The sequence below is a fragment of the Bombina bombina genome, chromosome 5, assembly GCF_027579735.1.
Source record: "Bombina bombina isolate aBomBom1 chromosome 5, aBomBom1.pri, whole genome shotgun sequence".
In the NCBI taxonomy this organism is placed as follows: Eukaryota; Metazoa; Chordata; class Amphibia; order Anura; family Bombinatoridae; genus Bombina; species Bombina bombina.
The window spans coordinates 193159693-193303871 of NC_069503.1; the positions used below are offsets into that span (position 1 = coordinate 193159693).

Consider the following 144179-nt stretch of genomic DNA (forward strand, 5'->3'; position numbering starts at 1 on the left):
AATAACACACCCATTTTAGGTGTTCTTAATCAGAGACATACATACGCTCCACTATAATTCCCCCATCTCCACTATCAGTTCAAAGAGATTAGGTTGCTTATTGTGACTTGAACTCAAAATCTTGTTAACTCAATGTGAGTTTATGTCTGAGCCCATACATAGGGCTCGATTTATCAAGCCCCTACGGCTGCAAGTTCTCACAAGAACTTGCTCGCCGTTATTTATCTAGCAGCGGTCACAAGACCGCTGATCCCTAAGCTCTTCGCCACCTCTAAGGTGGCGAAATTTAATCTCCGCGGTCGAGTCCGACCGAGGAGATTGACAGCTCCTGCCCGCGTGTGATTGGCTGTGCGTGGGCAGGGGGCGAGATTGCACCTGCGGGTAATTTCGCTCCGCCACAGACGAGCTGAGACGTATAGGGGCGCACGTGCCCCTGTACGCCTCAGCTTTAATAAATCTAGCCCTAACCTCAGTAAAATATGTTAAGAAATTACATGTAATAAACAAATAAAGTTATTTCAAGCCTGTTTACCTCTCATAATTGCCAATTTTTTCCTCAATGCAAAATGATATATAGATGTCTCTCACAACATATTTTTTGGTTGCTTTTTCAATTTTCCTGTTAATAAGTCCCCTCAACAAAATAATGTTTCAAATGGAATAGTAGTTAATTTATCAGGACTTAAATCAGACCACTAACTCTATTAGCAGCTTCCCGTGCTTTCTGCATAGCCTCAGGAAAAAAGTTGCATATAATTTCTTCCTCAAATAACATTTTTATTATGCAACAAAAGTGCTGTGTTAATAGTTAAAGGGATAGTAAAACCCAACATTTTCTTTTATGATTCAGATAGAACATACAATTTTAAACAACTTTCCAATTTATTTCTATTATCAAATGTGCTTCATTCTCTTGTTATCTTTTGCTGAAGGGACAGCATTGCACTACTGGCAGCTACCTAAACACATCTATTTAGCCAATCACAAGAGACAAATGTGTGCAGGCACCAATTAGCTGCAGCTCCCACTGGTGTATGATATGTGTGTATTCATTTTTTAACAAGGGATACTAAAAGAACGAAGCACATTTGAAAATAGAAGTGAATTTAAGTGTCTTAGAATGCTCCATCTGAATCATGCAAGTTTAATTTTGACTGTCCTATCCCTTTAATGCATCACTCCCAGTCCCATGTCCATGATATGGAATGATAAATAGAATACTTTTTTTTGGTTTGGACAGAGGAAGTTGCAGCACACTCAATACAAAATGCATTTTTTTTTAAATATATAAGGCTTCCTTTCCTAAATACATACATTTCATTTTCTTTTAAATCTGTGTACCTCTCCAGTAATTTAAATGGATTTTAAGAGACTTTTTGTATTGCATTTGTATGCTGTGTGTATAATGAACCTTTAAATGTCCACGAGTTCTGAAGATTTTACTGGATACAGAAACCCAACTGTACGTGTTGGGCACCTGATAACACCGAAAAAAAGTGTCGCCTCCAAAAAATATAATACATTAATTCTACAGAGACTCGTCAGAGTTATTGCTAATCCGCAACTGCCAGTAAAAAGTAAAGTCCTTATTTAGTTTATCTGCAGTGCAGGTAACACACTAGCGGGCAGTGCCAGCCTTTCGGCCACCACACACACAGCAGTCTGCACTCCTGACCAGCTGGTGACGCCTCTTCCGGTGTCGCGTTGTGTTTAGGTTGCCAAGCGACTCCCAGTCCCACAGCCTTGTTTTCTGCAGACACCAGGTTTGTATGTGACACATGTGAGACCCCCATCAGCAGGAAGTCCCCTGTGAGTTTATAAAGAATTCATCTTGCTGAGTATGGAGATCTTACAGCGACTGAGCGGCACTGCTGCAAATATGTTAAAATAGTATTTACTTTATTTTTTATATTATTTGTATCACCAATAAATAAATTATGAGTAACGACTACGTCTTTATATAATAGCCCTTGCCCTGTCTATAGGGTACACATTGCACCTGCTTCATGCTACCTTCTGGCAGGCAAATAGATGTTTTTGCTGGGTAGAGTTAAAGGGATATGAAGCCCAAATTCTTTTTTTCCCCATGATTCAGATAGAGCATGCAACTTTCTAATTTACTCCTATTATCAAATTTTCTTTGTTCTCTTTATTTGAAAAAGCAGGAATGTAAGCTTAGGAGCTGGCCCATTTTTGGTTCAGAACCTGCATAGCACTTGCAGATGGGTAAATGTAGTAAGTGCTACACAGGTGCTGAACAAAAAAAATAAAAATGGGCCGGCTCCTAAGCTTACTACATTCCTGCTTTTTTTTTTTAAATAAAGGGAACAAGAGAACAAAATATTTGATAATAGGAGTAAATAAGAAAGTTTCCTAAAATTGCAGGCTCTTTCTGAATCATGAAAATAAGTTTGGGTTTAATTTCTCTTTAAGGTAAAGTGTGAAAATTACATTTAGGGTAAAGTCATGTGACTTTATTAACTCCTGCATGGCAGAGACAAGCTTATTTTCAGCATATGCTCATCTGTAGCGGGCAGATAGGAATCATGTTTTTTGGGTGAAAGTGAGCATTGAGCTATGTGTTAGGATACTAGAGGAAATCTTGTGGAACACTAGGGATTATCTGAGACTATACTTGTAGAGAGGGTAATTTTGTGAATTTATTTTATAATCAGACCTCATTGTGGGTGGGTGTAATGTATGTGTTTGTTTATTTTTTTAGGAGGTTGGACAAGGAATGGCTCATCATTTGAGTTCAAAGTCTACCAGAACATCTGTGTCAGTTAAAACCTCAAAGGTAATATCTATCACTAATTCTTTCCAAACATAATTCATTTTCTTACATTCATGTTGTATTACTATTAAATTGCTTTGATGATTATTATAGACCTGCAGTGTCTAACCATGTCAGATAAGGTATTGTAGTCAGATAAGGTATTGTAATGTTTGTTTTCACTTGCAGGGCCAGCAAACACATTTTATAAATTCTATTCATTCTATTCAATTAAAAAAAAAATATATATATTCTATATATCAAACAACATATGTATTCATTTTTAGTATTGTAAATGCTGCAAACGTACAAATACTCACAACTCCAGAAACATTTACATTAGATTTATTCTGGGGACAGGTATGAGCCAGTTACAGATAAGTACTCTCTGTGTTAAGACAAACTAATTTCACTATTAAAGGGACAGTTTAGTCCAAAAAAAACTTTCATGATTCAGATAGGGCATGTCATTTTAAACAATTTTCCAATTTACTTTTATCACCAATTTTTCTTTGTTCTCTTGGTATTCTTAGTTGAAAGCTTAACCTAGGAGGTTCATATGCTAATTTCTTAGACCTTGAAGGCCGCCTCTTAAGAATGTATTTTAACAGGTTTTTCACCACTAGAGGGTGTTAGTTCATGTTTTTCATATAGATAACACTGTGCTCGTGCACGTGAAGTTACCTGGGAGCCATCACTGATTGGCTAATCTGCAAGTCTGTCAAAAGAACTGAAATAAAGGGGCAGTCTGCAGAGGCTTAGATACAAGATAATCACAGAGGTAAAAAATATATAAATATAACTGTGTTGGTTATGCAAAACTAGGGAATGGGTAAACAAGGGATTATCTATCTTTTAAAACAATAACAATTCTGGTCTAGACTGTCCCTTTAAATGCACAGTCTACTCCCAAATTTGTATTGTTTTAAAAGATAGATAATCCCTTTATTACCCATTCCCCAGTTTTGCATAACCAACACAGTTATATTAATGTACTTTTTACCTCTCTGATTACCTGGTTTCTAAGCCTCTGCAGACTGCCCCCTTATTTCAGTTCTTTTGACAGATATGCATTTTAGCCAATCAGTATTGACTCTTAAATAACTCAATGGGAGTGAGCACAATGTTATCTATATGACACACATGAACTAGCAGTGTCTAACTGTCAAAAACTGTCAAAATGCACCAAGATAATCGTCAGTTCAACGACTTAGAAATTAGCATATAATCCTACCTAGGTTTAGCTTTCCACAAAGAATACCAAGAGAGCAAAGAAAATTTGATGATAAAAGTAAATTGGAAAGTTGTTTAAAATTACATGCCCTATTGGAGTTATGAAAGTTGAATTTTTACTAGACTGTCCCTTTAATTCGAAATGTAATGTAAAACAAATCTCCATCGTCAGCTCTGTAAAAATACAAGCTGCTTTATTATATTAAAATATATATTACTTATATATATTATTTATTTTGTTTTAAAACTTTTAATAAATATATTTTGAACATAATATAGCTCTCGCATATTTTATTGCACAGTTGGAATAATTTTCTCTTTTCTTTTTGCCTGTTTTTGTTTTGTTTTGTTTTTGCGTCTCAGTTGGTCTTTGAAAAATGTACACATTATTTAGTGCTTGACTAAGCCTTCAGATCAGCACATATCATTAACACAAGGTTCTATTCTTGGAGTTAAAAAAAAAAAAGCTAAAGGAGGTTTTTGACACTGTACATTTTAAAGTAAAGTGCTATAGTGCACCAGGCACGTGTATGCTCCAATACCTACCAGTAGCAGGTTCTCACCAGTTCTTAAAGGGATGTGAAACCCAAAAATTTTCTTTCATGATTTTGGTAGAACATACAATCTTAAACAACTTTCCAATTTATTTTTATTATTTAATTTGCTTCCTCCTCTTGTTATCTTTTGCAGAAAGGCTTATCTAGGAAACCTCAGGAGCAGCAAAGTACCTAGGTTCTAGCTGCTGATTGGTGGCTGTATATATATATATATATATATATATATATATACCGATAGTCATTGGCTCACCCATGTGTTCATTTAGAAACCAGTTATGCATTGCTGCTCCTTAAACAAAGCATAACAAGAAAATGACGCAAATTTGATAATAGAAGTAAACTGGAAAGTTGTCTTAAATTGTACGTTTTACCTAAATCATGAAAGAAAAAATTTGGGTTTCATGTCCCTTTAAGAACCTGTTCCTAAAATTTAGAAAGTGTAAATGTTTTGTATTATGGAGAATTTAGAAAAGCTGTTGGTAAAATTTTGGAATCCCGCAAGAACCTGTTGCTAAAATTTCAGACTCTCACCACTGCTGCCAAGATATGTTCTTCTACAAAAGATACCAATAGAACAAAGTAAATTTAACAAGAGAAGTGAATTATATGTGTGTGTGTGTGTGTATATATATATATATATCATATATATATATATATATATATATATATATATATATATATATATATATATATATATATATATATATATATATCATTTTTTATTTTGTTTTTAAATTGTGACCTCTGAATCATGAAAGAAATAGTTTGATTTTTATGTTTCTTTACCAAAATGTTTTTTCAGTTTCAGAGGTAGATGATCTGATTTAATTAAAGGGATATAAAACCATATTTTTTTCTTTCATGATTCAAACAGAGCATGCAATTTTAACCCCTTAATGACCAAGGACGTGCAGGGTACGTCCTCAAAAGAAAGTCAGTTAACGACCAAGGACGTACCCTGCACGTCCTCGGTCTGGAAAGCAGCTGGATGCGATCCTGATCACTTCCAGCTGCTTTCCGGTTATTGCAGGATGCCTCGATATCGAGGCATCCTGCAATAACATTTTTTAGCCATCCGGTGCAGAGAGAGCCACTCTGTGGCCCTCTCTGCACTGGAGATCAGTGGCTATTTTCGTTGGTGGGTGGGAGCCGGTATGGGAGGCGGGTGGCGGCCATCGATGGCCCTGCTGATCCGGAGGGGGGGCGGGATCGTGGGCGGGGATGGCAAGGGGGCGCGCACAAGCACGTGCACGGGGGGCGGGTGGGAACCGCTACACTGCAGAAAAAAGTGTATAAAAATAAAGAAAAAATGGGGGGAAAATATATATTAAAAAAACCCATCAGTTAGGTGGTGGGGGTTAGTCTGTGGGGGGGGGGGGGAGCTACACTACAGAAAAAAACGGCAAAAAAACAATTTTTTTTGCAAACTGGGTAGATGGCCCCCAATAAGGCAGAGCGGGAGGGTTAGAGAGCTGTTTTTGGGGGCATCAGGGAGGTTGGGGGCTAAGGGGGGATCCTACACCGTAGCATATGTAAATATGCTAAAAAAAAAAAAAAACCTTTTATTTTAGTACTGGCAGACTTTCTGCCAGTACTTAAGATGGCGGGGACAATTGTGGGGTGGGGAAGGGAGCTGTTTGGGAGGGATCAGGGAGTGGGATGTGTCAGGTGGGAGGCAGATCTCTACACTAAAGCTAAAATTAACCCTGCAAGCTCCCTACAAACTACTTAATTAACCCCTTCACTGCTAGCCATAATACACGTGTGATGCGCAGCAGTATTTAGCGGCCTTCTAATTACCAAAAAGCAACGCCAAAGTCATATATGTCTGCTATTTCTGAACAAAGGGGATCCCCGAAAAGCATTTGCAACCATTTGTGCCATAATTGCACAAGCTGTTTGTAAATAATTTCAGTGAGAAACCTTAAATTGTGAAAAAGTTTGCGTTTTTTTTTTATTTGATCGCATTTGGCGGTGAAATGGTGGCATGAAATATACCAAAATGGGCCTAGATCAATACTTGGGGTTGTCTACTACACTACACTAAATCTAAAATTAACCCTAGAAGCTCCCTAATTAACCCCTTCACTGCTGGGCATAATACACGTGTGGTGCGCAGTGGCATTTAGCAACCTTCTAATTACCAAAAAGCAACGCCAAAGCCATATATGTCTGCTATTTCTGAACAAAGGGCATCCCAGAGAAGCATTTACAACCATTTATGCCATAATTGCATAAGTTGTTTGTAAATAATTTTTGTGAGAAAGTGAACAATTTTTTTTTATTTGATCGCATTTGGCGGTGAAATGGTGGCATGAAATATACCAAAATGGGCCTAGATCAATACTTTGGGATGTCTTCTAAAAAAAATATATACATGTCAAGGGATATTCAGGTATTCCTGAAAGATATCAGTGTTCCAATGTAACTAGTGCTCATTTTGAAAAAAAGTGGTTTTGAAATAGCAAAGTGCTTCTTATATTTATTTCCCTATAACTTGCAAAAAAAGCAAAGCAAAAAAAAAAAGCCAAAGCCATATATGTCTGCTATTTCTGAACAAAGGGGATCCCAGAGAAGCATTTACAACCATTTATGCTATAATTGCATAAGTTGTTTGCAAATAATTTCATTGAGAAACCTAAAGTTTGTGAAAAAGTGAACAATTTTTTTATTTGATCGCATTTGGCGGTGAAATGGTGGCATGAAATATACCAAAATGGGCCTAGATCAATACTTTGGGATGTCTACTAAAAAAAAATATATACATGTCAATGGATATTCAGGGATTCCTGAAAGATATCAGTGTTCTAATGTAACTAGCGCTAATTTTGAAAAAAAGTGGTCTAGAAATAGCAAAGTGCTACTTGTATTTATGGCCCTATAACTTGCAAAAAAAGCAAAGAACATGTAAACATTGGGTATTTCTAAACTCAGGACAAAATTTAGAAACTATTTAGCATGTTTTTTTTGGTGGTTGTAGATGTGTAACAGATTCTGGGGGTCAAAGTTATAAAAAGTGTGTTTTTTTTCCATTTTTTCCTCATATTTTATAAAAAAATTTATAGTAAATTATAAGATATGATGAAAATAATGGTATCTTTTGAAAGTCCATTTAATGGCGAGAAAAACGGTATATAATATGTGTGGGTACAGTAAATGAGTAAGAGGAAAATTACAGCTAAACACAAACACCGCAAAAATGTAAAAATAGCCTTGGTCCCAAACGGACAGAAAATTGAAAAGTGCTGTGGTCATTAAGGGGTTAAGCAACTTTCTAATTTACTCCTATTATCATTTTTTTTCTATGTTCTCTTGGGGTCTTTATTTGAAAAGCAGGAATGTAAGCTTAGGAGCCGATCCATTTTTGTTTCAGCACCTGGGTAGCGTTAGCTAATTGGTGGGTAAATTTAGTCACAAATAAGCAAGCGCTACCCAGGGTGCTGCACAAAAAATGGGCCGTCTCCTAAGCTTACATTCCTGCTTTTTCAAATAAAGATACCTAGAGAACGAAGATAAATTGATAATAGGAGTAAATTAGAAAGTTGCTTACAATTACACGCTCTATCTGAATCAAATCTGTTCAACAGAAGCATCATTTTTAAATGCCCATGAGGAAGCCACGGCCCTAGTAGAATGAGCCGTAATTCTTTCAGGAGGCTGCTGTCCAGCAGTCTCATATGCAAAACGGATGATACTCTTCATCCAAAAAGAAAGGGAGGTAGCCGTAGCTTTCTGTCCCCTACGTTTTCCGGAAAAAACAACAAATAATGAAGATGATTGACGAAATTCTTTAGTCGCCTGCAAGTAAAGCTTCAGGGTGCGGACCACGTCCAAGTTATGTAACAGACGCTCCTTCTTAGAAGAAGGATTGGGACACAATGAAGGAACAATAATTTCCTGATTAATATTTTTGTTGGAAACAACCTTAGGAAGAAAACCAGGTTTACGTAACACTACCTTATCAGAATGAAAAATAAGGTAAGGAGAAACACATTGTAGAGCCGAAAGCTCAGAAACTCTGCGAGCAGAAGAAATAGCAACCAAAAATAAAACTTTCCAAGATAACAACTTAATATCTATGAAATGCATAGGTTCAAACGGAACCCCTTGAAGAACCTTAAGAGCTAAATTCAAACTCCAAGGAGGAGCAATAGGTCTAAACACAGGCCTGATCCTAGTCAGAGCCTGACAAAAAGATTGAACATCCGGAACATCTGCCAGACGTTTGTGTAGCAAAATAGATGAAGCAGAAATCTGTCCCTTTAAGGAACTTGCTGATAACCCTTTTCCAATCCTTTTTGAAGAAAGGACAATATCCTAGGAATCCTAATGTTACTCCATGAGTAACCCTTGGATTCGCACCAATAAAGATATTTACGCCATATCTTATGGTAAATCTTTCTAGTAACAGGCTTACGTGCCTGAATCAAGGTATCAATGACTGAGTCAGAGAACCCTCGCTTAGATAAAATCAAGCGTTCAATCTCCAAGCAGTCAGCTGCAGAGAAATTAGATTCGGATGATGGAAGGGTCCCTGAATGAGAAGGTCCTGCCTCAATGGAAGCTTCCACGGTAGCAGAGAGGACATGTCCACCAGATTGGCATACCAAGTCCTGCGAGACCACGCAGGAGCGATGAGGATCACTGAGGCCCTCTCCTGTTTGATCCGAGCAATCACCCGGGGAAGGAGAGCAAACGGTGGAAACACATAAACTAGGTTGAACAACCAAGGTACTGCCAAGGCATCTATCAGTTCTGCCTGAGTATCCCTGGATCTGGATCCGTATCTCGGGAGCTTGGAATTCTGACGAGATGCCATAAGATCCAGCTCCGGTCTGCCCCATCTGAGAATCAGGTTGGCAAAGACCTCCGGATGGAGTTTCCATTCCCCCGGATGAAACGTCTGTCTGCTCAAAAAATCCGCCTCCCAGTTGTTCACTCCTGGGATGTAGATTGCTGACAGATAACAAGAGTGAGCCTCCGCCCTCCGAATTATCTTGGATACTTCTGTCATCGCTAAGGAACTCCTTGTTCCTCCCTGATGATTGATGTAAGCCACAGTCGTGATGTTGTCCGACTGAAATCGGATGAATTTGGCCGAAGCCAACTGAGGCCAAGCCTGAAGAGCATTGAATATTGCTCTCAACTCCAGAATATTGATTTGAAGTAGGGACTCCGACCAAGTCCACACACCCCGAGCCTTCAGGGAATTCCCAACCTAGAAGACTGGCGTCCGTTGTCACTATCACCCATGAGGGTCTGCGGAAGCACGTCCCTTGGGACAGATGATCCGGCGACAACCACCAAAGAAGAAAGTCTCTTGTCTCCTGATCCAGATCTATCTGAGGAGACAAATTTGCATAATCTCCATTCCACTGCCTGAGCATGCTCAACTGTAGAGGTCTGAGATGAAAACGAGCAAACGGAATGATGTCTATTGCCGCCACCATCAATCCAATTGCCTCCATGCACTGAGCCACTGATGGCCGAGGATTGGACTGAAGGGATCAGCATGTATTCAGAATTTTTGACTTTCTGACTTCCGTCAAAAAGATTTTCATGGATATAGAATCTATTAGAGTTCCCAGGAAAGGAACCCTTGTCTGTGGAATTGGTGAACTCTTTTCTAGATTCACCTTCCACCCGTGAGTCCTTAGAAAGTATAGAACAATGTCGGTATGAGTTTTTGTCAGCTAATAAAACGACGCCTGGATTAGAATATCGTCCAGATAAGGCTCCTCTGCAATGCCCCGTGGCCTGAGAACCGCCAGCAGAGACCCTAGAACCTTTGTGAAGATCCTGGGTGCCGTGGCCAACCCGAAAGGAAGGGCCACGAACTGAAAACGTTTGTCCAGGAAGGCAAACCTCAGAAACTGGTGATGATCTCTGTGGATAGGAATATGAAGATATGCATCCTTTAAGTCCACGGTAGTCATATATTGACCCTCCTGGATCAATGGAAGAATTGTCCGAATAGTCTCCATCTTGAAGGATGGAACTCTGAGAAACTTGTTTAGACTCTTGAGATCTAAAATGGGTCAGAACGTTCCCTCTTTTTTGGGAACCACAAAAAGATTTAAGTAAAACCCCTGCCCCTGTTCTTGTATTGGAACGGGACAAATTACTCCCATAGTGGAGAGGTCTTTTACACAACGTAAGAACGCCTCTCTTTCTATCTGGTCTACAGATAATCGTGAAAGCAGGAACCTTCCCCTTGGGAAGGAATTTTTTAACTCTAACTGATACCCTTGAGACACGATTTCTAGTGTCCAGGGATCCTGAACGTCTCTTATCCAAGCCTGGACAAAGAGAGAAAGTCTGCCCCCTACTAGATCCGGTCCCGGATCGGGGGCCGCCCCTTCATGCTGTCTTGGGAGCAGCAACTGGCTTTTTGGGTTGTTTACCCTTGTTCCAAGCCTGGTTGGGTCTCCAGGTAGCTTTGGCTTGAGAATAGTTCCCTTCCTGTTTAGTGGCAGAGGAAGTGGGGACTCCTTTAAAATTACGAAAGGAACGAAAATTACTCTGTCGTCCCCTTTGCTTGGATGTTTTGTCTTGAGGAAGGAGATGACCCTAACCTCCCGTGATATCAGAAATGATTTCTTTCAAATCAGGCCCGAATAGGGTCTTTCCTTTGAAAGGGATAGCCAAAAGCTTTGATTTAGAAGACACATCCACAGACCAAGATTTTAACCATAAGGCTCTGCACCCTAAAATGGAAAAACCTGAATTCTTAGCCGCCAATTTGGCGATCTGAAATGTGGCATCCGTAATAAAAGAATTAGCCAGCTTAAGTGCCTTAATTCTATCCATTATTTCCTCTAAAGAAGTCTCAGTCTTCAGAGACTCTTCTAGGGCGTCAAACCAGAAGACAGCCGTAGTTGTGACTGTTACAATGCAGGCCGTCGGTTGTAATAGAAAACCTTGATGAATATATAGCTTTTTTAGAAGACCCTCCAACTTTTTATCCATAGGGTCTTTGAAAGCACAACTGTCCTCAATAGGGATAGTCGTACGCTTAGCCAAGGTAGAGATAGCTCCCTCCACCTTAGGTATCGTTTGCCAAGAGTCCCGAACGGTGTCAGCTATAGGGTACATCTTCCTAAAAATAGGGGAAGGAGAGAACGGGATACCAGGTCTTTCCCATTCCCGAGTAACAATTTCCAAAATTCTCTTAGGAACCGGAAAAACATCAGAATAAGAAGGGACCTCTAAGTATCTGTCCATCTTACTTAATTTCTCTGATGGGACCACAATAGAGTCACAGTCGTCCAGAGTCATCAAACCTCTCGCAGCAAAAAGCGTAGGTGGTCGAGCTTAAATCTGAAGGACATGACGTCCGAATCTGTCGGGAGTAAAGCACTTCCTGAGTCAGACAGTTCCCCCTCAGACAGGGCCTCCCTACCCCCCAATTCAGAGCCCTGGGAAGGTATATCGGAGATAAATTAAAGCATTGGAAGTCTCAGGGACCACATGGGCCTCTGTCCTACTGCATTTGCCTTGTAAAACTGGTAATTTAGATACAACTTCTGTAAGAGTGGATGACATAACTGCAGCCATATCCTGCAGAGTGAATGAGGTGGACGCAGTTGAAGAACATGGTGTCGCTTGAGTGGGCGTTAAGGGCTGTGACACTTGGGGAGAAAGTAGCGGCATACCCTGAGTCTCATCAGTCTGAGAAACCTCCTTAGATATATCCTTGTTAAAGAAAATCTGCTTTCTACATTGCAATACCCTCTCAGTGCATGAGGGGCAAAAAGTAGCCGGGGGTTCCACATTGGCATTTAAAACATATGTACTGGCATTAAGATCATCCATAGTACACTTTTTACATACAAAACCATTGCAAAATAAAAAAAAAACTGTGCCTTTAAAAAATAAAAATCTTTTGCTCAGCACACTGTACAGAAAACTCTTTATAACTGTGGCTTTGGAGAAAAAAAAAGGAGTGTTTATACGTATCCCAGCAAGTTAACTAATTTGGAATATTAACTGCACACTTTAAAATCAATCCCCTCGCCACAGCTCTGCTGCTTCACCTACCAGCTTACAGAGGGAAACGACAGTCCTTTCTGAGGTACTAGGTGTCACAGAAAGAAATAGACTGTACATACCTCAATGCTGAGAAACAGCATGACTTGTCCCACACTGCGAGAGATCCTTCTTCTTCTCCAGGAATCTGTGGGAGCAAACTGGGTCTTAGATAAAATCTCCTAAGACCATATTCAGCAGGGCAGCACACAGTCTGGGAGTCACAGAAAAAAACTTGATTTGAATCTGTAGAGAGCCCATAGCTTTACCCTAAGTAAAATAGTACACACTGGCACCATTTAAAAATAATAAACTCTTGATTGAAGAATCTAAACTAACACCTCACTTTACCTCTTCCTATCACTAACACAGGCAAAGAGAATGACTGGAGTGGGAGGGAAGGGAGGAGCTATATATACAGCTCTGCTGTGGTGCTCTTTGCCTCCTCCTGCTGACCAGGAGGCGATATCCCTAAAGTAAGGATGAAATCCGTGGACTCGTCATATCTTGTAAAAGAAATTGGGTTTCCTATCCCTTTAACTTACCTAGTTAATCATGTGTCTCTGTGTGGTGTAAATATTTGATTATTCTCTTTTCTTCTTTAGGGCCGAACTGGCAAAGAAGGGCCCCTAATATTAACTGCAGTGGCTTTGCAAGATCATATTTTGCATAAGCTTCAGCTTCAGCATCTGTCTTTAGCTGATCCTTATAAAGGAATACAAATCAGACAAGATGTTGTTTCCCAACCAGTGAGCAGAAAAACAGTAAAACCTGTTGTTGATACAGGAATAAGAAGGAGCAAAGCACGTAAAACAAAAGTGTCTATAACAGACGAAGAATATGTTCTTGATCCTAATCCTCATCCATTAACATTAGGTAAGTAGCAACATTTTATAATTTAATTTTTTATTAAAAGGACATGGAACCCCAATTTTCTTTTTCATGAATTAAATAGAGGATACAATGTTAAACAACTTTCAAATTTACTTATTTTATATAATTTGCTTCATTCTCTTGGTATTCTTTGTTGAAGAAGCAGCAATGCACTACTGGGAACTATCTGAACACATTGGTCAGCCAATTACAAGAGGCATAGATGTGCAGCAACCAATCAGCAGCTCCGGGGTTTACATAGGAATCCTTTTCAACAAGGAATATAAAGGGAACAAAACCAATTAGATAATAGAAGTCACTTGAAAAATTGTTTAAAATCACTTGCTCTATCTGAATCATGAAATAAAAATCGGGTTTCATGCCCCTTCAAGTGTATTTATTTCCTGCCCTTGGTGATAAAGAGGTTACATTGAAAGTGTCAAAATGCCTCTAGGTAAATAACAATAATTTAATCCTTGTAGTATTTGACCTATATTTGCTATAAATTACTTGGAAACCTAAACATTTGAGGTATTGTTAAACTCAGAACAACATTATGAACCTATTTTAAGGTATTTTTCTTTAGGTACAATAGTTCTGTACAAATGGTTATAAAGAAAACTGCAAACTATATGCTTTTTATCATTCCCCTACAACACTAGTTATGGTACTCCCTGCATACTCCTGTAGCATGTGTAACTCCTCACTGTCTAGGTCTGTGGTCATCAATTGTGGCCCTACAGAGGTTTGGGAAATACATTCCCCATGATGTTCAGCCAGAATATTGTACCTAAAGAAAAATACCTCAAAATAGATTCATAATGTTGTTCTGATTTTAGGGTCTAATGTATTTCCAAAACCTCTGGATTTTTAGATCAGTATCTGGGCCTATTCTTCTTTATAGTAGTGTTTATTACGTGCCGTTATATGAAAATTAGTGTATAATGTCTCTTTAATATCTGTCTATACTACCTGACCTAAAATTTATATCCATATTGACATTATACAACAGTAAAATGTAGGACTATGCACCTATGTTATGCCCATGGGTGTGCAAATGGGGGCGAGAGTGCACAGAGGCCACCATTTTCAAATATATATATCCAAGCATAAACACTTACTTCAGTTCCTTCAGCTCATCTGTACATTAGGCAGTTTTCTCTTGCTGCCGTTGCCAACGACATTATCTTGTTCTCCCCTGGAATATTTTTGCCAGCATCCAACCATGGTTTTACACCCTCCGTATCAGCATTGATTATTCTTCTTTGTCCTCTCAGACTGTGTTTTTTGTTGTTTGTATGAGTATGGAAAATAAGACATGTTTGTCTCCTGTTATTTTCACGATGGGTAATTATGCTGCTAATTTACTGTCTCTTGACATTTGCTACTTTTTTACAGCCCAAAAACTGGGCATTGTTGAAGCGCCTCCTATGCCACTAACAAGTGAGGAGTGGAACAAAGTAAAACAAAGATCTGTTGTCCAAGGAGACTCCTCCCAACCATGCGCCATATGCAGAGAAGAGTTTGCACTGCACCCACAGGTACGTTTACTTATTATCAACACATGGGGTATAATATGCACCCTTTATGGTCAAATGGGCAATTAAATCTTTATACCTGAAGGAGCATAAACCCAAAATTCGTCTTTCATGACTCGGATAGATAATATAATTTTAAACAATTTTCCAATTTACTTCTCTTATTTGATTTGCTTCATTCTCTTGGTATGCTTTGTTAATGAAGCAGCAATGCACTACTGGGAGCTATCTGAACACATCTGCTGAGGCAATGACAAGAGGCATATATGTGCAGCCACTAATCAGCAGCTATCTCCCACTAGTGCATTGCTGCAACTGAGCCCGCCTATGTTTGATTTTCAACAAAAGACACAAACAAGCAAATGAGATAACAGAGGAAAATGGGAAAGTTGTTAAAAATTACCTGCTCCATCTGAATCATGAAAATTGCCTTATTATTTTGCCTATTTTCCCTCTAATTTACAGTTTCAAATTGTTCTTTTTTTTTCCACCCTCAGAAATACATATTGTGCATTTAGAGATGATGTATGTTCCTTGTCCCTGCACCATACTGCACAGTGGTTGCTTTGTTTAGTGCAGGAGCTCATTTACATATTGCCCTAATTGGCTACATGAGCTGAATACCCAAGGCTTTTCAAGTGGTGTATCCCTGGACTGCTAAAAAAATAAGAGCTTGGAAACATTAGCAAATTGATCTTATCCTGCATACAGTTAGCCACTGTGTTTTTCTGTCACTTATCCAATATATCATTATTTGCTTCATAAATTTTATATATATATGAATTAAATATTCTAATGAAATACTTTGTTCTTTACATAGTTGAATATGCTGACAACAAAATCACAGAAAAATTAAAAAATGGAAATCAAATGTTTCAACCCATGGAGTTCTGGATTTGGAGTCACACTCAAATTTAAAGTGGAAAAACACACTGCAGGCTGATCCAACTTTGATGTAATGTCCTTGAAACAAGTCAAAATGAGGCTCAGTAGTGTGTGTGGCCTCCACGTGCCTGTATGACCTCCCTACAACGCATGCTCCTGATGTGGCGGATGGTCTCCTGAGGGATCTCCTCCCAGATCTGGACTAAAGCATCTGCCAACTCCTGGACAGTCTGTGGTGCAACGTGACGTTGGTGGATGGAGCGAGACATGATGTCCCATATATTGTCTTGCATTAGGAGAACCCAGGGCCAACCGCACCAGCATATGGTCTCAGAAGGGGTCTGAGAATCTCATCTCGGTACCTAATGGCAGTCAGGCTACCTCTGGCGAGCACATGGAGGGCTGCGCGGCCCCCCAAAGAAATGCCGCCCCACACCATTACTGACCCACTGCCAAACCAGTCATGCTGGAGGATGTTGCAGGCAGCAGAACGTTCTCCACGGCATCTCCAGACTCTGTCACGTCTGTCACATGTGCTCAGTGTGAACCTGCTTTCATCTGTGAAGAGCACAGGGCGAATTTGCCAATCTTGGTGTTCTTTGGCAAATGCCAAACGTCCTGCACGATGTTGGGCTGTAAGCACAACCCCCACCTGTGGACGTTGGCCCTCATACCACCCTCATGGAGTCTGTTTCTGACCGTTTGAGCAGACACATGCACATTTGTGGCCTGCTGGAGGTCATTTTGCAGGGCTCTGGCAGTGCTCCTCCTGTTCCTCCTTGCACAAAGGCAGAGGTAGCGGTCCTGCTGCTGGGTTGTTGCCCTCCTACGGCCTCCTCCACGTCTCCTGATGTACTGGCCTGTCTCCTGGTAGCGCCCCCATGCTCTGGACACTACGCTGACAGACACAGCAATCCTTCTTGCCACAACTCGCATTGATGTGCCATCCTGGATGAGCTGCACTACCTGAGCCACTTGTGTGGGTTGTAGACTCCGTCTCATGCTACCACTAGAGTGAAAGCACCGCCTTCATTCAAAAGTGACCAAAACATCAGCCAGAAAGCATAGGAACTGAGAAGTGGTCTGTGGTCACCACCTGCAGAACCACTCCTTTATTGGGGGTGTCTTGCGAATTGCCTATAATTTCCACCTGCTGTCTATCCCATTTGCATAACAGCATGTGAAATTGATTGTCACTCAGTGTTGCTTCCTAAGTGGACAGTTTGATTTCACAGAAGTGGGGTTGACTTAGAGTTACATTGTGTTGTTTAAGTGTTCCCTTTATATTTATGAGCAGAGTGAGTATATATATATGTATATATATATATATATATATATATATATATATGTATATATATATATACACATATATATATATATATATATATATATATATATATATATACACACACACACACACAAAAGGAAAGTGGAGTCCGTACCAATGGCTCAAAACGATAATGTCCACTTTATTCAGGATCCAGGTAAAAACATAATAACAGCTATAGTTTAAAGGGTAGATATGGCTATGATGGTGGGGCTGATAGGAGCGACTGTATTGGGCTCGGTCTGACGCTTTTCAGCTCCTATGGAGCCTTACTCATAGACAGTGGTATATACAGGGAGTGCAGAATTATTAGGCAAATGAGTATTTTGACCACATCATCCTCTTTATGCATGTTGTCTTACTCCAAGCTGTATAGGCTCGAAAGCCTACTACCAATTAAGCATATTAGGTGATGTGCATCTCTGTAATGAGAAGGGGTGTGGTCTAATGACATCAACACCCTATATCAGGTGTGCATAATTATTAGGCAACTTCCTTTCCTTTGGCAAAATGGGTCAAAATAAGGACTTGACAGGCTCAGAAAAGTCAAAAATAGTGAGATATCTTGCAGAGGGATGCAGCACTCTTAAAATTGCAAAGCTTCTGAAGCGTGATCATCGAACAATCAAGCGTTTCATTAAAAATAGTCAACAGGGTCGCAAGAAGCGTGTGGAAAAACCAAGGCGCAAAATAACTGCCCATGAACTGAGAAAAGTCAAGCGTGCAGCTGCCAAGATGCCACTTGCCACCAGTTTGGCCATATTTCAGAGCTGCAACATCACTGGAGTGCCCAAAAGCACAAGGTGTGCAATACTCAGAGACATGGCCAAGGTAAGAAAGGCTGAAAGACGACCACCACTGAACAAGACACACAAGCTGAAACGTCAAGACTGGGCCAAGAAATATCTCAAGACTGATTTTTCTAAGGTTTTATGGACTGATGAAATGAGAGTGAGTCTTGATGGGCCAGATGGATAGGCCCGTGGCTGGATTGGTAAAGGGCAGAGAGCTCCAGTCCGACTCAGACGCCAGCAAGGTGGAGGTGGAGCACTGGTTTGGGCTGGTATCATCAAAGATGAGCTTGTGGGGCCTTTTCGGGTTGAGGATGGAGTCAAGCTCAACTCCCAGTCCTACTGCCAGTTTCTGGAAGACATCTTCTTCAAGCAGTGGTACGGGAAGAAGTCTGCATCCTTCAAGAAAACATGATTTTCATGCAGGACAATGCTCCATCACACGCGTCCAAGTACTCCATAGCGTGGCTGGCAAGAAATGGTATAAAAGAAGAAAATCTAATGACATGGCCTCCTTGTTCACCTGATCTGAACCCCATTGAGAACCTGTGGTCCATCATCAAATTTGAGATTTACAAGGAGGGAAAACAGTACACCTCTCTGAACAGTGTATGGGAGGCTGTGGTTGCTGCTGCACGCAATGTTGATGGTGAACAGATCAAAACACTGACAGAATCCATGGATGGCAGGCTTTTGAGTGTCCTTGCAGAGAAAGGTGGCTATATTGGTCACTTATTTGTTTTTGTTTTGTTTTTGAATGTCAGAAATGTATATTTGTGAATGTTGAGATGTTATATTGGTTTCACTGGTAAAAATAAATAATTGAAATGGGTATATATTTGTTTTTTTGTTAAGTTGCCTAATAATTATGCACAGTAATAGTCACCTGCACACACAGATATCCCCCTAAAATAGCTATAAATAAAAACAAACTAAAAACTACTTCCAAAACTATTCAGCTTTGATATTAATGAGTTTTTTGGGTTCATTGAGAACATGGTTGTTGTTCAATAATAAAATTAATCCTCAAAAATACAACTTGCCTAATAATTCTGCACTCCCTGTATATATATATATATATATATATATATATATATATATATATATATATATATATATATATATATATATATATATATATATATATAATATAGAAATCTTCAAGTCAAAAAGCACCCTTACCAAACTGGTCAGGAAGGCACCAAGGCAAATAATGATAATAAACTGTCAAGAAAAAAGCACTCTCTGGTTTTGAAAAAAATAGTATATTTACTAGCGTGACGCTTCAAAGTACTCACCCCTTCCTCGGTCTGAGGAATGGGTGAGTACCTCGAAACGTCACGCTAATAAATATACTATTTGTTTTCAAAACCAGAGAGTGCTTTTTTCTTGACAGTTTATCTCCGAATCTGCTATTGGGAGCCCGCGGCAACGCGAGGTGCAGCTTGCACTTGTAATGATTATGATTTGTCTTGGAGAAGGCCTTTGAAAGGGTCAAAACGTCGACATACTCTGATGTAAAGCTGATGTTATAAATAAAGATTGAACTTTTTACCTTTCCTATAAAGTCCTGTGAGTGCCCTCCACCATACCAAGCTACCCTATATATATATATATATATATATATATATATATATATATATATATATATATATATACAGTATACATACTTTTTTTTTAGTTAACTTGGCTGCTAGTTAAATTGTTTGTATTTATGTAGTTTGATTTCTTTCTATATAAGATATCCTAACCTTAACATAGATGTTTTCTATTGTGATATACACGTTTGATCCTAATTTCATTTAACTAAATATGGATATTAATTTAATATCCATTGTTTCCCACAGATTTTATTTTCCATCTTGCTTTACTATAGACTGGAATAGTATATAGAGTAGTGCAGTGTTCATCATTCTGTTCTGTTATAATGTTTTAAGATTTACAAGAGGAACATGAAACCTAATAATAAAAATAATAATATGTACAGGGAGTGCAGAATTATTAGGCAATTTGTATTTTTGAGGATTAATTTTATTATTGAACAACAACCATGTTCTCAATGAACCCAAAAAACTCATTAATATCAAAGCTGAATATTTTTGGAAGTAGTTTTTAGTTTGTTTTTAGTTTTAGCTATTTTAGGGGGATATCTGTGTGTGCAGGTGACTATTACTGTGCATAATTATTAGGCAACTTAACAAAAAACAAATATATACCCATTTCAATTATTTATTTTTACCAGTGAAACCAATATAACATCTCAACATTCACAAATATACATTTCTGACATTCAAAAACAAAAACAAATCAGTGACCAATATAGCCACCTTTCTTTGCAAGGACACTCAAAAGCCTGCCATCCATGGATTCTGTCAGTGTTTTGATCTGTTCACCATCAACATTGCGTGCAGCAGCAACCACAGCCTCCCAGACACTGTTCAGAGAGGTGTACTGTTTTCCCTCCTTGTAAATCTCATTTGATGATGGACCACAGGTTCTCAATGGGGTTCAGATCAGGTGAACAAGGAGGCCATGTCATTAGATTTTCTTCTTTTATACCCTTTCTTGCCAGCCACGCTGTGGAGTACTTGGACGCGTGTGATGGAGCATTGTCTTGCATGAAAATCATGTTTTTCTTGAAGGATGCAGACTTCTTCCTGTACCACTGCTTGAAGAAGGTGTCTTCCAGAAACTGGCAGTAGGACTGGGAGTTGAGCTTGACTCCATCCTCAACCCGAAAAGGCCCCACAAGCTCATCTTTGATGATACCAGCCCAAACCAGTACTCCATCTCCACCTTGCTGGCGTCTGAGTAGGACTGGAGCTCTCTGCCCTTTACCAATCCAGCCACGGGCGCATCCATCTGGCCCATCAAGACTCACTCTCATTTCATCAGTCCATAAAACCTTAGAAAAATCAGTCTTGAGATATTTCTTGGCCCAGTCTTGACGTTTCAGCTTGTGTTTCTTGTTCAGTGGTGGTCGTCTTTCAGCCTTTCTTACCTTGGCCATGTCTCTGAGTATTGCACACCTTGTGCTTTTGGGCACTCCAGTGATGTTGCAGCTCTGAAATATGGCCAAACTGGTGGCATCTTGGCAGCTGCACGCTTGACTTTTCTCAGTTCATGGGCAGTTATTTTGCGCCTTGGTTTTTCCACACGCTTCTTGCGACCCTGTTGACTATTTTGAATGAAACGCTTGATTGTTCGATGATCACGCTTCAGAAGCTTTGCAATTTTAAGAGTGCTGCATCCCTCTGCAAGATATCTCACTATTTTTGACTTTTCTGAGCCTGTCAAGTCCTTCTTTTGACCCATTTTGCCAAAGGAAAGGAAGTTGCCTAATAATTATGCACACCTGATATAGGGTGTTGATGTCATTAGACCACACCCCTTCTCATTACAGAGATGCACATCACCTAATATGCTTAATTGGTAGTAGGCTTTCGAGCCTATACAGCTTGGAGTAAGACAACATGCATAAAGAGGATGATGTGGTCAAAAAACTCATTTGCCTAATAATTCTGCACTCCCTGTATATAGTAATAATAAAAATATAAATTATTACAGAATTTAAAGGAGTACATTTAGGTTAACTGTTATAGCTGATTTTTTTTCTATTCCAACAAAAGTTCAGTTTTTATTGTGTAAAAAAAAAAGTACAGTTAAAGGGACATTGCGCTAAAAAATATTGAAATCAGGCAAATAAAATAGGAGCATTTAGATGTTGAATGACCTAAAGAATGTTAAGTACAAGCGGTCTACATTTAGATTGAAACTAATACAGCATAAATACATATGCAAGACAAATGTGACAGTGACTTCCTCAGTGTCCGGAAAGATTGCAGTTATATTCACTGTTATTAAACCATTCTAGTTTTTTGGGTTTTCTTTGCAAAAACATTTATATATTTTTTCAATACACTGACTAACATTGTACTACCATTTGTTGTTCTTCTGACTAATGGTCATTGGATGATAAGGAAAACTCCTGCAGCTCTGATGGTAGAGAGGGACACACCTGGATTGGTTATTCAGGTCAGGTTTACAGAAGGAAAAGAGCTCAACCAAGAACTAGGAACATCTTGTTTCCCCCATCGCCTGTAGGGAGACATGAGCTAGATCTTCGCCTTCTGTAAATATGTATATTACCTCTCTAGTAAAAGTGCTTGACAAATATGCTAAAAATCTAGGAGCCAGCCCAAAAATCTAGGAGCCAGATACTTTGGGTGCAGATAGTACTGTGCAAACATTTTAGGCAGGTGCGAAAAAAATGTTCTAAAGCAAGAATGCTTTCAAAAATAGTAATGCTAACACTTTATTTTTATCAGTTAACTAATGCCAAAGTGAGTAAACGGAAGAAAAATATTTGGTGTGACTACCCTTACTTTGCCTTGAAAACAACATGAATTCCTAGGTACACCTACACACAGTTTTTTAAGGAACTCAACAGGTAGGTTGTTCCAAACATCTAACCACAGTTGATCTGTGGATTTAGGCAGCCTCGGTTGCTTCTGTCTCTTCATGTAATCCCATACAAGCTCATTGATGTTGAGATCAGGGCTTTATGGCGGCCATAACATCACTTCTATGAATTCTTGTTCTTCTTTACACTGATGATAATTCTTAATGACTTTGGCTGTATTTTTGTGGTCCTTAGCATGCTGCAGAATAAATCTGGAGCCAATCCGATGCCTCCCCGATGGTATTGTATGATGGATAAGTATATGCCTGTACTTCACAGCATTAAAGAGACCATTCTGACCAAATCCCCAACTCCATTTGCAGAAATGCAGCCCTGAACTTGCAAGAAACCTCCACCATGCTTCACTGTTGCCTGCAGACACTTATTCTTGTACCACTCTCCAGCCCTTTGACGAACTAACTACCTTTTGCTACAGCCAAATATTTTAAATTTTGACTCCTCACTCCAGAGTTTCTGCTGCCATTTTCTGCACCCCAGTTCTTGTGTTTTCATGCATAGTTGAGTTGATTGGCCTTTTTTCCACGTTGGAGGTATGGCTTTGTTACCGCAAGTCTTCCATGAAGACCACTTCTGACCAGACTTCTCGGGACAGAAGATGGATGTACTAGGGTACCACTGGGTTCTGATGATTCTGAGCTGATCAATAGTACCTGTTTGGTATAATTGTTTAATCCTGCACCTGACTATATGCCTACAAAATCCCGGAGCTTGTGCAGGTTTACATAGAAGAATTAATGCTGTTTTAAAAGGAAAGGATGGTCATACCAGGGGCCCGATCTGATATGCAGCGTCGCCTGCAAAAGCCGGCGATGCCAAATATTGTGCTGGTTTGGTATTCTATATATGGCGTAACATAGAAGTTACGCTCGTATATTTCTGCCTTCGGCCGTAGTTTTTTGGCCCATAGACAGGTATACCAAACCCGCGCAGTTTGGTATCCAATATACAGCGTAAGGACTTACGTGGCGAAAATGGAGAAATCTTACTCCATTTTCACCTCGCCACAAATTGCAGGCGTAGTAAGCCTTACGCTGAGTATTGGAGCCCCGTAACTCCCTAAACTGCCTGCAAAATAAAACCTAACACCTAACGCATGCGCAATGTCTATCTACCTGTCAACCGCAATCCCTAATAAAGTGTTTAACCCCGCCACCTACATTAAATGTCTAACCCCCTAATGGGATCCCCCTACACTGCCGCCACCTACATTAAAATTATTACCCCCTAATGTAATCCCCCTACACCGCCGCAATCTATATTAAAATTATTACCCCCTAATGTGAGCCCCCTACCCTGCCGCCACCTATATTAAAACATTTACCCCCTAATCTAATCCCCCTACCCCGCCGCCACCTATTTTAAAATGATTAACCCCTAATCTAATCCCCATACACCGCCGCCACCTATAATTAATGTATTACCCCCTAAAATACTAAAATGTCCCTACCCTAAACTAAATTACAAATAGCCCTGAAAAGGGCCTTTTGCGTGGCATTGCCCCAAAGTAACCAGCTCTATTACCAGCCCTTAAAAGGGCCTTTTGCGGGGCATTGCCCCAAAGTAACCAGCTCTATTACCTGTAATATGACCCCCCTACACCGCCGCCACCTATATTAAATATATTAACCCCTAATCTTGTAATCTGACCCCCCTACACCGCCGCCATCTTTATTAACTATATTAACCCTAATTATATTAGGGTTTATATAGTTAATATAGTTATTATATTATATATATATATTAACTATATTAACCCTATCTAACCCTAACACCCCTAACTTAATTATTGTTGCAATAAATCTAAATAATATTAATCTTATTAACTAAAATATTCCTATTTAAAACTAAATACTTACCTATAAAATAAACCTTAAGATAGCTACAATATAATTAATAATTACATTGTAGCTATTTTAGGGTTTATATTTATTTTACAGGTAACTTGGTATTTATTTTAACTACGTACAATAGCTATTAAATAGTTAATAACTATTTAATAGCTACCTAGTTAAAATAATGACCAATTTACCTGTAAAATAAATCCTAACCTAAGTTACAAATACACCTACACTATCAATAAATAAATTAAATAAACTACAATTATCTAAACTAAGATATAATTAAATACACTAAACTAAATTACAAAAAATAAAAAAGATTACAAGAATTTTAAGCTAATTACACCTAATCTAAGCCCCCTAATAAAATAACAAAGCCCCCCAAAATAAAAAAATGTCCCTACCCTAAACTAAATTACAAAAAGTAATTAGCTCTATTACCAGCCCTTAAAATGGCCTTTTGTGGGGTATTGCCCCAAAGTAATCAGCTCTTTTACATGTGAAAAAAAGAACAACCCCCCATTACAACCCACCACCCACACACCCCTACTCTAAAATCCACCCTATCCCCCCTTAAAAAAAAACTAAGTCTAACCCCCAAGTGCTCCTTACCTGTCCTGAAGACCAGCGGAGAAGGTCCTGTTCCAGGCGGAGAAGTCTTCTTCCAGGCGGCGACCTCTTCTTCTTCCAGGAACCAGCCGGCGCGGAGCGGAGGAGTTGAAGACCGATGACCGCGGAGCTGAAGACCGTCCTCCCTGGAACTGAAGACCGGCGATGCAGGAACTGAAGACCGGAGCCATGGAGCATGGAGGATCCTCTTCATACGATCGCTGCCGTACACTGAATCAGAATTCAAGGTACGCAATTAAAAATGGCGTCCCTTGAATTCCTATTGGCTGATTTGAGCCTTCAAATTCAAATCAGCCAATCGGATGAAAGCTACTTTAATTCTATTGGCTGATTTGAATAGCCAATAGAATAAGAACTCCTGTAATTCCATTGGCTGATTCGAATAGCCAATAGAATTACAGTAGCTCTTATTCTATTGGCTAATAGGAATTCAAGGGACGCTATTTTTAATCTCGTACCTTGAATTCCGATTCAGTGTACGGCGGTGATCGTAGGAAGAGGATCCTCCACGCTCCATGGCTCCGGTCTTCAGTTCCAGCGTCACCGATCTTCAGTTCCTGCATCGCCGGTCTTCAGTTCCAGGGAGGACGGTCTTCTGCTCCGCGGTCATCGGTCTTCAACTCCTCCGCTCCGCGCCGGCTGGTTCCAGGAAAAGGAGAGGTCGCCGCCTGGAAGAAGACTTCTCTGCCTGGAACAGGACCTTCTCTGCCGGTCTTCAGGACAGGTAAGGAGCACTTGGGGGTTAGACTTAGGTTTTTTTAAGGGGGGATAGGGGGGGTTTTAATGGTAGGTTGTAGTGGGTTGAGTAGTGGTGGGTTGTAATGGGGGGGGGTCTTTTTTTCACAGGTAAAAGAGCTGATTACTTTGGGGCAATGCCCCACAAAAGGCCCTTTTAAGGGCTGGTAATAGAGCTGATTACTTTTTGTAATTTAGTTTAGGGTAGGGACATTTTTTTATTTTGGGGGGCTTTGTTATTTTATTAGGGGGCTTAGATTAGGTGTAATTAGCTTAAAATTCTTGTAATTTGTTTTATTTTTTGTAATTTAGTGGGGGTTTTTTGTAATTTAGTTTAGTGTATTTAATTATATTTTAGTTTAGATAATTGTAGTTTATTTACTTAATTTATTGATAGTGTAGGTGTATTTGTAACTTTACAAGGTAAATTGGTAATTATTTTAACTAGACAGCTATTAAATAGTTATTAACTATTTAATAGCTATTGTACCTAGTTAAAATAAATACCAAGTTACCTGTAAAATAAATATAAACCCTAAAATAGATACAATGTAATTATTAATTATATTGTAGCTATCTTAAGGTTTATTTTATAGGTAAGTATTTAGTTTTAAATAGGAATATTTTAGTTAATAAGATTAATATTATTTAGATTTATTGCAATAATAATTAAGTTGGGGTGTTAGGGTTAGATAGGGTTAATATAGTTAATATATATAATATAATAACTATATTAACTATATTAACCCTAATATAATTAGGGTTAATATAGGTGTAGGGGGGTCAGATTACAAGATTAGGGGTTAATATATTTAATATAGGTGGCGGCGGTGTAGGGGGATTAGATTAGGGGTTAATATATTTAATATAGGTGGCGGCGGTGTAGGGGGGGTCAGATTACAGGTTAAAGAGCTGATTACTTTGTGATAATGCCCCGCAAAAGGCCCTTTTAAGGGCTGGTAATAGAGCTGGTTACTTTGGGGCAATGCCCCACAAAAGGCCCTTTTAAGGGCTGGTAATAGAGCTGGTTACTTTGGGGCAATGCCACGCAAAAGGCCCTTTTCAGGGCAATTTGTAATTTAGTTTAGGGTAGGGACATTTTAGTATTTTAGGGGGTAATACATTTATTATAGGTGGCGGCGGTGTAGGGGGATTAGATTAGGGGTTAATCATTTTAAAATAGGTGGCGGTGGGGTAGGGGGATTAGATTAGGGGGTAATCATTTTAAAATAGGTGGCGGCAGGGTAGGGGGATTAGATTAGGGGTTAATATATTTAATATAGGCAACGGCGGTGTAGGGGGGGGGGTCAGATTACAGGTAAAAGAGCTGATAACTTTGTGACAATGCCCCGCAAAAGGCCCTTTTAAGGTCTGGTAATAGAGCTGGTTACTTTGGGGCAATGCCTCGCAAAAGGCCCTTTTAAGGGCTGGTAATAGAGCTGGTTACTTTGGGGCAATGCCACGCAAAAGGCCCTTTTCAGGGCTATTTGTAATTTAGTTTAGGGTAGGGACATTTTAGTATTTTAGGGGGTAATACATTTATTATAAGTGGCGGCGGTGTAAGGGGATTAGATTAGGGGTTAATCATTTTAAAATAGGTGGCGGCGGGGTAGGGGGATTAGATTAGGGGGTAATCATTTTAATATAGGTGGCGGCAGGGTAGGGGGATTAGATTAGGGGGTAATGTAGTTAAAATAGGTGGCGGCGGGGTAGGGGGCTCACATTAGGGGGTAATAATTTTAATATAGATGGCGGCGGTGTAGGGGGATTACATTAGGGGTTAATTTTAATGTAGGTGGCGGCGGTGTAGGGGGCTCACATTAGGGGGTTAGACATTTCATATAGGTTGCGGCGGTGTAGGGGGATTAGATTAGGGGTAGTACATATAATGTAGGTGGCGGCGGGGTAGGGGGCTCACATTAGGGGTAATATAGTTAAAATAGGTGGTGGCGGTGTAGGGGGATCATATTAGGGGGTAATATAGTTAATGTAGCTGGCGGCGGGTTCCGGGAGCGGCGGTTTAGGGGTTAATACATTTATTGTTAGGAATGAGAGGGGGGATTGCGGATAGAGGAGTATACGTGTCTGGCTAGGTTTGGGAGGCGTGTTAGACAGTTACGGGTGATTTTATAATTTAGTCAGTTTTTGCAGGGGGCGGCAGTTTCTAAAGTGCCGTAAGTCACTGGCGACTCCAGAAATGTGTACTTATGCAGATTTCTGGACATCGCTAGTTTGTCAGACTTATGGCACTTTAGCATCTGACGGCGCCGTATATGTGATAGCTCGAGTTGCGAGCTGAAACTATGGGCGGCGCAGGTTTCCATGCTTGCGCCGAAACCTGCGCCGTATATTGGATCGCGCCCCAGATATTTGATTTAGATTTTTCTTCTGATCACTCACTTTTAATTTTGTTAATTGATAAAAAAAATAAACTATTAATATTTCTATTTTTGAAAGCATTTATTCACACCTACCTAAAACGTTTGCACAGTAGATTGCATTTTGTACTTTACACACATTTTTATTTATTTAAAACAATTATGAATGTGATTAAACTTATACAAAGCATTGCAGCCATTTCCATGGTGTTCCAAATACTACGGGCTGCTTTTATAAGGCTGCAATGGCAGCTTTTGAACATCTTCAACTGCAGACTCTCATGAGCGAGCTTGCAGCTGAATGTTAAGAAGCTGCGTTCATCCCACTTTTCCACCTATTATGTGTCATGTCTCACACCCCCTCGACTTTTCCAACTGGGGAGCAGTTGCAGCTGTAGTGTGGAATGAGGAATGTGGCAGGGTATTTCTGCTGCTAGATGCAATGCCGGGCTGAAAGGGGCGAAGGTGTACGCCCTTGTCAGTCAGGACTTTGTTAAAGATAGATAATCCCTTAATTACCTATTCCCCAATTTTGCAGAACCAACACTGTTATATTAATGTAATTTTTACCTCTGTGATTACCTTGTATCTAAGCCTCTGCAGACTGCCCCCTTATTACAGCTCTTTTGACAGACTTGCAATTTAGTTAATCAGTGCTGACTCCTAGGTAACTTCACGAGTGTGAGCTCAATGTTATCTATGGGACACACATGAACTAATGCCCTTTAGTGGTGAAAAACTGTTAATGCATTCACATAAGAGGCGGCCTTCAAGTTCTAAGAAATTAGCATATGAACCTACCTAGGTTTAGCTTTTAACTAAGAATACCATGAGAACAAAGCAAAATTGGTGATAAAAGCTTATGGGAAAGTTGTTTAAAATTACACGCTCTATCTGAATCATGAAAGTTTATTTTGGACTTGACTGTCCCTTTAAATCTGGCCCTATGTCTGAGCCTGCCACTGAGCATGGTGACTGTAATATACCATTCAATTTATCATAGGAGGATTTAAGTTTTGGTGAATCATGTCTTACAAAGGTTTTAAGAACCTCTCGCCATTTTGCCTTGTACAAAGTAGAGGGGCATGAAACCCAAAATTCTTCTTTCATGATCCAGACAGATTGTTATTTTTAAACAACTTTCTAATTTACTTCTATTATCTAATTTGCTTTGTTTTCTTGGTATCCTTTGTTGAGAAGAATACCTAGGTAGGCTCAGGATTAGCAATGCATTACTGGGTGCTAGTTGCTGATTGGTGGCTGAACATATATGCCTCTTTTCATTGGCTCACTTTATGTGCTCAGCTAGCTCCCAGTAGTGCATTGCAACTCCTTCAACAAATAAGACCAAGATAATTAAGCAAATTTGATAATAGAAGTAAAATGGAAACGTTATTTAAAAACTGAATTATAAAAAAAAAATGGGTTTTCTGTCCCTTTAACCCCTTAAGGACACAGCTTCAGTTTGCTCAATGTTTCCATGAAGGAATAATTCCATTATTGGTCATTAAGGGGTTAATTATCAAAACCTTTTACAAAAAATTGGAACAATATTTACCATGTTCATCACGAAAGACTGGAAGTAAACCTATGAACCTGACCGGAACAGAGAGTCAGGCTTTACCCATTCTTACTAAGAACAAGCACAATGAGTTTATAAGAATCGATCAGAAATAGATTTTATTATTCAAAAGAAGCATTGAGACACCTAAACGATCCTATGATTACAATAATTACTGTTTTTTGTTTTCTTTCTATGTCACCCTATTCATATAAATGATAATTCTGACTGTTAAATGGAAACTGTTTTTTTTTATAATGTGCATCTTTCCATTTACTTCAAATGGACTGAGCCTGCAGGGAGAGTATACCGGCTTATCTAATTTCTCTATAGACAAAGGCAAGTATTTTAATACAGGTATTGATGTTTTCATTATTGCTGGTGCTTTTCATGAGCAAAACCAGCTTATTCAATTGCAAGAATAAACCTAAATGCGCAATTCCAGAAAATAACACTGTTCATTTGGTCAAATAAGTCATGGTGAACAAAACAGATTACAGTGCAGTGTCCCTTTAAATGTAAAACTGTACAGATATATTAGAGTACACTGACTTGCTGTCTCAAGAACAGGGACTCAATGATGTCATAGAATATTACTTCAAATATCCCCTCACGTAGCACATTTATTTTATATATACACTAGAGATGCTAAATATTAACACTTTTTTGTTGACTTTCAGGTGCTTCTTTCATGCTCTCATGTATTCCACAGGGTAAGTTAAAGGGGTGTCTGGCTTTATTTCTTTCACGATTCAGATAGAAGTAAATTGGAAAGTTGTTTAAAATGTTTATGCTCTATTATCAAATTTGCTTCATTCTCTTGGTACCTTTTGTTAAAGGAGCAGCACTGGGAACTAGATGAACTGGCTGAGCCAATGATAAGAGGCATATATGTGCAACCACCAATCAGCAGGTAGCTTCCAGTAGTGTGTTGCTGCTCCTGAGCATACATAGGTATGCTTTTCAACAAAAGATACCAAGAGACCAAAGCAAATTAGAAGTACATTGGAAAGATGTTTAAAATTCTGTGATTTAAGTGAAATATGAAAGTTTAATTTTAACATTACTGTCCCTTTAAGTTAACGCTGTGTATTTTAATTTTGAAACTAACATAAAAACACCGCACAGCTGTATTGGTGCATAATGAAACTCCCCACAATTATAAAGTAAAAATTGTATTTTATTTCACAACATAAGCATTCTTTTTTTTTCTAATAATGCAATATATTTTTTATAATTTACTTCTATTATCAGATTTTGATCATTCTCTTGCTATCCTTTATTTAAAAGCAGAGCTGTAAGCTCAGGAGCGTGTACATGTTTGGAGCACTATATGACAGCAGTTTTGCAAGAATGTTATCCATTTGCAAGAGCACTAAATGGCAGCTTTTCCTAGGTATCTCTTCAACAGAGAATACCATGAGAACAAAGCAAATTTGAATGCTTCTAGTGGAAATTAGTACTGTAATGTATTTCAGCGGCATACGCACATATGCTGTGAGGGCCATGCACCAGCATTCATGTCATGCCTGCTCAGAGAGACAGCAGTGGGTTGTATGACACCAATTGTCTTCACAGACGCAATATGCAGCACCACCAGCATCATGAGCAGGCATGATGTTTTAATACTTGTGCACGGGCCCTATCGGCATATGCCAGCGCACGTGTAAGGTCCCCAGGAGCTGAGGGTCCCTTTGAATAAGAAAAGTCACATTTTTGTGTATATTGCAGCGCACCCTATAGGTACCTGTGTCATAGCACTTAAATCTAAACTTGACTTCTATGATCACAATTTAACCAAAACCACCACAGCAACTGACCCAACTCTTCCCAAAATGTAAACCCAGCTGCAATTAACCCTAAACTCAACCCTGTAGCATTGCACCAGGCACCCAACAGCCTCATAATAATTACACAAAACTATACAATAATATAATATAATGAATTTTATACCTAGTTGTATCACAATGCCACTTAAGTTATGTTATGTAGTAGAAGTTACCCTGTGCCAATAGTTTAGCCTTTGAAATGAAATAGAACAGATACAGGGACTTCAGGTTACCAGTGACACAGAAGTCTGATCTATCCCTGCAGATTCATTTTACAAGGTACCTAACAACTGTATACTTTGCACTTTTAATGCAGTTATCTATCAACATTGTTAATAGTGTTATAAAATCCAAATGCACATTCCTTAAAAATGCAATGGGGCCTAGTTATCAAGCCGTCAACCTCAAATACGCTGGAATTCCGCAGCGTATTTGTGGCGAGGCTGATTCGCCTTAGTTATCAAAGGCTCGAGACCGGCAAAAGTAGAATTTTGTGACGTAAGCATCGATCCGCCGGACTCAGTCCGACACAGATCAATTCTTACGTCACTCCAGATGTTCCGCACACAAGTGCGGCACATTCTCACTACTTTTGCTAGCTATCAAAAAACTAGCAGGTACGCTCGGCACTTTTACGGCCCAGCGTACCTGGTTTTCAATCCGCCACCCCTGGAGGCGGCGGATCCCATAGGAATCAATGGGAGTCTGACCATAGCGAAAGTACAAGTTCGCTGCTGACAGACATCCCATTGATTCCTATGGGAGCTGTCTACACCTAACATGTACCCCGAGTCTAAACACCGCTAATCTGACCCCCCCTACACCGCCGCAACTAAATAAAGTTATTACCCCCTAAACCGCCGCTCCCGGAGCCCACCGCAAGCTACTCTATACATATTAACTCCTAAACCGCCGCTCCCGGAGCCCACCGCAAGCTACTCTATACATATTAACCCCTAAACCGCCGCTCCCGGAGCCCACCGCAACTATAATAAATGTATTAACCCCTAAACCGCCGCTCCCTGAACCCGCCGCAACCTATATTAAATGTATTAACCCCTATCCTGCCCCCCCCTACACCGTCGCCACCTATAATATATTTATTAACCCCTAATCTGCCCCCCCTACACCGTCGCCACCTATAATAAATTTATTAACCCCTATCCTGCCCCCCACTACGCCGCCGCCACCACTGTCATAAAATTATTAACCCCTAAACCTAAGTCTAACCCTAACCCTAACGCCCCCCTAACTTAAATATTAATTAAATAAATCTAAATAAATTAACTCTTATTAAGTAAATGAATCCTATTTAAAACTAAATACTTACCTTTAAAATAAACCCTAATATAGCTACAATATAAATAATAATTATATTCTAGCTATCTTAGGATTTATTTTTATTTTACAGGTACCTTTCAATTTATTTTAACCATGTACAATAACTATTAAATAGTTATTAACTATTTAATAGCTTACCTAGCTAAAATAAAGAGAAATGTACCTGTGAAATAAATCCTAACCTAAGTTACAATTACACCTAACACTACACTATACTTTAATAAATTATTCCTATTTAAAAATAAATACTTACCTGTAAAATAAACCCTAAGATAGCTACAATATAATTAATAATTATATTATAGCTATCTTAGGATTTATATTTATTTTACAGGTAACTTTGTATTTATTTTAGCTAGTTAGAATAGTTATTAAATAGTTATTAACTATTTAATAACTACATAGCTAAAAGAAATACAAAATTACCTGTAAAATAAATTCTAACTTAAGTTACAATTAAACCTAATACTACACTATCATTAAATTAATTAAATAAATTAACTACAAATAACTACAATTAAATACAATTACATAAACTAACTAAAGTACAAAAAATAAAAAAAGCTAAGTTACAAAAAATAAAAAAATAAGTTACAAACGTTACAAATATTACAACAATTTTAAGCTACTTACACCTAATCTAAGCCCCCTAATAAAATAACAAACCCCCCCAAAATAAAAAAATGCCCTACCCTATTCTAAATTAAATACATTTCAAAGCTCTTTTACCTTACCAGCCCTTAAAAGGGCCATTTGTGGGGGCATGCCCCAAAGAAAACAGCTCTTTTGCCTGTAAAAGAAAAATACAACCCCCCCCAACATTAAAACCCACCACCCACATACCCCTAATCTAACCCAAACCCCCCTTACAAAAACCTAACACTAATCCCCTGAAGATCATCCTACCTTGAGTCGTCTTCACTCAGCCGAGCCACTGATGGAACTGAAGAGGACATCCGGAGCGGAAGAAGTTAATCCTCCAAGCGGCGCTGAAGAAATCTTCCATCCGATGAAGTCATCATCCAGGCGGCGCTGAAGAAAAGTCTTCGATCCGGCCGATGTCATCTTCAAAGAGGCGCTGAAGAGGTCTTCTATCCGGGCGAAGTCATCTTCCAAGCCGGGTCTTCAATCTTCCTTCCGCCGACGCGGAACCACCTTCTTCACCGATGGACTACGACGAATGACGGCTCCTTTAAGGGACGTCATCCAAGATGGCGTCCCCTCAATTCCGATTGGCTGATAGGATTCTATCAGCCAATCGGAATTAAGGTAGGAAAAATCTGATTGGCTGATGGAATCAGCCAATCAGATTGAGTTCGCATTCAATTGGCTGTTCCGATCAGCCAATAGAATGCGAGATCAATCTGATTGGCTGATTGGATCAGCCAATCGGATTGAACTTGAATCTGATTGGCTGATTCCATCAGCCAATCAGATTTTCCTACCTTAATTCCGTTTGGCTGATAGAATCCTATCAGCCAATCGGAATTGAGGGGACGCCATCTTGGATGACGTCCCTTAAAGGAGCCGTCATTCGCCGTAGTCCGTCGGTGAAGAAGGTGGTTCCGCGTCGGCGGAAGGAAGATTGAAGACCCGGCTTGGAAGATGACTTCGCCCGGATAGAAGACCTCTTCAGCGCCTCTTTGAAGATGACATCGGCCGGATCGAAGACTTTTCTTCAGCGCCGCCTGGATGATGACTTCATCGGATGGAAGATTTCTTCAGCGCCGCTTGGAGGATTAACTTCTTCCGCTCCGGATGTCCTCTTCAGTTCCATCGGTGGCTCGGCTGAGTGAAGACGACTCAAGGTAGGATGATCTTCAGGGGATTAGTGTTAGGTTTTTGTAAGAGGGGTTTGGGTTAGATTAGGGGTATGTGGGTGGTGGGTTTTAATGTTGGGGGGGGTTGTATTTTTCTTTTACAGGCAAAAGAGCTGTTTTCTTTGGGGCATGCCCCCACAAATGGCCCTTTTAAGGGCTGGTAAGGTAAAAGAGCTTTGAAATTTATTTAATTTAGAATAGGGTAGGGCATTTTTTTATTTTGGGGGGGTTTGTTATTTTATTAGGGGGCTTAGATTAGGTGTAAGTAGCTTAAAATTGTTGTAATATTTGTAACATGTTTGTAACTTATTTTTTTATTTTTTGTAACTTAGCTTTTTTTATTTTTTGTACTTTAGTTAGTTTATGTAATTGTATTTAATTGTAGTTATTTGTAATTAATTTATTTAATTAATTTAATTATAGTGTAGTATTAGGTTTAATTGTAACTTAAGTTAGGATTTATTTTACAGGTAATTTTGTATTTCTTTTAGCTAGGTAGTTATTAAATAGTTAATAACTATTTAATAACTATTCTAACTAGCTAAAAGAAATACAAAGTTACCTGTAAAATAAATATAAATCCTAAGATAGCTACAATGTAATTAATAATTATATTGTAGCTATATTAGGGTTTATTTTACAGGTAAGTATTTATTTTTAAATAGGAATAATTTATTAAAGTATAGTGTAGTGTTAGGTGTAATTGTAACTTAGGTTAGGATTTATTTCACAGGTACATTTCTCTTTATTTTAGCTAGGTAAGCTATTAAATAGTTAATAACTATTTAATAGTTATTGTACATGGTTAAAATAAATTGAAAGGTACCTGTAAAATAAAAATAAATCCTAAGATAGCTAGAATATAATTATTATTTATATTGTAGCTATATTAGGGTTTATTTTAAAGGTAAGTATTTAGTTTTAAATAGGATTCATTTAGTTAATAAGGGTTAATTTATTTAGATTTATTTAATTAATATTTAAGTTAGGGGGGCGTTAGGGTTAGACTTAGGTTTAGGGGTTAATAATTTTATGACAGTGGCGGCGGCGTAGTGGGGGGCAGGATAGGGGTTAATAAATTTATTATAGGTGGCGACGGTGTATGGGGGGCAGGATAGGGGTTAATAGGTTTAATATAGGTTGCGGCGGGTTCGTGGAGCGGCAGTTTAGGGGTTAAACTATTTATTTAGTTGCGGCGAGGTGCGGGATCAGCAGGATAGGGGTTAATAATTTTATTATAGAGGGCGACGGTATAGGGGGGGCAGGATAGGGGTTACTAGGTATACTGTAGGTGGCAGCGGTGTCCGGGAGCGGCGGTTTAGGGGTTAATACATTTATAAGAGTTGCGGCAGGGTCTAGGAGCGGCGGTTTAGGGGTTAATACATTTATAAGAGTTACGGCAGGGTCTAGGAGCGGCGGTTTAGGGGTTAGTAACTTTATTGAGTTGCGGGAGGCTCCGGGGGCGCCGGTATAGGGATAGAACAGTGTAGTTTAGTGTGAGTGCTTAGTGACAGGCTAGCAATAAAGCTGGGAAAAAGCCGAAGGGCAGCGAGATCGGATGAGTGATAACTGTCACAGTCCGCTGCTCATCGCCCCGCGGCTTTTTGACAGCTTTATTTGATAACTTAGGCATATTTTTTCAGGTCCGCGGCGGCGAAGGTAGGCGAGCTTAGGCGGGCGTATTGGGCCGGCGAAGCCAGAAAAGTAGACGGCTTGATAACTACCCCCCAATGTGTTAAGACTACATACGTTATCATTTGTAAGAGTAATTCATCTGTTGCCTCTAAGCTCTTGTATTCACAAATCACATGGAACATTCAGGACTTTCATAAACAATTTAATTATTTTCTCAATGTAAAATTGTTAACCCTTAATGTGGCGCTTTACAAACAACCATGATAACTTGCAAAATGGGGTAATGCATCCATCTTTAAGTTACCTGTGCAGAAGCTGATCGTGCTTGGGCTAACTCTATCTGCAGCTTAGCCCTGTCATGAGCTATGTCTTCCAGCATCCTGCGGGCAGAGGCCGGCTCAGTTTCATAAAGCTCTTTAAGCCCTGAGACCTCCCGACTTCGCACCTCCTCCCAGTCGGTGACCTGCAGCTGGCTGTTGTCACTTTTAAAGGGATGAAGGTGAAGGAATAGCACTATAATGCAGCTATGAAAAAGATAGTGTGGCTCACACTAAAGAATATTGAGGTTTAGTGTGGCTATGCAATGCTTTATATAGCTGCATTATGCTTTAGCGCAGCGGCACTATCCTTTTCATAGCAGTATTATAGTGCGGCAGCACTATTCATCCGAGGTCTACCTTAAAGCACAAGGCAGTCGGATGTATTGGGCAACCCTGTGTTAGAGAATATTGTTGCATGGTTGCTTGCATATTACAGCTACAAGGCCCCTCAGGTATTGTTTTAAAGGTAATTTTACCTTTAGAACTTTATATCTCATTAAGTGGAAATTCACTAATATTGTTTATGTGAAGGAGAGGCACTTGCTTTGTAATATAATGCATTGTAAAATAAGCTGTTCACTTCCCTCCATCCCGGTGAGCTTTTGAGAATTGGGCCCCTGGTGAGCCAATGACAAGAGGCATATGTGTGTAGCAACCAATCACCAGCTAGCTCCCAGTATTCCATTACTACTCCTAAGCTTACCCAATGTTTTTTTCAACAAAGTATACCAAGAGAACAAAGTAAATTTGATAACAGAAGTAAAGTTAAAGTAAAATGTTGTGCTCGGTCTGATTAATGAAAGATTAATTTTGTCTTTCTTGTCCTTTAAAGAGGGGAACATGTATTGTCTAATACATGATGTCAGAAAGAAGAGGCAATGGGGATTTTACCCAGAGAGATTACAAGACAACCAGTATGTTATCATTGTCACATTCCTTCTTTAGGTTTGTCTAGAAGCATATGAAAGGTTTACGGGAAAAAAGACCTGCCCAATGTGCAGAAAGAACCAGTATCACACTAGAGTGATTTATGACGGAGCCCGTCTCTTCAGGGAAAAATGTGCCACAAGGTATGAAACAGTTTGCATAAAAAAATGCTCCTAACTGTCTTTACAATACTGATGTTTTATGTAATGAATGTTGCATGGTCTGCTTTCTTTTGACCAGTAATGGCCAACTTGTGGCCCCTGGGCCAAACGTGGCACTATACACTAGTTTTTGTGGGGCCTGAGAAAAAAGCAGAACTAGCAGTGTGTGCCATAAATTTTGTGGACCCCCCCAAAAAAAACAAAAAACACAGCAGACATTGGGTACCATCTAACCTTACCTAAATGGGAGCAAAGAAATTACCACAAAACTAAATATCAGTGGTGAAGGGGGTACATATTGGGGCATTATCTTCTACTACTAACACCTAATATTTCTTTCTTTCTTAAGACACAGTGAGTCCACAGAATCAGCAATTACTGTTGGGAATATCACTCCTGGCCAGCAGTAGGAGGCAAAGAGCACCACAGCTAGCAGTTAAGTATCACTTCCCTTCCCACAACCCCCAGTCATTCTCTTTGCCTTCAGTGCAAGGAGGAGGTGAAGTTTAGGTGTCTGTTTAAGATTTCTTCTATCAAGATTTTTTTATTTTGGAAGCCTGAGCAGGCTTGCTCTGATCTTCCCTGACAATCTGGGTTTAGCTGTATTCCACGTTCGTCTCTTCAGTAGGGCTGTGGTAGCTTTTAAGCAGTTAGGAACTTGTGGGGTGGGCCTCACTGCGTTTTCCTGACAAGATTGCTGCCCTGCAACAGAATGCCAGAGTAGGCTTACTCTGTTCCTTCTTTTAACTACAGGTCACTGTGAGGAGTGACTTCCTCTCATGTCAGGTGAGCTGTCTCCCTGTCGGACAGGCAAGGGTGCAGGTAAGTGCCATTTTTTTTCTTAAGGTTGAGAAAGAAACCTGGCACTTCAGCAGTTCATAGACTGCACCTTATTTGGGACTATTATTCCTGAGAGTCAGGATGCCATAGATAGGATAGCAGGGCACTGTGTGGACGGCTACAGGACGTCAGAGTCCTAGAGAGACAGTGTTTTGCTTATGACAGATGCATTATAAAAGCAGTATACAGTCGTTAAGTTTTAAACTTTATTGGTGGCTCAGTCGGTTAGACTGCTTATATTGCAGTCATTAAATTTGGATAATTGTGCCGTTTTTTGATGGTTCAGGATGCAAGATGGACTTAGAGCCTATGCCTGTTATAGAGTGCAAACTTTGCTTGAATGCCCAAGTTGAACCCCTTTTGCCTTTTTGTAGTTCTTGTATTGAAAGAACTTTAATGTACAAAGACAGACTGTTTGATTCTGAGCCACCATTCTCGTAAGTGGATGCTGTCCAGGCAATGCTACAGCCTCTTCCACAAGTGTCCCAAACTGTATTATCGTCACATGCAGATCGGATCAAGTGGGAGGCAGACTCTCTCTGTTCTCGCAAGCTTGGGAACTAGATGTCCCAGAACCGTGGGCAGTGGATATAGTTTCCCAGGGTTACAAGTTAGAGTTCAAGACTTTTCCTCCCAGGGGCAGGTTCCACCTCTCAAGATTATCTGTAGACCAGATAAAAAGAGGGGCGTTCTTGAAATGTGTACAGGATCTTTCCCTCTTGGGAGTGATAGTTCCAGTCCCAATACAGGAACAGGGTCTCAGGTTCTACTCCAACCTGTTTGTGGTTCCCAAAAAAAGAGGGAACTTTTAGGCCCATTCTAGATCTAAAGTTACTCAACAAATTAGAGTACCATCCTTCAAGATGGAGACTATCCGTTCCATTCTTCCTCTGGTTAAGGAGGGTCAATTCATGACGACCATAGACCTGAAGGATGCCTACCTGCACGTTCACACTCAAAGGGATCATCACAAATTTCTGAGATTTGCCTATCTGGACAAACACTTTCAATTTGTAGCGTTTCCATTTGGCCTCGCCACAGCTCCCAGAATTTTCTCAAAGTTCCTGGGAGCTCTATTGGCAGTAATTCGGTCCCGGGGAATTGCAGTGGCACCCTATCTTGGACGACATTCTGGTTCAGGTGCCATCTTTACAACTAGCAGGCTTCCATGGACATAGTTCCCTTTGCTCGGTTCCATTTGAGACCTCTACAGCTATGCATGCTCACTCAATGGAAAGGGGGTTATGCAGACCTATCTCAAAAGATAGTTCTGGATCAATCAACAAGAGACTCCCTACCGTGGTGGCTGTCTCAAGAACATCTGTCCCAGGGGACATGCTTTCAGAGACCCTCTTGGGTAATTGTTACCACGGACGCCAGCCTGATGGGTTGGGGAGCAGTCTGGGACTCGCTGAAGGCGCAGGGACTTTTGTCTCAGGAGGAAACTGCTCTCCCCATAAACATATTGGAGTTGAGAGCAATCTTTAGTGCCTTAATGGTTTGGCCACAACTGGCTCTAGCCCGGTTTATCAGGTTCCAGTCAGACAACATAACCTCAGTGGCTTACATTAACCACCAGGGGGGAACTCGGAGTTCCTTAGCCATGAAGGAGGTGTCGAGAATCATTCAGTGGGTGGAGTCTCACAATTGCTATCTATCTGCCATCCACATCCCAGGAGTGGACAATTGGGAAGCGGATTTCCTGAGCAGACAGACTTTCCATCCCGGGGAGTAGGAACTCCATCCGGAAGTGTTCTCCAGGTTAACAATCAAATGGGGTTTTTCTGTAATTGGATCTGATGGCGTCTCATCAGAACACCAAGCTCCCAAAGTATGGTTCGAGGTCGAGAGATTCTCAGGCCTTTCTGATAGATGCTCTGGCAGTTCCTTGGAAATTCAGGTTGGCATATCTCTTTCCTCCGTTTGCTCTCCTTCCACAAGTCATCGCTCGGATCAAGCAGGAGAGAGTGTTGGTGATTCTAATAGCTCCTACGTGGCCACGCAGGATCTGGTATGCAGATCTAGTAGAAATGTCGTCTCTACCTCCGTGGAGACTCCCTCCTGAGGAAGGACCTTCTACTTCAGGGGCCTGCTTGGAAATTGAACGCTTGATTTTAGCTAAGCATGATTTTCCAAATCGGTCAGTGAGACCATGATTCAGGCTCGTAAGCCTGTCACTAGAAAGATTTACCACAAGATATGGTGTAAATATCTTTATTGGTGTGAGTCTAAAGGATATTCTTGGAGTAGAGTCAGGATCCCAAGAATCTTATCTTTTCTCCAGGAAGGCCTGGAGAAGGGGTTGTCTGTCAGTATCCTCAAGAGTCAGATTCCTGCTCTATCTATTTTGTTGCATAAGCGTCTGGTGGATGTGCCGGATGTACAATCCTTTTATTAGGCCTGTGTTTAAATCTATTGCTCCACCTTGGAGTCTTAACCTTGTTCTTAAAGTTTTGCAACAGGCTCTGTTTGAGCCTATGCAGTCCATAGATGTTAAGTTATTATCTTAGAACGTTTTGTTTCTTACTGCTATTTCTTCTGCTCGGAGGGTTTCTGAACTCTCAGCTTTGCAGTGTGACTCTCCTTATCTCATATTTCATGCAGATAAGGCAGTTCTTCGTACCAAGTTTGGTTTTCTTCCTAAGGTTATTTCGGACAGAAATATTAATCAGGAAATTGTTGTTACTTCTCTCTGTCCTAATCCTTCTTCTCATAAAGAAAGTTTGTTGCACAACTTAGATGTTGTGCGGGCTCTAAAATTTTATTTGGAGCCTACTAAGGATTTTCGTCAGTCTTCTGCATTGTTTGTTTGCTTTTCTGGAAAACGTAAAGGTCAGAAAGCTACTGCCACTTCTCTTTCTCTCTGGTTGAGAAGTATTATTTATTTGGCATATGAGACTGCTGGACAGCAGCCTCGTAAGAGAATTACAGCTCATTCCACTAGGGCTGTTTCTTTTTCTTGGGCTTTCAAGAATGAGGCTTCTATAGAACAGATTTGTAAGGCTGTGACTTTGTCTTCTTTGCACACTTTTTCTAAATTCTTTAAATTTGAAACTTTTGCCTTGGCTGAGGCTTCTTTTCGGAGAAAGGTTCTTCAAGCGGTGGTGCCTTCTGTTTAGGTTACCTGTCTTGTCTCTCCCTTATCATCTGTGTCCTCTAGCTTTGGTATTGATTCCCAACAGTAATTGCTGATTCCATGGACTCACCATATCTTAAGAAAGAAAACAAAATTTATGCTTACCTGATAAATGTATTTCTTTTTTGACACAGTGAGTCCACGGCCCTCCCTTGTTTTCAGACAGTTTTTTATATAAACCTCAGGCACCTCTACACCTTGAGGGATATTTATCAAGCCATCAACCGCAAATACACTGGAATTCCGCAGCGTAATTGTGGCGAGCCTGATTCGACCTAGTTATCAAAGCCTGCAGTCCAGCAAAAGTTGAAATCTGTGACGTAACATACAATCCGCCGGTCTCAATCCGAAACATATCGATGCTTACGTCGTTACAGATGTTCCGAATACAAATTCGGCACTATCTGACAACTTTTGCAAATTATCAAATTTCTAACAGGTACGCTCGCCACTATTCCGGCCCAGCGTACCTGGTTTTCAATCCGCCACCCTGGAGGCTGCGGATTCCATAGGAATCAATGGGAGTCTGAAAGCAGCGAAAGCTTTTATTCGATGCTGCCAGATATTCCATTGATTTCTATGGTAGAAAACCAGTAAAGTTTGCACCTAACACCCTAACATAACCCCTGAGTCTAAACACCCCTAATCTGCCGCCCCAACATCGCTAATGTTATTAACCCCTTTTCCGCTGCTCCCGGACACCGCCGCAACGAAATAAAAGTATTAACCCCTATTCCGCCGCTCCTGGAGCACACTGCAACTAAATAAATGTATTAACCCCTATCCCGCCGCTCCCGGACCCCATCGCAACTGTAATAAAATGATTAACCCCTGGCCTCTCACATCACTACCACTAACTAAACCTATTAACCCCTAAACCACCAGTCGCCCACATTGCCATAAACTAAATTAAGCTATTAACCCCTAAACCTAACAACCCGCTAACTTTACATTAAATATTAGCTCATCCCTATCTTATAATAAATTAAAACTTACCTTTAGAATTAAAATAAACTATATTAAACTATTAATTAACCTACCCTAACTATTATACTAAAATTACATTAAACTATAATAAACTATTAATTAACCTACCCTAACTATTATACTAAAATTACATTAAACTAACAATTAAATTAACTATATTACATATTTAAAAACCTAACCCTACTCAAGTTATTGAAATCTACTATTAAAAATTACTAAGTTACAAAAAATAAAAAACCACAGTATCAAAAATAAAAAAGAATTACACCTAATCTAAGAGCCCTATCAAAATATAAAAGACCCCCCAAAATAAAAAAAAACCCTAGCCTACACTAAACTACCAATGGCCCTTAAAAGGGCCTTTTTGCAGGGCATTGCCCCAAAGAAATCCGCTCTTTTACCTGTAAAAAAAAAAATACAAACACCCCCCCAACAGTAAAACCCACCATAAACACAACCAAACCCCCCAAATGCCCATACAAATGCCCTGAAAAGGGCATTTGTATGGGCATTGCCCTTAAAAGGGCATTTAGCTCTTTTACTGCCCAAAGTCAACAAAATAGTTGCCCACAGCACTATTTTCCATGTCTGTACTATTACAATAAAGCCTAATTAAGAATAAATAGTGCTGTGGACAACTATTTTGTTTATGTGATTGGGGGATCTGGCAGAGTCCCTGTCTTCACATGCACTGGTTGCTGTTTTATATGTGAGCATATGATAGTTACTGCCCAAAGTCCCTAACCTAAAATTAAAAACCACCCAATGAACCCTTAAAAAAACCTAACACTAACCACCGACGATCCACTTACAGTTTTTGAAGACTGGACATCCATCCTCATCCAAGCGGCAGAAGTCCTCAGCGAAGCTGGCAGAAGTCTTCATCCAAGCAGGCCGAAGTCTTAATCCAAGCGGGCAGAAGTCTTCATCCAGACGGCATCTTCTATCTTCATCCACCCGGCGCGGAGCGGCTCATCTTCAAGACATCCGGCATGGAGCGTCCTCTTCTTCCGATGGTCAACGACGAATGAAGTTTGCCTTTAAGGTACGTCATCCAAGATGGCTGATTGGATCAGCCAATAAGATGAAAGCTCAATCCTATTGGCTGATTGCAACAACCATCCGGATGGATGAAGATAGAAGATGCCGTCTGGATGAAGACTTCTGCCTGCTTGGATGAAGACTTCGGCCCGCTTGGATGAAGACTTCTGCCGGCTTCGCTGAGGACTTCTGCCGCTTGAATGAGAATGAATGTCCGGTCTTCGAAAACTATAAGTGGATCGTTGGTGGTTAGTGTTAGTTTTTTTAAGGGTTTATTGTATGGGTTTTAATTTTAGGTTAGGGACTTTGGGCAGTAAAAGAGCTAAATGCCCTTTTAAGGGCAATGCCCATACAAATGCCCTTTTCAGGGCAATGGGGAGCTTAGGTTTTTTAGATAGGGTTTTATTTGAGGGGGTTGGTTGTGTGGGTGGTGGGTTTTACTGTTAGGGGGGTGTTTGTATTTTATTTTTACAGGTAAAATAGCGGATTTCTTTGGGGCAATGTCCCGCAAAAGGCCCTTTTAAGGGCCATTGGTAGTTTAGTGTAGGCTAGGGTTTTTTTTATTTTAGATTAGGTGTAATTCTTTTTTATTTTTGATACTGTGGTTTTTTATTTTTTGTAACTTAGTGTTTTTTATATTTTGTAACTTAGTGTTTTTTATTTTTTGTAACTTAGTGTTTTTTTATTTTTTGTAACTTAGTTATTTTTTGTAATTTAGTAATTTTTAATAGTTAATTTAAATAATTTGAGTAGGGTTAAGTTTTTAAATATGTAATATAGTTAATTTAATTTTTAGTTTAATGTAATTTTAGTATAATAGGGTAGGTTAATTAATAGTTTAATATAGTTTAATCTAATTATAGTATAATAGTTAGGGTAATTTAATTAATAGTGTAATATAGTTTATTTTAATTCTAAAGGTAAGTTTACATTTATTATACGATAGGGATGAGGTAATTATAATGTAAAGTTAGCGGCTTGTTAGGTTTAGGGGTTAATAGCTTAATTTAGTTTATGGCGATGTGGAGGGCTGACGGTTTAGGGGTTAATAGGTTTAGTAAGCGGTAGTGATGTAGGAGGCCAGGGGTTTAGGGGTTAATACATTTATTTAGTGTCGTGGGGTCCGGGAGCGGCGAGATAGGGGTTAATACATTTCTTTTGGTGGCGGCGGGATAGGGGTTAATACATTTATTTAGGTGGTGGCAGGGTCCGGGAGCGACGGGATAGGGGTTAATAACTTTATTAAAGTTGCGGCGGGGTCCGGGAGAGGCGGGATAGGGGTTAAACATTTTAGTATAGTGGCAGTGTTTAGTGACGGTATAAATAAAGTTGTGAAAAAGCCAAATAGCATTGATCAATGACTGTTTGTTAAAGGGACAGTCTAGTATAAATTAAACTTTCATTATTCAGATAGGACTTTTAATTTTAATCAACTTTTTAATTTACTTTTACCATTAAATTTGCTTTTTTCGCTTGGTATTCTTAGTTTAAACTAAACATAGGTAGGCTCATATGCTAATTTCTAAGCCCTTGACTGCTGCCTCTTATCACATGCTTTTTAAATCTCTTTTCAACACAAAGAGACAGAAAGTACACGTGGGCCATATAGATAACACTGTGTTCAGGCACAGGGGGTTATTTAAGATTTATCACAAAACAATGCTAAATTTAAGACAATAGATAATAAACAGTCACAGTCATGTGATCAGGGGGCTGGAAGAAGGTTCCTAGATACAAGGTAACACAGAGGTAAAAAGTACAGTATATTAATATAACTGTGTTGGTTATGCAAAACTGGGGAATGGGTAATAAAGGGATTATCTATCTTTTAAAACAATAACAATTCTATGGTAGACTGTCCCTTTAACAACAGCCCGCTGCTCATCGCCTCGTACTTGCTGCGCGGCTTTTTGCAGGCTTTTTTGATAAATATGGCGATCGTATTCAGGTTCGCGGCCGCGATGTTAGGCAAGTGTATTGGTGCCGGCGAATGCAGCACAGTTGATGGCTTGATAATTCGGCCTCCTTGTGTTATTTGCTTTCTCTCCTTTTCCTTCGGTCGAATGACTGGGGGTTGTGGGAAGGGAAGTGATACTTAACAGCTTTGCTGTGGTGCTCTTTGCCTCCTCCTGTTGGCCAGGAGTGATATTCCCAACAGTAATTGCTGATTCCGTGGACTCACCATGTCAATAAATAAATAAATTTATCAGGTAAGCATAAATTTTGTTTTATGATTTCCCTCTTCTCTCTCCTATACCTCTTTCCTTGCTTTGAATAGAGCCGTGAACATGTAAAAAAGAGCTACCTTGCACATTTATGGCAGCTGGCACCTTTGAGGATTTGGAATGCTACTGTAATAAATTGGGGGACCCCCTCCGACCTGCCCTTGAGAACATTATGTGCTGTGTTCTCCACAGAAAATTTTGCCAGCCGGGTGGCATTATAAAGTAGCTGAAAGGGAGTAGTGTGATACTTTGTAATATTGTAACATTTACTGAGTGATGCGCCCATTACAAAAGGTCATGGGGAGAACATTGATATGTTGTTGTACCCTGAGCAATAGAGGGATGAACAGAGAGTAATTGTTTTCTTCTCTTAGGGGAGTTAAAGATTGTGGGTCCTGCACTGTGGGTATACAAAGTGTGTGAGGTGTGAGTATGTGATTGTAGTGTGTGTGTGTGTGTGTAGTATCTGTGTTAGTGAAGCATGTTTGTGAGTGAGGTGTGTGTGTATGTGATTGTAGTGTGTGTGCATGTGAGGTATGTAGTGTTTGTGTGTGAATACAGTGTTTGTGATTGTAGTGTGTGAGTGTAGAGTGTGTTTGTGCCGTGTATTTTTGACTCAAAAGCACATAAGCTACATAGGCTTGTTGGCTGACTTCAACTACTATCACAACTCTATTGATAGGCTGGAACAAGCCTCCACAAACATTACAGTACATATATTTCTTTCCTAAGATATGTAGAGTCCACAACGTCATTTCAATTACTAGTGGGAATATCACTCCTGGCCAGCAGGAGGAGGCAAAAAGCAAAAGTGTCACTCCCCTACCCATAATCCCCAGTCATTCTCTTTGCCTCTGTCAATGGAGGAGGTGAAGTTTGGTGCCTGAAGACAAATTTGAACTACAAGCAAGTTTTTGGGTTTAGCTGTGTCATGTCAATCTCTTCAGTAGAGTAGTGGTGGCTTTTAAGCAGTTAGAAAGTTGTGAGGTAGTCCTTGCTTGGTTTTCTAACATGTTTGTTGCCCATGGTATAGAAAGCCAGAGTTGGTTACTCTGTTCTTTCTTTTTTATCAGGTCTCTGTAAGGATTATGTGTCCTTTCACGCGTTGTGAGCTGTCTACCTGACAGCTGGATTTGCAGGTAAGTGCTTTTGTCTTTTAGGTATTGGAGACTTGCACTTAAAAGATTTTCTCTGCATTATTTTCATGGGACATGCAAAACCGTAGTACAGGATTTTATTAGGCAGTATGCAGGCACAGGAAATGTATGTGAGAGACTTTGGGGTTAACTTCCTTTATAGGTATGAAGGGGTTAACTTTTTAATTGTGGCTCATTTATTTATTACAAAAGTTAATCAACTCTGTTTGAAATGTGACATAGATTTAATCGGCTAAGAATCTTTATTTTCCTTGTCAATTCTGTGGGAATACCTTAAGCTTTGAACATGGAGCAGGGATCTGTTCCTATGGACAAATGTTTATTGTGTCTTGACGCCCAAATTGTTCTACCAATGCAATTTTGTTTCTCATGTTTAGAAAAAACTTTGAAAAGTAAAGATAAACTTTCTGTTTCTGAGACTAATGTCTCTCAGGATGTTGCTGTTCTGGCAATGCCAAAGCTTTCTCCTCTCACGTCCAAGCCTCCATGGCGTCACATACAGTGCCCTGCAGTTCCTCTCAGCCTCCTGGAGGAGTTTATTTGCCTGCAGATTTTGCTGCACAGGTATCTTCTGCGGTATCTGCATCAAAGGTCAAAAGTCTTCCTCTCCCTCTTCCAAGCAGGAACAGTCCAAGTCTTCTTGGAATCCCAATAAGTCTTGGAACAAGGGGAAGCAATCAAAGAAACCGTCGGCTGAGTCTAAGTCAGCATGAAGGGTCTGCCCCGGTCCGGGATCGGGTGGGGGACAAACTTTCCCTTTTTTGTCAAGCGTGGATACGAGATGATACGAGATGTCCCAGATCCTTGGGCTGTGGACATAGTATCTCAGGGCTACAAAATAGAATTCAAATCTTACCCTCCCAGGGGCAGATTCCACCTCTCAAGATTATCTGCAAACCAGGTAAAAAGAGAGGCATTCTTGAACTGCGTTCAGGACCTTTTCTCCCTGGGAATGATTGTTCCATCCTTCAAAATGGAAACCATTCGTTCCATTCTGCCTTTGGTCCAAGAGGGTCAGTTCATGACGACCATAAACCTGAAGGACGCGTATCTTCATGTTCCCATCCACAGGGATCATCACAAATTCCTGAGATTCGCTTTTCTAGACAAGCACTTTTAGTTTGTGGCTCTTCCATTTGGCCTTGCCACAGCTCCCAGAATTTTCTCAAAGGTTCTGGGGGCTCTCTTGGCAGCAGTCAGGTCTTGGGGAATTGCAGTGGCGCCCTACCTGGACGACATATTGGTTCAGGCGCCATCTTTTCAACAAGCAGACTCTCATACAGAGATCTTGTTGTCTTTTCTACACACAGATGGAAAGTGAATCTGGAAAAGAGTTCCCTTGTTCCAGCTACAAGGGTGGTTCTCTTAGGAACCATAATAGATTCCCTATCTATGAAAAATTTTCTGACAAGAGGTCAGAAAATCAAAAAATTTCTCCTCTTGCCTCGGCCATCAATGGCTCAATGTATGCAGGTAATTGGTCTGATGGTCGCTTCCATGGACATTATTCGCTTTGCTCAATTCCATCTGAGAGCTCTGCAATTATGCATGCTCAGACAGTGGAACGGAGACCATTCGGATCTATCTCAGGTGATAGATCTAGACCAGTCGACAAGAGACTCTCTCCCGTGGTGGCTTTCTCAGGAGCATCTGTCTCAGGGCACATGCTACAGGAGACCTTCCTGGGTGATCGTGACCACAGATGCCAGCCTGCTAGGCTGGGGAACAGTCTGGGACTCATTAAAGGTGCAGGGACTATGGACTCGGGAGGAGTCTGCTCTCCCTATAAACATCTTGGAGTTCTACCAGGGAGGAACTCAGAGTTCCTTAGCCATGAAGGAGGTGTTTCACGGATTATTCAGTGGGCAGAAGCTCACAATTGTTGTCTATCTTCCATCCACATTCCAGGAGTGGACAACTGGGAGGCGGATTTCCTGAGCAGACAGACATTTCATCCTGGGAAGTGGGCTCTCCATCCGGAGGTGTTCTCCAGGTTAACCCTCAAATGTGGGGTGTCGGAGTTGGATCTGATGGCGTCTCGGCAGAATGCCAAGCTTCCAAAGTACTTGTTAAGGTCAAGAGATCCGCAGGCAGCTCTGATAGAGGCTCTGGCGGTTCCTTGGAATTTTTATCTAGCATACCTGTTTCCTCCGTTTGCGCTCCTTCTACAAGTCATTGCTCGTATTAAACAAGAGATAGCTCCTGCATAGCCTCACAGAATCTGGTATGCAGACCTGGTGAAGATGTCATCTTTTCCAACTTGGAGGTTACCTCTAAGAAAGGACCTTCTAACTCAGGGTCCATTCCTCCATCCAAATCTCGTTTCTCTGAAGCTGACTGCTTGGAGATTGAACGCTTAGTTCTGACTAAGTGTGGGTTTTCTAAGTCGGTCATTAAGACCATGATCCAGGCTCGCAAGCCTGTTACTCGTAAAATTTACCATAAGGTATGGCGTAAATACCTTTATTGGTGTGAATCAAAGGGCTACTCTTGGAGTAGGGTTCAGGATTCCTAGAATTTTGTCTTTTCTCCAGGAAGGCCTGGAGAAAGGGTTGTCAGTCAGTTCTCTGAAAGGTCAGATTTCTGCATTCTATTCTTTTACATAAGCGTCTGGCAGATGTGCCAGATGTTCAATCTTTTTGTCAGGCCCTGGTCGGAATCAGGCCTGTGTTTAAACCGGCTGCTCCTCCTTGGAGCCTTAACAAAGTTCTTAGAGTTTTGCAACAGGCTCCGTTTGAGCCAATGCATTCCATAGATATTAAGCTGGTATCTTGGAAGGTTTTGTTTCTTGTTGCTATTTCTTCTGCTTGGAGAGTTTCTCAACTCTCGGCTTTGCAGTGCGATTCGCCTTACCTTATTTTTCATGCGGATAAGGCGGTTCTTCGTACTAAGTTGGGGTTTCTCCCTAAGGTGGTTTCGGATAGAAATATTAATCAGGAAATTGTTGTTCCTTCTCTCTGTCCTAATCCTTCTTCTCATAAGGAACGTCTGTTGCACAACTTGGATGTTGTGCGTGCTCTAAAAGTCTACCTACAGGCTACTAAGGATTTTCGCCAGTCTTCTGCCCTGTTTATTTGTTTCTCAGGAAAGTGTAAGGGTCAGAAGACTACTTCTACTTCTCTTTCCCTCTGGTTGAGAAGTATGATTCTTTTTGCATATGAGTCTGCTGGACAGCAGCCTCCTGAGAGAATTACTGCTCATTCCACTAGGGCTGTCTCCTCTTCTTAGACTTTCAAAAATTAAACTTCTGTGAAACAGATTTGCAAGGCTGCAACTTGGTCCTCTCTGCATACTTTTTCCAAATTCTACAAATGTTATACTTTTGCCTCGGCTCAGGCATCTTTTGGGAGAAAGGTTCTCCAAGAGGTGAAGCCTTCTGTTTAGGTGTGCCTGTCTTGTTCTCCCTCCCTATTCATTCCGTGTCCTCTAGCTTGGGTATTGGTTCCCACTAGTAATTGAAATGACGTTGTGGACTCTCCATATCTTAGGAAAGAAAACAAAATTTATGCTTACCTGATAAATTTCTTTCTTTCCGGATATGGAGAGTCCACGACCCCATCCTTGATTAAGACAGTTTTTTTGTCTAACCCTCAGGCACCTCTACACCTTTGTGTTATTCCTTTTTCCATTTCCCTTTGGTCGAATGACTGGGAATTATGGGTAGGGTAAGGAAACTTAACAACTTTGCTGCAGTGCTCTTTCTGTGCCTCCTTCTGCTGGCCAGGAGTGATATTCCCACTAGTAATTGGAATAATGTTGTGGACTCTCCATATCCAGAAAGAAAGAAAGAAATTTATCAGGTAAGCATACGTTTTGTTTTTAGCTTAGGCAGGTCTGTTTTTTTGTAACACAAACATTGTATTACATTTTAAAATGTCATCTTTTTCATGCAACAAGAAGATGTTTGCCTTTCCTGTGCTTGTAACCTTTACTGGTATATTTAGAATAAAAAGAGAAAGAAAATTTGGTATTATTCTTCCAAAATTTAAGAACAGGTAGAAAACCCTTTATCCAAACTTCTTGGGACCAGAAAAGGTTTTTATTTCGTAATAGTTTGGATTGTGGGATATTTACATCTGTAAAATGGTCAGCTTGGAGAGTGTAAAGTGTAAAAAAAAATATCTTATCTTATACATGTAACCTAAAGGTAGTTTTATATCACGTTTAATACTTTTGTCTACATAGTACCATCAGAAAGATAGTACAGTATTGTAATCAAAAAGTAGTAGTTGTTGGTTTAAATAAATATGGGGCCAGATTACAAGTGGAACGCTATTGTTTGTGCGCAAGTGATATCGGGTTTTCTCGTTCATTTGCGTGCAAGTTAAAATGTGCTCGTATTACAAGTTTAAATGCGAACACGTGAGACTATTTATGCTAGAATGATTACCGCGACCTCAGAGCTCTGCTTAACTGTTTCGCAAAACAAAAAACTGTCACAAAACACATCAAAAATACATTACAAAGTAAAGTAACACTCATAATAACATTATCGAAGACAAATTATTCAAAAAAATATTGCACAAAACAGTTATAATGGCTCAAATATATGAGGTCTCAGGTGTTAGAGAAAAAGGGCTGCAAAGGGCTTTAATATAGAGAATGTCTAAAGATATACATGTGTGTGTATATATATATATATATATATATATATCAGAGACGTGCGGTGACGTCAGAGCAGGGACGTGCAGTCACTAGAGGCAGGTGAGTCAGGGCTTCACCTCTCATATGGGCAAAAATATATATATTTTTTGGCTTTAAAAAAAATAAAAAAATTGCAATTTGTTTTTTCCACAGCTACATGTTGTGCAATGGAGAGGCACAAGCAGGTCTGCTGCCCTCCATTACACAACATGCTGCGCCACCTACTGGATGAAAGTGGTTAAGATCATTGCATGGCCCATAAGTGCTTATTTGAGGCAGGCCTCTTTGGGGCTGACCCAATCTAGTGAGAGGCATAACTCAGGGTTGGGGCTGGATGTTAAATCATATGAAACAAAACAAAAACGATAAAAAAAAACAACTTTCATTTATTTTGTTGCTGCCGTGTTCAGCTGCCAGCTTTGCTTCAGTGATAAAGAGAGTTCTGTACTTCCCCTCCAAGTGCAGTGGAGTGTGCCGCTGTCACTTCCTTACAGAGCAGGAAGAGATGCAGTGAGCAGTGTTTTAGACACATTTTATTGAAGTAAGTGCTGCAACCTTAGATTTTACTGAAAAGGATTCTGTTAGTGAAAATTATAATTTTATGAATGTGGTTTAGTGTTTTTTGTTTTTTTACTCTTTTACATCAGTTTAAGGATCGTTTTTGTATTTAGTTTACTCAAACTTTACACCCACTACCTAAGCAGCTTGCCTCTGTACTCCACACTAGTTTATAGTCTCACTCTCTTTCTGAACTTATGAACTCTCTGTAGCTCTGCAACAGTGTTTTCTCAAAACATTATCTTACTATTATGCTGTTTGTATGGATGAGTTGTTATTTGACCAGAGGAAGCGAACCAAAAGCATGGTAATGTAAAATGAAACCAAGCAGTTTAGAATGAGTTATAGAAAATATTCTCCATGGCTCCTGTAGCTATAGTATTACATTTAAACCAGTGATTCCTTAGGTGTATGTTGGACAACCATGATGTAGACAACAAATAATAATTTATTAATGCTCCCATTCATATGTGCTGTTCTGTTTCAGATATTTAAAATAGATTGTAGACTATTAGCATTTGATAGTCACTTAAAATATTATTTAAACATTCAGTGGTGCCTCCCCCCTTTCAGTGTTCCCTCTCTCCCCACTTATGTGTCTCTCTCCTCCCTCTGTCTCCCTCTCTCCCCCTTCTGTCTCTCTCCCCTCTGTCTCCCCTCTTTCTCCCCTCTGTCTTTCTCCCCTCTGTCTCTCTCCCCTCTGTCTCTCTCCCCTCTGTCTCTCTCTCTCTCTCTCTCCCTTCTGTTGCTCTCTCTCCCTTCTCTTGCTCTCTCTCCCCTCTGTCTCTCTCTCTCCCCTCTGTCTCTCTCTCTCCCCTCTGTCTCTCTCTCTCCCCTCTGTCTCTCTCTTCCCTTTGTCTCTCTCTTCCCTTTGTCTCTCTCTTCCCTCTGTCTCTCTCTTCCCTCTGTCTCTCCCATCTGTCTCTCTCTCCCCTCTGTCTCTCTCTCCCCTCTGCATCTCTCACCTCTGGGTCTCTCTCTGTCTCTCTCTCCCCTCTGTCTCTCTCTCCCCTCTGTCTCTTTCTCTCCCCTCTGTCTCTCTCTCCCCTCGGTGTGTCTCTCTCTCCCCCCCCTCTCTCTCTCCACTGTGTGTGTGTCTCTCTCTCTCCCCTCTGTCTCTCTCTCTCCCCTCTGTCTCTCTCTCTCTTCTCTCTCCCCTCTGTGTGTCTCTCTCCCCTCTGTTTTTCTCTCCCCTCAGCCTCTCACTCCTCTCTGGGTCTCTCTCTCTCTCTCTCTCTCTCTCTCTCTGTCTCTCTCTTCCCTCTGTCTCTCTCTCTCTTCTCTCTCTCCCCTCTCTCTCTCTCTCCCCTCTCTCTCTCTCCCCCCCCCCCCCTCTTTCTCTCTCTCCTCTGTCTCTCTCCCCTATGTCTCTCTCTCTCTCCCCTCTGTTTTTCTCTCCCCTCAGCCTCTCACTCCCCTCTGGGTCTCTCTCTGTCTCTCTCTCCCCTCTGTCTCTCTCTCTCTTCTCTCTCTCCCTCCCTCCCTCTCTATCTCTCTCCCATCTGTGTCTCTCTCTCCCCTGTCTCTCTCTCTCTCGGTCTCTCTCTCTCTCTCGGTCTCTCTCTCTCTCCCCCCCTCTGTCTCATGTAGCTATAGTATTTAATTTAAACCAGTGATTCCTTAGGTTTATGTTGGACAACAAATAATAATATATTTATGCTCCCATTCATATGTGCTGTTCTGTTTCAGATATTTAAAATAGATTGTAGACTATTAGCATTTGATAGTCACTTAAAATATTACTTAAAAATTCAGTGGTCCCTCTTACCCCCTCCCCCCTTGTGTGTGTCTCTCTCTCTCTATCCATCTCTCTCTCCGTCTCTTTCTCTATCCATCTCTCTCTCTCCCTGTCTCTGCCACTCCCTCTGTCTCTCTCCTTATGTGTCGTTCTCCCCCATGGTCTCTTTCTCTCTCTGTCTCTCTTCCTCCCCCTCTGACTCTCTCATCCCTTATGTGTCTCTCTAACCCTCTGTGTGTGATTGTGTCTCTCTCCCTCTCCCCCCGAGTGCTTTTCTGTGTTTCTGTCTACCTTTTATTTATTTAATTTATGAATTGGTGGTGCCATCTGAGGGTGTGGCTTTATTTAAAGGGATGGGGTCAAGCATTTTTATATTTACTGAATAATGAAGGAATCTATAAGCATAATTTGCAGCATTAAAGTAAAAAGTATGTTTTAATGGGCCTGGATTTCTAGATCTCATAATCAGAGCAAACATTTTGTTATCTGGCAAGAGTTTCTGTTACAATCCTTTAGACTAAAAGCAGATGTTTACTAAGTTGACCCGTTTTCCAAGACACCATTTAAAGGGACATGAAACCCATATTTTCTTTCATGATTTAGAAAGAGCATGCAATTTTAAATAACTTTCCAATTTCCATCTAATATCTAATTTTCTTAATTCTTTTGATATTCTTTTAATATCCTTTGTTGAAAATCATATCTAAATATGCTCAGTTGCTGCTGATTGGTGGCTGCACATAGATACCTCATGTGATTGGCTCACCCATGTGCATTGCTATTTCTTCAACAAAGGATATCTAAAGAATGACGGCGTATCCTAGCCAGTGCCTCACCAGCCTCTGACTTATAAATACATATGTATACATATATATAAGTGCATTGGAGCCCTTTGCAGTGAACTACATAAAAACATGTAAAAGTATATATATGCAATATTCATTTTTAATAAATGTTTTAACTATGTATTTACTGTAAATATTTCACATTCCAATGTTCTGCACGTGTTCTAATTGTTTATAAATGGACATTCCTATATATATCTGTATATATCTATACTTATATATAATTTTTATTTTTATATATATATATATATATATATATATATATATATATATATATATATATATATATATATATACTGTGTGTGTGTATATGTATATATATATATATATATATATATATATATATATAGTACCAAAATACAATTTTTATATATATATATATTTATGAATAAATAGAACACTCTTCTATGTGAAGAACATTGAAATGTGAAATATTCATATTTTCATGTCTGGGTAGCGCACTTGAGAATATGCATTCGGGTTAGCGCAAGAGTGGGGTGTTAGTTTGTTTCTTTCCTATGACATGGAGAGTTCACAACGTCATTTCAATTACTAGTGGGATATTTAACTCCTGGCCAGCAGGAGGAGGCAAAGAGCACCCCAGCAAAGCTGTTAAGTGTAAATACCTTACCCATAACCCCCAGTCATTCTCTTTGCCTCTGTCAATGTAGGTTGTGCGTAGTTGGTGTCTGAAGAATTGAATCCTTTTATGAGTACTTTTCAATGCAAGCAAGGATTGGGGTCTAGCCGTGTCCATGTCAATCTCTTGAGTAAGAGTAGTGGTGGCTTTTAGCAGTTAAAAGGCAGCAAGCAAGTCATTGCTTTACTTTTAACACTTTGCTACCCCTTTGTAGAAAGCGAGAGTTGGTTACTCTGTTCTTTCTTTTCCTACATGTCCATGACAGGGAGCGATGTACCTGCCGCACCTAAGGATCAGCATCTATCATGCAATTGGATCTAAGGTAAGTGCCTTTGCCTTCTAGGTACAGAAGGGCAGCAGCACTTAAGAGGTTAACCCTCATTTTCAGATCCTTTCTGGGACATAATAATCCCTATAACTTAAGGATTCACATTAGGGACAAAATATTTGACTTAGATACAGTATGGCACTTATTTACAGTATGAGCAGGCATCTTGGCTAAGGGATATAAGGGGTTAATAGTAAAGGATATCCTTTATTTCATAACCTATCTCTCCTTTATACTTCTATGTTGGGAGGTTTATTTTATTATTGCTCTTGAGGGCTTATTTACTTGGTCCTTAAAACGGGAAAGCCGTTTTTTAACTTAGTCACTTTTGCACATTTTTTTCACTGAAGAAAAATATTGCGCAGCTGGAAGTTTCTTGTGCCTGATTAGAGTTTATCTTCTACCCGGATCGTCTAAGAGGAGAGGAAATCTCTATAAGGAGTTTCGTTTTTCCTCTTACTAGTGGGGTTTCTCTTTTGGTTGGTAGGAGCCTCAGGCAATCTGAGTTTTTTTTTCAATACCGACTTTGATGTTTATTTTTCATTTTCTACACCCTGAATAATTAATTTGATAATTACATTTTTCTTAACATAATATTTTTGTCTTTACTAGTGGGACATATTATACTATAGCATGGACTCAGTCCTTCTCTATGGATAAATGTTTATTATGTTTAGAGGCCCAAATTGTTCTTCCTATGCAATTTTGTTCCTCTTGTTTAGCTAAAGCTTTAAAATTTAAGGATAAATTATTCCCTTCTGAGCCAACTGTCTCTCAGGATAATGCTGTATGTGATATGCTTCAGCTTTCTCCTCAAACGTCCCAAGCCTTAATTGTTTCTCATACTGTGCCTTCTGTGTCCTCTCATCCTCCTGGGGTGTTTTTTTTACATGGGGATTTTGCCGCTCAGATTACTTCTGCAGTATCGGCAGCTTTGTCAGCCATCTCTTCTGCGGGTAAGCGTAAAAGGAAATCTAATCATTTGCCTGCTAGTAAGGTTTCTGACCCCTCTAAGTCTGCATTAGTCAATCTTTCTCATTTGTCTGATGAGGAAAATACTTCAGTAGCTTCTGAAGGTTAAATCTCAGACTTTGACACTTTAGCAGAAAAATCTTTAAAATCTGAAGAAGTAAATTTTAGTTTTAAGCTTGAGCACCTACGGTTATTACTGAAGGAGGTTCTAGCTACTTTGGATGACTCTGAACCTTCAGTTGCTGTCAACCCCTTGAAGTCTTCTAAACTGGATAGAGTTTATGATTCTCCATCTTCTGAGAAAGTTTTTCCTGTTCCAAGAAAGATGTCTGAAATTATAGCTCAGGAATGGGCTAAGCCAGGGGTTCCTTTTTCCCCTTCCCCTGTTTTTAAAAAAATGTTTCCTGTTGCTGACTCTATTCACGATTCTTGGCGCACTGTGCCTAAAGTAGAAGGAGCTATTTCTACTCTTGCTATGAGAACTACCATTCCTATAGAGGATAGTTGTTCTTTTAAGGATCCCATGGACAAAAAGATAGAGGCTTACTTAAAAAAGATGTATATCAATCAGGGATTACAGTGGCAACCTGCAGCGAGTACTTTTAATTTAGGGTCCTTTCCTCAATCCAAACCTAGATTCTCTGAAGCTGACTGCTTGGAGATTGAACGCCTAGTTCTGTCTAGACGTCTTTTTTCTAAAGCGGTCATTGAAACTATGCTACAGGCTCGCAAACTGGTTACTCCCAAGATTTACCATAAGATATGGAGTAAATATCTTTATTGATGTGAATCTAAAGGGTTCTGGAGCCGGGTGAGGATTCCCCCAGATTTTGTCTTTTCTTCAGGTGGGCCTGGAGAAGGGTTTGTCGGTCAGTACTCTAAAGGGTCATATTTCTGCGTTATCTATCCTTTTGCACAAACGTCTGGCAGACTTGCCAGATGTTCAAGCTTTTGTCCAGGCTCTGGTTAGAATCATGCCTGTGTTGATACCTGTTGCTCCCTCGTGGGGCCTTAACCTAGTTCTAAGCGTTTTGCAGCAGGCTCCGTTTGAGGCGATGCATGCTGTTGATATAAAGTTGATATCTTGGAAGGTTTTGTTTCTCCTTGCTATTTCTTCCGCTCGTAGAGTTTCTGAACTTTCAGCTCTGCAGTGTGATTCCCCGTATCTTATTTTTCATGGAAATAAGGCGGTCCTTCGTACTAAATTCGGGTTTCTCCCTAAGGTGGTGTTGGATCAAAACATTAATCAGGAAATTGTTGTTCCTTCTTTCTTTTCCATTTCCTACGACTGAATGACTGGGGGTTATGGGTAAGGTAGTTATACTTAACAGCTTTGCTGGGGTGCTCTTTGCCTCCTCCTGCTGGCCAGGAGTTGAATATTCCACTAGTAATTGGAATGACGTTGTGGACTCTCCATGTCCGGAAATAAATAAATTTATCAGGTAAGCATATTTTTTTTTCCATTGACTTCTATGAGTGAATAGCGCATACACAATTCAAAGCACAGTTTAATAAAACATACACACGTCTACTAAAAATACACATACAAGATTAAAGTGTAAAAACAGCTTATTTGGTCATATCACCACATGAGGGTAGCTTCCACTGGACTCCGCAAAATCCAAAGGTCACAGCTCCTTATACTAAAACTGCCCGCAGCTAGAAAGGCAGGTTTCTGGATCAGATGTTATTTGTCGGTCACAGAAGGTGTGCCTGAACATGGGCTTTGGTTGTTAGTATTCAAATGGCAATGTGCAGGACCAAACGCTACACAGCAAATTTACCCCTACGCGTTTCGTCTGCCGACATGCAGACTTTCTCAAAGGGTCAAATCAAACAACTGTGACCGACAAATAACATCTGATCCAGACAGCTGCCTTTCTAGCTGCGGGCAGCTTTAGTATAAGGAGCTGTGACTTTTGGATGTTGCAGAGTCCAGTGGAAGTTACCCTTGTGTGGTGATATGACCAGATAAGCTGTTTTTACACTTTAATCTCGTATGTGAATTTGTTAATAGACGTGTGTATGTTTCATTAAACTGTGCTTTGAATCGTGTATGTGCTGTTGTCTTCTTCTATTCTCATATGTCCTTCAAGCGGATTCCACACTGTGTAGGTCCGGGCTACATAGGCAGCTTCATGAGGAAAAGAAAACACAGCGAAGCCTTCGACGCCAAGACCTCGGGATTTTGATTGGATAGGACTTGTGTATTAACAATCAACCTATACAAGTAGTTTCTTTCATGTAATTAGCAAGAGTCCATGAGCTAGTGACGTATGGGATATACATTCCTACCAGGAGGGGCAAAGTTTCCCAAACCTCAAAATGCCTATAAATACACCCCTCACCACACCCACAATTCAGTTTTACAAACTTTGCCTCCTATGGAGGTGGTGAAGTAAGTTTGTGCTAGATTCTACGTTGATATGCGCTCCGCAGCAAGTTGGAGCCCGGTTTTCCTCTCAGCGTGCAGTGAATGTCAGAGGGATGTGAGGAGAGTATTGCCTATTTGAATGCAGTGATCTCCTTCTACGGGGTCTATTTCATAGGTTCTCTGTTATCGGTCGTAGAGATTCATCTCTTACCTCCCTTTTCAGATCGACGATATACTCTTATTTATATACCATTACCTCTGCTGATTCTCGTTTCAGTACTGGTTTGGCTTTCTACAAACATGTAGATGAGTGTCCTGGGGTAAGTAAATCTTATTTTCTGTGACACTCTAAGCTATGGTTGGGCACTTTGTTTATAAAGTTCTAAATATATGTATTCAAACATTTATTTGCCTTGACTCAGAATGTTCAACATTCCTTATTTTCAGACAGTCAGTTTCATATTTGGGATAATGCATTTGAATCAAACATTTTTTCTTACCTTAAAAATTTGACTCTTTTTTCCCTGTGGGCTGTTAGGCTCGCGGGGGCTGAAAATGCTTCATTTTATTGCGTCATTCTTGGCGCAGACTTTTTTGGCGCAAAAAATCTTTTCCGTTTCCGGCGTCATACGTGTCGCCGGAAGTTGCGTCATTTTTTGACGTTCTTTTGCGCCAAAAATGTTGGCGTTCCGGATGTGGCGTCATTTTTGGCGCCAAAAGCATTTAGGCGCCAAATAATGTGGGTGTCTTATTTGGCGCTAAAAAATATGGGCGTCGCTTTTGTCTCCACATTATTTAAGTCTCATTTTTCATTGCTTCTGGTTGCTAGAAGCTTGTTCTTTGGCATTTTTTCCCATTCCTGAAACTGTCATTAAGGAATTTGATCAATTTTGCTTTATATGTTGTTTTTTCTCTTACATATTGCAAGATGTCTCACGTTGCATCTGAGTCAGAAGATACTTCAGGAAAATCGCTGTCTAGTGCTGGAACTACCAAAGCTAAGTGTATCTGCTGTAAACTTTTGGTAGCTATTCCTCCGGCTGTTGTTTGTATTAATTGTCATGACAAACTTGTTAATGCAGATAATATTTCCTTTAGTAATGTACCATTGCCTGTTGCAGTTCCTTCAACATCTAAGGTGCAGAATGTTCCTGATAACATAAGAGATTTTGTTTCTGAATCCATCAAGAAGGCTATGTCTGTTATTTCTCCTTCTAGAAAACATAAAAAATCTTTTAAAACTTCTCTCCCTACAGATGAATTTTTAAATGAACATCATCATTCTGATTCTGATGACTCTTCTGGTTCAGAGGATTCTGTCTCAGAGATTGATGCTGATAAATCTTCATATTTATTTAAAATGGAATTTATTCGTTCTTTACTTAAAGAAGTACTAATTGCTTTAGAAATAGAGGATTCTGGTCCTCTTGATACTAATTCTAAACGTTTAGATAAGGTATTTAAATCTCCTGTGGTTATTCCAGAAGTTTTTCCTGTTCCTAATGCTATTTCTGAAGTAATTTCTAAAGAATGGGATAAATTGGGTAATTCATTTACTCCTTCTAAACGTTTTAAGCAATTATATCCTGTGCCGTCTGACAGATTAGAATTTTGGGACAAAATCCCTAGAGTTGATGAGGCTATTTCTACCCTTGCTAAACGTACTACTATTCCTACGTCAGATGGTACTTCGTTTAAGGATCCTTTAGATAGGAAAATTGAATCCTTTCTAAGAAAAGCTTATCTGTGTTCAGGTAATCTTCTTAGACCTGCTATATCATTGGCTGATGTTGCTGCAGCTTCAACTTTTTGGTTGGAAACTTTAGCGCAACAAGTAACGGATCATGATTCTCATAATATTATTATTCTTCTTCAGCATGCTAATAATTTTATCTGTGATGCCATTTTTGATATTATCAGAGTTGATGTCAGGTTTATGTCTCTAGCTATTTTAGCTAGAAGAGCTTTATGGCTTAAGACTTGGAATGCTGATATGGCTTCTAAATCAACTCTACTTTCCATTTCTTTCCAGGGTAACAAATTATTTGGTTCTCAGTTGGATTCTATTATCTCAACTGTTACTGGTGGGAAAGGAACTTTTTTACCACAGGATAAAAAATCTAAGGGTAAAAACAGGGCTAATAATCGTTTTCGTTCCTTTCGTTTCAACAAAGAACAAAAGCCTGGAGCAGTTTCAGTTTGGAAACCATCTCCAGTCTGGAATAAATCCAAGCCTTCTAGAAAGGCAAAGCCTGCTTCTAAGTCCACATGAAGGTGCGGCCCTCATTCCAGCTCAGCTGGTAGGGGGCAGGTTACGTTTTTTCAAAGAAATTTGGATCAATTCTGTTCACAATCTTTGGATTCAGAACATTGTTTCAGAAGGGTACAGAATTGGTTTCAAGATGAGACCTCCTGCAAAGAGATTTTTTCTTTCCCGTGTCCCAGTAAATCCAGTGAAAGCTCAAGCATTTCTGAATTGTGTTTCAGATCTAGAGTTGGCTGGAGTAATTATGCCAGTTCCATTTTCGGAACAGGGGATGGGGTTTTATTCAAATCTCTTCATTGTACCAAAGAAGGAGAATTCCTTCAGACCAGTTCTGGATCTAAAAATATTGAATCGTTATGTAAGGATACCAACGTTCAAAATGGTAACTGTAAGGACTATCTTGCCTTTTGTTCAGCAAGGGCATTATATGTCCACAATAGATTTACAGGATGCATATCTGCATATTCCGATTCATCCAGATCATTATCAGTTCCTGAGATTCTCTTTTCTGGACAAGCATTACCAGTTTGTGGCTCTGCCGTTTGGCCTAGCTACAGCTCCAAGAATTTTTACAAAGGTTCTCGGTGCCCTTCTGTCTGTAATCAGAGAACAGGGTATTGTGGTATTTCCTTATTTGGACGATATCTTGGTACTTGCTCAGTCTTTACATTTAGCAGAATCTCATACGAATCGACTTGTGTTGTTTCTTCAAGATCATGGTTGGAGGATCAATTTACCAAAAAGTTCATTGATTCCTCAAACAAGGGTAACCTTTCTGGGTTTCCAGATAGATTCAGTGTCCATGACTCTGTCTTTAACAGACAAGAGACGTCTAAAATTGATTTCAGCTTGTCGAAATCTTCAGTCACAATCATTCCCTTCGGTAGCCTTATGCATGGAAATTCTAGGTCTTATGACTGCTGCATCGGACGCGATCCCCTTTGCTCGTTTTCACATGCGACCTCTTCAGCTCTGTATGCTGAATCAATGGTGCAAGGATTACACAAAGATATCTCAATTAATATCTTTAAAACCGATTGTACGACACTCTCTAACGTGGTGGACAGATCACCATCGTTTAATTCAGGGGGCTTCTTTTGTGCTTCCGACCTGGACTGTAATTTCAACAGATGCAAGTCTCACAGGTTGGGGAGCAGTGTGGGGATCTCTGATAGCACAAGGAGTTTGGGAATCTCAGGAGGTGAGATTACCGATCAATATTTTGGAACTCCGTGCAATTTTCAGAGCTCTTCAGTTTTGGCCTCTTCTGAAGAGAGAATCGTTCATTTGTTTTCAGACAGACAATGTCACAACTGTGGCATACATCAATCATCAAGGAGGGACTCACAGTCCTCTGGCTATGAAAGAAGTATCTCGAATTCTGGTTTGGGCGGAATCCAGCTCCTGTCTAATCTCTGCGGTTCATATCCCAGGTATAGACAATTGGGAAGCGGATTATCTCAGTCGCCAAACGTTGCATCCGGGCGAATGGTCTCTTCACCCAGAGGTATTTCTTCAGATTGTTCAAATGTGGGAACTTCCAGAAATAGATCTGATGGCGTCTCATCTAAACAAGAAACTTCCCAGGTATCTATCCAGATCCCGGGATCCTCAGGCGGAGGCAGTGGATGCATTATCACTTCCTTGGAAGTATCATCCTGCCTATATCTTTACGCCTCTAGTTCTTCTTCCAAGAGTAATCTCCAAGATTCTGAAGGAATGCTCGTTTGTTCAGCTGGTAGCTCCGGCATGGCCTCACAGGTTTTGGTATGCGGATCTTGTCCGGATGGCTTCTTGCCAACCGTGGACTCTTCCGTTAAGACCAGACCTTCTGTCGCAAGGTCCTTTTTTCCATCAGGATCTGAAATCCTTAAATTTAAAGGTATGGAGATTGAACGCTTGATTCTTGGTCAAAGAGGTTTCTCTGACTCTGTGATTAATACTATGTTACAGGCGCGTAAATCTGTATCTAGAGAGATATATTATAGAGTCTGGAAGACCTATATTTCTTGGTGTCTTTCTCATCATTTTTCTTGGCATTCTTTTAGAATACCGAGAATTTTACAGTTTCTTCAGGATGGTCTAGATAAGGGTTTTTCCGCAAGTTCCTTGAAAGGTCAAATCTCTGCTTTTTCTGTTCTTTTTCACAGAAAGATTGCTATTCTTCCTGATATTCATTGTTTTGTACAAGCTTTGGTTCGTATAAAACCTGTCATTAAGTCAATTTCTCCTCCTTGGAGTTTGAATTTGGTTCTGGGGGCTCTTCAAGCTCCTCCGTTTGAACCTATGCATTCATTGGACATTAAATTACTTTCTTGGAAAGTTTTGTTCCTTTTGGCAATCTCTTCTGCCAGAAGAGTTTCTGAATTATCTGCTCTTTCTTGTGAGTCTCCTTTTCTGATTTTTCATCAGGATAAGGCGGTGTTGCGAACTTCTTTTGAATTTTTACCTAAAGTTGTGAATTCCAACAACATTAGTAGAGAAATTATTATGTCCTAATCCTAAGAATTCTAAGGAGAAATCGTTGCATTCTTTGGATGTTGTTAGAGCTTTGAAATATTATGTTGAAGCTACTAAGTCTTTCCGAAAGACTTCTAGTTTATTTGTTATCTTTTCCGGTTCTAGAAAAGGCCAGAAAGCTTCTGCCATTTCTTTGGCATCTTGGTTGAAATCTTTAATTCATCTTGCCTATGTTGAGTCGGGTAAAACTCCGCCTCAGAGGATCACAGCTCATTCTACTAGGTCAGTTTCTACTTCCTGGGCGTTTAGGAATGAAGCTTCAATTGATCAGATTTGCAAAGCAGCAACTTGGTCCTCTTTGCATACTTTTACTAAATTCTACCATTTTGATGTATTTTCTTCTTCTGAAGCAGTTTTTGGTAGAAAAGTACTTCAGGCAGCGGTTTCAGTTTGAATCTTCTGCTTATGTTTTTCATTAAACTTTATTTTGGGTGTGGATTATTTTCAACAGGAATTGGCTGTCTTTATTTTATCCCTCCCTCTCTAGTGACTCTTGTGTGGAAAGATCCACATCTTGGGTAGTCATTATCCCATACGTCACTAGCTCATGGACTCTTGCTAATTACATGAAAGAAAACATAATTTATGTAAGAACTTACCTGATAAATTCATTTCTTTCATATTAGCAAGAGTCCATGAGGCCCGCCCTTTTTTTGTGGTGGTTATGATTTTTGTATAAAGCACAATTATTCCAATTCCTTATTTTATATGCTTTCGCACTTTTTTATCACCCCACTTCTTGGCTATTCGTTAAACTGAATTGTGGGTGTGGTGAGGGGTGTATTTATAGGCATTTTGAGGTTTGGGAAACTTTGCCCCTCCTGGTAGGAATGTATATCCCATACGTCACTAGCTCATGGACTCTTGCTAATATGAAAGAAATGAATTTATCAGGTAAGTTCTTACATAAATTATGTTTTTTACATTTTGGTCTATTGGGACTGAAGCAGTCACTTGTATCATTTGAATTTATTTTAACTGTTATATTCATATTCCCCTGATTCGGGAATCATTTTAATATCCATACTCTGTTTATACATTTTTTCCCTTTGGTTTTTAGCGCTCTGTTGTCCTCCCTTTTCTATGGGTGAATAGGTTTTACTTTCAACTTGTAATACGAGCACAAAAAGTTTACTTCTAGCGCAGTTAGCGTGTGAGCGAAAGCGATAAATAGTGGTCCACTCGTAACCTGGCCCATAGACTTTTATTTGCATTTAGAACTCAAAAATCAAACAAAAGACACAGGCGGAAAAGCTTGTGACAGATGGGGGAAAAAAGTATTTTTTATTTTTTTTTAAATATTAATTAAAAAGTTTGGATTTCAGAATAAGTTTGGATTTTGTAACTGGATTTGGGGTTTGTACTTGTATGAGAAAAAGTCAGTATATAAAAGAGTCTCAGAACACTAACCAACTTTAGGCAGAAGAAATAGTTTCCCAGATCCATGGAATATTTTTCAAATCCCACTTAAAGGAACTGTACAGGCATATATAAATGAAGGCAAATGGTGATCTATATTTTTAACTTGTAGGATACAAGCATATTGGCGAGGATACATTGTAAGAAAATGGTACAAAAAACTACGACAAACAATACCTCCAAAGAACCCCAAATTAAGAAAAAAATTCTTTGAAGATAAGGTAATTATCCACTTTATTTCACAAACCTTTTAAAACGGCATTGTAATGTTTGTTGTATAGCATTCTTTAGACAACGATTTATGGCACATTTTGTAAAATGTATTTTATTAATGTTAAACAAATACAACCAGTAGTTATACAGTACACATATAAAGCAAGAAATGCATTCTTGAAGGGACATTTAAAGGGACATGAAACCTAGCTTTTTTCTTTCATGATTTAGAAAGAACATGTGATTTTAAACAATTTTCCAATTTACTTCTATTAGCTAATTTGCTTCATTCTCTTGATATCCTTTGTTAAAAAACATATCTAAAAAGGCTCAGTAGCTGCTGATTGGTGGTTACACATAGATGCCTTGTGTGATTGCTCACTCATGTGCATTGCTATTTCTTCAACAAAGGATATCTAAAGAATGAAGCAAATTAGATAATAGAAGTAAATTGAAATGTTGTTAAAAATTGTATTCTCTATCTGAATTATGAAAAAACTATTTGGGTTTCATATCCCTTTAATTACCTTATGCTTTTGTGTAAAAATAGTGTATTACCACTCGCTCCCTAAAGAGGCCAGAAAGCAAATTCTGTACCTTGGATTTCAAAGTTCTGTAATTTGCAGTAAACCAGCTGTATGATTTGCACTGCAGCCAACAGAGCTTGCAACCTTTTACGGTGTTAAGTCTGGAGTCTGTACTTCCACCGCAATTTGACAGTCCCCAATGTTTACAATTATATTATAAAAAAGGGTACTAAATAAATATTACAGTATATTGCAAAGTTGTGTTACTAAATATAATTACATTTATATTACAATCTCAAAGTGTTTAATGCCCCTTTAAGTAAAATGTTTTTGTACTTTTGTTTAGCTTTTACATTGTAGACAAAAGCCAAAATGAAACCGTGAAAGTAATAGAGGCAGAGCGTTAATGTTTGTATATAGTTTGATAAACAAGTTCCACATTAACAGTGGATCAATTAACTATACTTATAAATGTATGAAATACACTATATGACCTATTAATTAATGAGTTCAGATGTCATTGCTAGCAGGAGCATAAAATCAGCACTTAGTCCTAAAATCTCCATAGACAAACAGAAGCAGTATAATTGGTTGTACTGAAGAGCTCAGTGGCACTGTTATATGATGCCACCTTTGCCACAAGTCAGTTTGCGAAATTTCTGCCTTACTAGATCTCCCCACTCCCCATAAGTGCTTTTATTATGAATGAAAGGGCCTACGAGAAACAACGGCCCATACAGCACAAACTCAAGCGCATATAATCTAAAAATCTCCTATCATCTGCTTCATCACTCACTGCAGATTTACAAACTGCCTCTGGAAGCAACAAGAACTGTGTGTCAGGAGCTTCTTGAAAGGGGTCTCCATGGCTGAGCAGCTGTACACAAGCCTCACACCAACATGTGCAATGCCAACTGTCAGCTGGAGTGGTATAAAGCACCACTGGATTCTTAAGCACGTGAAAATGTTCACTGGAGTTATAAATCACACTTCACTATCTGGCAGTCTAATAGAAGTCTTTGGGTGTGATGGATACAAATAGAATTCTACCTTCTGGAATGCATAGTGCCTACTGTAAAATAAGGATAATAGTCTGGGGCTGTTTTTCAAGGTTTGTCCAGGCCCCTTAGTTCCAGTGATGGGTCATCTTCATTGCTAGAGGTTACAAAAACATTTTAGATAATTGGGTGCTTCCAATTTTGTGGCAACAATTTGGGGAAGGCCCTTTCCTATTCCAGCTTGACTGTGCCCCTGTGCACAAAGCAAAGTCCATGAAGAGTTGACAAATGGTGTGGAGGAACTCGAGTGGCCTGCACAGAGCCCTTATCTCAACCCCATTGAACACCTTTGCGATCAATTGGAACGCTGATTGTGAACCAGATCTTCTCATCCCACATCAGAGCCTGACCTCACAAATGCTCTTTTGGCTGAAAGGGCAAATTCCCACAGACACACTTCAAACTCTTGTAAAAACCCTTCCCAGAAGAAGTACGGCTGTTGTAGCCACAAAGGGAGGGGTGCCCATCTCCATATTAATGCCCATGTCCAAAAAATTCATATAGGTGTGATGGTCAGGTGTCCACATACTCTTGGCCATATTGTGTATTTGTATGTTCCTTTGTATCAAAAGTCTATGAGCTAGATTACAAGTGGCTCTATTTAGCGCTTTTGCTCGAGTAGTTATACCGCCAGAAGTAAAGATTTTGCGTGTGCGGGTTATCAATTGTCTTACAAATTGAAAGTAAAACTTTTGTGTGCGAATGAAACCTAATGCACACTAACTTCAGGACTTCTGACATCACGACAGATCTAACTTATTCTCCCCATAGACTTTATTGTAGAGCTCAGAAGAAAAACCTAACACTTACCGCGCGCGTGCTTACCCGAAAGAAGTTATTAATATACAATATATATATATTTATATTACTATATATATATATATATATATATATATATATATATATATATATATATATATCACGTTAACGTTTTCAGATCTATATAGAAATATATATTTAAAAATAAAAATATTTTTTCTTTCTATGTGAAGAACATTGGAATGTAAAATATGTGTAGCATGCTTCGTGTTGCACGCTGTAGGTCTAACTTTGTGTCAGGTAAGCGCACATGAAGAATTAGTTATCTTAAGGCACGTTATTGAAATAATAAATATAAAATATTGAAAAAATATTAATTATAATAATTTATAATATATTTACTGTAAAATATACATAAATATTCTATGGAGTTTTTAGAATATTTTAGTACATCTATAATAATTATTTACATTAATTATTAATATTTATTTTATATTTAATAAATAAAATAACGCACTTTAATATAACTCATGTCGGGTTAGCGCACATAAGTCCAACAGAAGCACACTAATTCTTCATGTGCGGTAACCTGACATGAGTTAAATTAAGGTAAAAAGCGTTTTAGTTATTTTTTGTTTGATACACATAGACCTATATTACAAGAGGAACATAAACATGCAAGCCTTTTCATGGAATTTATAGGACATATTATAGGGATATGAATCCTATTTTTTTTTCTTTTATGATTCAGATAGAGGATGCAATTTTAAACAACTTTCTAATTAGGAGCTGTCCCATTTTTGGTTCAGAACCTGGGTAGCGCTTGCTGATTGGCGACTAAATGTAGCCACCAATTAGCAAGTGCTACCTAGGGTGCTGAAAAACATAAGGGCAATAAGTCCAATAATAGTTCACTTGGAGGACCCACATATGGTATTTTATTTATATGATTGGCAACCGTCTCTATACACAATTTCTGTGGAATCATGGTATAAAGACTTGAAACATCTAATGTAAGCAATAGTTCTGATCCATTGATCCATGTGCAATTCAATGTCTCCAATGAACACTGTAGAATCCCGAATATAGGATCACTTTTGTTTGACCCATGGCTGAAGATAATAGTCTACATATTGAACCAATAGCTGCAACAACAAACCTTTCACAGACACTATAGGCATTTTTATGTATTTTTGGAATGGTATATATGTAATAAGACATATCGGAAATTCACGTATCATAAATCCCATTTCATCTGTAGTAAGGTAGATACTGGCTTTTCATCGTTCAAGGTAAGCATCAATCTCACGCTTAAATGTTAACGTGGGATCTCCACTCAAGATTCAATATGTATTGTCATCCACCAATTGGTTCAGTTCAGTTCTATAGTACTATTGCTCCCCCTTTGTCAGCCGGGCGGATCACAATGGAGTTAGCATCCCTTAACGAATTCAAGACCTTCCTCTAATCTTTAGACATATTGTCATGATAGTATGCCTTGGACTTTTCATGCATCCGCTGAACAACAATTTTTATGTATGTTGATATAGATGCATTGTTAGAGTTTGGATTAAACTAACTTTTTTTCTTAAATGGACTCTGATCCATAGAATTACTTCTGTACAATTGCTTAAAACGTAGGTTCCTTCCGAACTTTTGTACAAATGTTCCAAATTCATCCATCTTGTTGGTGGGTACAAAAGATAGACCAATATTAAGTAACCTAACTTCAGCTTTGTTCAGTGGTCTAGAGCTGATGTTGAAAACATTGGAGAGTATAATTGTGGATGGGGGTGGTGGGCAATGACCTCCCTCCACGTATGCTGCCTCGGCTTCCGCCTAAAAAGATGAAGAGGAGGGGTTAGGTCCCCTAGGTGGTAATGTTTAGGGGTGACTGGACCCTCTATTCCTGTGCCACTCACCTCTGTGAACTTTAGAAAGTGTAGTAACCCCTATGAATTAGAACTGAAAAATACAAAAACACACAGCGCCAACCGATTCAAAGTAGCTTTATGAACAATTTATTCGATCACCTAAAATAAAAATTTCACACTTACAAGATAGCAGTGTAAAACAATCCCTTCATATATATGACAGCCGTAGTCCTTTTAGTGTGTCTTAGCCTGCACGTCTTGGATCCTTCACTGTATGTTTTACCGCTGTAGCTGTTTGCTTTCTTTCAGCAGCACTTTCTGTTGTTTAACACTGGCGGTTTTGTAAACCCGGATCCCGACTTCAGCTGACTTAGGTCACTTCGGCAGATTCACCGGCTGTCCCTTATTAGTTACCCAACGCGTTTCCTTTGCAATCGTGCAAACTTCTTCAGGGGTATTAAATTGCTGATACTCCTTTCCATTAAACCTGATCTTAAAAGTCCTCTTGACCGGATATGATCACCGGCACCTGCACAGGTGTATACTCCTGCTGGGTCCTAATGCCCTATCTTAAACATTTAATACCTTGTATATTACCAGAATATATACACACAATTGTTTAACCCAATATGTTTCAACAAAAGAATTTTTAACATAAATATACTGTACACATATTAAAAAACTATTAAAAGGTTTAGAATATTTAGAGTGCTAAGCAACTTAATATTTTCCTTAATAAATTAAAAAAGATTCTATAAAATCCTAATAACTGAATTATTTCTTGCTAAATGTTCTTAAGCCCCTTTGGTCTCTATTTTTAACACATTCCTCACCAGATTTAATTAATTAAATATTTTATATAGCAACCTTTCTTATGTGAAAGCTGCCAAATCTAAGTCAATATTTAGTCCAATTGGATAGAGACTCTTTAGCTCTGTGATCCAAAAAGTCTCACGCCTCCTTAGTTGCATGAGACGATTTGTGCCCCCTAATTTTTGTGGGATCCAATCTATTACCTTTATTTTTAGATCATCTGGGTTACTCAAATGGAATTCTTTAAAATGATCTACAACACTATGCTTCACAATTTCCTTTATGATATTGTTTGTATGTTCCAAAAATCTTTCTTTTTGTTGTCCCCAAATAAATTTTATTGCATGAACAGATCAATTAATAAACTACATGGGTTGATTCGCAAGTGCATCTATATTTCATATTATAACTTGCATCACCCATTGCAACTTGAAATGTATCTGATTGCAATACATGCGGGCACATATTGCAATCATCCTTTTTACATCTATACATGCCCTGTTTTTGTGATAGCCAGTTAGTTTTGAGGGTGCCAAGAATTGTTTCAGATCTTTATTTTTTCTGAATACAACCCTTGGCTTCTCTCCTAACAATGGACCCAAATTTGAATCTTGCTTTAGGATATTCCAATTTTTATTCAAATTTTTATAGATCTGATTTGATCCTTCAGAATAGGTTGTAATAAACAGGGGCTCATCATTAAATTTAGTCTTCTTTGTTGGTGACTTGTTTCTTTTATGTTTGGGGATCAGAAGTTCTTCCCGAGCTATTTGGTCAGTTCTATTTTTTGCTCTAATAAGCCAATCCTCCTTATATCCCTTCTCTCTAAATTTGTTGGTTAAAATGTCTGCCTCCTTCTCATAATCTATTCCTTCAGTACAATTTCTTTTCAGACGTTGGTATTGTCCCAGTGGAACATTTTGTATCCACCTCATTAAATGGCCACTGTTAGCACTTAAAAAGTTATTTCTGTCCATTTCCTTTCTGTAAATTTTCACACTGATTTTATTATCCTTATTAATATATAATGTTAAATCTAAAAAATTGATACTATCCTGGGAGATTACTTTGGTAAATTTCAAATTGAATGCATTAACATTTAGATGTTCCACAAATTTTAGGGCTTCCTCCATGTCCCCTTCCCAAATAAATAACAGATCATCTATGAATCTGTAGTACTTTTTTATATGACCCAAATAAGGATTATTTGACCATATATGTTGCTCCTCAAATTCCCCCATATAAATATTCGCATATGAGGGGGCCATGGTAGTACCCATGGCCGTCCCCTCTATTTGTCTGTAAAATTGTTTTTCAAATAGAAAACAGTTGTGTTCTAAAATAAATTGAATTCCTTTTATAATAAATGCAATATGGTTCTCTAACATATTGCCTTTAGCACACTGTGAAGCTACTGCTTTCACTCCTTTTATATGGGGGATTGAGGTATACAATGCTGATACATCACAGGAAATCCACAAGGACCCAGGACTCCACGGGGAACCCTCAAACAAAATACATTGATGGTTATTTACAACCCATTGTGAAAATATTAAAACTTATGTTAGGGACACAATGGATGTTATAACTAAGTTTGAGGGTTCCCCGTGGAGTCCTGGGTCCTTGTGGATTTATTTGGGGAGATCAAAAAGAAAGATAAAAAGGAGATTTTGGGAACATAAAAACAATATCATAAAGGGAATTGTGAAGCATAGTGTTGTAGATCATTTTAAAGAATTCCATTCGAGTAACCCAGATGATCTAAAAATAAAGGTAATAGATTGGATCCCACAAAAATTAGGGGGCACAAATCGTCTCATGCAACTAAGGAGGCGTGAGACTTTTTGGATCACAGAGCTAAAGAGTCTCTATCCAATAGGACTAAATATTGACTTAGATTTGGCAGCTTTCACATAAGAAAGGTTGCTATATAAAATATTTAATTAATTAAATCTGGGGAGGAATGTGTTAAAAATAGAGACCAAAGGGGCTTAAGAACATTTAGCAAGAAATAATTCAGTTATTAGGATTTTATAGAATCTTTTTTAATTTATTAAGGAAAATATTAAGTTGCTTAGCACTTGTGTCCGCTATGAAGTTCGTATTTAAAATCTAAATATTCTAAACCTTTTAATAGTTTTTTAATATGTGTACAGTATATTTATGTTAAAAATTCTTTTGTTGAAACATATTGGGTTAAGCAATTGTGTGTATATATTCTGGTAATATACAAGGTATTAAATGTTTAAGATAGGGCATAACTCTTCTCTATATTGTTTAACTTGAGTGGTGATCTTTTCAATCCATTTATCTGAATTGCTAGATGTGAGTGTGGCCAAATGTTTCCCCTCAAATTTCTGGATCTCCAATTTAACCCCATTTAATAGTCTATCAACTTCTCTAATGACCAAAAGCATAAGGTTTAAAAGAGCATTTGTTCAAAATCTTGCACCAATTTATGCAAAACTCAGGATTGGATTGTCTGATAATCAGTACATTCTAAATTCTGAAACCTCTCTGGATCATGCTCTTCTTATGATAATCTGACAAGTAGGAGCCATGTAGATTTAAATCTATCTCACATTTTTTTCAATTTCAATAAGGTGTTATACAGAGAGTGAATGTTTTCACCAACCTGTTGTTCTTCCACTGAACCAAATCTGATGTTTTCAGCATCCTCTTCAGTAAACGTAAATATGTCATCCTCCTTATCCTCAATGGTATTCATACCCTTATTAGTAGATGTTTCAGGCAGTGTTTCCTGGGAAGATGTCATCTTTAAAGCTGAGAGCTTATACTTTGTTCCAGTAAAATAGTGCCAAATGAGTATATAGAAGGGAAATAATAAAATGTCTTTAAATCTTGGTTGTGGGTGCACTCCATAAACATCAAAACAAGATCCTCAACATGCATGCCCTCTCACTTATAAACAAACAGGGTGCTATACAAGATTTAATCAGTCTTTCTAAATTTAAGCACTCACTGGACATGGGTTAACCGGTGTAAAATAATCTTTATTCCATGACATTTCGGGACCACTAGTGCCTCAGACAATAAAACAAATACATATATATATATATATATATATATATATATATATATATATATATATATACCAATCAGCCAATCGAATTGAACTTGAATCTGATTGGCTGATTCAATCAGCCAATCAGATTTTTCCTACCTTAATTCCGATTGGCTGATAGAATCCTATCAGCCAATCGGAATTCGACGGACGCCATCTTGGATGATGTCATTTAAAGGTACCTCATTCCTCGTTCAGTCGTCGGCCGGGATGGATGCTCCGCATCGGAGGAGCGAAGAAAGAAGATGCCGCTTGATGGAAGATGCTGCCGGATGGAAGAAGACTTTGCTGCTGCTTGGATAAAGACATCGCGGGGATGAAGACTTCATGTTTGCCGCTTGGATAAAGACATCGCCTGGATCGGATGAGGAGTTCGGCCCCGTTGGGTGAAGACAAGGTAGGGAAATCTTCAGTGGGGTAGTGTTAGTTTTATTTAAGGGGGGTTTGGGTTAGATTAGGGGTATGTGGGTGGTGGGTTGTAATGTTGGGGGGTGGTATTGTGTTTTTTTTTCAGGCAAAAGAGCAGTTTTCTTTGGGGCATGCCCCGCAAAAGGCCCTTTTAAGGGCTGGTAAGGTAAAAGAGCTTTGAACTTTTTTTTAATTTAGAATAGAGTAGGGAATATTTTTTATTTTGGGGGGCTTTATTATTTTATTAAGGGGCTTAGAATAGGTGTAATTAGCTTAAAAATCTTGTAATCTTTTTTTTATTTTTTGTAATTTAGTGTTTGTTTTTTTTGTAATTTAGTTTAGTTTATTTAATTGTATTTTAGTTTAGATATTTGTAGTTTATTTAATTTATTGATAGTGTAGGTGTATTTGTAACTTAGGTTAGGATTTATTTTACAGGTAATTGGGTAATTATTTTAACTAGGTAGCTATTAAATAGTTATTAACTATTTAATAGCTATTGTACCTAGTTAAAATAAATACCAAGTTACCTGTAAAATAAATATAAACCCTAAAATAGCTACAATGTAATTATTAATTACATTGTAGCTATCTTAGGGTTTATTTTATAGGTAAGTATTTAGATTTAAATAGGAATATTTTAATTAATAATATTAATATTAGATTTATCTTAATAAGAGTTTAGTTAGGGATGTTAGAGTTAGATAGGGTTATTATACTTAATATATAAATAATATAATAACGATATTAACTATATTAACCCTAATATAATTAGGGTTAATATAGTTAATATATATAATATATTAACTATATTAACCCTAATATAATTCGGGTCAATATAGTTAATATAGCTGGCGGCGGTGTAGGGGGATTAGATTAGGGGTTAATACATTTATTATAGGTGGCCGCGGTGTAGGGGGATGTAGATTAGATGCAAAAGAGCTGTTTACTTTGTGACCAAGCCCCGCCAAAAGCCCTTTTAAGGGCTGGTAAAAGAGCTGAATTCTTTGGGGCATGCCCTGCAAAAAGCCCTTTTAAGGGCTGGCAAAAGAGCAGTTTACTTTGGGGTAATGCCACGCAAAAAGCCCTTTTCAGGGCTATTTGTAGGGTTAGACTTAGGTTTAGTGGTAGGGATAGTTTAGTATTTTAGGGGTTAAATAATTTAATATAGATGGCGGCGGGGTAGGGGGATTAAATTAGGGGTTAATTTTAAAATAGATGGCGGCGGGGTAGGGGCTCACTTTAGGGGGTAGGTAAGGTAGATGGCGGCGGGGTAGGGGCTCACTTTAGGGGTTATAGATTTAATATAGCTGACGGTGCGGTCCGGGAGCGGCGGTTTAGGGGTTAATAACTTTATTAGGTAGCGGCGGGGTCCGGGAGCGGCGGTTTAGGGGTTAATAACTTTTTTTATTGTTAGGATAGTGAGGGGGGATAGCGGATAGAGGGTTAGACGTATCGGGCTATGTTTAGGAGGCGTGTTAGACAGTGCAGGGGATTTCATACTTTAGTCAGGTTTTGTAGGCGCCGGCAGTTTCTAACGTGGTGTAAGTCACTGGCGATGCCAGAAATTTGTACTTGCGCAGATTTCTGGACATCGCTGGTTTGTCAGACTTACGGCACGTTAGTAACTGACGGCGCCGTATATTGGATAGCTCGAGATGCGATCTGAAACTGCGGGCGACGTGGGTTCCCTTGCTTGCGCCGCAAACTACGCCGTATATCGGATCGCGCCCCAGGAGTCTTTTGTATTTTAGGGTTAGAATTTTGAATTTGATCCTGGTGCATAGAAGAGGCCAGTGTAGAGGCTGGCATAGAGGAGGAACCGGGGGCGAGGTGGATAAGCCTGGCAGAAGTGTGTAGGACTGAAGTGGAGACAGTCTGTTAACCCCTTAATGACCACAGCACTTTTCCATTTTTTGTCCGTTTGGGACCAAGGCTATTTTTACATTTCTGCGGTGTTTGTGTTTAGCTGTAATTTTCCTCTTACTCATTTACTGTACCCACACATATTATATACCGTTTTTCTCGCCATTAAATGGACTTTCTAAAAATACCATTATTTTCATCATATATTATAATTTACTATAAATTTTTTTTATAAAATATGAGGAAAAAATGGAAAAAAACACACTTTTTCTAACTTTGACCCCCAAAATCTGTTACACATCTACAACCACCAAAAACACCCATGCTAAATAGTTTCTAAATTTTGTCCTGAGTTTAGAAATACCCAATGTTTACATCTTCATTGCTTTTTTTGTAAGTTATAGGGCCATAAATACAAATAGCACTTTGCTATTTCCAAACCATTATTTTTCAAAATTAGCGCTAGTAACATTAGAACACTAATATCTTTCAGGAATCTCTGAATATCCATTGACATGTATATATTTTTTTTAGTAGACATCCCAAAGTATTGATCTAGGCCCATTTTGGTATATTTCATGCCACTATTTCACCGCTAAATGCGATTAAATACAAAAAATTGTTCACTTTTTCACTAATTTTTTCACAATCTTTTGGTTTCTCACTGAAATTATTTACAAACAGCTTGTGCAATTATGGCTTAAATTATTGTAAATTATTCTCTGGGATCCCCTTTGTTCAGAAATAGCAGACATATATGGCTTTGGCGTTGCTTTTTGGTAATTAGAAGGCTGCTAAATGCCACTGCGCACTACACGTGTATTATGCCCAGCAGTGAAGGGGTTAATTAGGGAGCATGTAGGGAGCTTTTAGGGGTAATTTTAGCTTTAGTGTAGTGTAGTAGACAACCTAAAGTATTGATCTTGGCCAATTTTGGTATATTTCATGCCACCATTTCACCGCCAAATGCGATCAAATTAAAAAAAACGTTAAATTTTTCACAATTTTAGGTTTCTCACTGAAATCATTTACAAACAGCTTGTGCAATTATGGCACAAATGGTTGTAAATGCTTCTCTGGGATCCCCTTTATTCAGAAATAGCAGACATATATGGCTTTGGCGTTGCTTTATGGTAATAAGAAGGCCGCCAAATGCCGCTGCGCATCACACGTGTATTATGGCTAGCAGTGATGGGGTTAATTATGTAGCTTGTAGGGAGCTTGCAGGGTTAATTTTAGCTTTAGTGTAGAGCTCAGCCTCCCACCTAAAACATCAGACCCCCTGATCCCTCCCAAACAGCTCTCTTCCCTCCCCCACCCCACAATTATCCCCGCCATCTTAAGTACTGGCAGAAACTCTGCCAGTACTAAAATAAAAGCTATATTTGGGGGGGGGGGGGGTTTGGAATATTTACATATGCTGCTGTGTAGGATCCCCCCTTAGCCCCCAACCTCACTGATCCCCCACCAAACAGCTTTCTAACCCTGCCCCTCTGCCTTAATGGGCGCCATCTTGGGTACTGGCAGCTGTACCCAGTTTAGTAACAAAAAGTATGTTTTTGGGGTGTTTTTTGTCCTTTTCTGTAGTGTAGCTTCCCCCCAAGACCAACCCCCCACCCCTTCAGGAACCCTTAGATGAGCATTATTATTTTTTTATATTTGTTTTTTTTTAAAACTTTTCTTAACTTTTTTTTCTGCAGTGTAGCGGTTCCCTCCCGCTCCCACCCCGTGCACGCGCCCGCCCGCCGCTCCCCGTGCACGCGCGCGCTCCCGTTCGCGCCCCCGTCTGTCCCGCCCCCCTCCACTCGGCACATCGATGGCCGCCCACCCGCCTCCCAGACTTGCTCCCACCCACCAACGATACCGCCCACCTATGTCCGGTGCAGAGAGGGCCACAGAGTGGCTCTCTCTGCATCGGATGGCCAAGGGGGGTTATTGCAGGATGCCTCGATATCGAGGCATCACTGCAATAACCGGAAAGCAGCTGGAAGCGAGCAGGATCACTTCCAGCTGCTTTCCAGACCAAGGATGTACGCCACACGTCCTCGGTCATTAACTGTATTTTTTTTGAGGACGTGTGGCGTACGTCCTTGGTCGTTAAGGGGTTAAAAAGTAAACCAGTTAGTAGGGTGTCAAGCTGTGCTATGAATACTGAGTGCACCAGAAACAAAGGAAACACATTTTTGCTATGTTGTGCAGATAAAAGCAACAGGATTTAGGGCTCGATGATCTAAACGTTACCAGACCAGACGTGTTTTTTTCTCGCCAACTTTCGCAGGGGATGCCCTGGTGGAATTATTAAAAAAAAAGGCCAGTCCCTGCGAGTGGCGCAATCTCTCTTCTGTCACTCTTTCTCTGTCTCTTTTTCTCTTTCTTTTTTTCCTCTTTCTCTTTTTTTCTCTTTCTCTTTTTCTCTTCTCTCTTTTTCTGTATTAAAAGTAGTAATGTTGCTATTATATAAATATATTGATAATATTGTTTTTATGTAGTTCTAAAAAAGTTCTCATCAGTCCTATGAATGGAAAAAAATAGAAAACTAGAGGAAATACATTTAAAACATTACTTAGTGAATGCAGATTTTTTTTTTTTATGGTGACCCAAATATATTTCCTCCTCTTGAAAATTCCTATTAGATTAGAGAGTGAATAGCCAAATCAATATGTAATCTTCAACTGGCGTACTTATAATTTATGGCTGGTAATAGTCTTAATGAATCATAAGTTCCTACTTGCTTCTAGCTATTGTAGCAAAGATGTGAACTGAGACTGATAGTTTTATTATAAGCTTGACAGAGCCACAGTAGTTTTACTGAGATCTGAGAGGTCACAGAAACCATCTCATTTATGTCAATATCCACAATCAGTGTGTACAGAAAGCAAATTCTTACCTAGAATGCAGGCAATATATGTACTTGTGAGCTGCTTTGATCCTTACCTATAAACCGTGCTTGCATAAGTCATTTAATTGAAGCAGGATCTTTTATTGCTGCAATTAAATCTTTTTCATATGTATTACATTATCTGCAGCAGACTTTATTGTCAATGCTGGATTTTAAGATATAGTATGGCTCTGTCCGTGAGACCGTGTAGAACGCTTTAGTATTTTTCTCTCCTACCATGTGATTTCTCCAAGATTTTAATTTAAATCTCGCCAAGCATCATAATGGCCCTTAGCTTTATTTAGTGGTTCGACTTCCTTTATCACATGTGGATGGTAAACATTCTGTTTCTGGTAGGAAGTGGCTTCAGACAGCAGAACTAGAAGGATATTAAACCAGTAAAAGCTTATCACTGATTCACTGACATGCTGTAAATTCCAGGCTTTTCATTTTACTTTTGAGGATTGCCATAAGTCAACACATTAGTAAGCAATTTGCTGACATTAAGATGGATTACTTGAAGAAAAAGAAAAAAAAAAAGTTACTCCCCAAAGTGCACAAAGTTCACCCGGTTGCCTTTGTGGCATCTCTTTATACATTTTAAGGTCTTTATTCTGACCTACTGCTTGCTATTTTGCTTGTGCTATTTAGACTAATTTGGGTATTATGGATCTGTTAACACATCTTTGTTTTGTTCGTCTTAAAAAAATGTTGGTTGTACGGAGAATAATAAAAAAACTAGTTACAGACAAGTAGCTTTTTTTGTTGAATTCACTGAATGCGTCTTCTTAATGGCAGCAGATTTAAAACATTGACTCTGAAACATTTAACCTTTCACCTGTAGCTCTCTGCTGCGTTCTGGGATAGAGGTAAACATAAGTAGCTCGGCTAAAGGTATTAGTATAAAAGCTATTATTCATGTTGTAACAGGAGGAGGTGCTACTGATGAGATGTGTTTATAGACTAGATGAGCTAACTTGAGGTTCTTACTCACTTCAGTTTGGCTGTTCGTGTTTAAAGGGATAGTAAACACTAAAAATGTTAATGTTTAAAAATATATTTTATCCCTTTATTTATTATTCCCCAGATTTGCATAACCAACACCAGGGCCGTCTTTAATACTGACTGGACCCTGGGCAAACATTTTCTTGCCCCCCCCCCCCCATGCAATTTCAATTTCGCTCTCCACCCCAACATCCCAAAAAACAACTAAATCAATTTATTTTATATATTTTTTTAAATTATTAGCCCAGCAGTGGATCATCCACTGCTCGGCTAATCATAAAAAAAAATTTGCAATATGTGAAACTGGACTAATAAGTAAATAAATATATAAATTCCTCCACTCTGGATTAATTTACTATGCTTTTGAATGTGATTCTGCTGTGAGGTTAGCTGGTTAAAGAGATTTAGGGCAGCCAACAGGAGCAAAGCAAGGTAAAGACTGAGGCGGAAGCATAGAGGTGCAGACAGATATAAGTTTACTGACTGAAACAGTAGAACTACTATGGGAAGCTGTAAAATCTGAAACAGAGAGAAATAAAAACTATGAAAATAAACCTTACCTTAATGTGTGAAGTATCAGCATGACACTATACATCAGCCACAGCAGCACATGTCACTACTTTGCTAGGAACAAGTTCCCTCTCATCCTGCACTAGACAATGCTGCATGGGGGAGGGGCATGTATACACTCACTTATTCTTCCCACTGACACCTTTCTACAAAGCACTGTTTTCCTAACAAACTTCAGTTAGTTGATCTTAGAGCCACAGCAGAAAGAGCAGGGCTAAGGGGACCAGCAGACTGGATGCTGTCTGCCCAAGGCTGCATGGATACAGACGAGTCACACAGCCTCAAGACTGAAGAGAGCGGTGTGTGCAGCTGCACAGATGCTCAAATCCTCACGTGCCTGCCACTCCAGCTTTCTGCTGCATGCGCTTATAGTAAGCCCTACCCAGAAACAATCCCCACCACCAGAGCAGTTACCTGGTAACAGTGGTAACCCCAGCAGGACCTTTTCTGATGCAGTTGGATTGACTGGATGCCTAGTTAGGGCTTAGCATCCAATGCTGCACAGTGCACATCTAAAACAGCACATGGCACTAGCTTGGAATGTCACATGACATTGGCACGGTCTGGCACAGTTTCTCACAAATAAATATAAGCAGAGAACTTTTGACTGTGACAATATTAGCACTGACTGTGTGTGTGTCCCATGTCACATGACATCAGTAGTCTGGCATGAACTAAAAAATAAAAAAAAAATTTTTTTTTTTTTTTTTAGGACTCTTGGGCCCCTCAACAAAGACTGGGCCCAGGGCAACTGCCCCTTTTGCCCTGTGTTAAAGACGGTCCTGACCAACACTGTTATAGAAATATACTTTTTACCTCTGTGATTACCTTGTAGCTAAACTTCTGCTGGCTGCCTCCTTATCTTAGATCTTTTGACAGACTTGCATTTCAGGCAATTAGTGCCGACTCTTAAATAACTTCACGTGCATAAGCACAATGTTATTGATATGAAACACATGAACTAACACCCTCTAGCTGTGAAAAACTGTCAAATGCATTTCAGATAAGAGGCAACCTTCAATGGCTTAGAAATTGGCATATGATACCTAGGTTTAGCTTTCAACTAAGAATACCAAGAGAACAAAGCACATTTGATGATAAAAGTAAATTTAGAAAATTATTTAAAATGACATGCCCTATTTGAATCATGAACATTTAATTTGGACTTTACTATCCCTTTAAATTTGACTGCCAATCAAACCTGATACAGGAAAATGAAAGGGATTTGAAACTTTTCTATCAGACAAGACAACAATTTAAAAAACTTTTACTTCAATTATCAGCTTTTCTTTGTTCTCATGGTATTCTCTGTTGAAGAGCATACCTAGGTAGGTAGCATGCATGTTTCATTAGCACCACATGACAACGCTGCTGCCATCTAGTGCTCAAGCAAATATATAACATTGTTAAAGGGACAGTAAACACCTTGAGATTTTAATATAGACTTTTTAGTTATGAATAGTAAAACAACTTTGCAGTATATTGACACACGCACGCTCCTGAGCCTACCTATCTGCTTTTTCACAAAGAATGCAAAAAGAACAAAGTAAATTTGTTAATAGAAGTGAATTGGGACTTTTTTATTGTATACTCTGTCTGAAGGATGAAAGAGAAATATTGGGTTCCATGTTCTTTAAGTTTGAAAAACTTAGTTCCCAAATCCCATACCATATTTGTGAATGCAAGAGAAACCGGCAGTCAGTTTTGCTCATGCTCAGAAGAGGCAGAATGCAACTTAAGTTACCAACATGCTATCTCTCTTATCTCACTGAGGGCAGGGGCACAGGGAGAATTTCTAAGTGCTAATTTTGCAAGAAAACAAGTCAGTAGAGTTTGCTGGGTTTTTTTTTTACACAAACTGTTTCTTTTTATGTTTACTTATGTTATGTTTTTACTAAAGGAGCAATGTACCACATCCCTTTAACCAAGTGTCACAAAAAAAGTGTAACAGCAAAACAAAGGTCAAATTCTCCAAGTTAGATTTAGAAATGTTCAAAAGTAATTTGTTGAAATGCTTGTTTACAGAAAGGGTAGGTGATTTATGGAACATATTTTCAATAGATTCAGTAAAGACAAATACTGTAAGGCAGGGCTTTTATATATATGCTATTTGGGGGAGACCTGCTGCATTGCACAACTCCTTGACCAATCTTTCCTCCATGTTACTGACAGCTGCAGCCTGCATTGTACGGGAAATCAAGTGACATTAACTCTGTCCACCCTGGTAAAGAGACTTTGCAGGATGTATTAGAGGTAGGGCTTGGCCAAAGTTGGGTTTGTATTTTAACACTTTGAGGCCTAGTCAGGAAACGGCTGCACTAGGCAAAACTTTTGGTGCGGCTGGCGGGAGGAAGTGGGGGCTCTAAAACAGGTCTTCAGGGCCTAATTTAAAGGTAGCAGAAGCTCCCTGGGTTTGTCAAGCCCTGCTGTTAGAATGCCTAAAATGTGCATAAAACGATCATGGGCGTTAGGCCTACTCTTTAGAAGGAACTAATGTTAGACTTGATGATTGTCATTGTTAACCGGTATTGCAATCTCTCTGCACAGTAGTGATTGCACTTTTTACTATGTTCACACTGCAGTAAAGAGAACATATTCCCAATCTCACATTAAAATGCTGAGAGAAAACCAACAAGGTAACCAATAATTAGGAAGTTGCATGAGCTTGGGGAAAGAGGGGTTTGCTTCTTCAATAAGTGCATTTAAAAGCTGTTTACCATTAAGCGTTTGTATCTTGTGGGGGATAATCAGTGAACAACTACAAATAAAAGATGACTAATTTATTGCAGGTAAATACACTACCTCTTAACAAATAGCTGGTTTACTGTTTTGCTGCTGCTGCAGAGATCAATGTCCATAACATAAATGCTAAGATTATACAGAATAGTGCTTGATTAGTGATTCAAAGTATGGTTTAATGGTGAGTATTAAAGGGAAGTGTGACCAGAAATGTACGTACGTACATACACACACATGCTATATTGCCAAAAGCATGGACATCTATCTGAGCTTTTTCCCCATTCCAAAACCATGGGCATTCATATGGGGTTGCTCTCCTTTGTGACTATAACAGCTACCACTCTTCTGGGAAGGCTTTTCACCAGATTTTGGACTGTCTCTATGGGAATTTGTGCCCATTTAGCCAAAAGAGCGTTTGGGAGGTTTGCCACTAATGTTGGATAAGAAGGTCTGAATCATAATCAGCTAATTTATCCCAAAGGGACGTGGGGTTGAGCTCAGGGCTCTCTGCAGGTCACTTGAGTTCCTCCACATGAAACTCGACAAACCATGTCTTCATGGATCCTTCTTTCTTCACAGGACACAGTGGTGAAACAGGAAATGGCCTTCCCCAACTGTTGGCAAAAAGTTGGAAGCTCCAAATTGTCTTTGTATCCTGTTGCATTAAGATGACCATTCACTAGAATTAAGGGGCCTAACAAACAGCCACAGACCATTATCCCTCCTCCACCAAACTTACAGTAGGCACTATGAATTCCAGTAGGTAGTGCTCTCCTTGCATCCATCACACCAAGATTCTTTCATCACTCTAGAGAAAACATTTACACTGCTCCAGAGTCAAGTGGCAGTGTGCTTTACACTACTTAATCTGATGCTTGGCATTGCACATGTTTATGTGAGGCTTGTGTACAGCTGCCCAGCCATGGAAACCCTTTTTCATGAAGGTTCTAATGCATAGTTCTTGAAAAGATGTTGCTTCCAGATGCTATTTGGAACTCTGCAGTTAATGATGCCACAGGAGATAGGCGATTTGCACATGCCGCACGCTTCAGCACTCAGGGCCCAGCTCTGTGACTTTATGTGGTCTTCTCCACTCTCTACCACTTCACAATAATAGCACTTACAGTTGACCGTGGCAGATCTAGTAGGGCCGAAAATTTCACAAACTGACTCAAAGGTAGCATCCTATGACAGTGCCCCATTTTAAAGTCGCCAAGCTATTCTGTATGTATTCTGGTTTTGGGCGCCCGCTGGTATTTGGAGTCAGTGATTAAAGGGTCTAACGCTCACTTTTCAGCCGCGACTTTTCCATACCGCAGATCCCCCTACGCCATTTGCGTAGCCTATCTTTTCAATGGGATCTTTCTAACGCCGGTATTTAGAGTCGTTTCTGCAGTGAGCGTTAGAGCTCTAACGACAAGATTCCAGCCGCCTGAAAATAGCAGGAGTTAAGAGCTTTCTGGCTAACGCCGGTTTATAAAGCTCTTAACTACTGTACCCTAAAGTACACTAACACCCATAAACTACCTATGTACCCCTAAACCGAGGTCCCCCCACACCGCCGCCACTCGATTAAAATTTTTAACCCCTAATCTGCCGACCGCCACCTACGTTATATTTATGTACCCCTAATCTGCTGCCCCTAACCCCGCCGACCCCTGTATTATATTTATTCACCCCTAACCTGCCCCCCACAACGTCGCCGCCAGCTACTTACAATAATTAACCCCTAATCTTCCGACCGCAAATCGCCGCCACCTACGTTATCCCTATGTACCCCTAATCTGCTGCCCCTAACATCGCCGACCCCTATATTATATTTATTAACCCCTAATCTGCCCCCCTCAACGTCGCCGACACCTGCCTACACTTATTAACCCCTAATCTGCCGAGCGGACCTGAGCGCTACTATAATAAAGTTATTAACCCCTAATCCGCCTCACTAACCCTATCATAAATAGTATTAACCCCTAATCTGCCCTCCCTAACATCACCGACACCTACCTTCAATTATTAACCCCTAAACTTCCGATCGGAGCTCACCGCTATTCTAATAAATGGATTAACCCCTAAAGCTAAGTCTAACCCTAACACTAACACCCCCCTAAGTTAAATATAATTTTTATCTAACGAAATAAATTAACTCTTATTAAATAACTTATTCCTATTTAAAGCTAAATACTTACCTGTAAAATAAATCCTAATATAGCTACAATATAAATTATAATTATATTATAGCTATTTTAGGATTAATATTTATTTTACAGGCAACTTTGTAATTATTTTAACCAGGTAAAATAGCTATTAAATAGTTAAGAACTATTTAATAGTTACCTAGTTAAAATAATAACAAATTTACCTGTAAAATAAATCCTAACCTAAGTTATAATTAAACCTAACACTACCCTATCAATAAAATAATTAAATAAACTACCTACAATTACCTACAATTAACCTAACACTACACTATCAATAAATAAATTAAACACAATTGCTACAAATAAATACAATTAAATAAACTAGCTAAAGTACAAAAAATAAAAAAGAACTAAGTTACAGAAAATAAAAAAATATTTACAAACATAAGAAAAATATTACAACAATTTTAAACTAATAACACCTACTCTAAGCCCCCTAATAAAATAACAAAGCCCCCCAAAATAAAAAATTCCCTACCCTATTCTAAATTAAAAAAGTTACAAGCTCTTTTACCTTACCAGCCCTGAACAGGGCCCTTTGCGGGGCATGCCCCAAGAATTTCAGCTCTTTTGCCTGTAAAAGAATAAATACAATACCCCCCCCCCCCCCAACATTACAACCCACCACCCACATACCCCTAATCTAACCCAAACCCCCCTTAAATAAACCTAACACTAAGCCCCTGAAGATCTTCCTACCTTGTCTTCACCATCCAGGTATCACCGATCCGTCCTGGCTCCAAGATCTTCATCCAACCCAAGCGGGGGTTGGCGATCCATAATCCGGTGCTCCAAAGTCTTCCTCCTATCCGGCAAGAAGAGGACATCCGGACCGGCAAACATCTTCTCCAAGCGGCATCTTCGATCTTCTTCCATCCGGTGCGGAGCGGGTCCATCTTGAAGCAGGCGACGCGGATCCATCCTCCTCTTCCGATGTCTCCCGACTAATGACGGTTCCTTTAAGGGACGTCATCCAAGATGGCGTCCCTCGAATTCCGATTGGCTGATAGGATTCTATCAGCCAATCGGAATTAAGGTAGGAATTTTCTGATTGGCTGATGGAATCAGCCAATCAGAATCAAGTTCAATCCGATTGGCTGATCCAATCAGCCAATCAGATTGAGCTCGCATTCTATTGGCTGTTCCGATCAGCCAATAGAATGCGAGCTCAATCTGATTGGCTGATGGGATCGGCCAATCGGATTGAACTTGATTCTGATTGGCTGATTCCATCAGCCAATCAGAAAATTCCTACCTTAATTCCGATTGGCTGATAGAATCCTATCAGCCAATCGGAATTCGAGGGACGCCATCTTGGATGACGTCCCTTAAAGGAACCGTCATTAGTCGGGAGACATCGGAAGAAGAGGATGGATCCGCGTCGCCTGCTTCAAGATGGACCCGCTCCGCACCGGATGGAAGAAGATCGAAGATGCCGCTTGGAGAAGATGTTTGCCGGTCCGGATGTCCTCTTCTTGCCGGATAGGAGGAAGACTTTGGAGCACCGGATTATGGATCGCCAACCCCCGCTTGGGTTGGATGAAGATCTTGGAGCCAGGACGGATCGGTGATACCTGGATGGTGAAGACAAGGTAGGAAGATCTTCAGGGGCTTAGTGTTAGGTTTATTTAAGGGGGGTTTGGGTTAGATTAGGGGTATGTGGGTGGTGGGTTGTAATGTTGGGGGGGTATTGTATTTATTCTTTTACAGGCAAAAGAGCTGAAATTCTTGGGGCATGCCCCGCAAAGGGCCCTGTTCAGGGCTGGTAAGGTAAAAGAGCTTGTAACTTTTTTAATTTAGAATAGGGTAGGGAATTTTTTATTTTGGGGGGCTTTGTTATTTTATTAGGGGGCTTAGAGTAGGTGTAATTAGTTTAAAATTGTTGTAATATTTTTCTTATGTTTGTAAATATTTTTTTATTTTCTGTAACTTAGTTCTTTTTTATTTTTTGTACTTTAGCTAGTTTATTTAATTGTATTTATTTGTAGCAATTGTGTTTAATTTATTTATTGATAGTGTAGTGTTAGGTTAATTGTAGGTAATTGTAGGTAGTTTATTTAATTATTTTATTGATAGGGTAGTGTTAGGTTTAATTATAACTTAGGTTAGGATTTATTTTACAGGTAAATTTGTTATTATTTTAACTAGGTAACTATTAAATAGTTCTTAACTATTTAATAGCTATTGTACCTGGTTAAAATAATTACAAAGTTGCCTGTAAAATAAATATTAATCCTAAAATAGCTATAATATAATTATAATTTATATTGTAGCTATATTAGGATTTATTTTACAGGTAAGTATTTAGCTTTAAATAGGAATAAGTTATTTAATAAGAGTTAATTTATTTCGTTAGATAAAAATTATATTTAACTTAGGGGGGTGTTAGTGTTAGGGTTAGACTTAGCTTTAGGGGTTAATCCATTTATTAGAATAGCGGTGAGCTCCGATCGGAAGTTTAGGGGTTAATAATTGAAGGTAGGTGTCGGTGATGTTAGGGAGGGCAGATTAGGGGTTAATACTATTTATGATAGGGTTAGTGAGGCGGATTAGGGGTTAATAACTTTATTATAGTAGCGCTCAGGTCCGCTCGGCAGATTAGGGGTTAATAAGTGTAGGTAGGTGTCGGCGACGTTGTGGGGGGCAGATTAGGGGTTAATAAATATAACATAGGGGTCGGCGATGTTAGGGCAGCAGATTAGGGGTACATAGGGATAACGTAGGTGGCGGCGTTTTACGGAGCGGCAGATTAGGGGTTAAAAGTGTAATGCAGGGGTCAGCGATAGCGTGGGCGGCAGATTAGGGGTTAATAAGTGTAAGGCTAGGGGTGTTTAGACTCGGGGTACATGTTAGAGTGTTAGGTGCAGACGTAGGAAGTGTTTCCCCATAGGAAACAATGGGGCTGCGTTAGGAGCTGAACGCTGCTTTTTTGCAGGTGTTAGGTTTTTTTTCAGCTCAAACAGCCCCATTGTTTCCTATGGGAGAATCGTGCACGAGCACGTTTTTGATGCCGGCCGCGTCCGTAAGCAGCTCTGGTATCGAGAGTTGCATTTGCGGTAAAAATGCTCTACGCTCCTTTTTTGGAGCCTAACGCAGCATTTGTTTGAACTCTCGATACCAGAGTTAAATTTATGGTGCGGCCAGAAAAAAACCCGCGGAGCGTTAACAGCCCTTTTACCGCCGAACTCCAAATCTAGGCCCTAGTGTTCTACAATGCCCAGGCATTACCCTTCTATGTTTTCATTCATGATTGATTTAGCTCTTACTAGTGAATCCAGTAATATAAAACCAAACAACTATAAGAGCAATGAAACCGTGTGACTGCTTGTAGCAAGGTGTTCACAGATGTTTTCTTAAATACCCAGAAATAAGGAGGCCTATAATTGTGCCTTACTTGTGGGATATAAGGAAGGGGTCCTGAAAATTCTAAATAAATCAAACGTTTCTTGACCAAATATCCATTATCATTAAATATGTTTTCAGTTTGAACATGAATTTATTGTAAGTATGTTTTTATTTAATACTACGTGCATATGTTATTATATATCATGATTGTATTACAGTACTCAGGCAATAAGTAAGCCCCCCCGCTCTGCATACAGTGTTTACACATGACATGCACTAATGGAATGGGGGGCGGGGGGCAGTATTTTAACTTGTAGAACTCCTGATTTTGATTCTGCAAAATAGAATATTTGGTGTACAGCTTTATTTTTTAACCTATCAGATTTGAACCATTTCTAATATAGCTTCTTGGTCTGCTCATTTAATAATATTCATTTTTAAGCATTAATAGTGTTTCATGATGAAGCAGTTTTAAAGTTTGAAGGTTTGTTACTGACTTTTTTCTATTTTTTTTCTATTGTCTCTAAATATATTTGTAATTACCGTTTATTTAAGTTGTTTTAGCTCTGGGTTTTTGTCTTAGTTTTTTTAATTATTATTTTATTATTATTATTTAAGGAGCTAAATATAGTTAGTTTGCTCCAGAGCAGCAATGCAGTAGAGGCTGAATACATCTAGTGAGCCAATCACAAGAGTCATGTGTGTGTAGCCACCAATCACCAGCTAGAACCAGGGCTAGGAGTAGCCTGAAGGGCATACTGTTATGCTCCCCCATGCTACTATCACTGGATTTAACTGATTTTAAACATTAGACATCCTTTTGTAATTTTATTTTTGGATGACAATATAAAGTTTACATTTTTTTTCCCTTGAGTCATTCTTGGAGTGTGGAGAACCTGGAGTTTTTCCTATTTGCCGCCTAAAAGGGGGCGTGTCACTGACACCTGGATCAGGCAGTAGAGTTTTGTCAGTACCAATGTTCTGTTATATTTGCCTACTGTGTTACGTTATCCTACCTACATAACACGTACGGCCAGATAGAGCACTTTCATATCCGCCATTTTAGTTTAAAACGGAGGCTGATGTCAAAATATTGATCGGATGGTGATATTTGGCCGTTTGGAGTGCAGATCTCGCTCAAACATAAAACATTAAAACATAAAGACAAAATATTATGTATGTTATTAGCTTTTGATGGTAGCATTCATTTTATAAATCTATTTTTTCAGGGTACAGATATGTTTCCATTATTATTTTGTTACATAGCCTGAAAAATACATTTATAAAATGAACGCATCACAAGCTAATACCATACAAATATTTTGTGTTTATGTTTTAATTATTTATGTTTGAGTGAGATCTGCACTCAAAACAGCGAAATATAAGGTGGTAGGAAAAGTATACAGAATACGATCACTATTTTAACATCAGCCTCCTTTTGAAACAAATATGGCGGATATGAAAGTTCTCTATCTAGATGTAGGCTTGGCCGTACGTGTTACGTAAGTAGGACAACGTAACAAGGTAGGGAAATATTACAGAACACTGGCACTGAGGGAGAGGATCAGACTGGAACCCGAGTGCTACAGAGCATAGTGTTTGTAGCTCCAGTAGTGCATTGCTGCTTCTAAGCCCATTTACCTATGCTTTACAACAAAGGATACTAAAAAAACAAAGTACATTTTAAAGGGACATGAAACCAAAAATGTTTCTTTCATGATTTAGACAGAACATGTAATTTAAAACAACTTTCCAATTTACTTCTGTATTTAAATTTGTTGAAGGAGCAGCAGTGCACTACTGGGAGCTAGCTGAACGTATCGGTAAGCCTATGACAAGAGGCATATATGTGCAGCCACCAATCAGCAGCTAGCTCCCACCTCATGAGCTTACCTAAATGCTTTTCAACTAAAGATATCAAGATAATGAAGCGAATTAGATAATAGAAGTAAAGTGGATACTTGTTTAAAATCGCATGTTCTGTCTGATTTATGAAAGAAAAAAAAAATGTGTTTCATGTCCCTTTAAATAGAAATGAAACAGTCAACATTACACATGTCACAAGTCTTACAATGTTCACTTGGTACCATGTTAGGAAACACCAATGTTTAAAACTATTAATTGTATTCCAAAGTATCCCTGCAACCGTTACATACGTCCACCAATACGCTGAGACAATTTGTTTTATCTGGCTATCTTACCTTCATATCTGACAATAATTTTGCAATGAAAACTGCAGCTTTATTTTATCAAAAGAGTATATTGTTTTATGTGTATTCATTTCACTGATTTCCCTGTCCCCCAGAACAAAAGAATCCTTATTAACCCATCACAAGCTAATATTCAGATATAGCAGAAACACTGTTTGCACATGTGCAGTTGAGAGAGACTGGGAAAGCCTGCCCTTATCTCTTCCCTTAAGGTGGTTTAGCACTGATTCAAGCTAGTTACTATTGCAAAGAATGATTCTCCAATCATGATTGTTGATGCAAAACTGATAATCCACCCTTATTGACTTGTGACTGCTGAGAATCTTAGGAGGGAGGGTGAAGTAAACAAAAGCTTACACAAATTGCCAAAAAGTATTAACCTAAACCTCCTGGGAGAAAGTAAAACAAGCACCCATTTTAGATGTATTTTACAACAAAAGGCAGCAAAATAAATAATGAATGTATATTGCAATAATGTTTCACTTGCAATAATGAAACATTTTATGCATTGTTGAAATGTCAAGTTTAATGGTCCTTTCACCAGTGTGCCAAATTAAGTCATAGCTGATGTTGTTTAAGGGATATAGCTAACTATACTTTCTCTTGCTATTCACTTTTATCAGTATAATATCTTTTAGCTCACAGAAATAACAGACAGATTGTTGGGGTCATACAGTATGGATATCGAGATCCTTTTCAGGGAAATTGACCACTCTCTTGTGGCCAGCCGAAAAGTGCTTTGTCAGTTCGAAGAAAATTCTATCAAAGAAATCAGTGAAGAAGAATGGCAAAAAATTCAAACACAGGTTAGTGAAAAGTCTTTGTCTCAAACAATGTAATGTATTGTTACAATTATGCCCTAGAAAGATGTAAGATAATGTTATATTCTATCATGGCAGCACATGAAGCTACAATTCCAAAAAACTAGGTTAAAAGTTATACACTGAAATCATTGCATTTTTATGTCCTTCCACTGTTTTTGAGGTGTCGGTAGCCACATATTCGGTAGCCACATATTTCTGCTGTGATTAGGAGTGGCTATAAATCTTGTTGACACATGAAAGTTGTTTAATTCCAGTTCCAGGGGCTTACAATTTGTGTGACCTATGTGGTTGATTGCAGGTTTTTATGCTTAGCTAAAAATAACAAATCAAGATGTGCACAATTAATCCTTTTTATATAATTATGAACATTTTTATTAAGTTCATACACGTATTGTAATGATAAATAAGCAGTCAGATGACCATACTTGTGTACAAGTCTCAGTTTTAAAGGCATTATGATATTTCTCAGAATGTGAAATGAGCATGTGCAAAAATATAAAAATAATAATAAAAATCCCCAAACACCAATATTTGTAATGTTAAAATGGGATAAAATGTCTTGGATTAGATAACTCAAAAAATCATAGGAAAACCCATGTGAAGTGTCTTCTGAATTATTGGAATATTAGTGATATCAGTATAAATTATCTGATGTTGCTGCTGTTATTTCTGAAGCAATAGTGGATTTGGAAATGTCTGTGTAAGTTAGAATCCTGCTGTTTCTTTTAAAGGGACATAAAACCCCACATTTTTCTTTTATGATTCAGATAGAGAATACAATTTTAAACAACTTTCAAATTTACTTCTATTATCTAATTTGATTCCTTCTCATCTTATCCTTTGCTGAAAGGTTTATCTAGGTAAGCTCAGGAGCAGAAATAACCTAGGTTCTATCTGCTGATTGGTGGCTGCAGATATATAACAATTGTCATTGGCTCACCCTTGTGTTCAGTTAGAAACCAGTAGTGCATTGATGCTCCTTCAAAAAATGATATCATAAGAATGAAACAAATTGGATAATAGAAGTTGTATTCTTTGTCTGAATCATGAAAGACATTTTTTTGGGTTTCATGTCCCTTTAAGGTTAATCTATTAGAATACGTCATTTTTCTAACTCCATATCTCCTGGTTTTGTGTTCAGGGCAACATAGAACATTGGTACGATTAAAACATGGTTTGCTCTTCGTTGATGTTTTTATAAAGCTCATTAATTCAGATGTGTGTTCAGTTTGTGGTACCCTTCTTCCACTTGCATCTTCTTCAAGTTTCTGACTTGTTTGTCATTTCATGTTAGGTTGACCAAGCTACTAATATATAAGCACTTTTATTACATCTTAAAGCAATGGTAAGGTTAGCGTTTCTTAAAGGGACATTAAACACTTTAAGATGGTAATACAAAATGCTAAATCATTTATATATAATAATAAAAGAAAACTCTACAATATACTTTCATTATTTATTTTGTTCCCCTTTCCTTCAATTCCATTCTGAAACTGTGAGCATAACAGTTCCTGTTTGAAATGAAAGTGCAGAACACTTTAATATTCCACACAGCCATTGGCTGCACACTGTAGTGACAGCAAAAAAGGTAACTTAAGTTACAACATGGCAACTCCCATTGTTTTATAAACACTACAACTTTAAACTTATTTTGTCAATATTTAAACAGCTAATGAAACTTTAAAAAATACAACTACGTTATTCTCAGACTAATGTTTTCTTTTAATGCATCATTCTATATAGCATATATTTAGTATTTAATGTCCCTTTAACAATATATATGTAATCAGTGTGCATAATAATGTATATGTGTACCTTTTAATTAAAATTGATTCAGACCATAAATGTAGAGACACATACAATACAATGCTAAAAAATCCCCAAAATTATGCGTGATTTCTCTCCATGCCAAGTATTTGATCACCAAGACCCAGGTCAGAAGCTGTAGTTTATCTTGGATTTAATTTTGTATCCACTAAAGGCTGGCTCCTGATATTGTGCTGCCTGGGTGCAGAATGAAATGACGTCCCCCTGTAGTAACATTACTGATTAGCATACAACCTACTAGCCTGCCACTGACCTTACTAAGCCTGCCTACCTGCCACCAATGCTTATGTACAATTGCGCAATAAGGAGGAAGGTAGTTAGGAAAGAGATGCTCTTGTCCCACCATGAATGTCACCCTTCACAGGATATGTGCCTTTGTGCATGATGAGGTTATGCTGCCGGGAGCCTGCAACTTTCCCAACAGAGGACAGGAGTTGTCTTGGTCTGACAGTGACTTAGTCACGGAAGTGCTGCCTATGTCCGTGTGACCCACTTGGTCCCATGGTTGAGCCACTCCCTAAATCTTTGTTAAGGTTTTGTGAAGATATTCACCTCTTCTATGGCAATTTAATTTCCTTTTAACAGCGACCTTCTGCATTTCTCAGATAATTAAAGAGTTACAAGTCAAGTTTAACTTTAATGATCTAGATAGAGCATGCAGTTTTAAGCAACTTTCCAATTCATTTTTATTTTCAAAATTTGCTTTATTTGTGTTATCCTTTGTTATAAATTAAATTTTGACTTTACTGTCCCTTTAAATGAACAATGTGCTGTAAATTGCTTCCCTATGGCTTGTTATTATACCTGGTACAGAGTGTAAAATGTATGGGATATTGTTCTTTTATATATATATTTATATTTATACAGAATAGCTGTCTTTTCTAATTTAAACCACAACCTAATCAAATGGGCAGAGATTCCAGGGAGATCAGAACTCATAACCTTATCTCTATATTTACAAAAAAAATCCTCCTTATCTTCTATCTCTATACACAGCAAAAACAATACTTAGGGAGAACAATAGAAAATGAACGTTAGTATCTCTCAATCATACAACCAACTGGGAGTGTAATTTCTTCTAATCATTCTTGTTTACATAGCTTTTTTATAACCAGTACTTAAAAGTATTGAAATATTAAGTATAGGTGAGGATACAGCTGGTACAGTCAGCTATTTCATGTGATAAAATAAAAGTAAAGGAGCTATTTGTAAACTATTTTAATACACTCCAGCGGGTAAAATTGATCATTGGGAACACAAAGGGGAGGGGGAAAACACTGTACACCATCCCTTTAAGGTAGATATTAATTAAGACAGTCCTTGGTATTTGTCATGTGATTACGTCTAATGAAGTTCATTTTGTTTTGAAACTGTAGTCTTGTGAGGTACATCAGATGTCTGGCACAGGAATACTTATTAAGTGCCAGATTACAAGTGGAGCGCAAAATATTGCTTTCACTAAAGCGATATTTGTGCTTCACTTTATAATACCAGTGCACACTAATGTACGCTGGTATTACAAGTGAGGTGCAATGTGAATGTGACCTCACGTTAGCATTGCGCTCATGAGAGCGTGCTTCCATAGGCTGCAATAGGAGCCTCGTTCTCATGCTGTCAGACACGACATGAGAACTAGCACAGCGTAGGGGGCAAGTCGTGCAGCGATGGCAAGTAAATATATATGTATATGATTATATACCTATATATTTGTGTTAATATTTCCCCACATCCTCCACTTTTAACAAAAAGCAACCTTTTTTTAATAAAAAAAATAAGAATATACTTTATTTTGGGGGTTATTTTGAAAATTCAAAACCTGACCTCTGGTTAATTTTCGGAGTGCTAATTGTTACCGCAAGCTCACGGTAGCAATAACCAAGCACTTATTATGGTTGGTTATCACAAATTTGCCCATTTGAGGTTACATGATAAATTAGCGCTCCACTTGTAATCTGGCCCTAAGAAGTTTATGAAGTAAATATATTTTCTGCCTACCCAAGGAGGTTATAACTGCTTATATTATAGAAGGGGAATACAAAGTATACGCTCATATTATCGCATTTCTCATGAGTAATATGGAGTGGTGAGGAAATCAAGCATTTGTGTTTGTAAAACAATATATTTCAAGCCTATTGCTACAACTGCTGTTTTTTCCTTTCTAGGCTATTCGGCAAGAAATATTTGACTGTCCCATCTGTATTATGCCACTTCATCACAATACGGATTTCCATAAAGATGAATACAAGGGTCAGTGCTCCCGCACTGCAGTCCTTTTATCCTGCTCGCACGTGTTTCATCACGCATGTCTTCAAGCATTTGAAGAGTTCACGCTAGGGGAGGCCCACATGTGCCCTCTGTGCCGCTCATACTATCAGAAGAAAATACTGCCGTGATCAATTGGTTTTCAGTGTTTTATTAAATAGATATATGCACTATTTCAAATAAATTGCAATCAATAAGTAGAGCATTGAATTAGAAAACAATGTAACGCAAAAAACTAATTAAACTCACAAAAAAACAAACTGTAAAAGTCTTCATGGAATCAAAATTTTTGGGACCAAAACAAAAGAAAAACATAAAAGATCATTAAAGGACCGCTCAATGCAGTAGAATTGTATAATTAACAAGTGCATAATAAAAAGACTATTTAACACCGACTCTCAAATATGCAGTAGATTTTTTTTCTGACAAATTTATTTTTTCTCTAATTTTCCGGCCCCTTGTATCATGTGACAGCCATCAGCCAATCACAGACAAGTATACTTATACCGTGTGAGCTTGTGCACATGTTCAGTAGGATCTTGTTACCCAGAAAGTGTGAATATTAAAATACTGTGCAAAATGTGATAATGGAAGTAAATTGAAAAGTGTGTTAAAACGGCTTCTCTATCTGAATCATAAAAGTTTATTTTGACGCGTGTCCCTTTAAAGGGACAGTTAAGTCAAAGTTAAACTTTTATAATTCAGATCAAGCATGCAATTTTAAACAACTTTAGAATTTACTTTTGTTATCAAATACTCTGTTGGTATGCTTTGTTGAAGAATGAAGCAGCAATGCACTACTGGGAGCTAGCTGAACAACTCTGGTGAGCCAATGGCAAGAAGATTATCTGTGGATCCAAAAGAACAAAGCATATTTGGTAATAGAAGTAATTTGAAAAGTGTTTAACATTGCAGTTCCTGTGTAAATCACAAAAGTCTAATATTACCTACATTTTTCCATTAATTCAATATTGATGATGACTGCTGCATAATGTGCTTGGTATTTTTTTGTAATTAATCATTTCATATCATTTAGATTTTATAATTAGAATGGTTAATCTCCAAACACACTCCACTTCGCTTTCAAAGCACTTGTGACCAGTCCAGTAATGCACAATCGGTAAGGGACTGATCAGGTGCAAGGAGGCATTTTATCTAAAAAATTTACATCTGCATAAAATTATATTTCCTCAGACTAAGATTGCTCAGTGTTTGAAATAAGACAGGTTAATTTAACACTGTTCAGTTTACACTACAGCTGACTTAATTTTGAAATACATACAAACAAGCCTAAATCCTACATTTTTACCAGATCTAATGGTATGAGACTGAGTACCACAGCTTATGGTTCCACCAAGACCATATAGAGTACAGCATTTTCAAAATCCATATGTACAGCTGACAAATGGGAACATTTGTACCCCATATTTGAAGTGGTGCTCTTGGTTGGGGAAAATGGGGGGGGGGGAACATATGTCAACCTTTCAAAAGTACTTTTCTTCATCTAGCCATATACCCAGATCCTTAATGTACAATTTTAAATTCACAGAATTATTTTTGTTTGCACATTTACAAATATGGTTCTTTAAAAACAGAATTTATGCTTACCTGATAAATTACTTTCTCCAACGGTGTGTCCGGTCCACGGCGTCATCCTTACTTGTGGGATATTCTCCTCCCCAACAGGAAATGGCAAAGAGCCCAGCAAAGCTGGTCATATGATCCCTCCTAGGCTCCGCCTACCCCAGTCATTCGACCGACGTACAGGAGGAAATATGCATAGGAGAAATCACATGATATCGTGGTGACTGTAGTTAGAGAAAATAATTCATCAGACCTGATTAAAAAAACCAGGGCGGGCCGTGGACCGGACACACCGTTGGAGAAAGTAATTTATCAGGTAAGCATAAATTCTGTTTTCTCCAACATAGGTGTGTCCGGTCCACGGCGTCATCCTTACTTGTGGGAACCAATACCAAAGCTTTAGGACACGGATGAAGGGATGGAGCAAATCAGGTCACCTAAATGGAAGGCACCACGGCTTGCAAAACCTTTCTCCCAAAAATAGCCTCTGAAGAAGCAAAAGTATCAAATTTGTAAAATTTGGCAAAAGTGTGCAGTGAAGACCAAGTCGCTGCCTTACATATCTGGTCAACAGAAGCCTCGTTCTTGAAGGCCCATGTGGAAGCCACAGCCCTAGTGGAGTGAGCTGTGATTCTTTCAGGAGGCTGCCGTCCGGCAGTCTCATAAGCCAAACGGATAATGCTTTTAAGCCAAAAAGAAAGAGAGGTAGAAGTTGCTTTTTGACCTCTCCTTTTACCAGAATAAACAACAAACAAAGAAGAAGTTTGTCTGAAATCTTTAGTGGCCTCTAAATAGAATTTTAGAGCACGGACTACGTCCAAATTGTGTAACAAACGTTCCTTCTTTGAAACTGGATTCGGACACAAAGAAGGTACAACTATCTCCTGGTTAATATTCTTGTTGGAAACAACTTTCGGAAGAAAACCAGGCTTAGTACGCAAAACCACCTTATCTGCATGGAACACCAGATAGGGCGGAGAACACTGCAGAGCAGATAACTCAGAAACTCTTCTAGCAGAAGAAATTGCAACCAAAAACAAAACTTTCCAAGATAATAAATTAATATCTACGGAATGTAAGGGTTCAAACGGAACCCCTTGAAGAACTGAAAGAACTAGATTAAGACTCCAGGGAGGAGTCAAAGGTCTGTAAACAGGCTTGATTCTAACCAGAGCCTGAACAAACGCTTGAACGTCTGGCACAGCTGCCAGCCTTTTGTGAAGTAAAACAGATAACGCAGAAATCTGTCCCTTCAGAGAACTTGCAGATAATCGCTTCTCCAAACCTTCTTGTAGAAAGGATAAAATCCTAGGAATTTTTATCTTGTTCCATGGGAATCCTTTAGATTCACACCAACAGATATATTTTTTCCATATCTTATGGTAAATTTTTCTAGTTACAGGTTTTCTAGCCTGAATCAGAGTATCTATTACAGAATCTGAAAACCCACGCTTTGATAAAATCAAGCGTTCAATCTCCAAGCAGTCAGTTGGAGGGAAACCAGATTAGGATGTTCGAATGGACCTTGAACAAGAAGGTCCTGTCTCAAAGGTAGCTTCCATGGTGGAGCCGATGACATATTCACCAGGTCTGCATACCAAGTCCTGCGTGGCCACGCAGGAGCTATCAAGATCACCGAAGCCCTCTCCTGGTTGATCCTGGCTACCAGCCTGGGAATGAGAGGAAACGGTGGGAATTCATAAGCTAGGTTGAAGGTCCAAGGTGCTACTAGTGCATCTACTAGAGTCGCCTTGGGATCCCTGGATCTGGACCCGTAACAAGGAACCTTGAAGTTCTGACGAGAGGCCATCAGATCCATGTCTGGAATGCCCCATAATTGAGTTATTTGGGCAAAGATTTCCGGGTGGAGTTCCCACTCCCCCGGATGGAATGTCTGACGACTCAGAAAATCCGCTTCCCAATTTTCCACTCCTGGGATGTGGATTGCAGACAAGTGGCAGGAGTGATCCTCCGCCCATTGAATTATCTTGGTCACTTCCTCCATCGCCAGGGAACTTCTTGTTCCCCCCTGATGGTTGATATATGCAACAGTCGTCATGTTGTCTGATTGAAACCTTATGAATTTGGCCTTTGCTAGTTGAGGCCAAGCTTTGAGAGCATTGAATATCGCTCTCAGTTCCAGAATGTTTATCGGGAGAAGAGATTCTTCCCGAGACCATAGACCCTGAGCTTTCAGGGGTTCCCAGACCGCGCCCCAGCCCACCAGACTGGCGTCGGTCGTGACAATGACCCACTCTGGTCTGCGGAAGCTCATTCCCTGTGACAGGTTGTCCAGGATCAGCCACCAACGGAGTGAATCTCTGGTCCTTTGATCTACTTGAATCGTCGGAGACAAGTCTGTATAATCCCCATTCCACTGTCTGAGCATGCACAGTTGTAATGGTCTTAGATGAATTCGTGCAAAAGGAACTATGTCCATTGCTGCAACCATCAATCCTATTACTTCCATGCACTGCGCTATGGAAGGACGAAGAACAGAATGAAGAACTTGACAAGAGCTTAGAAGTTTTGATTTTCTGACCTCTGTCAGAAAAATCCTCATTTCTAAGGAGTCTATTATTGTTCCCAAGAAGGGAACTCTTGTTGATGGGGAAAGAGAACTTTTTTCTACGTTCACTTTCCATCCGTGAGATCTGAGAAAGGCTAGGACGATGTCCGTATGAGCCTTTGCTTTTGACAGAGACGACGCTTGAATCAGGATGTCGTCCAAGTACGGTACTACTGCAATGCCCCTTGGTCTTAGAACCGCTAGAAGGGACCCTAGTACCTTTGTGAAAATTCTCGGAGCAGTGGCTAATCCGAATGGAAGAGCCACAAACTGGTAATGCTTGTCCAGAAAAGCGAACCTTAGGAACTGATGATGTTCCTTGTGGATAGGAATATGTAGGTACGCATCCTTTAAATCCACCGTGGTCATAAATTGGCCTTCCTGGATGGTAGGAAGGATCGTTCGAATGGTTTCCATTTTGAACGATGGAACCCTGAGAAATTTGTTTAGGATTTTGAGATCTAGAATTGGTTTGAATGTTCCCTCTTTTTTGGGAACTATGAACAGGTTGGAGTAAAACCCCATCCCTTGTTCTCCTATTGGAACTGGATGAATTACTCCCATCTTTAACAGGTCTTCTACACAATGTAAGAATGCCTGTCTTTTTATTTGGTTTGAAGATAATTGAGACCTGTGGAACCTTCCCCTTGGGGGTAGATCCTTGAATTCCAGGAGATAACCTTGAGAAACTATTTCTAGTGCCCAAGGATCCTGAACATCTCTTGCCCAGGCCTGAGCAAAGAGAGAAAGTCTGCCCCCCACCAGATCCGGTCCCGGATCGGGGGCCATCCCTTTATGCTGTTTTGGTAGCAGTGGCAGGCTTCTTGGCCTGCTTACCCTTGTTCCAGCCTTGCATCGGTCTCCAGGCTGGTTTGGGTTGAGAAGTATTACCCTCTTGCTTAGAGGATGTAGAAGTAGAGGTTGGTCCGTTTCTGCGAAAGGGACGAAAATTAGGCTTATTTCTAGCCTTAAAAGACCTATCCTGAGGAAGGGCGTGGCCCTTTCCCCCGGTGATGTCTGAAATAATCTCTTTCAAATCAGGACCAAACAGTGTTTTGCCCTTGAAAGGGATGTTAAGCAATTTTGTCTTGGAAGACACATCCGCTGACCAAGACTTTAGCCAGAGCGCTCTGCGCGCCACGATAGCAAACCCTGAATTTTTCGCCGCTAATCTAGCTAATTGCAAAGCGGCATCTAGAATAAAAGAGTTAGCCAATTTAAGTGCTTGAACTCTGTCCATAACCTCCTCATACGAAGATTCTTTATTGAGCGACTTTTCTAGTTCTTCGAACCAGAAACACGCTGCCGTAGTGACAGGAACAATGCATGAAATTGGTTGTAGAAGGTAACCTTGCTGAACAAACATCTTTTTAAGCAAACCCTCTAATTTTTTATCCATAGGATCTTTGAAAGCACAACTATCTTCTATGGGAATAGTAGTGCGTTTGTTTAGAGTAGAGACCGCCCCCTCGACCTTAGGGACTGTCTGCCATAAGTCCTTTCTGGGGTCGACTATAGGAAATAATTTCTTAAATATAGGGGGAGGAACAAAAGGTATGCCGGGCCTTTCCCATTCCTTATTTACTATGTCCGCCACCCGCTTGGGTATAGGAAAAACATCGGGGGGCACCGGAACCTCTAGGAACTTGTCCATCTTACATAATTTCTCTGGAATGACCAAATTGTCACAATCATCCAGAGTAGACAATACCTCCTTAAGCAGTGCGCGGAGATGTTCTAATTTAAATTTAAATGTTACAACATCAGGTTCAGCTTGTTGAGAAATTTTTCCTGAATCTGAAATTTCTCCCTCAGACAAAACCTCCCTCCTGGCCCCTTCAGATTGGTGTGAGGGTATGTCAGAAACGTTATCATCAGCGTCCTCTTGCTCTTCAGTGTTTAAAACAGAGCAATCGCGCTTTCTTTGATAAGTAGGCATTTTAGATAAAATATTTGCAATAGAATTATCCATAACAGCCGTTAATTGTTGCATAGTAATAAGTATTGGCGCACTAGATGTACTAGGGGCCTCTTGTGTGGGCAAAACTGGTGTAGACACAGAAGGGGGTGATGCAGTACCATGCTTACTCCCCTCATCTGAAGAATCATCTAGGGCACTATTATTATCTGTGGCATCATTGTCCCTACTTTGTTTGGACACTATGTCACAATTATCACATATATTTAAATGGGGAGACACATTGGCTTTCATACATATAGAACATCGCTTATCTGATGGTTCAGACATGTTAAACAGGCTTAAACTTTTCAACAAAGCACAAAAAACGTTTTAAAATAAAACCGTTACTGTCACTTTAAATTTTAAACAGAACACACTTTATTACTGAATATGCGAAAAAGCATGAAGCAATTGTTCAAAATTCACCAAAATTTCACCACTGTGTCTTAAAGCCTTAAAAGTATTGCACACCAAATTTGAAAGCTTTAACCCTTAAAATAACGGAACCGGAGCCGTTTTTACATTTAACCCCTATACAGTCCCAGGTATCTGCTTTGCTGAGACCCAACCAAGCCCAGGGGGGAATACGATACCAAATGACGCCTTCTATAAGCTTTTTCAGTGGTTCTTAGCTCCTCACACATGCATCTGCATGCCTTGCCTTCCAAAAACAACTGCGCATTAGTGGCGCGAAAATGAGGCTCTGCCTATGACTAGAGAAGGCCCCCATCTGAAAAAGGTGTCCATACAGTGCCTGCCGTTTTTTAACAACAATCCCCAAGATTATAATAACTATAAAGAGTTATAATCTGTCAAATATGCTTAGCAAAGTAATCGTTTTAGCACAGAAAAATGTCTACCAGTTTTATAAGCCCTTATAAAGCCTTTTATTCTTTTGCTTAATCTAAGAAAATGGCTTACCGGTCCCCATAGGGAAAATGACAGCCTTCCAGCATTACAAAGTCTTGTTAGAAATGTGGCCAGTCATACCTCAGGCAGAAAAAGTCTGCCAACTGCTTCCCCCAACTGAAGTTACTTCATCTCAACAGTCCTGTGTGGAAACAGCAATCGATTTTAGTAACGTTTGCTAAAATCATCTTCCTCTTACAAACAGAAATCTTCTTCCCTTTTCTGTTTCAGAGTAAATAGTACATACCAGCACTATTTTAAAATAACAAACACTTGATTGAAGAATAAAAACTACATTTAAACACCAAAAAACTCTTAGCCATCTCCGTGGAGATGTTGCCTGTGCAACGGCAAAGAGAATGACTGGGGTAGGCGGAGCCTAGGAGGGATCATATGACCAGCTTTGCTGGGCTCTTTGCCATTTCCTGTTGGGGAGGAGAATATCCCACAAGTAAGGATGACGCCGTGGACCGGACACACCTATGTTGGAGAAAAGTAATCTCTTAATTTCTGCAATTTTTTTTATCATGCATTGATTTAGGGGATGCAATGTGCAGAAATTGTACCTCCTGTGAGTGTTTCTGTGGGTGTCTGTGTTTATGTCTTTGTGCTTTTGTTTGTCTCTCTATGAATGTGCATGTATTTTTGTTTCTGTGGGTCTCTCTGTGAGGGTGCATGTATGTCTGTGCATTTTCTGTGGATGTCTGTGAGGGTGTGTGCATATGTCTTTGTGCTTTCTTCTATAAAGGTAAGACGAGTCCACGGATTCATTCTTTACTTGTGGGATATTATCCTTCCCTACAGGAAGTGGCAAAGAGCACCACAGCAGAGCTGTCTATATAGCTCCTCCCTTAGCTCCACCCCCCAGTCATTCTCTTTGCCTACTCTAAGTACTAGGAAGGGTAAAGTGAAAGAGGTGATAAAATATTCGTTTTTAATTTCTTCAAGCAAGAGTTTGTTATTTTAAATGGTACCGGTTTGGGGGGCGGAGTCAACCGCTGAACAGAGCACGAGTTGAGAGCTCTGCCAATTTATACAGATTAAAATATATTTTAACTATGTATTACCTATTAAAACAGTGCCCAACTTCTAATTAAGGTAGCCAAGCAAGCCTTAAACTAGCCTGTGAACTTTCGGCTGCAAGAATTTACCGCGACCTGGTTCCTGACCCGGCATTGGGAAGCCGGCTGCTGAATCGCTGGGTGCCTGTCACAGCACATCCTATACAGTCTCCGCTGCTTCGGAGGGTCGGGGCTCCGCTCCGAAGTGTCAGTGGAGTCACCGGCAGCTAGAAGGAGAAGGTGTGTTAGAACTTCATATGTGGCACCCCATTGTTAACATCCACCTCATCATCAGCGACAACTACAAATCAACCAACTGCGGCAGTGGATACAAGCCTATCGCTCTACGCTTAAGGTCAGTGTCTCACTATATTATTAATCCCGCTTAAGGCAGGCACCTAATTCACCGCAACAGGGACTTTTGCAGAGACGCCACAGTCTTGAGTGGCGCGAACGGCCGCCATATTAGTTCTCCCTGAGCACAGCAACAAACTGCCTCCACACGCTCCCTTTAGTCCCCAAGCATCAACCACAGTCTCCCGATCACCTTAACCTAAGCCCTCCAACAAATAAAGCTCAATAGGGGGATTCTCTTGTGTGTCCTAACAGACTGTCTCAAACCACGTTAGGTGCCCTGATTCTGGGGAGATTCCTGTAGAGGACTTTGGGCTGCTGCTCCCGACCCAGCTTGAGCCGCTTTTCCCCTTCTTTCATTTGATTGAGACCTAACTAGGCACAGCCTTGATAAAGGAGAAGGTCCAACCTCACTCAATACTTTTGGGATAGCGGCCCAATTCACCTTTCACGGGCCCCAAAGCACTTTGCATTGCCCACGAGGGTCAAGACACTGCAAATACATACCTGTATGACCCTTCTGCTAACATCAGACCTGGCTCTCTCCCCTCTGACAACTGGAGCAGGCCCTTTACTAATTATCTGCCAATCCAGTCTATCTGCCCTCTAAAGACTATCAAACTTATATGTCATACATAGCGGTATATATAATAAGGAAACTTTTTTAACCCCAACATGTCTATAAAAATCCTTTCACATAATGTCAGAGGGCTCAACTCGGACCTAAAAAGAAAGAAAGCTATTTCCACATATAAATCACTACATGCCCACATAGTTCTGCTACAAGAGACTCATTTTACTAAAAATTTTACCCCCAAGTACTGGGATAAAGTATACCCAATACAATATCACGCGATTAGCGGGAAAAAGAAATGTGGGCTAACCGTGCTCCTACATTCCTCCCTAAACTTCAAAGAGGAAGAAATTATCAGAGACAGAGAGGGAAGGTTTTTACTTGTTAAGGGACTGATTCAAAACACCCCGATACTCATTGTAAATGTTTATGGCCCTAACGAACACCAGGGTCCCTTCATGACTAAACTAAGTAAACTACTAACTCAATGGAAAAGATATAAGATCATTATGGGGGGCGACTTCAACTTACCTTTAGACCATACCCTAGATAAAACAACAATCAAAACCTCTGGGGTCAGACCCTCCTGCCCAACAACACACATTTTGAAAGATTTCACGTTAGACCACAACCTGATTGACAGTTGGAGATCCCTACATGAAATGGTTAGGGACTATACTTATTATTCCCCTATGCATCATACCCAATCTAGAATAGACTATATATTTCTTAGTCAGATCTTAGTGCCTCTCTTAATTAACGCTAAAATCATAAACTGTCCCTGGTCAGACCATTCTATGGTGGAAGCGACAATAGCAGGAATCTTGAATCCAGCCAGAGTCAAATCCTGGACCCTTAATGCCAATCTGGTACAGGACGCTCTAATCTCACAAAAGATTAAAGAACACATAGCAGAATTCATAAGTCAAAATGCAGGTAGTACTCCTAACCCCATCTTCATATGGGGCGCACTCAAGGCCTACTTAAGAGGCACCTTGATTACCGAATCTAACAACAGAAACAGACAGCAGAAAGCTAAACTCTCACAACTACAAGCTAAGGCAAATACACTAAGATCCCAATTCATGACCAACACTAGCAGAAAAAAGAAATCTGAACTGAAATCCATAAACGATGAAATAAACAAAATACTAGATAAAGAAGCAGCCAGATCCATTAAACAGATAAATACACACTACTACATATACGAGAACAAACCCGACAAAATGTTAGCTAACAAGCTCAAGGAAATAACAAGAAGCACCACAGTCCCACAACTCCAGCTACCAGACCAAAAAAACACTAATGACCCCCTCCAAATTTTCTAACACTTTTGCAGACTTTTACCATAATCTTTACAACCTTCCTACACACCACGGTACGACAGATAGGTCTGAGAAATTAAATGATTTTCTGGAAGCAAACTCACTCCCAATGATTACAGAAGATGAAAAATCCAGCCTAAACGCTCCTATTTCCGAGATTGAGATAAAACACACCATTAAAAGCCTAAAGAGTTCTAAGACGCCTGGCCCGGATGGCTATTCAGGAATTTTTCACAAATTGTTTCTGGATGAGTTAGTTCCTTTACTCTCCCAGGTTTTTAATTCTATAATGCAAAAAAAGGAAATCCCCAGTGAAATGTTAATGGCCAGAATAGCAGTCATCCCAAAACCAGGGAAGAATAGGCTCCACTGCCAAAATTACCGACCCATATCATTAATAAACCAGGATGTAAAAATCCTCACAAAAATTCTGGCCAATAGGCTTAATCCCATCCTCGAGAGGCTGATCCATCCAGACCAGGTTGGCTTTATTAGAAATAGGGAAGCCCCAGACAACACCCGCAAAATTATTGATCTGATCAATTTGGCCACTGCTGAAAAAACGCCTTCTCTGTTCCTCTCTATGGATGCAGAGAAGGCGTTTGACAGAATCAATTGGGAGTACATGTTCGCAGTCCTAAAGCAAACAGGTATCACGGGAGCCTTTCTTGATGCCCTCACAACACTATATTCCCAACCCTCAGCATTTGTGAAACTCTCAGGGTACCAATCCAAACCTATACAAATTAGAAACGGGACGAGACAGGGGTGTCCTTTATCCCCACTTTTATTTGCCCTTTGTATTGAGCCATTAGCTATTCAAATTAGAAACGACCCCAATATCTCTGGACTCCGCATAGGAGGTAATGAATATAACATTTCGCTATTCGCGGATGATATCATATTATCACTGACCAAACCCCTCCTTTCTCTCCCCCCTTTATATGCAATGCTCCAACATTACGGCATATTATCTGGATACAAAATAAATGGGGATAAATGTGAAGCCCTCGGGATCAATTTACCCCAACACACAAAAAAGCTTTTAGAAATTAATTTTTCTTTCACTTGGTCCCACAGAAAATTGAAGTATTTGGGAATCAACCTCACAAGCGACATTTATACTTTATATCAAGCAAATTACTTACCAATGTTCACCCATATTAGGAACTTAATAACGAAATGGCTAAAGCTTAAGATCTCCTTTTACGGCAGAATAGTCTCAACAAAAATGACCTTGCTCCCGAAACTATTGTACCTATTTCGGTCCCTTCCGATCTCTGTCCCTATATCCGAACTTAATGCACTCCAAAGAGACATACTGCGTTTTGTATGGCAAGGAAAGCATGCCAGGATAAACAAAAAAATCATGAGTACACATCGGAGAGACGGAGGGTTAGGACTCCCAGATTTGGCATCCTATTATTATTCAGCCCGTATGGCCCAAACGATACACTGGTTTAATAATACCAGACAACCCTTATGGACACAGATTGAATCACAGATCGCTAAAACCGACCAGATCTCTAGTCTTTTGTGGACTCCCAAAAAGAATACTCCCCCCTCACTGTGTAAATATGTAGCACTGTCTCACATGATCTTTTTATGGAATAAACTGACCGCTAGATTCCCCCTAATCCAGGAAAAATCTAAACTTATACCTTTAGTTTTACCGCAAACCACGATAGACCCACACATACAAAGAAAATGGGCCAACAAAGGTCTGTACAGAATTGCAGACGTATATACTGACGAAGGTTTCCTCTCATTCGAACAATACAGAGACATTGACCCCAATGACAAAAACATATGGTATCATTACCTGCAGTTAAAATATAGAACTAAAGCAGTAACAGACCTTTCCAAGCTACCAATGAACAGTATTTTCGAATCATTATGCCTAGCTAAGGAACCGATGCATAGAACAATTTCAACACTATATCCAACATTTAATAGCAAACTTAGGCCTAGATTTGGAGTTCGGCGGTAAAAGGGCTGCTAACGCTCCGCGGGCTTTTTTCTGGCCGCACCATAAATTTAACTCTGGTATCGAGAGTTTAATCAAATGCTGCGTTAGGCTCCAAAAAAGGAGCGTAGAGCATTTTTACCGCAAATGCAACTCTCGATACCAGAGTTGCTTACGGACGCGGCCGGCCTCAAAAACGTGCTCGTGCACGATTCCCCCTTAGGAAACAATGGGGCTGTTTGAGCTGAAAAAAAACCTAACACCTGCAAAAATGCAGCGTTCAGCTCCTAACGCAGCCCCATTGTTTCCTATGGGGAAACACTTCCTACGTCTGCACCTAACACTCTAACATGTACCCCGAGTCTAAACACCCCTAACCTTACACTTATTAACCCCTAATCTGCCGCCCCCGCTATCGCTGACCCCTGCATATTTTTTTAAACCCCTAATCTGCCGCTCCGTAAACCGCCGCCACCTACGTTATCCCTATGTACCCCTAATCTGCTACCCCTAACACCGCCGACCCCTATATTATATTTATTAACCCCTAACCTGCCCCCCACAACGTCGCCGACACCTGCCTACACTTATTAACCCCTAATCTGCCGAGCGGACCTGAGCGCTACTATAATAAATGTATTAACCCCTAATCCGCCTCACTAACCCTATCATAAATAGTATTAACCCCTAATCTCCTAATCTGCCCTCCCTAACATCGCTGACACCTAACTTCAATTATTAACCCCTAATCTGCCGACCGGAGCTCACCGATATTCTAATAAATGTATTAACCCCTAAAGCTAAGTCTAACACTAACACCCCCCTAAGTTAAATATAATTTAAATCTAACGAAATAAATTAACTCTTATTAAATAAATTATTCCTATTTAAAGCTAAATACTTACCTGTAAAATAAATCCTAATATAGCTACAATATAAATTATAATTATATTATAGCTATTTTAGGATTAATATTTATTTTACAGGCAACTTTGTAATTATTTTAACCAGGTACAATAGCTATTAAATAGTTAAGAACTATTTAATAGTTACCTAGTTAAAATAATAACAAATTTACCTGTAAAATAAATCCTAACCTAAGTTATAATTAAAACTAACACTACCCTATCAATAAAATAATTAAATAAACTACCTACAATTACCTACAATTAACCTAACACTACACTATCAATAAATTAATTAAACACAATTCCTACAAATAAATACAATTAAATAAACTAGCTAAAGTACAAAAAATAAAAAAGAACTAAGTTACAGAAAATAAAAAAATATTTACAAACATAAGAAAAATATTACAACAATTTTAAACTAATTACACCTACTCTAAGCCCCCTAATAAAATAACAAAGCCCCCCAAAATAAAAAATTCCCTACCCTATTCTAAATTAAAAAAGTTACAAGCTCTTTTACCTTACCAGCCCTGAACAGGGCCCTTTGCGGGGCATGCCCCAAGAATTTCAGCTCTTTTGCCTGTAAAAAAAAACATACAATACCCCCCCCCCAACATTACAACCCACCACCCACATACCCCTAATCTAACCCAAACCCCCTTAAAGAAACCTAACACTAAGCCCCTGAAGATCTTCCTACCTTGTCTTCACCATACCAGGTTCACCGATCCGTCCTGGCTCCAACATCTTCATCCAACCCAAGCGGGGGTTGGCGATCCATAATCCGGTCCAGAAGAGGCTCCAAAGTCTTCCTCCTATCCGGCAAGAAGAGGACATCCGGACCGGCAAACATCTTCTCCAAGCGGCATCTTCGATCTTCTTCCATCCGGAGCGAAGCGGCAGGATCCTGAAGACATCCAGCGCGGAACATCCATCCGGACCGACGACTGAACGACGAATGACTGTTCCTTTAAGGGACGTCATCCAAGATGGCGTCCCTCGAATTCCGATTGGCTGATAGGATTCTATCAGCCAATCGGAATTAAGGTAGGAATTTTCTGATTGGCTGATGGAATCAGCCAATCAGAATCAAGTTCAATCCGATTGGCCGATCCAATCAGCCAATCAGATTGAGCTCGCATTCTATTGGCTGATCGGAACAGCCAATAGAATGCGAGCTCAATCTGATTGGCTGATTGGATCAGCCAATCGGATTGAACTTGATTCTGATTGGCTGATTCCATCAGCCAATCAGAAAATTCCTACCTTAATTCCGATTGGCTGATAGAATCCTATCAGCCAATCGGAATTCAAGGGACGCCATCTTGGATGACGTCCCTTAAAGGAACAGTCATTCGTCGTTCAGTCGTCGGTCCGGATGGATGTTCCGCGCTGGATGTCTTCAGGATCCTGCCGCTTCGCTCCGGATGGAAGAAGATCGAAGATGCCGCTTGGAGAAGATGTTTGCCGGTCCGGATGTCCTCTTCTTGCCGGATAGGAGGAAGACTTTGGAGCCTCTTCTGGACCGGATTATGGATCGCCAACCCCCGCTTGGGTTGGATGAAGATGTTGGAGCCAGGACGGATCGGTGAACCTGGTATGGTGAAGACAAGGTAGGAAGATCTTCAGGGGCTTAGTGTTAGGTTTCTTTAAGGGGGTTTGGGTTAGATTAGGGGTATGTGGGTGGTGGGTTGTAATGTTGGGGGGGGGGGTATTGTATGTTTTTTTTACAGGCAAAAGAGCTGAAATTCTTGGGGCATGCCCCGCAAAGGGCCCTGTTCAGGGCTGGTAAGGTAAAAGAGCTTGTAACTTTTTAATTTAGAATAGGGTAGGGAATTTTTTATTTTGGGGGGCTTTGTTATTTTATTAGGGGGCTTAGAGTAGGTGTAATTAGTTTAAAATTGTTGTAATATTTTTCTTATGTTTGTAAATATTTTTTTATTTTCTGTAACTTAGTTCTTTTTTATTTTTTGTACTTTAGCTAGTTTATTTAATTGTATTTATTTGTAGGAATTGTGTTTAATTAATTTATTGATAGTGTAGTGTTAGGTTAATTGTAGGTAATTGTAGGTAGTTTATTTAATTATTTTATTGATAGGGTAGTGTTAGTTTTAATTATAACTTAGGTTAGGATTTATTTTACAGGTAAATTTGTTATTATTTTAACTAGGTAACTATTAAATAGTTCTTAACTATTTAATAGCTATTGTACCTGGTTAAAATAATTACAAAGTTGCCTGTAAAATAAATATTAATCCTAAAATAGCTATAATATAATTATAATTTATATTGTAGCTATATTAGGATTTATTTTACAGGTAAGTATTTAGCTTTAAATAGGAATAATTTATTTAATAAGAGTTAATTTATTTCGTTAGATTTAAATTATATTTAACTTAGGGGGGTGTTAGTGTTAGGGTTAGACTTAGCTTTAGGGGTTAATACATTTATTAGAATAGCGGTGAGCTCCGGTCGGCAGATTAGGGGTTAATAATTGAAGTTAGGTGTCGGCGATGTTAGGGAGGGCAGATTAGGGGTTAATACTATTTATGATAGGGTTAGTGAGGCGGGTTAGGGGTTAATAACTTTATTATAGTAGCGCTCAGGTCCGCTCGGCAGATTAGGGGTTAATAAGTGTAGGCAGGTGTCGGCGACGTTGAGGGGGGCAGATTAGGGGTTAATAAATATAATATAGGGGTCGGCGATGTTAGGGGTAGCAGATTAGGGGTACATAGGGATAACGTAGGTGGCGGCGATTTGCGGTCGGAAGATTAGGGGTTAATTATTTTAAGTAGCTTGCGGCGACGTTGTGGGGGGCAAGTTAGGGGTTAAGAAATATAATATAGGGGTCGGCGGGGTTAGGGGCAGCAGATTAATGGTACATAAGTATAACGTAGGTGGCGGTCGGCAGATTAGGGGTTAAAAATTTAAATAGAGTGGCGGCGATGTGGGGGGACCTCGGTTTAGGGGTACATAGGTAGTTTATGGGTGTTAGTGTACTTTAGGGTACAGTAGTTAAGAGCTTTATAAACCGGCGTTAGCCAGAAAGCTCTTAACTCCTGCTATTTTCAGGCGGCTGGAATTTTGTCGTTAGAGCTCTAACGCTCACTTCAGAAACGACTCTAAATACCAGCGTTAGAAAGATCCCATTGAAAAGATAGGCTACGCAAATGGCGTAGGGGGATCTGCGGTATGGAAAAGTCGCGGCTGAAAAGTGAGCGTTAGACCCTTTAATCACTGACTCCAAAATACCAGCGGGTGGCCAAAACCAGCGTTAGGAGCCTCTAACGCTGGTTTTGACGGCTACCCCCGAACTCCAAATCTAGGCCTTAGAGAGACTAAACCTCCACATATACTGAAGTGGGAACAAGACCTAAACAAGACTTGGTCCCTAGAGACTTGGACTACTAACCTGGCCAAAGGCCTCTCCTTCTCACATAACACTTTGTTGAAAGAGAACTTCCTTAAGGTTGCATTTAAATGGTATATTTACCCGTCTAGATTTGGAGGTTCAGAGAAACCCTCTTTGAATCTTTGCTATAGAGGCTGCAACGATAGGGGAACGTATCTCCATATGTGGTGGGAGTGTGATAGAGTAAAAGAAATTTGGGAGAAGGCCTCACAGTTACTCAGTGATCTCTTCCATAGACATATCATTTTATCTCCTGAACAAGCCTTGCTACACTTCCCGATTCCCAATATTCTAAAGCAGCATCAAAAATTAGTAAAAACTATCTGCACAGTCGTTAGGATGGGTATCGCACAATACTGGAAATTCACACCCCCAGGTTTCAATTTTTTTTTTTTTTTAATTCTTTTTATTAGTCAGGAACAAATACAACAGGTACAATCAAAAACAATCAGATGCAGGTTATTGGAAGATACAAGATACAATATGAACAAGTACATCAAAATGATACAGGTTCCGGAGCAAGACATGATGAAGTGCGCTAACAAAGTTTTATTCTATGATGAATAGTGAGTCGAACATCCGAGAGTGAATCAGATAGACTTAGTGCATCTGAATAGGAGTCTTTTGTAATCACAGGTTAAGGTCCGTCATATCTGCCCTGATTTTGCAAAAATTTCCTTTTTTTTTTAAAACATCTAAACAGTGCTTAACAATATGTAACATATAACAACATGCTAACGGATTACTCCGTAATTACTCTTCTTGGATGGAGGGGCATGGGGGGAGGGATGAGGGCGGAGGATGGAGAGAGAGAGGAGAGAAGAGAAAAAAGAAAAAAAAAAAAAAAAAAAAAAAAAAAAAATTAGAAAAGCATAATTTCCGTTGGGAGGGTCGCGGCGTTGGCACGCTCATTAGGGGAGTCAGGTTGCACCAATGATGCATCACCACCCTCATCAACATTGAGAGAGGGCAATATTTCGGAGTGTAAGAATGGTTTTAGGATTTGGTCTTTTAAATCCCTGTGTAGGGTATTTATAAACGGGCACCATTTTTTCCAAAACGGCCTTAGTCTACGCATCGTATCCAAGCGTGCATCATATTGTTCTATGTATAGCTGTCTGATTAGTAAACGTTTAAACTGAGCTATAGTTGGGGGGAGTTTGGAGGTCCATCTAGACAAGATGCACTTCCTTGCCAGCAACATGCATAATGTTAGTATCTGATGCAGTTGTTTATGTGCGTCGCCCCACTTAAAGAGGTAAATCTCTGCTGTTTTTATCTCTATTTCTATATGAAACGTGGTTTTAACCCAGTATTGCATATGACCCCAAAAACGTCTGGTAATCGGGCAGGCAAACCAGTAATGTAGGAAAGAAGGGGATTCACTGCTGCATTTAATGCATTGGTTAGGGTACCGATCACTCCATTTAGATAGTCTATGAGGTGTGATATAATCCCTGTGGATTAGTCTGACCTGCGCCTCTCTGAGAGGAATCGCAAGTGTAGCCCGTCTTGCAAGGTCTAGGCTGTCCGTTAAGTCTTGTACTGTCACTGTAGTTGAAAAGTCTGCGACCAGTCTCGCCAACATATTGGTTTGGATTAGGGTCTCTGTTTGTCTTACCAGGCGGGTGTAGAAGTGCGAGAGAGAAAATCTCCCCACCTGAAATAATGTCTGCGCTATAGCGAAGGGCGATGGGTCCCAGAAACCAGTGTTGGTTGTCTGTAGGGACGATGCATAGTGTCGCAGTTGGAGATATGCATAGAAATGCCGCTGCGGGATCTGGTATTTAGCCTGTAGCTCCTGAAAAGAGCGTATGGTACGAAGCAGAGGGTCCAAGACATCCCCCAAAACTCTGATACCGAGAGTTTTCCATATAAGAAATGGTTCATGTTCGCTTCCTGCCGGGAAGTCCGCATTCCCGGAAATTGGTATGTACCTAGGGGGAGGGCCGGCTACCCCCAAGAACTTGTGGATCATTTGCCATGCTTTTAGCGGGTCTCGATATAGCACACTACAGGCAACTGCAGGTGGCAGGGACAATAATTTTGCATACGGGAGGTAGGCCGGTTTCAGAGGCGCGAGAATCGCTTCCTCCAGAGCCGGTTCAGAGAAATGATTCGTGGCTAGTTGCCAGTCAGTTACTAGCCTGGCCAGCGCCGCCCAATTGTAAAGCTTTAGATTAGGGAGACCCAGGCCTCCCCCCAAGAATGGGAGGTGTAGTTTGTCAGCAGCAATCCGTGGTTTACCACCTCTCCATATAAATCGTGATAGTGCATGGGTGAGGATCTTTAAATCCCTTTTTGTAATCAAAAATGGCAACATGAGTAGGGGATACAAAATCTTGGGTAAGATTGTCATTTTAATCAAACTGATACGACCAGATAAGCCCAGGGGGAGATTAGCCCAGTTTGTCAGTAAGGAGACCAGCTCTGAACACTTGGAAGATATATTTAGATCATACATTTTGGATGGGTCCCGATGCAATTTAATACCCAGGTATGAGAGTCCTCCCGATATCTCCACAAAAGGATAGGAGTGATTCACATTCTGGTGTCTCTGCAGCCACAGAATCTCCGACTTTGCGGCGTTTACTCTGTAGCCCGAGAAGGTGCCGAAGTCTGCAATTGTGTGTAATATACGGGGTATATGCGCGGAGGGCGTATCCACAAAGAGCAGCATGTCATCGGCGTATAACGCCAAATGCAGGGAAACACCTTTTATCGTTATTCCGGGAAAAATTTGCCGCAGCTTCAGAGCCAAGGGCTCCAATGCTATGTTAAAAAGTAACGGCGACAGAGGGCACCCTTGTCTGGTGCCTCTCTGTAATTGAAAATCTGATGAGAAAAGCCCATTCACCATAACCCGTGCAGTCGGGTGTTGATACATTTTGTTTATAATCTCTAGGAATGGACCCCTGAACCCGAATTTGTACATGGAATCTACTAGGTGAGGCCACTCCACCCTATCAAAGGCCTTCTCTGCATCCAGGGATAGCAGGAAGGCCTCCGATTTGACCCCCTCCGATCTCTCCTGTCCCTTCAACCAGTAGTGCTCTATGACTTGCAGTACCCTACGGAGATTCACCACTGATGATCGTCTGAACACAAAACCCGTTTGATCGGGGTGTATAATGTCTGGAAGGACTACTTTTAGTCTGTTCGCTAAGATCTTCATGAACAGCTTGTAGTCTGTGTTCAGCAGCGATATTGGCCTGTAAGACCCTGGTAAGGAGAGATCTTTCCCTGGCTTGGGGATAAGTGTAATGTGAGCCGCCGTGAAATTATTGGAGGGAGAAGCTTCCGTATGTAGGAAAGCATTGTACAGATTGGTCAAAGTGGGTGTGATTTGGGGTAGAAGCAGCTTATAAAATTCGGCTGGTAGGCCGTCAGGGCCCGACGCCTTGCCCATCGGCAGGGACCTTAGAGTAGATGTCAACTCCTCAACAGTTATGGGGGCATTGAGTGCATCACTCTGCTCTTGTGTGATTTGAGGGAGTTGCATCGATTGCCAAAATCGAGCCTGAACACCCTCCGGGGCTCTGTCTTGGTTTGTGTATAGTTCTGCGAAGAACTGTGCAAAGCATTGTGCTATGTCAGCCGGTTTAGTGTGTGTCGCGCCTCGTGATCTAATTGCTGCTATGTTAGTCCTAGATGTCTGCGGCCTTGTCAGAGATGCAAGCATTTTACCTGCTCTGCTCCCGAACCTGTAATATCTGCCCGTGGACTTGAGTAGCCCAGATGCAGTTTGTTGTTTCATAAAGGCCTCCAATTCTGCTTTACTCGCTATATATGTCTCATAGCTTGCTTTAGTCTTAGCCTGCAAGTAAGATTGGTAAGACAGTCCCAACTGCCTCTGTAAGGATCGATATTTATATTGTGTGTTATATCGCAGCTTCGATACATAGGAGATTATGGCCCCCGCAGACACTGCTTTCGCCGTGTCCCAGAAGAGCTGTGTGTCATCTACATGAGCAGCGTTGTCAGTGGCAAAGTCTGTCCAAGTGTGTCGCAAGAATTTAGTGAATGCCTCTGAAGTAGATAAGTATGTAGGGAATCTAAGGATGTTCCTATTGGACCGCGGCCCCCGGGTTCCCAATGTTAACTCCACAGGTGCATGATCTGACAGTAGGATGTCGTGTATTTTACACCTATGAATGTGGGTGATTAAGTTACAGGCCGTCATGAAAAGGTCGATTCTGGATAGTGTGTGTTTAGCTTTGGACAGGCATGTATAATCTTTGCCTTCCGGGTTCTGCAGCCTCCAGATGTCACAGACCCCCAGGTCGGCCTCCAGCATACCAAAAATTTTTGTTTCATATCTGGCTTTATAGTTTGATTTGGGGTCCCGAAAAGAGTGCGGTTTCAACCAAAGTCTGTCTAAGGTGTGAGTAGGTGAAATATTAAAGTCCCCCCCAATTATCAGGTTTGAGCCTATGTGTGGAGCTAGGTGTCGTGTCAAGTCAGTCCAGAAGCCCATCGCTCTCTGATTAGGGGCATAGAGATTACAAAATACATATCTCACTGAATTTACCATGGCCTGTACTATCATATGTCTACCATCCCTATCAAAATAAGAATTTTCCACCTTAACTGAGACTTTCTTCCCAAATGCAATGGCTAATCCGCGACTGGCACTAGTATGTGAGAGGAATACTACATGTCCTACCCAATCTCTCTGTAACTTCTGATGCTCTATATCTGTTAGGTGGGTCTCTTGTAGTAGGGCAACGTCAGTACCCAACTTCCTAAGATGTGTGAGAATAGCCTTACGCTTTATGGGGGAGTGAATACCTCCCACATTCCAGGTCACTACTTTTAGAGACATGTCACGTCATAATATGTTTATCAGCAATGAAAAAAAAAAAAAAAAAAAAAAAAAAAAAAAGGGGGGAGGGGGGGGAGAAAAGGGGAAAAGAGGGAAAGGGCATGTGCGGGGTACCAACACAGTAATATAACATATAACAAAGCAGCGCTCAACTTATAAGAAGGCATAGGTCCAGTATAAAATGCATAGAAAGAAGTAATACACACATGATGTAGTGAAATAGTTTAGACACAGCAGCAATCAACATAATGTGGGTCTCTACCTTAGAGCAACCTAATCGTTCTAAACCAGACTCTAGGGGCAAAGTAGGGGGATGTACCATAAGCGGCAAGGGGGCCCGATTACCGTGTGTATGTATATAGGCAGGTATACATAGTAGGGGTGTGTGTGTCACCAATGAGTTCCCGGAGCAGTTACAGTAGTAACATTTTCCAGCAGAAATTAAGATAACCACTCTGTAAGGAGTTATAAGGTAGCACCAATGAAAGTTTGCCTTCTGAGGTGTGGGCCGTCTGTATGGTAACCTAGCCAGTTGTCTGATACTATCCCCAGTGAGAATTCCCGCATAGTGCAGTGTTGCATAATGAAACCCACCTATTTGGAGCTCTAACCCCATTAAGCCACATGATGTCAGCCTCTGAAATCTTCTAAACGTAGGCAGATTACCAAACCACAAGAACAACAAGTAAAACAGGCAAAACATATCAATATCTGAGGTAATGTGCAGAGTTAACATCAAATACATAAAAGAAAGGGGTGTGAATATGATATCACCGCCTAGATTGAAAATGGAAGTGGTCACTAGCTCCTGCAAGCGGGATTGGGGGCGAGAGTGAGTTCTCCTCTTGGTGATACCTAGCCGTACCATATCAGCACAGAGGGGAGAGGTGGGTGATTGTATTAAGGGTGTTGAGGGTACCAGACTACCAAACATGTTTGTGTGGGGAGATGTACAGACTAATGGTGACAGTGGAGGTGGCTGATACCCCAGTGCCTTTGTAACAGTGGAATTTTCTAGCCAAAACTAAAGTGAAACCTATGTATGGTATTATAGGATAAGGCCCGTAAGTGCTTATATGCTGGCTCATGGGCCATCTATGTGCAATCCCGCCAAGTGATCTAAGAGTAGTGCCTATGAGTAGCCCCGTATCTTGTGGGGTTGGGTGCTTAACCATAAGTGATTGAGGTGTTAACCGAACAGTATTACATAATGGTAACAGAGAGAACCTTCTGCATGTAACTAACTTGTAAAACAAAACAAATAACAAATATAACCAACAAAACAATACAATAACAGTATTCAACATTACCCAAGAGGCATCGTCCAGCCTCTTACCGGAGTCCAGAAGCCCCCCAGGGCAATAGTCCCCTCTATTCTCCGAGGGAGGAGAGCAAAAAACAGATTCAGCCATTTCCTAGCCTTGAGGCCTATGGCAGAGGGAGAGAAATATATAGTAGAGCAAACAAAAAGGAAATACTTCAGGTTGGTGGACATTGATTCTGATTTTCAGTGGCTAAGTAGCTCCTCACAGCTTGAGGAGAGTGAAAGATCTTGACACCATATTGGGTTTGAAGACGTAACTTTGCAGGAAACAGCAGTGCCACCTGTCTTCCCTGTTCATGTAGCTGGGTACAAATTGGGGCAAATTCCTTCCTCTGTCTGGAGACATCCATAGAAAAGTCCTGGAACAGGAGTAATTTTGAACCTTCATACAAGAGTTCCCTGTGGGTGCGGTAGGCCCTTAGGATTTTCAGCTTTTCTTGAAAGTTGAGACACTTGAATATGACCTGTCTAGGTCTTGCTCCTGCCTGGTCTAGGGCCCTCTCTGGACCCACACGGTGGGCCCTCTCAACATCTATGGGTAGTATGTCAGGGTGTAGGCCCAGCATCCTCGGTAGTTTGAGTGCTGTGAATTCAAGCAGGTCTTTGCCTTTGATGGACTCAGGGACTCCCACAATGCGCAAATTGTTGCGCCGGCTTCTATTCTCCAGATCGTCTATACGATCTTGGAGTGTTTGAGTTTTCTTTACCAGTTGCTTGATTGTAGTTGCTGAGGCGATTTGTCTGTCTTCCACATCAGAAATGCGGGTTTCAGCTTGGGTGAGTCGAGAGGAAAACTGTCGCACCTCGCTTGTAAGCGTGTCTACGCCTGCTTGCAGAGAGTCCATTTTGGGGAGAAAAAAAGATTTTAAAGATTTTAATTCTTGTAGGAGAAAGGATTGTGGGTCAGGGTCTAAGACCCCTCCATGCTCTGAGAAGGTCGAGGTTTCTGGTTGTGATTCAGTGGTCTGTTTCAGCTTCTTTTCATTGGTTTTTGATCTGTGAGTCATGCTAGATTTGGTAGCAGGAGACAGCTTAAAGAAGTACTTATCCACTTTCATTAGAAAGGGGGAGGGAAGGGGATCTTAATGGATGCCAACGAGTTAGGCACAGTATCCACAGGTTCAGGCCAACACTTGCAGTGACAAGTGGATTTATGCAGACAGATATCTCTTTAACCTACGGAGTTAATTAGCTGTTGGTCAGGGTGCCGGAGGACAAATATGTTGGTGCACCCACTAAGAAGAGATGTCTAGAGGATTGTTTCAGTAGATTATGCTTATAAGTGTCTAAGTGTAGCTTGTCAGTTGCTTATGGGCCACATGGGTATTCTCTATTACAACACAGTACTAAAATGTAGATGTTGCAGTGTGGGTTTAACTAATTGGTGCAGAATAAAAGAAAGAACTGTTTGCTGAGTTCACGTGGCAATTATAAAGTCCCAAGCAGGCTGTTCAGCCAGCAAAGTCTCCCATGCGGTTTCACTTAATCCCCGTAACAGTGAAGTGCCTGTACGCTCAAATTCAGAGTGTTTACTTTACCCCAGGTCCTTATCTGACCCCTTCCTCTCCCTAGGGGGTGGTGGATGTAGCTTGATCAGTGCTGCTGGTTACTCGATGTTTCCCCCACCGCGTCCAGCGCGGTATTTACTGTGTTCTGTGATCTGCGTCTGAGGGACCTCCAAGATGGCGCCGGTCAGTGAAGGCGTCTAACCGTTTGTGGCCTCCGGTTGCCGGAGCGGGTGAATTATGCTCCGCGCACAATGTTAGACAGCTGGCACTTTGCCTCTTCTGTAAGTCCAGCAAGTCTGGCGTGCGGGACCCGGCAGTTAAATGCCCGAATTTAACTTAGTTATGCCCCGACCAGCGGAGCTCTGTGAGGAGTCGACTGCTCGCTTGGTCCGCCCACCGGAAGTCCAGGTTTCAATTTTATTGAAAAAAAATAACTTATCACTATGAAATGGCCAGCTTGGCAGCTGAGAATCTGAATACCAGAGACGAGTTCATTATTCAGTGGGAACCATACATAATGTACCTTGAAGCTAAAAGACAGAGAGGCAGGGAGCCCCGTTAGAATAAACCGACAGACTAACACACACTTAAGAGAGAGCCGGGACCGATTGTTTGATAACTACCTACTATAACCACAATGAAGATAGGAATTGATCTTATTCTTGTCTAACAAATGTTAATAATGTTTATATTCTTTCTTGAAGATGAATGAACACCACACTTATAGGTCTTAGTTTACCAAATGTAAATGAAGAATACCACTGCAACCTTATAAACTGTATTTGATTGACTTGATTGTACATACCTGAACTTGTTACAAAAAAAAAAAAAAAAGAAAATTAATAAAAATTCTTTCAAAATAAATGGTACCGGTTTGTACTATTTACTCTCAGGCAGCAGATGGATGAAGACTGTTGCCTGGAGGATGATGATCTTAGCATTTGTGCTGTTCCCACAGAGGCTGAGGAGTACAGGAAACTTCAGTGTGAGGAACGGTTTCATGCTATGCAGCAATGAGATATGTTCAGTCATATTTTTTCTGGAGAGACTGTGTATTTCAGAAAGGCTGACATTATACCCAGGAGGGTAAGGGTAAGCAGTAATCCTAGAGCTAAAAGAAAGGCATTACTTAGCTTGCATATGGGTCCAATTACAAATATGGTTGACACTGAATGGCAAATGTTTGTGAGCAAACGTTTTTTGATTTGGGAGTGCTTTAACGTTTTTGTGGGCAATAAACGTTTTGGGCAACTTTATTAGGGCACACATGGCTTAACTTTCGGGTCTTAGAACCCACATGGCTAGTTATAACCGCTCTGGTGCGGTTCTTTAAGGCTGAGGAAACCGAGTGAGATGGGCGGGGCCTATTTTCACGCCTCAGATGCGCAGTTAGTTTTGTCAGAGCAGCAAGCTCTAACTCCTGAGGGCCCTGGTGTATGTTTTGGTCCAAATTTAAGCTTTTACCCCACACTTTCGATTCCTGAGGGCAGGTAGGGCCACAGCAAGGCTGTGGAAAGGTGCTGAGGGTTTTTTTTTCCGGATCTGGGCCTATTTTCGATCTGGTTTGGAAATTAAGGGGTTAATTGTTAAACATTTTTGTGGTGCAATCTTAACTACCTATAGTGTGTCTACATACAAAATTTTGAAAAATTTGGTGCATGTTTAGGCTGTTTTGCAGAACGTGTATGCTTTTTTTCTCTTAAAGGCGCAGTACCGTCTTTTAAGATTGTTATTTTTTTCACTAAATATAGTGTTTTCATGCTTGTTTGTAGTCATTACTAGCCTGTTCAACATCTCTGACATTGAGGAAAGTCAATGTTCAATATGTTTAGAAGCCATTGTGGAACCTCCACTTAGAATGTGTCCCTCATGCACTGAAAGGTCAATAAATTGTAAAGAACATATTTTAGCTACTAAAAGTATGTCGCAGGATGATTCTCAGTCAGAAGAGAATCAGGTTATGCCATCTAATTCTCCCCAAGTGTCACAACCGTTAACACCCGCACAAACGACGCCAAGTACTTCTAGTGCGTCTAATTCTTTCACCCTGCAAGATATGGCCGCAGTTATGAATACTACCCTCACAGAGGTTTTATCTAAGCTGCCTGGGTTGCAGGGGAAGCGCAGCAGGTCTGGTGTGAGAATAAACGCTGAGCCCTCTGACGCTTTATTAGCTATATCCGATGTACCCTCACAATGTTCTGAAGTGAGGGATTTGCAGGCTGAGGGAGAGATTTCTGGCTGAGGGAGAGATTTCTGACTTAGGAAATATGTTCCCTCAGACAGATTCAGATATGACGGCTTTTAAATTTAAACTAGAACACCTCCGCTTATTGCTCAGGGAGGTTTTAGCGACTCTGAATGATTGTGACCCTATTGTAGTTCCAGAGAAATTGTGTAAAATGGACAAATTCCTAGAGGTTCCTGTCTACATTGATGTTTTTCCGGTCCCTAAGAGGATTTCGGAAATTGTTACTAAGGAGTGGGATAGACCAGGAATTCCGTTCGCTCCCCCTCATACTTTTAAGAAAATGTTTCCCATATCAGACACTGTGCGGGACTCATGGTAGACGGTCCCTAAGGTGGAGGGAGCTATTTCTACCCTGGCTAAGCGTACAACTATACCTATTGAGGACAGTTGTGCTTTCAAAGATCCTATGGATAAAAAATTAGAGGGTCTCCTAAAGAAAATATTTGTTCATCAAGGTTTTCTTCTCCAACATATAGCATGCATCGTTCCTGTAACTACTGCAGTGTCCTTTTGGTTTGAGGCTCTGGAAGAGGCTCTTCAGGTTGAGACTCCATTAGAGGATATTCTGGATAGAATTAGGGCTCTCAAGCTAGCTAATTCTTTCATTACAGATGCCGCTTTTCAATTGGCTAAATTAGCGGCGAAGAATTCAGGTTTTGCCATTTTAGCGCGTAGAGCGTTATGGCTTAAGTCCTGGTCTGCTGTGTCATCAAAAGCTAAGCTTTTAGCCATCCCTTTCAAGGGTAAGACCCTATTCGGGCCTGAACGGAAAGGGATCATTTCACACATCACTGGAGGGAAAGGCCATGCCCTTCCTCAAGATAAGACGAATAAGATGAGGATCAAACAAAATAATTTTCGTTCCTTTCGAAACTTCAAAGGTGGTCCCTCTTTCTCTTCCCCTGCAGCAAAGCAAGAGGGGAATCTTGCTCAATCCAAGTCAGTCTGGAGACCTAACCAGACTTGGAACAAGGGTAAACAGGCCAAGAAGCCCGCTGCTGCCACCAAGACAGCATGAAGGGGTAGCCTCCGATCCGGGACCGGATCTATTAGGGGGCAGACTTTCTCACTTCGCTCAGGCTTGGGCAAGAGACGTTCAGGACTCCTGGGCTTTAGAAATAGTAACCCAGGGGTATCTTCTAGATTTCAAAGATTCTCCCCCAAGGGGGAGATTCCATCTTTCTCAATTGTCTGTAAACCAGACAAAAAGAGAGGCGTTCTTAGCCTGTATAGAAGACCTATATTCCATGGGAGTGATCTGCCCAGTTCCGGAAACAGAACAGGGGCAAGGGTTCTACTCCAATCTGTTTGTGGTTCCCAAAAAAGAGGGAATTTTCAGACCAATTTTGGATCTCAAGATCCTAAACAAATTCCTCAGAGTCTTATCCTTCAATATAGAGACCATTCGGACTATTTTGCCAATGATCCAGGAGGGTCAATATATGACCACCGTGGACTTAAAGGATGCGTATCTACACATTCCTATCCACAAAGATCATCACCAGTTCCTCAGGTTCGCCTTTCTGGACAAGCATTTCCAATTTGTGGCTCTTCCCTTCGGGTTTGCCACGGCTCCCAGAATTTTCACAAAGGTGCTAGGGTCCCTTCTGGCGGTTCTAAGGCCGCGGGGCATAGCTGTGGCGCCTTATCTGGACGATATTTTAATCCAGGCATCAACTTACCAACTAGCCAAGTCTCACACTGACATCGTGTTGCATTTTCTAAGATCTCACGGATGGAAAGTGAACGTAAAAAAGAGTCCACTTATCCCTCTCACAAGAGTTCCATTCCTGGGAACTCTGATAGATTCGGTGGACATGAACATTTTTCTGACGGAGGTCAAGAAATCAAAGATTTTATCCATCTGCCGAGCTCTTCATTCCATTCCTCGGCCATCAGTGGCTCAGTATATGCAGGTAATCGGTTTAATGGTAGCGGCAATGGACATAGTTCCGTTTGCTCGCTTGCATCTCAGACCACTGCAACTATGCATGCTCAAACAGTGGAATGGAGATTATGCAAATTTATCTCCTCAGATAAATCTGGACCAAGAGACCAGAGACTCTCTTCTTTGGTGGTTTTCACAGGATCATCTGTCCAAGGGAATGTGTTTCCGCAGGCCAGCGTGGGTTATAGTGACAACGAACGCCAGCCTATTGGGCTGGGGTGCAGTCTGGAATTCCCTGAAAGCAAAGGGTTTGTGGACTCGGGAGGAGACTCTCCTCCCAATAAATATTCTAGAACCGAGAGCGATATTCAACGCGCTTCAGGCGTGGCCTCAGCTGGCCTCGGCCAGATTCGTAAGATTTCAGTCGGACAATATCACGACTGTAGCATATATCAATCATCAGGGGGGAACAAAGAGTTCTCTAGCGATTATAGAGGTTACCAAAATAATTTGATGGTCAGAGACTCACTCTTGCCATCTATCAGCAATCTATATCCCAGGAGTGGAGAACTGGGAAGCGGATTTTCTAAGTTGCCAAACTTTTCATCCGGGGGAGTGGGAACTCCATCCGGAGGTGTTTGCACAATTGATTCAGCAATGGGGCACACCAGAATTGGATCTGATGGCGTCTCGTCAGAATGCCAAACTTCCTCATTACGGGTCCAGGTCAAGGGATCCTCAGGCAGTACTGATAGATGCTCTGGCAGTACCCTGGTCGTTCAACCTGGCTTATGTGTTTCCACCATTTCCTCTCCTTCCTCGTTTGATTGCCAGAATCAAACAGGAGAGAGCTTCAGTGATTTTGATAGCACCTGCCTGGCCACGCAGGACTTGGTATGCAGACCTGGTGGACATGTCATCTCTTCCACCATGGACTCTGCCACTGAGACAGGACCTTCTGATTCAAGGTCCGTTCCAGCATCCAAATTTAGTTTCTCTGCGACTGACTGCTTGGAGATTGAACGCTTGATCTTATCCAAGCGGGGGTTCTCTGAGTCGGTCATAGATACCTTGATTCAGGCTCGAAAGCCTATCACCAGGAAAATTTATCATAAGATATGGCTTAAATATCTTTATTGGTGCGAATCCAAAGGCTACTCATGGAGTAAGATCAGGATTCCTAAGATTTTGTCCTTTCTCCAAGAAGGATTGGAGAAGGGGCTATCAGCTAGTTCCTTAAAGGGACAGATATCTGCTTTATCAATTCTTCTGCACAAACGTCTGGCAGATGTTCCAGGCGTTCAGTTGTTCTGTCAGGCTTTAGTTAGAATCAAGCCTGTGTTTAAACCTGTTGCTCCGCCATGGAGTTCGAATTTGGTTCTTAAAGTTCTTCAAGGGGTTCCGTTTGAACCTATGCATTCCATAGATATTAAGCTTCTATCTTGAAAAGTTTTGTTTTTAGTTATCTCTTCGGCTCGAAGAGTTTCTGAACTATCTGCATTGCAATGCGACTCGCCTTATCTTGTTTTCCATTCTGATAAGGTGGTTCTGCGTACCAAACCTGGATTCCTTCCTAAGGTTGTTACTAATAAGAATATTAATGAGGAAATTGTTGTTCCTTCTCTGTGCCCTAATCCTTCCTCTAAGAAGGAGCGTCTATTGCACAACTTGGACGTGGTTCGTGCTTTAAAATTTTACTTGCAAGCGACCAAAGATTTTCGTCAAACATCTTCTTTGTTTGTTGTCTATTCTGGAAAACAGAGGTCAAAAAGCTACGGCTACCTCTCTTGCCTTTTGGCTAAAAAGCATCATCCGTTTGGCATACGAGACTGCTGGACAGCAGCCTCCTGAAAGAATTACAGCTCACTCTACTAGAGCGGTGGCTTCCACATGGGCTTTTAAAAATGATGCTTCTGTTGAACAGATTTGTAAGGCTGCGACTTGGTCTTCGCTTCATACCTTTTCCAAATTTTACAAATTTGATACCTTTGCTTCTTCGGAGGCTGTTTTGGGAGAAAAGTTCTTCAAGTAGTTTTGCCTTCTGTTTAACCATCTGTCTTGTCCCTCCCATTCATCGGTGTCCTGTAGCTTTGGTATTGTATCCCACAAGTAAAGGATGAATCCGTGGACTCGTCTTACCTTATAGAAGAAAAGTAAATTTATGCTTACCTGATAAATAATTTTTTTCTATGGTAAGACGAGTCCACGGCCCGCCCTGTCATTTTAAGACAGATTATATTTTTTTTTATTTAAACTCAGTCACCTCTGCACCTTGTAGTTTCTCCTTTTTCTTCCTGTACCTTCGGTCGAATGACTGGGGGGTGGAGCTAAGGGAGGAGCTATATAGACAGCTCTGCTGTGGTGCTCTTTGCCACTTCCTGTAGGGAAGGATAATATCCCACTAGTAAAGGATGAATCCGTGGACTCATCTTACCATAGAAGAAATCAATTTATAAGGTAAGCATAAATTTAGTTTTTTCTATGGGTGTCTCTGTGAGGGTGTGTGTGTGTGTATGTATGTCTTTGTGTATTTTCTCTGGATGCCTCTGTGGGGGTGGGTGTGTATGTCTTTGTGTGTTTTCTGTGGATGTCTCTGAGGGTGGGTGTGTGTATGTATGTACAGTATGTATGTATGTATGTCTGTGTTTTCTGTGGATGTCTCTGTGTGGGTGTGTGTATGTCTGTGTATTTTCTGTGGGTGTCTCTGTGAGAGTGTGTGTATGTCTGTCTTTTCTGTGGATGTCTCAGTGAGGGTGTCTGTGTGTGTATGTCTGTGTTTTCTGAGGCTGTCTCTGTCGGTGTTTCCTTGGGAGTATGTGCAAGTTTGAGTGTGTGTGTCCATTATCTGTTCCTTTTTAGGACATTTTGACCTTACTACTGATTATTCACATCTTTCTAGAGACTTTGAGACTATAATGAGACCTTTCCGGAAGTCACCAATCCACCATTTAACCTTTAAATTATTGTTTAGGCAGTTCAGGGCCCTTCTTTTCAGCCACTGCATGCTGTTGTCATCATTTAGTTGGCATCTTCCTTGACAAAGATAATCAGAACTCCATATTTTGTTTTGTAATACTCCTTTTTTGACAAAACTGTAGTCTACCTCATTACTTGTCAGGTCAATGTAAACAAGTGCTGAGTGTCTGTTTGGGTGTCTGTGTCTGAGTGTGTTTGTGTGTTTCTTTGCGTGTCTGCTAGAGTGTCTATATGTGAATCCTTAAGTGTGAGTGTGTGATTCAGTGTATGAGTGTGTCTGTGTGTTACTACCTTTACAACATTTCCAAGTTTGACTACACTTAAGAATAAAGTGCATATACGTTTTAGTCAATTGATCAAAAAATTGCACATGTCAAAGGAGGGGGGGGGGCCTGATCAATGGTTAAGTCAGGGGCCCCAAAATTTCTAGTGGCAGTCCTGAATGTGTATATCTAATAGATAATCCCTTTATTAGCCAATCCCCAGTTTTGCATAACCAACACTGTTATATTAATACCCTTTTTACCTCTGTGATTACCTTGTATCTAAACCTCTGCAGACTGTCCCCTTATGTTGTCCAGTGAGGTGCGTACCCTACATTCTTATATCTCAACACATGCAGTTTTCCCGTAGCATTGCTGATCCATTGCTGATTTGGAGGGGGCCTTTTTCACCAGACGTTACTGCGCAGTTCAGACGGCGGTGTCTGCGGCCTTTAATGCTTTACCTCGCCCTGCTAAGCGCAAGGTTACATATTGCACTCCTTCCCAGAGCACATCAGGTAATTTATTGGAGTTAATTGAGGGTTATCCGAGGATGAAGTTCTTTCTGAGACTTCAGAGTATGAACATTCTGGGTTGGAGTCTGCTGCCTCCGGCTGCGGAGGAACCAGACTTTAGTTTAGGAATTTGTGCTTTCTTCTAAAGGAACTTTTTGACGAATTCAGAGGTTCCAGAGGCCAAATTGCCTGATGAACCTTTAATTCCTAAATTGGAAGGAGTTTGAGGACAGGGTGGTACCTTATCCTTCCCTGCTTCTGTTAAATGGCAAACATAATTAAGAATGAATGGGACAGGATTGGATTCCTTTTCCCCCTCTTCTCCCTTTAACAAATTGTTCCCGGGCCTGGACTCTCAATGGAGTTGTGAGGTTCTGTCCCTAAATGGGATGGCGTTATCTTCACCCTTGCTAAACGTACTACTATCCCGCTTCAGGATAGTTCTTCGTTTGAAGAGCCCATGGATAAAAGATGGAAACTCTGTTAAGAAAGATGTTTCAACATACGGGATATTTGTTTCAACTGGCGGTGGCTGTTGTCGCAGTTACTGGAGAAACTACCTTCAGGTGTGATTCCTTATAGGATTTGATCGGGGTGGAGGATCCCCTCGATATTACTCAGAAAAGATTTACGGCCTTGAGGGTTGTTAATTCTTTTATCTGTGCTGCTATTAGGCAGTTTATTCGCTTGAATGCTATGGCTTCAGCTTTTTCTGTTCAGGCCCATCGGGCTCTGGCTGAAGTCATGGTCTGCAGATATGACTTCTAAGTCTAGACTTCTTCCCTCCCTTTAAAGGAATGATTTTGTCTGGTCCAGGCCTGGACTCAATTATTTCCACGGTCACAGGAGGCAAGGGTGCCCTCCTCGTAAGAGTATATGAACTAATCTAAGGGACGATTTTCATTCTGATAAAGCCCATGTCAGCAGTAATCCGCTAAGCCAGAGCAAACCAAGAGCTCTTGGAAGCCGGCTCAGTCCTGGAATAAATCCAAGCAGAGCAAGAAGCCCACCGAGTCTACGTCAGCATAAATGGGCGGTCTGCGGTCCTCTTCTGGATTGTGTAGGGGGCAGTATGTCGCTCTTTTCAGTCGGTTGGTTCAGGGACGTGCAGGATCCGTGGGTCCTGGAGGGCATAGCTCAGGGTTACAAGATAGGTTTTAAGTCTCAGCCACCAAAGGGCAAATTCCTCCTGTCTTCCTGACCAGAAAGGAGGGAAGCCTTTCTGGGGTGTGTACAGGATCTGTCCTCTAGGAGTTATTGTCCCGGTGCCTATCGCAGTGAGAGGTTTGGGATACTATTCAAACCTTTTCATAGTCCCTAAGAAGGAGGGAACTTTCCGTCCGATTCTGGGCCTAAAGTGCTTAAGCAGGTTTTTGAATGTCCCCTCGTTTAAGATGGAGACAATAAGGTCCATTCTTCTCTTCGTTTGAGAGGGGGTAGTTCATGACCACAATAGATCTGAAAGATGCTCCCTTCTCGTACCAATCCTCAAGGACCACTTCCAGTTCCTAAGGTTTGCATTCCTGGACCAGCACTTCCAGTTTATTGCCCTTCCGTTTGGTCTAGCTAAGGACATTTTTCGAAGAGTGGACCATTCGGAATATCTCCTCTGTCTTCTTCGATCCCATGGATGGCAGATAATCTAGAGAGAGTTCTGTTGTATCAAGTACCAGAGTGGGATTATCGGGCACTATAATAATCTCCATAGACATGAGAATATTTCTAACAGACCTGAGACGTTGCAAGCTAGCTTCAACATGTCTTGCGCTCCAGATCTCCTTAAGGCCATCTGTGGCTCAATGTATGGAGGTGATTGGTCTCATGGTGTCCATCTTGGACATAATTTCCTTTGCCAGGTTTCACCTCAGGCTGTTGCAACTGTGCATGCTGAACTAGTGGAATGGCGATCATTCGGATCTGTCTCAACAGATTTCTCTGGACAACCAATCGGGAGAATCGCTCTCTTGGTGGTTTTGTCCGGAGCACTTGTCCTGAGGGACGTCCGTCTCTAGACAATCCTGGGTGATTGTGACTACGGTTGCGCGTCTGTCAGGATGGGGAGCTGTTTGGGGTGCCAGGAAGGAACAGGGCCTCTGGTCTCAGGAGGTAAAGCTCCCTCCTGATCTCATTTTTGTTCTTTGGCCAATATACAATGCTCTGAAAGTTTGGCCTCTGCTGGGTTCGTCCCAGTTAATTTAGATTCCAATCAGACAAAATATCCTCGGTGGCTTACATCAACTATCAGGGGGGAATGAGAAGCTCCCTAGTTATGAGGGAAGTATCTCGGATTCTGGTGTGGGGGAGACCCACATTTGTTCACTGTCAGTGATCCACATTCCGGGTGTGGACAACTGGGAAGCAGATTTCCTTAGCAGACAATCCTTCCATCCAGGAGAATGGTCTCTCCATCCCGAGTGTTTGCAGAGACAGAGGAAGATCTTATAATGTCTCAATACCAAGCTACCCAGATATGGGTCGAGGTACAGGGATCCCCAGGCGGTGCTAACAGATGCGGTGCCTTGGAAGTTCAAACCAATTTATCCTTTCCGGACGTTGCCACTACTTCCTAGTGTAGTGGCTTCAGTCAAGCAGGCGTCAGTGATACTGATTGCTCTGTCTTGGCCGCGAAGGATGTGGTTCACGGATCTAGTGAGGATGTTATCATCTCCTCCGTGGAAGTTGCCTTGTCGCAGGGATCTGCTGACCAAGGTCTCTTTGTTCATCAATGTCTAGTTTCTGTTTGGCTGACTGCATGGAGATTGAACGCTTAGTCCTAGCCAAGAGAGGGTTTTCTGAGTTATTTTTACTCTCATTCAAGCTCGTAAGGTGTGAAGGACCTACTTATTCTGTTCTCCAGGATGAACTGGAGAAGGGCTTTGCTGCAAGTCCCCTGATGGGACAGTTTTCGGGCCTGTTTGTGTTACTTCACAAGAGGTTCGCTGAGCTTCCAGATGTGCAACCATTTGTTAAGGCTCTGCTGGGATCAGACCTGTGTTTAGATCTAAGGCTCCTCCTTGGAATTTAAATCTTGTTCTTAAAGTTTTGCAATGGGCTCCGTTGGAGCCTATGCATGAAGTAGACATTAAATTGTTGTCTTGGAAGGTTCATTTTCTACTGGCTATTGCTTATGCACGCAGAGTATCTGTGATTGCTGCCTTTCAATGTGTCCCTCCTTATCTGGCTTTTCATGCCGATAAGGCTGTTCTACAAACCAAGTTAGGTTTTCTTCCTAAGGTAATGTCAATTCGCAACAACGTATTTCTGGATGTGGTTTGTGCCTTGAAGTTCTATCTTCGGGCCACAAAATAATTTAGACAAACCTCTTTCTCTGTTTGTTCTCTTTTCTGGGAAGCGTAGGGGTCAGAGGGCCTGTTCGACTTCCTTATCTTTTTGCCTGAGGAGTGTCATCTGTTTAGCATAGAGACGGCGGGACATAAGCCTCCTCTGAGGATTACGGCTCATTCTATGAGAGCAGTGGTTTCCTCTTGGGCCTTCAAAAATGAGGCCTCTATGGATCAGATTTGTAAGGCGGCTACCTGGTTCTCCTCACATATTTTTTCCAAAATTTTACAAGTTTGATGTTTTTGCTTCTGCTGAAGCAGCCTTCGGGAGAAAGGTTTTACAGGCTGTGGTGCCCTCAGATTAGGGTCCACCTCTCTTTTTTCCCTCCCGTTAGCATTCTGTGTACTCTAGAGCTTGGGTATATGTTTCCCACAAGTAAGGAATGCAGCTGTGGACTCTTCCCATATTAAGATGGAAAACATAAATTATGCTTACCTGATAATTTCATATCCATCTGTATAGGGACAGTCCACAGCTCCCGCCCGTGTTCTCCGATGGGCGGCCCTAAATTTAATTTTTTTTCTTCTGGCACCTTTTTCACCCTGATAATTCTCCTACTGTGCCTTGTTCCCTCTGCAGAATGACTGGGGTTATGAGGAAGTGGGGGAGGTATTTAAGCCTTTGGCTGGAGTGTCTTTGCCTCCTCCTGGTGGCCAGGTTCAGTATTTCCCACAAGTAAGGAATGCAGCTGTGGAATCTTCCCATACAGATGGAAATGAAATTATCAGGTAAGCATAATTTATGTTTTTCATGTCGGTTTAGCACACATGATTATATGCGATCAGGTTAGTGCGTGATTTGGGTGTTTTCTCCACTATTTTGCTCCATTCACTTCTATGGGGGAATAGGTAATCACAAGCGATATTGTAAGTTTAGCTTTTTGCTTGCCTCATCGCATTTTAACGTGAGAGCGATAACCTTTTACTTTCAACTCGCAATACGAGCACAACCCAGCACGTGCAAAACGTTTACTTGTAGCGCAATTAGCGCTCTATTGAAATCGCTAAATAGTGCGCCACTCGTAGACTGGCCCAACATGGGTGCAAATTCTTACCTTTTCCTCACAGGTTAAAGGGATAGTCTAGTCAAAATTAAACTGTTATGATTCAGATAGAGCATGCAATTTTAAGCAACTTTCTAATTTACTTCTAGTATCACTTTTTCTTTGTTATCTTGCTATCTTTATTTGAATTTATGCTTAATAGCCAGCCCATTTTTGTTTCAGCACCTGGGTAGACCTTGCTGATTGGTGGCTACATTTAGACACTAATCAGAAAGTGCTACCCAGGTTCTCAACTAAAAATGAGCCAGCCAGCTCCAATGCTTACATTTTTGCATTTTCAAATATTTTGCAAGAGAACGAAGACAATTTGATAATAGGAGTAAATTAGAAAGTGGCTTAAAATTGCATGCTCTATCTGAATCACGAAAGTTTAATTTTGACTAAACTATTCCTTTAAGCATATTTGGGATGAAATATGAGAACTGCACACCAGAGTGCAGTGCAATGAAATACATAGAATAATGCTTTGAGACTACTGCTCCTTCATCAGACTCCAACTCAGAATCTTTGCAGACTGAAATCCATACAATCGAAATCCAAGAATTGTGCAAAAGGTAATCCAACCTCAAATATGAATTATGAACTTTAGACATAGAAGTAAAATCATGTGCCATTTCATACATTGAACACCAGATATCAAACATATTGTGCTGAATCATAGGGATTAGATTAGGGATGATAGAAATGCAGAGTACCTGATATATCTTCTTAACATGGGGGTCTTTTATCCAGTGAAGCCTCCCTAACTGCATTAAAAACATAATTTATGTAAGAACTTACCTGATAAATTCATTCATAGTGGCAAGAGTCCATGAGTTAGTGACGTATGGGATATACATCCCTACCAGAAGGGGGCAAAGTTTCCCAAACCTCAAAAAGCCTATAAATACACCTCCCACCTCACTCATAACTCAGTTTAATGTATAGCCAAGTAGTGAGGTGAAAAAAAGGAGTAAAAAGCAGACACAAAGAGGAACTGGAAAAATAATGTGCTTTATACAAAAAATCATAACTACAAAAAATAGAGTGGGTCTCATGGACTCTTGCCACTAAAAAAGAAATTAATTTACATAAATTATGTTTCTTCTATAAGGTAAGACGAGTCCATGGATTCATCCTTTACTTGTGGGATATTATCCTTCCTAACAGGAAGTGGCAAAGGGCACCACAGCAGAGCTGTCTATATAGCTCCTCCCTTAGCTCCACCCCCCAGTCATTCTCTTTGCCTACTCTAAGTACTAGGAAGGGTAAAGTGAAAGAGGTGATAAAATATTAGTTTTTTAATTTCTTCAAGAAAGAGTTTGTTATTTTAAATGGTACCGGTGTGTACTATTTACTCTCAGGCAGCAGATGGATGAAGACTGCTGCCTGGAGGATGATGATCTTAGCATTTGTAACTAAGATCCATTGCTGTTCCCACAGAGGCTGAGGAGTACAGGAAACTTCAGTGTGAGGAACTTTTCATGCTATGCAGCAGTGAGGTATGTTCAGTCATATTTTTTTCTGGAGAGACTGTGTATTTCAGAAAGGCTGACATTATACCCAGGAGGGTAAGGGTAAACAGTAATCCTAGAGCTAATAAGAAGGGCATTACTAGGCTTGCATAAGGGGCAAATTACAATTATGGTTGACACTGACTTGTAAATGTTTGTGGGCAAACGTTTTTATGATCTGGGAGTGCTTTAACGTTTTTGTGGGCAATAACGTTTTTGGGTGACTTTGAGGGCACACATGGCTTAATTTCTGGGTCTCAGAACCCACATGGCTAGTTATAACCGCTCTGGTGCAGTTCTTTGAGGCTGGAGACATCGAGTGAGATGGGCGGGGCCTATTTTCACGCCTCGGATGCGCAGTTAGTTTCTCGCAGCAAGCTAACTCCTGAGGGCCCTGGTGGATGTTTTGGGCCAAATCGAAGCTTTAACCCCACATTTACTATCCCTGAGGGCAGGTAGGGCCACAGCAGGGCTGTGGCAAGGTGCTGAAAGTGTTTTTTCCGGATCTGGGCCTATTTTCAATCCGGGTTGCACCTAAAAGGGTTAATTGTTAAAATTCCTTGTGGGGCAATCTTAACTACATATATTGTGTCTGCTTACAAAATTTTGAAAAATTTGGTGCATATTTAGGCTATTTTGCAGAACGTGTATGCTTTTTTTTTCTCTTAACCCCTTGAGTGCTAACGACGGCTCTGAGCCGTCGCAGAGTTTCTCACTCAGGTGCTAACGACGGCTCAGAGCCGTCGCTAGCACTCTCCCACCTTGAGGGAGATCTGGGGGCTCCCACCCGCTCCTACCCAGGCGATCGTGCATGTAGAGTGACAGGCATCGCCGGGGCTTTCCGTTTTGCGCTGTGACGTCATGCGTAATGACGTGATGATGTCACCACGCAACTTTATTTAAAAATGACAAAGGACAATATAGGGAAAGGGGGCATGATGCTTAGAAGCCTGTATCTCAGGCATCTAAGCAGCTACAGACCCCCAAGACCCACCGTTGGAAAGGTAATCGCCTAACCTTTCCAACGGTATAAGTCTTGGGGATCTGAAAAGAAAAGAAAAAAAAGTAAAAAATAAATATTTAAAAAAATGTAAAATTTAAAAAACCCTCAAATGTGCTTACCACCCAGGTGGGAAAGTGCTTAGCACTCAAAGGGTTAAAGGCGCAGTACCGTTTTTTAAGATTGTTATTTTTTTCACTAAATAAAGTGTTTTCATGCTTGTTTGTAGTCATTACTAGCCTGTTCAACATGTCTGACATTGAGGAAAGTCAATGTTCAATATGTTTAGAAGCCATTGTGGAACCTCCACTTAGAATGTGTCCCTCATGCACTGAAAGGTCAATAAATTGTAAAGAACATATTTTAGCTACTAAAAGTATGTCGCAGGATGATTCTCAGTCAGAAGGGAATCAGGCCATCTAATGCCATCTAATTCTCCCCAAGTGTCACAACCGTTAACGCCCGCACAAGCGACGCCAAGTACTTCTAGTGCGTCTAATTCTTTCACCCTGCAAGATATGGCCGCAGTTATGAATACTACCCTCACAGAGGTTTTATCTAAGCTGCCTGGGTTGCAGGGGAAGCGCAGTAGGTCTGGTGTGAGAACAAACGCTGAGCCCTCTGACGCTTTATTAGCAATATCCGATGTACCCTCACAATGCTCTGAGTTGGGGGTGAGGGATTTGCTGGCTGAGGGAGAGATTTCTGATTCAGGAAATATGTTCCCTCAGACAGACTCAGATATGACGGCTTTTAAATTTAAACTAGAACACCTCCGCTTATTGCTCAGGGAGGTTTTAGCGACTCTGGATGATTGTGACCCTATTGTAGTTCCAGAGAAATTGTGTAAAATGGACAGATTTCTAGAGGTTCCTGCCTACATTGATGTTTTTCCGGTCCCTAAAAGGATTTCGGACATTGTTACTAAGGAGTGGGATTGACCAGGTAATCCGTTCGCTCCCCCTCCTACTTTTAAGAAAATGTTTCCCATATCAGACACCATGCGGGACTCGTGGCAGACGGTCCCTAAGGTGGAGGGAGCTATTTCTACCCTGGCCAAGCGTACAACTATACCTATTGAGGACAGTTGTGCTTTCAAAGATCCTATGGATAAAAAATTAGAGGGTCTCCTGAAGAAAATATTTGTTCGTCAAGGTTTTCTTCTCCAACATATAGCGTGCATCGTTCCTGTAACTACTGCAGCGTCCTTTTGGTTCGAGGCTCTGGAAGAGGCTCTTCAGGTTGAGACCCATTAGATGATATTCTGGATAGAATTAGGGCTCTCAAGCTAGCTAATTCTTTCATTACAGATGTCGCTTTTCAACTGGCTAAACTAGTGGCGAAAAATTTAGGTTTTGCCATTTTAGCGCATAGAGCGTTATGGTTTAAGTCCTGGTCTGCTGATGTGTCATCAAAAGCTAAGCTGTTAGCCATCCCTTTCAAGGGTAAGACCCTATTCGGGCCTGAACTGAAAGAGATAATTTCAGACATAACTGGAGGAAAAGGCCATGCCCTTCCTCAGGATAAGACAAATAAGATGAGGACCAAACAAAATAATTTTCGTTCCTTTCAGAGCTTCAAAGGTGGTCCCTCTTCCTCTTCCCCTGCCGCAAAACAAGAGGGGAATTTTGCTCAATCCAAGTCAGTCTGGAGACCTAATCAGACTTGGAACAAGGGTAAACAGGCCAAGAGGTCCGCTGCTGCAACCAAGACAGCATGAAGGGGTAGCCCCCGATCCGGGACCGGATCTAGTAGGGGGCAGACTTTCTCTCTTTGCTCAGGCTTGGGCAAGAGATGTTTAGGACTCCTGGGCTTTAGAAATCGTTACCCAGGGGTATCTTCTGGATTTCAAAGATTCTCCACCAAGGGGGAGATTCCATCTTTCTCAATTGTCTGTAAACCAGACAAAAAGAGAGGCGTTCTTACGCTGTGTAGAAGACCTTTATACCATGGGAGTGATCTGCCCAGTTCCGAAAACAGAACAGGGGCAAGGGTTCTACTCCAATCTGTTTGTGGTTCCCAAAAAAAGAGGGAACCTTCAGACCAATTTTGGATCTCAAGATTCTAAACAAATTCCTCAGACTCCCATCCTTCAAGATGGAGACCATTCAGACTATTTTGCCAATGATCCAGGAGGGTCAATATATGACCACCGTGGACTTAAAGGATGCGTATCTACACATCCCTATCCACAAAGATCATCACCAGTTCCTCAGGTTTGCCTTTATGGACAAGCATTACCAGTTTGTGGCTCTTCCCTTCGGGTTGGCCACAGCTAGGGTCCCTTCTGGCGGTTCTAAGGCCGCGGGGCATAGCTGTGGCGCCCTATCTGGACGATATCTTAATCCAGGCGTCGACTTACCAACTAGCCAAGTCTCACACGGACATAGTGTTGGCTTTTCTAAGATCTCACGGGTGGAAGGTGAACGTAAAAAAGAGTTCACTTATCCCTCTCACAAGAGTTTCCATTCCTGGGAACTCTGATAGATTCGGTAGACATGAAAATTTTTCTGACGGAGGTCAGGAAATCAAAGATTTTATCCATCTGCCGAGCTCTTCATTCCATTCCTCGGCCGTCAGTGGCTCAGTGTATGAAGGTAATCGGCTTAATGGTAGCGGCAATGGACATAGTTCCGTTTGCTCGCTTGCATCTCAGACCACTGCAACTATGCATGCTCAAACAGTGGAATGGGGATTATGCAGATTTATCTCCTCAGATAAATCTGGACCAAGAGACCAGAGACTCTCTTCTTTGGTGGTTGTCACAGAATCTGTCCAAGGGAATGTGTTTCCGCAGGCCAGCGTGGGTCATAGTGACGACGGACGCCAGACTATTGGGCTGGGGTGCAGTCTGGAATTCCCTGAAAGCACAGGGTTTGTGGACTCAAGAGGAGGCTCTCCTCCCAATAAATATTCTAGAACTGAGAGCAATATTCAATGCGCTTCAGGCGTGGCCTCAGCTGGCGTCGGCCAGATTCATAAGATTCCAGTAGGACAATATCATGACTGTAGAATATATCAATTATCAGGGGGGAACAAATAGTTCTCTAGCGATGATAGAGGTTACCAAAATAATTCAATGGGCAGAGACTCACTCTTGCCATCTATCAGCAATCTATATCCCAGGAGTGGAAAACTGGGAAGCAGATTTTCTACGTCGTCAGACTTTTCATCCGGGGGAGTGGGAACTTCATCCGGGGGAGTGGGAACTCCATCCGGAGTTGTTTGCACAATTGATTCGGCAATGGGGCACACCAGAATTGGATCTGATGGCGTCTCGTCAGAACGCCAAACTTCCTTGTTACGGGTCCAGGTCAAGGGACCCTCAGGCAGTACTGATAGATGCTCTAGAAGTACCCTGGTTGTTCAACCTGGCTTATGTGTTTCCGCCATTTCCTCTCCTTCCTTGTTTGATTGCCAGAATCAAACAGGAGATAGCTTCAGTGATTTTGTTAGCACCTGCCTGGCCACGCAGGACTTGGTATGCAGACCTGGTGGACATGTCATCTCTTCCACCATGGACTCTGCCACTGAGACAGGACCTTCTGATTCAAGGTCCGTTCCAGCATCCAAATCTAGTTTCTCTGCGGCTGACTGCTTGGAAATTGAACGCTTGATCTTATCCAATCGGGGTTTCTCGGAGTCGGTCATAGATACCATGATTCAGGCTCGAAAGCCTGTCATAAGATATGGCGTAAATATCTTTATTGGTGCGAATCCAAAGGCTACTCATGGAGTAAGATCAGGATTCCTAGGATTTTGTCCTTTCTCCAAGAAGGATTGGAGAAGGGGCTTTCAGCTAGTTCCTTAAAGGGACAGATATCTGCTTTATCAATTCTACTGCACAAACGTCTGCAGATGTTCCAGACGTTCAGTCGTTCTGTCAGGCTTTAGTTAGAATCAAGCCTGTGTTTAAACCTGTTGCTCCGCCATGGAGTTCGAATTTAGTTCTTAAAGTTCTTCAAGGGGTTCCGTTTGAACCTATGCATTCCATAGATATTAAGCTTCTATCTTGGAAAGTTCTGTTTTTAGTTGCTATCTCTTCGGCTCGAAGAGTTTCCGAACTATCTGCATTGCAATGCGACTCGCCTTATCTTGTTTTCCATGCTGATAAGGTGGTTTTGCGTACCAAACCTGGATTCCTTCCTAAGGTTGTTACTAATAGGAATATCAATCAGGAAATTATTGTTCCTTCTCTGTGTCCTAATCCTTCTCAGAAGGAGCGTCTGTTGCACAACTTGGACGTGGTTCGTGCTTTGAAGTTTTACTTGCAAGCGACCAAAACTTTCCGTCAAACATCTTCTTTGTTTATTGTCTATTCTAGATAACGTAGAGGTCAAAAAGCTACGGCTATCTCTCTTGCCTTTTGGCTGAAAAGCATCATCCGTTTGGCATACCAGACTGCTGGACAGCAGCCTCCTGAAAGAATTACAGCTCACGCTACTAGAGCGGTGGCTTCCACATGGGCTTTTAAAAATGATGCTTCTGTTGAACAGATTTGTAAGGCTGCGACTTGGTCTTCGCTTCATACCTTTTACAAATTTTACAAATTTGATACCTTTTCTTCTTCGGAGGCTATTTTTGTGAGAAAAGTTCTTCAAGCAGTGGTGCCTTCTGTTTAACCATCTGTCTTGTCCCTCCCGTTCATCCGTGTCCTGTAGCTTTGGTATTGTATCCCACAAGTAAAGGATGAATCCGTGGACTCGTCTTACCTTATAGAAGAAAAGTAAATTTATGCTTACCTGATAAATAATTTTTTTCTATGGTAAGACGAGTCCACGGCCCGCCCTGTCATTTTAACCCCTTAATGACCGGACCATTTTTCCATTTTCTTACCCTTAATGACAATGGCTATTTTTACATTTCTGCAGTGTTTGTGTTTAGATGTAATTTTCCTCTTACTCATTTACTGTACCCATACATATTATATACCGTTTTTCTCGCCATTAAATGGACTTTCTAAAGATACCATTATTTTCATCATATCTTATAATTTACTATAAAAAAATGTAAAATATGAGGAAAAAATTGAAAAAAAACACACTTTTTCTAACTTTGACCCCCAAAATCTGTTACACATCTACAACCACCAAAAAAAAAACATTCTAAATAGTTTCTAAATTTTGTCCTGAGTTTAGAAATATCCAATGTTTACATGTGCTTTGCTTTTTTTGCAAGTTATAGGGCCATAAATACAAGTAGCGCTTTGCTATTTCCAAACCACTTTTTTCCAGAATTAGCGCTAGTTACATTGGAACACTGATATCTTTCAGGAATACCTGAATATCCCTTGACATGTATATATTTATATTTAGAAGACATCCCAAAGTATTGATCTAGGCCCATTTTGGTATATTTCATGCCACCATTTCACCGCCAAATACGATCAAATAAAAAAAAAAACTTAAATTTTTCACAATTTTAGGTTTCTCACTGAAATTATTTACAAACAGCTTGTGCAATTATGGCACAAATGGTTGTAAATGCTTCTCTGGGATCCCCTTTGTTCAGAAATAGCAGACATATATGGCTTTGGCGTTGCTTTTTGGTAATAATAAGGCCGTTTAATACTGCTGCGCACCACACTTGTAATATGCCCAGCAGTTAAGGGGTTAATTAGGTAGCTTGTAGGGTTAATTTTTAGCTTTAGCGTAGAGATCAGCCTCCCACCTGAAACATCCCACCCCCTGATCCCCCCCTGACCCCCCTCAAACAGCTCTCTTCCCTCCCCCACCTCACAATTGTCACCGCCATCTTAAGTACTGGCAGAAAGTCTGCCAGTACTGAAATAAAAATAATTTATTATTATTTTTTTAATTTTTTCATACAGTCTGCAGTGATGGATCCCCCTTACCCCACAACCTCCCTGATCCCCCCCAATACATCTCTCTAAACCTCCCCCTCTAACTATTTGCCGCCATCTTGGGTACTGGCAGCTGTCTGCCAGTACCCAATTTGCCCCCCAAAATAGTTTTTTTTTTACTTTTTTCTATTTAATACTTGTTTTCTGTAGTGTAGCTGGCCCCCCTAAACGATCTACATCCCTCCCCCTCCCAGATCCCTTACTAAAGAGCTAAGATCCCCCTGCTTTTTTTTTCTCTTTCATTATCGGCACCCGCCCCCCCGCCCCCCCGGCCGCAATCGCCGCTCCGGTAAAAACTACAGACTAGGTAAGATCGCTTTGGGAAATATAAGGAGGCTGCTAGAGATTAAGCCAGCAAACAACAACCAACGATTTTGTTAGTATCAGTGCTGGTTCAGAAAGGGCCACACAGTGGCCCTTTCTGAATCGGTATGTAAAATAGGGGATTGCAGTGATGCCTCAATATTGAGGCATCACTACAATCCCTTGGAAGCAGCTGGAAGCGATCGTGATCGCTTCCAGCACTTCAGACAACAGAGGACGTACCAGGTACGTCAATTGTCACTAAGGGAGTTTTTTCCTATGACGTACCTGGTACGTCCTCTGTCATTAAGGGGTTAAGACAGATTATATTTTTTTGATTTAAACTCAGTCACCTCTGCACCTTGTAGTTTCTCCTTTTTCTTCCTGTACCTTCGGTCGAATGACTGGGGGGTGGAGCTAAGGGAGGAGCTATATAGACAGCTCTGCTGTGGTGCTTTTTGCCACTTCCTGTTAGGAAGGTTAATATCCCACAAGTAAAGGATGAATCCGTGGACTCGTCTTACCATAGAAGAAATTAATTTATTAGGTAAGCATAAATTTACTTTTTCTTTCATGTAAGTGGCAAGAGTCCATGAGCTAGTGACGTATGGGATATAATACCCAAGATGTGGAAGTTCACGAGTCACTAGAGAGGGAGGGATAAAATAAAAACAGCTATATCCACTGAGAAATTAAATCCTAAAAAATAATTAAGTTTTCTTAGAAAATAAAAAAAACTCAAATCAAAGGCACTAGAGAGAGCTGCCTGAAGAACCTTTCTACCAAAGGCTGCTTCCGAAGACGCAAACACATCAAAATGGTAAAATTTAGTAAATGTATGCAAAGAAGACCAAGTTGCTGCTTTGCAAATTTGATCAACAGAAGCTTCATTCTTGAAAGCCCAAGAAGTGGCAACTGATCTAGTAGAATGAGCTGTAATTTTCTGAGGCAAAGACTGCCCCGCCTCCAAATAAGATTTAGGAATTAAAAGTTTCAACTAAGATGCCAGAGAAATGGCAGAGGCTTTCTGACCTTTCCTGAAACCAGAAAAAATAACAAATAGACTAGAAGTCTTTCTGAAATCTTTAGTAGCCTCAACATAATATTTATAAGCTCTTACCACATCCAAAGAATGTAAAGACCTTTCAAGAGTATTCTTAGGATTAGGACACAATGAAGGAACAACAATTTTCCTATTAATGTTGTTAGAATTCACAACGTTAGACAAAAATTTAAACAAAGTCCGCAAAACAGCTTTATCTTGATGGAAGATCAGATAAGGAGACTCACAAAAAAAAGAGAGCAGACTATTCCGAAACTCTTCTAGCAGAACAGATAGCCAAAGGAAATAACACTTTCCAAGAAAGTAATTTAATATCCAGAAAATGTATGGGTTTAAAAAGAGAAGCCTGTAAAATCTTCAATACCAAATTGAGACTCCAAGGAGTAGAAATAGATTTAATAACAGGTTTGATACGAGTCAAAGCCTGAACAAAAAACAGTGAATATCAGGAAGTTTAGCAATCTTTCTATGACTCAAAGGACAAATTTCTGCTCTTTCTAATTATTTGCAGACAACCCTTTATCCAAACCGTCCTGAAGAAACTGTAAAATCCTATGAATTTTAAATGAATGCCATGACTTATTATGGGTGGAACCCCATGAAATATATGTTCTCCAAACCCGCTGATAAATCTTCCTTGAAACAGACTTACGAGCCTGTATCCCATAGTGCTAATTACTGAGTCAGAGAAACCTCTATGACTAAGCACTAAGCGTTCAATTTCCATGCCTTCAAATTTAGAGATTTGAGATCCTGATGGAAAAAGAGCCCTTGAGACAAAAGTTCAGGCCTTAAAGGAAGTGGCCAAGGCTGGCAACTGGACATCCGGACAAGATCCGCATACAAAAACCTGTAAGGCCATGCAGGTGCTATAAGAAACACATAAGATTGTTCCACTATAATCACCCTTGGAAGAAGAACCAGAGGCGGACATATGTAAGCAGGTTGGTAAAACCAAGGAAATGCTAAAGCATCCACTATCTCCGTCTGAGGATCCTTGGACCTGGAAAGGTACCTGGGAAGCTTCTTGTTTAGATGAGAGGCCATCAGATCTATTTCTGGAAGACCCCACATCTGTACAAGATGAAAAAATACATCTGGATGGAGAGACCACTCCCCCGGATGTAAAGTCTGCTTCCCAATTATTTACACCTGGGATATGAATCACAGAAATTTGACAAGAGTTGGATTCCACCCAATAAAGTATCCATTTATTGCTGATGATTGACATATGCCACTGTTGTGATATTGTCTGTCTAAAAATTAATGTAAAGTTCTCTCATCAATAGAGGCCAAGCCTGAAGAGCTCTGAAAATAGCACAGAGTTCTAAAATATTGATTGGTAACCTCGCCTTTTGAGGATACCAAACCCCTTGTGCTGTCAGAGACCCCCAGACAGCTCCCCAACCTGTAAGACTTACAACTGTTGAGATCACAGTCCAGGAAATACGAACAAAGGAGGCCCCTTGAACAATAAGGTGATGGTTTAACCACCACGTCAGAGAGAGTTGAGTGTTGGGATTTAAATATATCAGTTGTGATATCTGAGTATAATCCCTGCACCATTGGTGCAACATGCAAAGCTGTAGAGGCCTCATTGAAAACGAGCAAAGGGGATCGCGTCCGATGCTGCAGTCATGAGACCTAAAACTTCCATGCACATAACCACTGAAGGGAATGATAGAGACTGAAGGTTTAGACAAGCTAAAACCAACTTCATTCGTCTCTTGTCTGTCAGAGAAAGAGTCATGGACACTGAATCTATTTGGAAACCTAAAAAGGTGACCCTTGTCTGAGGAATCAAGAAACTCTTGTAAAATGATCCTCCAACCAAGTTTTTGAAGAAACCACAGTAGTTTTGTGTGAGATTCTGCTAAATACAAAGATTGAGCTAGTACCAAGATATTGTCCAAATAAGGAAACACTGCAATACCCTGCTCTCTGATTACAGATAGAAGGGCACCAACCTTCAAGAAGATTCTTGGAGCTGTCGCTAGGCCAAACGAAAGAGCGACAAATTGGTAATGCTTGTCTAGAAAAGAGAATTTCAGAAAATGATAGTG

General features: G+C 40.3%; 1 protein-coding gene across 1 annotated transcript; it reads left to right on the forward strand.

Annotated features, from left to right (window-relative positions):
- Nucleotides 1-1691: 1691 nt before the first annotated feature.
- On the forward strand, nucleotides 1692-96209 carry RNF32 (ring finger protein 32). The gene is made up of 9 exons (XM_053712954.1): nucleotides 1692-1763; nucleotides 2723-2797; nucleotides 13197-13467; nucleotides 14863-15005; nucleotides 30311-30343; nucleotides 37521-37645; nucleotides 65466-65574; nucleotides 91540-91707; nucleotides 95715-96209. The coding sequence occupies exons 2-9, from the start codon at nucleotides 2738-2740 to the stop codon at nucleotides 95943-95945; spliced, it is 1140 nt and encodes a 379-aa protein (XP_053568929.1). The 5' UTR covers nucleotides 1692-1763; nucleotides 2723-2737; the 3' UTR covers nucleotides 95946-96209.
- The last annotated feature ends 47970 nt before the right edge of the window (nucleotides 96210-144179 follow it).

Excerpts from the sequence above, each read along its gene's own strand:
- RNF32 (XM_053712954.1), top strand. The coding sequence starts at position 2,738 with ATGGCTCATCATTTGAGTTCAAAGTCTACCAGAACATCTGTGTCAGTT. Across the intron at positions 2,798-13,196 it reads TGTCAGTTAAAACCTCAAAG|GGCCGAACTGGCAAAGAAGG; the intron begins GTAATATCTATC and ends TTTCTTCTTTAG. Across the intron at positions 30,344-37,520 it reads GCTCTCATGTATTCCACAGG|GTTTGTCTAGAAGCATATGA; the intron begins GTAAGTTAAAGG and ends TTCCTTCTTTAG.